This window comes from Primulina tabacum, chromosome 6, assembly GCF_025594145.1.
Source record: "Primulina tabacum isolate GXHZ01 chromosome 6, ASM2559414v2, whole genome shotgun sequence".
Taxonomy (NCBI): domain Eukaryota; kingdom Viridiplantae; phylum Streptophyta; class Magnoliopsida; order Lamiales; family Gesneriaceae; genus Primulina; species Primulina tabacum.
In genome coordinates, this window is record NC_134555.1 from 6,431,181 (window position 1) to 6,554,519 (window position 123,339).

Consider the following 123,339-nt stretch of genomic DNA (forward strand, 5'->3'; position numbering starts at 1 on the left):
CCTCAAACCGTTCGAGATTTCGACTGCCAGACGGGAAAGTTATGGCTTCTCCAAAATGGTGGTGCTGAAAGCGACGGGAATGGAGTTGGGCACAACTTCTTTCTTCTCTTCCTTCTCTCGTTTTCTTCCTTTTTTTTTGAATGAGCTATGTGTATATATTTGTATAAATATAATAATTGGTCATAAAAAAAAAGTAATTCAAGCTCATTTATATCGGTTTGTATTTATTTTGCAATCATGTGTTATTTAAACTCTATATATATTTTATATCGTTAAATTCTCCGATATTCTAAAATACATATTTTTACACACTTTTTGAATTTATTTGGCATAAATAATTATTTTAATTATAACTCAATAATTATTCTAATTATATCAAATTATCGAACAATTAATTACATGACCTTACAAAATTAAACCTATTTATTAAATTTTGATTTATTTGAAAGAATTTTGAAATTGTGGTGTATAACTATATGCATACTTTTGCCAATCATGTATTTTTGAAAGAATAATTTTCATCAAAATTCATTTTTAAAAATATCATCTCCAAATGTATTTAAAAATTTTCAAGAATAAGAGATCTTTTTTTAAAAAAAATTTTTGGAAGCAGCCCTGCCAATTTTGCTAAGTACCCATTGCCAATCAAAGACTGACTCGCAATGCTGTCCCTTCATGAATCTCCCCATTGCTCATTAAACGCGATGGAAAACCTAATCCTCCACGATTCAATTTTAACTTTGCAAATGTTGTAGATAATCCGTTCATTGGATTCGTCAGTTGAATCATTGTCGCCGCCGTTGGGTTGGATGCATCCCTGTGATGGATACGCAGGTGATGAAACGCGCTAAGTACAAGTCTTCTGTCAAGGACCCCGGTGTTCCTGGCGTTCTCAAATTGGTGATGAACCCTTATTGAATTTCCCATGTTTTATCTGATTTCTGGTTACAATCGTACTTGTTATTCAATTTTGAGCTCTGCTATTTCATCAAATCAATGGTTTGTATGTGATGTAATGGGTGAAGAGCGACATGAACAATAGTTTCTCGCCACATTTCATAAGGCTGTCTTTCTTACCATCTGTTACGACTTACGACTCAACAATGAGGATCAAGTAAATGTATTTGGTGGAATGAGTATTCTTGGTTGGTATCATGTGCATAAATTATTCTTCTGAATGGGAGAAATCGATAGGCAGAACATTTGTCCCAAAACACTGCGACTATCAATTCAAAATTATATGACTTTAAATTTCCAATCAGGAGACAATAGTTGCTGACAATTGGTGCTCCGCTGAGGAATTCACACAATCAAATCTATGAGTTGTGCAAAAATTTCTTCACATATTTAGTGAATCGAGCGCGACAAATTGGATTTGCTTTGGATTGGTATATATTTGTATTTCCCTTGTTCACAGCTTCCAGAGGCATCAAAAGTGCCTAAGCATTTATTCCAAATTCTTCAATTTCTAAATTTGCAGTTGCAACACAATGGGCGCTAACCTGTTCAAACTACTTTTTATTTCCTGTGGTTTTTTATATAGCTACTATCATATTTTGAGCAGTTTTGATAATGCATCAATATTGAACCCTAATAAAGTTTTTATGTCTTATGGTGTCAATATTATTATTTTCTGTGTTTGTTTCCAGACTATGGAAAGGTTTGTGTTTATGCCCAGTGATCCAAAATCATCTGCAAAGCTGAACGTTGAATTTGGGATGATTAAAGGTTCTTATGTCTTATCAATTTCCCTTTCTGTTTGGACCCTTATATACTTTCTTCTAAATTGATACTTTCTTCTAAATTATGGTTTTGAGTTTTGTTATCAATTTTGACATGGAAGCAGCAGTTAAAGATATTACTATTAGCGTAACGCCCTGGTAAACCATCCTCATGTAGTGGAAAAAAATACGACGAATGAAAGATCCTTATGTTATTGAAAGATTTCTCATAGATTTGAGTTCTTTGTCCAACTCCATGGTATTGAAAATAATTTCAAAGCTATAGACCATGTTCCGTCCTTTTAAAAGAAATGTATATCATCTTTAAACCATATTAAAAAACTAAAAAGTTCAAATGAATTGAATACCCATTCTCTCCAACTGAATTGTGTATCCTTGTCTCGTTTTTCATTATCGAAGTGCATGGTATTGAAAATATTTTCAAATTTATAGACCATGTTCCGTCCTTTTAAAAGAAATGTATATCATCTTTAAACCATGTTAAAAAACTTAAAAGTTCAAATGAATTGAATACCCATTCTCTCCAACTGAATTGTGTATCCTTGTCTCGTTTTTCATTATTGAAGTGCAACAATGACCCTGAGATGTCTTTAATTATCTTCATTTGCAAGTTGCAGGACACAAATTTACCAAGGAAGGTGCTAAACAGGCCCTACTGAATCTTACTCAGGACCAAGTTTGTTGTTATAAATTAAAGATCTGATTCAGTTCGAGAATCTTATTGAGTACCTTTGTGGAGTGAAATGTTACTGTCCGCCTTGGTTTTGATCTAATTAACAAGCATGCCATTTGTGTTGTTTCAGGGTGGAAATTATATTCTTGAGTTCGATAATTTTCCTGATCGTGATGTGTGTTGGGACTTTGTTGGTGAGTTACAATCACAATTGAATATCCCGAAGGGACTTACATTAAATCATCCGCTAAGGAGTATGAGATTCAAGCATGCCTCTTCTTTTCCCTTTTAAGTAGCTAATTAACCTGACACATTGGTAATTGCTTACTTATGTGCAGCCACTGCCATTGCATTTCATTGTGAAGTTGGAGGAGTGACCTCTGACAAGCCTGCGGCACCGGTTAGTACTGAACAACTTAGCACATCAGAAATGGAGTGTCGAATTAAGCTACTTCAGGAAAACAGGTGAACACATTTTCATACAATTTAATAGTCAATGAGTTGATCTCTTTGCTAGGATCTTTATAGAGGAATGAGGAAGTGAATGAGTCGAGCTCTTACTGGGATCTTTAGAAAGGGTCAAATTGGTTGAGATGTTGATGATATCTGGGTTTGGGACGGGATCCTTCAAGAGTATTCTCGGTCAAATCTTTGTGTGAGTCTTTATTTCCGATAAGTTGTTTTCCTTTATTTTTTCTCTTTCATGTCATTTGAAAAGCTCCGATCCCACCAAAGTTTCAAGTTTGCCAACTCGTGAGATGATGCAAAAGAAGCAGCCTTCATGTGCTCTGTGTCTGAATTGGTGTGTGATGTGCAAGAAAGAAGTGGAGAATCAGGATCATCTGCTTATTCTGTAGAGCCCTTGCCCTAGCCACTACTAAACAGAATAATAAGCATGCATGATTAAAACTTTATACCAACAATTAAACAGCGGAAACCAAATAACTTAATTATCTTACATCCCAAATGTAAACATAACTATAATCTTAGTCTTAAAAGTTAATACAACTATATCGAAATCATAATATTGCACGAGAATACGAGAAAACAAACAAAACCTATACTGGATCACCACTGTCCAAACCGTCCAACCTAAGAACTACCCCGTGGAATGGGGAGTCCAAGATGAAAACAAAGACGTGAGCGACGATAGCCCAATACGAGAATGTACGAGTATACAAATTGATATGATGCATGTGAAATGCAATATGCTCATATATCAAGGATCAAGTCAATAATCACATGATAAGTCTAGAGACATCTGAGTGTGTAGTTTCTGCTATGCCATATGCATGTTTTGGCTCTCACACTCATCATCAAGACATGGATCTACAATGTCATGTGTCATCAAGACTCGGATATCAAGGTTTAAGTTTCGCTTCTCGTTCAGCCAGTGCAGTTCCTGTCGGACATTGTAGCTCTCGATACCAACTGTCCACGAAATAGAACAGGGTTGAGTGGCCCAAACAAACTAGGTATATCTCAAAAGAGATTAGATTCAACATGATATGCCTTGCACACAGTTGTTAATAGCGCTTGTAGCGCTCGCTATCGCGTGTAGCGAGGCGTAGCGACGCCCGGTCGCTACGGGGGGCTATGCGCAAGCCACTTTCAAATAGCGAGCGCTATCGTCGCTATCGGCGCTATTTCTGTATGGCTATAGCGAGTAAATAGCTCGCTATGTTGAAGAAAAGCTTGGGCAGTTTTTCCACCCAAATTTCGGCCCATTTTCCACCCAATTTTTGGCCCAATTTGCAGCCCAATTTTCGGCCCATTCAGCACACCCTAACAAGCAGAAACAACGCGTATCTTCTCCCCTTCTCCGCTTCTACAAGCATCAACAACACGCTCAAGAAATCTTCCCTTGCACCGCCGACCGCCGGACTTCTGGCCGCCGACCGCCGACCGCCGACCGCCGGACTTCAGGCCACCGCTTGCATCCCCCCACTTCGGTAATAATCTGCTCTTCTATTTTACTTTCTTTTTTCCTTTTTTTCTGGTTTTTGATTTTTTTTGGGCATTTGATTACTGCCATTTGTTTATTGCCATTTGGATATTCGGTAATATGTTACTGCTCTTATATGTTACTGCCATTTGATTTTTTTGAACATTTGATCACTGTCCAAAATGACATTCGGTAATATGTTACTGCCATTTGATTTGTTTGGACATTGATTACTGCCATTTGATTTTTTTGGACATTTGGACATTTGATTATTGCCATTTGCTTATTGGATTTCCTCAATGTATAATCAATTTTTTTTCTTAATTTCAGAGTTTATAAGATGGAAAACCTACAAGAAGAATTGAGAAAAAAAGATATTGGATGGAACTATGGGAGGATGGTTAATCCAGACAAGATTTCTGATGGAATATTATGCAACTTTTGCCAAAAAGTTACAAAAGGTGGGGTAACAAGGCTCAAACAACATCTTGCGGGAGGATTTAAAAATACAAAACTTTGTCCAAAAGCCCCGGCATGTGTTAAGCAAGAAATGAAAGATCACTTTGAAGAAAAGTTGGCCCAAAAAACTGTCATGGATTCCATGCCTCACTTTGATGATGTTTTTGATATAGAAGAGCAAGGAGATGATATTGATCCATACGGGGATCCATCTTCTCATGGAAAGCGGTCGGTATCTATGTCTTCCTCGAGCAACTCGTCAATGTTAATGCCCAAAAAACCACGGTCGTTGGGTCCTATAAATGCTTTCTTTAAGCTAGACGCAAAGAATCAAGGTGGTAAAGCACCCCAATTTAATGAAGTTCAGAAAAAGTTGAGGTCTGATGCAGTTCAAAAATTTGCAAGGTGGATGTATGATGCAGGGATCGCATTCAATGCGGTCAAATATGACAGCTTGAAGCCAATGATCGAAGCTATTGGACAATATGGTCCTAGGATGAAACCACCTAGTTACCATGAGGTGAGAGAACCACTTTTAAAGGAGGAGATCAACCATACAAAGCTGATTTTGAAACAAAATGAAGAGGAGATGACGAAGAATGGTTGTACTTTGATGGCTGATGGGTGGAGAGATAGAAAGGGGAGATCACTTATCAATTTCTTGGTAAATACCCCAAAAGGCAGCATGTTTATTGAATCAGTTGATGCATCTAGCTACTCTCACACGGGTGAGAAGATGTTTGAGTTGCTTGACAAGTTTGTGCAAAAAGTTGGGGTGAATAATATTGTTCAAGTGGTCACCGACAGTGCATCAAATAATGTTTATGCGGGTTAGAAAATCTAATATACTAAGTTACAACGTCTTTGAACTTTCGTTGATTAGTTTCATTTTCATTAACTATCATTTTATTCTCTTGTTCTTTACAGGAAAGAAGTTGATGGATAAATATCCAAACTTGTATTGGGCCCCGTGTGCAGCACATTGTTTGGATTTGATGTTTGAGGATATATTCAAAATGTCAGATTTGAAGAGGGCACTTGAGCGGGCAATTAATGTTAACGGATATATTTACAACCGAACTATGGTGTTGAACATGATGAGAGAGTTCACCGGCCAAAGAGACCTTATCAGGCCAGATAAAACTCGTTTTGCCACTGCTTTCTTGACTATGAGAAGCTTTCAGCAGCATAAGCAACATTTGAGAAAGATGTTTACTTCAGAAAATTGGAGTAAAAGCAAATTTGCGAAGGAACAGACTGGTAAGCAAGCACAGAAAATTATTTTGATGCCTTCATTTTGGAATTCTATCATTTTTGCTATGAAAGTTGGTGGCCCATTATTGGAGGTACTTCGGTTGGTGGATGGGGAGAAGAAGCCTGCCATGAGTTATATATATGAGGCAATGGATAGGGCTAAGGAGAAAATAGCAAAAGCCTTTGGTAATAACGAAGATAGGTACAAAGAGGTTTTTGAGATAATCGACAATAGGTGGCAGTTGCAACTCCATCAAGATTTGCATGCGGCGGGTTATTTCTTGAACCCTCAGTTCTTTTACTCAAATTCTGAGATAGAACAAGATGAGGAAGTAGTTACGGGGTTGTACAATGCAATCAGTAGATTGACTTTTGATGGTGAGACGGAGAGGAAAATACATACAGAGTTGTTAAAATACAAACAAGCCGAAGGTCTTTTTGGGAAGGAAGTTGCAATCCAAATGAGAAAGGTTGTATCACCAGGTATGAAAATCAAGTTTTTCCTTATTTTTTTTAAATAAATTCAATGAGAAATATTAATATAACTATTGTTATTAACTAGCTGCATGGTGGAACTCATATGGAGCTTCGACACCAAAGTTGCAAAAACTTGCCCAAAAGATACTCAGTCTCACTTGTAGCTCCTCTGGTTGCGAGCGCAATTGGAGTGTGTTTGAACATGTAAGTTTTTATAATATTACAATTTTTATTTTCTATTACTGTGAAGTTTTAAGAATTTGTTCTCGTGCCACGTGCCTTGATAAACATATATAAATAAATGCAGCTCCATTCCAAGAAAATGAATAGATTGGAGCAAAAGCGACTGAATGATTTGGTGTTCATCAAATACAACAGAGCTCTGAGGCGTAGATACGATAGTCGTGATGCCATCGATCCTATCATATTGACTGAAGTGGATGATGGCAATGAATGGTTGCTAGGGAGACTGGAGGATGAAGAGCCTGACTTTGTTCATGATGGTGATGATTTGACTTGGCAAGATGTTGCAGATGTTGTTGGAGTAGATGAAGCTCCTTATACATTGAGGAAATCCAAAGGAGCCTCGAAGGCGACCTCTACATCTACAGGAAGTTCGAAAGCGGCCACATCTAAGTCTAGAGGGAAAAGGCCAATAGAAACATCTACCACACATAATTTTATAGATGATGATGAATTTGAATTTGATGAAGAAAGTGAAGAAGAGAATGACGCCGAACGTTATGCAATTTCAAATGAAGAAGATGGTCTCGATCTTGATGAAGATGAAGAAGATGAAGATGAATTTTAAATTATGTTTTTCTAGTTTTACAATTGAGGTTTTATATGCTTTGAACTTATATATTTGTTATTTAAGAATGAAAGATTGAATTGATGTTAGCATATGCTATATATTATATATTTATATGTTTGTGGCGCTTTACTTTCAAATAGCCCTCGCTACGCTGCTTCGCTATGCGCTTCGCTATGCGCTATAGCCACGGGCAACCTCTGCGCTACGCGCGATTGACAACTATGGCCTTGCATAATATGTTAAAGTAGTAAAACATGTATCATGCAACAGATAAATACGTAGCATATAAGTGTATACTATGTTTGTATATCTCAGTCAGTGCATCATGTACATCACTAAAACAATCTAACAGAAAGTCTATTTGTATGAACCTAGACAAACCAACATACTGAAATCACTATAATGCCAAATCTAGAATTATTAAACATGCTTAAAAGTTCTTCTTAATGATCTTTAAATCACTATTTAAGGCTTTAGGATTATATTTGTGTCCTGTCGTCAGCCCATTGATAATGTCTCGATCTGCGTATCCCGTTTCACCAACCCTTCCTCGAGTCGACGCTAGCTCCGAAGCTTCCCGACACTAAATTGCCTTAAAAACTGGCTAAAAACTGAAGGTATATGGCTAGAACTAGAGAGAAAGAAGCTTAGGAAAAACGATATATTAAACAATGAAATCAACTTCTATTTATAGGTTGTATCCGGACTAGTTCAGAATATCCGAACTCAATTTTATCTGCCACGTGTCATAATATCATTCGGCTAGTTAGATTTCTCGAGATAATGTTTTTTGGAGTAAATTGAAGTGGTCCATTTTAAATTTTGTGGATCCCAACATGTTGATCCCCAATTAATTAATTCTTAATAGTTCTTAATTAAAAACTCTTTAATCATGTCTTAATTAATATTCATTAAAATAAGGAATATGATAATTACATATTCGTTCTTTAACTAGCTGTCTTTGGTTTAGAGCTTTGGAGGAGATGAGTTTGGTTTGGGAAGCTCCAAGATCTTCGCACTTGCTATTTGTTGTAGATCTTAGACGCAAACTTGGAATGAGGGGTTAGGGGTATAATTTTTTGGACAATATTAGTTCATTGTATTTGCTGGTCATTATGGTTGGAACGGAATAGACAGATTTTTGACAGCTTAGAAGTGTCGGTTGAAAAGTATTGGGACAATATTAATATTAGGGCATCTAGTTGGATTTGGAAGCATGTAGTATCGATATCTGATTTATCGAGGGATTGTAGATATATATGTCGTTGATTTGAGCAGGATTTTTGTTTTTTTCTCTTTTTCTTTGTGTGGAGCATTTGCTTATGGTTAATGAATATAACATAGTTTTCTATAAAAAAAAAATTGTCATTAGCATTGACAGTATCTGACAAGACAAACATTTTGGTTTATTGGGTTCTTAGCATATATCTTTTTGAGATCAAGCATGATTTCACCTAGATCTACTTACCCGAAAACACCACCCATGGATGACTTGACATCTAATAAGGTATGATTGATTGAACTTTCAATTGGTTCCTCTGGGTAATATACTACAACTTTATCTTCTCATCATACCAATGGAACTGATGAAGGTATAATACTAATGAATTCAAGTGAATAATCATATGCTAATAGTGCAGGGGTGTGGTTGACTGCATTCATTCAGGTATATAGAGTGTTTTATTTGGCCAACCTTGCCCCTTGCACTGCTCTCTACCTGATTTTTTGTTTCTTTCTTGCATATCTGAGTTGTATAAATACGATGTTGTATATGGCTGGATGATTTAAGTCTAAATAAAGACTTATTTAGATACCTTCTTTTTTCACTTTGGAGATAGCCATTTGCCCTTGTACATGAGATGTTGTGGGCTTATAGATACTCCTCAATAAATAGTTGATTTATATTTCATTCCATCATATTCAAAACGTTAGCTATGATGCTCATGAACTAACTGAAAATAGTAACAAATATATTTGTTTTTGCAATTTTCTTGTGCAAGATCGTTTTATAGCCTTCGTTTCAGTATCATGTTTTCATATTTAAAGTAAATCTTAGGTTGTCATATTTGTGGTTATGATTTAATATAGGTTATTAGTGAATCCTACAATTTTGGCCACAACGAATTCTTTCTTGCCCTTCTAAACCAATTTATCTTACAATGCGAACAAAAGGGGGTTGTTTTCCTTCTTTATGTTGTGATGTTTGAATTTGATACTCTTAACTGCACCTATTTAATTTAAAATGCTAAAAAATGTGAGTGGCAGCGAATTGCAGAGACTTCACAAGCAGTTTGTTATTGGAGGTATCTTGACAGAGGCTGAATTCTGGGCGACAAGGAAGGTTCGCTACTGGAATTTGAACTCATTTTTAAATATTTACGAGAAATAAATAGAAATGAAAAGGAAAGATGTAAATTTTCCTCTGCTTTATTTTTTTCTTCTTGTTTGTTCTCAAAATCTCAAGATGGTTTAATAAAAAGTAAAATAAAAATTTCAAGGTGGTTGGGACTTCGTTTTCTGCATTCCAAATTGTTTTTTTTTACGGATAGTCCCTTGTATTGTCTTGAAATAAGTTTGGTAGAAGTGATATTTAGTTAATTTAGAGGAGCTACTGGTGGAACATCGTTACATCGGTAATCAATAATTATTGTTCACCTGTTGAGAGCAGAAATTGCTGGAGCTGGATGACAACAGACGGCCAAAACAGTGGGTTGCCTTAAAAAATGAAATGTGGACTATAAAACCATTATCTGATGGCCAGGTACCTACCTAGCTCCTTCAGCACTCTTAGCCCTTCAGCACAATATGCATAAGCCACTTCAATGTTCTATCACAGAGGATTGAGATGACATGACCCTTTCACATGCTTGAAGTTTTTTTCATTTTTAATTTTTTAGTTTCATTCACACTCATATCCTCTCCCAAACAGAATCATCTCACACCCTGATAACCAGAAAGGGGTGATAAAAAAATTTAAAAAGAACTAGTTGTTCGGCTGATACTATAGAGAGATAAGTTATGCATTTTATATTATCAGGCCAATCATCTCTTCTTCAGGCATTGTTTGGTCTTCTTGATGGGCATTAGATGCCAATGCTAATGGAATATTGGTATGGGAAGATTTGGTGGTCCATCATTTTCATGAGTAGAAAAGTGCTGTTTCTGGATGGCCATGGGTGGTGGGGATAGTGGTGAAGTTGGAAGTTGAAACTTTATTTGCTACATATATGATGTCATCCCCATTGTGGCAATTAATATTTGCTTTGTTGGATCTGAATTATTATAATAAAAAGTTGTTTTTGGATTGTCATTGATGATTTTGTTTTTTTTTTTTTGGCTGCAAAAATAAATATAGATGCAGCATTATGAAGTTGCGTGTGTGTGTGTATTTGAAAACTTGTTAGAACAGGCACAAACTAATGGCTGCTCAGTCTTTCTAAACCTAGGTTTTATTTGCATGTATTAAGTGTTAACCCTGATAAGTTTCTGCAGTCTTCCATTATTTGAACATGGACCTGTCAATCTCAATTTTAATTGTTGTGTTTTCAGTCAAACAGAGTTACATTTAACCTGACACCAGAGATCATTCATCAGGTATGTTTCCTTCTTTCTTCCAGTGTTTTTTTGGTCTGTGTAGCAGCAGTAAGTGAAAATATACCTCATCCAGATGGTGTGCTCCAAGATAAGTTCCTATACCACAGGCAACAATTGAAGTATCTGAATCCAATTCCCTTGTTAGTGTTGAAAATTATGGAGAAAAGACAATCTTAAATGGGATATGATTGATGTGGCCGTGTTTAGCCATTATACTAGGGACAGGAGCGTAACTGAATGGTAAAATCGGGAAAACAATTTCCTTTATGATTCTTTAGAAAATGATACAATTGTTTTAAGTTTTGTGGTTCAGAAAATTCTTTCAATATTCAAAATTAAGCTGCGGTTTTCCAAAGAGACATATATTTAAGATCTTAAATCTATAATAACCATTTTTTGGGGATGATAATGATATGATGCCACAATAAGTTCATAAAATCTGACATATCTATGAGATTTTCAGGATGAGTGTACCCTTTATGTTTTGTTATTGAATAAGCTTACTAATCGGTAACTACCTTGTGTTGTCAATTCTTTTTCAGTTATATAATTTTTTTGGATTTAGAGTGAAATATTTGAACAAACCACTGATGACTGATGTGTAGTAGGAGAAAGACAAAAGTTGAAAATATATTTTTCTTTTATGTGCCTCTTTCTTTGCTTTGTTGTTTTTCACAAGTAAATTATAATTATTGTGGAATGCTTGAAATATTTTTCTTATATGCATCTGTGCTCTTTTTTAACATATGGATTTTGATTCTGAATTTTTATTCAGATATTCGCCGAGAAACCAGCTGTTCGCCAAGCATATTTGAATTTTGTCCCAAACAAGGTTAGAATACCTTGACTTCTGAAGATATTTTGAGATGTTTCTGTTTGCCAAATATTTTATTGTGGTTCCTCTTCACTGACTTTTCCCTTGCACTCACTAGCACACTAGTAAACTTTATGGTTGATGCGATGTTCGCATGTCCTGTGATTTTCAGTGGGTTTCCTGAACTTTTAGTGCTTCATTCATGGTTCTTTTTTTAAAAAAATAATAATCAAATTTTAGGGTTCTAGCTTGTACCAGCGCATTGATGTGTTTTTTAGTGTTAAAGGCTGCTACTCTTGGGGTCTTTTCATTGAGGAATTGCTTCATGCTGAAATTCTAATATTATTTAAATTATAGTTCCATATGGTTCATAGTCTTTATCCAGTTTTGTTACCTCATGTCAGTATTAAAAACATTGTAGTCGTAGCAATGGGTCCAATTTCCAGGATCTCACATGCTAAAGATCATGGCGATCACGTGTGCAGAAGCGAACCTAGGACCATCAGGATTGTGACGTGTTTAGAGGAATATGATAAAAATAACTCAAGGTAAGTTTTTTTCCATGGAGGGGAAACTGGATTCAATTGGAAATCATTGGGAGCTGTGGATGATTTGAAGAAGCTAGTGGAACAACCCTTATATCCATAGGTCAAAAACCAAGATCAGAAGCCTTTGATGAAGGATTTGAGGAGCTGAAACAAACAATGTGAGGTGTCTAATTACCTGGTTTTGATGGTCATGATATAATTGAGTGGATTTCCAAAACTGAACAATGTTTTGAAATTAATGAAGCACCCTCCCTCATGTGATAAGGTGCAACTTTATATTTGTATCTATGGGCCACCCATGCTTTCATTTCCATGGGTGAAGGAGATTCCTGTGTTGAGCTAGGAAGATTAGCGGAGGAGCAGATAAAAAGAAATGGCAGGGGAAAAGCTACGAATCTTTATGAGCATCTTGCTTCACTTACAAGATCAATGGTCAGTTTGAACAGTGTGAGTTTCCCTAAGCTAGAGTGATGGAGATTAAGTGGAATAATAATGGGTTGCTTCTTTAGTGGTTTACGAGATGACGCGAGGAGGGTCATGTCAGTAGCCACGGTCTGGTTACATTAAAACGAACAATGGAGTTGGTGAGGGATGTTGAGGATGAAACAGGCCATAGAGACGGACAACACATGGTTATGAACAGGATATAATATTGATAATGGGAAATTCAACTCTAGTGGGCTTATTGTTCGGGCTCGGAATCAATAATTGGGGCAAACTACCAAGCCCGATCAGTTATTTGATGGTATTCTAATGCGATTTATGAGAGAGGGGCTTACGTTCGAGTCTGGGGGAAAAATTCCTCCCTTTGTTCAATAGTTCATGGGCCAGGGGCTGATAGTGAACCATCAGCAAATTCTCTCTGTGGTAAACGTCTGGAAAATAAGCCAACAGATGGTCAAGCTGTTAACCATCAAGAATATTTACTAAGAAAGGAGAAGGATTTATATTTTTGATGTAGAGAGCCTTACAAATCTTCACGTCGGTGCCCTTATAACTCAATGTGTATAACGAGAAGAGTATTAAGGGGATTGAGAGGTGATTTTCAATACCGAGAAAACTGAGAGTAGATATTTAGGAGAAAAATAAGTGGGGAGAGATTTTGGGCCAGGGTTGTAGGAAATCATTTGATATTTTGAAAATCTCTATGATTGTATTTCTTATACTTAACTTTTATTTTCATGGTTATTATTCTTCACCCAAAGTTAGATTGTGAACTCACTAGCCTTTTATGTTTGACGATCTTTATATTTTGTAAAACCCATAGAAATGAGCTCAGTTACTTAAATAGTAATAATATTTAACATTTGTAACATATCTGTTAATGTGCTTCAAACTAATTTCATTTTTGGGCGGTGCTATCCAATGGTTTTTTGCAAAAGAATCAGCTAATTTTACTTTGTGAAATTTTGTCAAGTTATATGGCACAGGGACAGAGACTTAAAATTTTGTCACTGTTTTGAAAATTATTTATGTGTGTGATAGTTTGTGGTTAAAACAATGCTGTCGTGTTCAAAATTCTGTCTAGGCAAATGTTAAGTGGTTTGTATAGTAAGAATGTATACCTTTTCTTTTGCAAAAACATTGAAGATATAGTGCAGTTCAAGTGTTTGTTATGTATTGCCATAACCACGAAAATCACTAGAAAATGAATTTTCCTATTTTATTCCAGATGACTGAGAAAGAGTTCTGGACCAAATACTCAAGAGCAGAATATTTTCACAGCACAAGAAATGTGATTGCTGCTGCAGCAGAGGCTGCTTTAGACGAGGAGCTTGCTGTTTTTCTGAAGCAAGACAAGATGTTGGTTGATGAAGCTCGCAGAAAGGAGATTTTGAGATTGAATTTCTTTAAATTGTGCTTGAGACATTCTCACCCAGCATCTTGTATCTTTTGTGATTATCTTTCCCTCATTTTGGTGACAATTTTTACTCAATTTTCAGATCAGGCGTGTCGATCCAACTGTGGACATGGAAGCTGATAAGGGTGATGACTACATACATCTCCCGGTACATTTTTGGTGCTGATAATCTGTAATCTTATTACTAGAAATTGTCCATGAACATTTTTCCAAATAGAGGCTTTCTAGTTTCTTTGACCCACTTTGCATTTAATATGTTGTTCCTGCTCTCAAGTTTATGAACAATATCTGATATCCAAAATAAGTTTTTTGTGTTAATGACATTTGACATTTCCTTGATATTTAGTTTCCCATTCATTTCTTGTAATTTGAATTTTGTATATTGTCCCTTTTCTTATGTTTGCAGCTGCAATTTGGTATTGATTGCGTGTTATTCTATGATCTATGTATTTTTATTCTCTTTAAGCAATTTTTTTCTGTACAATTGCACATTGGCATTCATGGCATGCTACAGTTTGATCAATGAATTCATTACTCTCATTAAACGTACTCCATGAAGTGTAGGATCGTGGTCTACTTAATGATGATACCAAGGATGTTTTAGATGCTCAATATGAGCCGTATCGTAGATCGTTCTCACAAAATCTCAACCAACATGCAGCTGTTGTTCTTCAAGGAAGAGTTGTAGGTTGGTTTTTCAGAGCCTTCTAATACTTATTAATCATTAAGCAAGGCTTTCTGCTTTTAGGAAGTGAGGATTTTCAATGTGACTTGATGTTCTTAAATAATTTTCTGGTTTGTCAGAGTATGGACTTATTTGTTGCTTTTGATACCTGTTGAATCTGGAATGAAGCTGGGATTATTATTTGCAGCTGGCCGGCAATGTACAGAGTCTAGAGACAGCATGACTTGTTTTGTTTTGTGCAGATCCAGTAGGTGGCATAGCTAATGCTATATTTAATAAGAGCTAGCTGAATTTTATGAGAGATGGGAATGTTGTTTTCTGATGGTGAGACTAGTGTGATTTATCCGAGTCATCCTTGGAGAGTCTAGATCTTTTTCTGTAGTGTGCACATTGGTGAGTGCATGTGTATGTGGACACGGGAGCATGTGCTTGTCTTAGCCTTCTTTGCAGCATCTCATTGTCTGCTATAACTTGTTCAATGGGGTGCTTATTCATAGAGTTATAAGCAAATTTTGTTTTATTATCCATAAAAAAACTTCAATTTTTGTTTTGGTTGCAAATTCTGCTTCTCATTTGTTGTTTATTCATCGTTGATTGCAGTCACCTCTATAAGAAGCCAAAGCAGTTACATTATTATCCAATTAAATTACTTCAACATGTTTAGATCGTAAAATAACTACTTTGTATCGTTGCTGAATTATAGTACAGCCTGACTTTTTCTTTTTTTGTTTGAACATTCTGATAATAGATGTTAGTCTAGGAGACGCAAGGTCTGTTGCTGAAGCCCTCATCAGGACAAAACAAGGTTGGTATTTTAAATTCAAGGGTTTCTTAGTTTTCATTTTTATTTGTGATAAGTATGCTTGCTGACTTGTAATATATTTGCAGCTGAATTGGCTAATGATTTATCTGATAGAAATTTGGATCGAGAACGGTCAGACAGGATTTCTCGAGTGTCTGAGATTGAGGATCTTCGGGGGCCTCAAGACCCTTCAGTTGCACCCCTATGCATAATGGTTTGACCTCTTTTTTTGGGAAAAACATTAGTCATAGGCTTCGCTGGACCTGACACTACTTATTATTTTCTAATTTTTTATTTCTATACACAGGATCCTTGGGATTACTTTGATTCTCAGCATGCTAATGCCCTAGAACCATTGGGGGATGCGGGTTCAGGTGCATATACAGTATTAAGTAGTGTCAGGTCCAGCGAAGCCTATGATTCCTTAAGAGAACTCATATCTGACGTTAGAGTCAGAGGTCTGAAAGAACCATTTATGAATCAGGAAGTCCCTTTCAAGGTAACGGCACTTTGTGCATGAACACTTTTTGATATGGTTTATGAAAGAGAGAGGCTTGCATACTTTACCAATGGCTGATGCTACAAAATTTACTGCTCTGTGTTATTGTTTACAGGTCCTCAACGTGTTGACCCAGAACATCTCTAGCACCAAGTTTAATATTGGAAAGAACCCTCATGGAAGTGTTTTGGATAGCTTGCCAAAAGTTCTTAAAGAGGAACTTTTACATGTAAGCTCTGATCCAAACTTAATACTTATTAAATAAATGCATTCAAAATGTTTCAATTATGACATTAGTAAATTTTTTATATCAATTGAATGAAAGCTTATTTTTTGTGGCAATTTGTGTATATCAATCGTTGGTGATGTTCGAGTGAGAGAATATCTTTTATTTCAGCACTCGACATCTATCCAGGAATTATTGAAGCACTTTTGGTCGTCGTACCCGATAACCACGAAGTACCTTTATATGAAGGTTAGTTCTCACGTTTGAAATCATTGTTGTACCATTATTGAATTCTTTATTGCTAGTCTAACAAAGTATTGCAACGTGTCTCGACACGAAGCTACAATGAGCTTCTCCTTGTGTTTTCTTCAGGGGACTGCCACATAATCAGCATAATGTTTTAGACGAATAAGTTAGAGGTGCTAGGAACTTTTGGCTGAGGGAGTGGTAATTTGACTGGGAAAAGGGGAGGGATTTTCCCCTGGTTTTATATGCCCCTGACTGGTGAAACCAAAAGAAAGTTATAACGGGTTGAGCCTCGACGTAACCTTGAACCTCATGAAACTGAGGGTGTGCAATAGTTTTACAATTGTTTCTTTGATCTCTTCCTTCATTTAGATGAAACTGTAGTGAAAGAAGATGATTGTCATTCCCTCGTGAAACCAATATTGAATCAATTTTTACTCTCGAATGCTTCGGTCACTAACAGGTAGCTAGATTGAAAGATGCAATGTCACAAGTGTATCCAAAGCTACAGGTACTTCAAGTTCTTTTAGATGTGTTGACTTCTCAATGCATTCTGCATTGCCTATATGACCTTTTTTAAATTTCATCTGGTGGCAGGAAATTAAGTTATCTGTTCAATCGGATTTCAGACATCAAGTTATATAATAAATATATTTAAATTTTAATATTATTATATCAAAAATGATAATAATATTATATCATTAACTTGACTTATCTATCTTGTTTAAGTGAAACTGTTCTCAATAAAAAGAATAGAACAAAATATTTTAAAAAATCATTTATTATTTTGTTTATCAAAATTTTAAACAATAAATAAATATTTTTCAAAAATTCAAATTTTGTCATTTATTAGATGATTAAATTTTGATTAAAAATTAAATTTTTTTGACATGTTAATAATATTTATATTAAATTTCTATTAAGATGCATATATAAAGTTCTACTGAGATACATAATAATAATAATAATAATAACAATAACAGTTTAAAGACAATTAGTATAACAAAAATTCACGACATTCTTTATAAAAAGTTGAAAAATCTAATATTATATTAACAAATTTATATTTTATTTTGTATTATATAGAGTAGTAAAATTAAATATATAAAAGGAATACACAATTCAAAATCATAAGTTAATGATATTATCAATGCAGATACTTAAATGCAGTTTATATTTTCAATTAACATCAAATTTGAATTTGAATTTTAAAAAATAAATTGAAAAAAATCCATATTTAATTACGTATTTATTTCCTCTTTGTTTCAACTATTTAATACGGAAGGTTAATACATTAATAATGATAAATTATTTCTTTTATAACATATTATTTTTTGTGGAAACTTTTCAGGTATGACAAAAACCCTGTTTATATATATATAATGACATTATTTGAGAAAGTATTTCACTCTTTCCATGACCGGACAATTGATTATTCCATATATGTGTGAACCTATGTAAAATAAAGAGAATATAAATAATACCTCTAAATCAAAAAATATATATATGGAAAAAATAATAACTTCTTGATAATGTAAAATACATTTTAAACTGAAATCTGTGTTGCTTTCAAATACAAGTAGATCGTATTAATAAACTAATAAGAGTTTAAGCATCAAATGTATTTTGAATAATTTATCTCACGAGTGATATTGAACATTGCACCAATTTTTTTATTTTTATTCTGATTGAAAATTGATTATTTGAATGTGATTCATAAATTAGTCTGAATTATTTATACGGTTTATGACAACAATTAAATATATCATAATAATATAAAATCATATCCCAAATTCAATGAACTTGTGGGGGCCCGGACGCTAATCATGTTCTTAATCATCATTGGGACTAATTAATCAATTATAAAACAGGGTCTAAATTTTTTTTTTAAAATACGGAACGTAGTGAAATAAAACGTATATACATCTCAGTATAAAAGTGCAAGTCATGTACCACATACATTTATTCAACTAAGGTTTAACAGCTAATATCACGTGTCTAACCATATCTCTAATCCAAGTCTGGAGCCTCCACTCTAATCACGATCTCTCATCATCTTCTCAACCCTGAACCTGTTCCACCTGTTGTCATGCACACATACAAAACAAGACAACAGCCGGATAACTCCGGTGAGAATAAATCCCAGTATAAACAATGTAACATGCAATCATATAAAAACATATACAAAAGCATATAACAAATATCATTCACATGCAGCCAATCAACAAACATGTATGATATCAAAACTGTAAATCAACTAGTCGTATCAGACTTGATTCAAACAACGCGTCGTCTCAGACTCGACTCATTCCTAATCTAGGGATCCCGGTTCTGAATATTGAGAATTATATCGAATCTCAGTCGATAGGAATGACTCAACCCTAAACGGCATCGATATAATTCCTATATCCAGTGTCTGGGCGAAACAGCCACAGAATTGACGAATCAGTCAAGGATTAAGCGAATCAGCCAATAATTAGACGAATCAGTCAGGGACTAAGCGAATCAGCCGATGACTAGGCGAATCAGCCAGTAGCTAGGCAACTCGGCCGATAGCTAGACGAATCAGTCTATGACTAAACGAATCAGTAGTCAAAACATGCAGTGGCTATAAATCAATAAACTACAAACATCAATCTCATTAACTACAAATATCAATGCAGTAAACTAGGTATGTGATTTAGGGAAACTCGAGTCAAACCTCACTCGAGTTGTGCAATCCCAACTCAACATTAATTTATACTTTTCTTTCTGTCACTCTGACTCTGTCAAAGTCTCGAACTCAAAGCCTGACAATATCAATCTGGCAATAACAATATCGAGGAGTATAATATCAATACATTACTCCAATCAAATTTGTTCTGCTCAATACTCAATCTAATCCACTATCGATGGCATAACGGTACAATATCGATATACCCAACAATACAGTATTAGTCAGATATCACTTCCAATATCTCATAATCGATAACAATTCAATTATGATATCAATTCCATTCAAATCAACTCTGAAAATCATAAAAATTCTGTACGGTATCCGTTCTTCAATCCGATTTTGATTATACAATGTCTAATATCGCAAGAACATCATATATGAATCATATCCGATTCCTTCAACATCATAATTTCAAATCATATCAAAACGTATCAAAACTTACGTCCAGTTGTAGTCTGTGTTGATAGGAACACAGTACTGAAGTCGGATTCAAAATCAGACGGACGGATTGAAATATAAAGACGTAAGGATTTCTTTCACAAATTCTCTGGAGCTTTTCCTCGACCTTTCTCTTTCTTTTCCTAATGTTTACTGAAGGATTAACTTATATATATCACGTTGCATGTCTATGAAACGTGGCTCATTTTCAAACAATTCAGGCGGCGCTCGGGCGGTCGAGAATTACCGCTCAGGCGCTTGCTCGGCGCTCGGGCGGTTATAACTTACCGCCCGGGCGCAGGAGGTTCTGTCCTCCACAATACCCATTGGCGCTCGGGCGGTCAAAAACTACCGCCCGGGCGCCACATCTTCTGTCCGAAGCATACTTTGTTGAACACTGGCGCTCGGGCGGTTACTTTCTACCGCTCGGGCGCCAATAGTTATGTCCAAAACTTGTACCATTCATATGCTTTGCCCAATCTGGTCTTGAAATGGCCCGGCTATAATCACCTCAATTCTTAATCAATAATCTCGGATTAACAGAATCAAAATCTCGGGCATTACAGAACTGATATAATAAATGCAAACAAATATTTAAAAGTAGTTTATGTTTTCAATTGAATCCAATTTTAATTTGATAAAAAAACATATAATTCATAAATGTAATTTAAATTGATATAAAAATGAAATAAAATTTCATTATAATTATTAATTACACTAAATCGAATTACTTAATTTCTATTTTCAAAATTTTAAATAGATATCTCTATTATATTTATTTTATTTATCAATATTATCTTAATATTTTAGCTTGATTAAAAAATGGCTTAATATTTCCTAAAAAATATATACATCGCCTAGAATAATGTACGTAGTCTTTTGTGCTCTGCTTAGAATATAAAATAAAACAATGGCATAAGTTGATAATTTTTAATTTTATTTTAGCATTTATGAAATAACATTGTTTATTTTTAAATATATTATTTATTAACATAACGGATCCAAAAAAATTTCCCATATAGCTTGATTTTTGTCTAATGTATTATTTTTAGCGCTTAAATTAAAAAAAAAAACTTGTATAATTAATATTCTAATTACTAATATAATTGATCTAATATTTCGTTCACGCAATAAAAAAATGTTTATAGATTTCATTCAATTACATTTTTTACGGTAAATGTGTTGGCCTCAATTTAAATTTCAATTAATAAATAATAAATTTTTTTAATTGTAGACTAGGTGTAATGCCCGGAAATTTAATCCTAGTAATCTGTAATTATTGATTTATAATTTGATATGATTATGAAAGGATTAACCGAGACACGATTTGAAGTAACGTGTGATAATTTATGTGCGAGGACAGTGCCTCTCGCGCACGTGCGCGACGTGATGCGCGCCCATGCGCCAATTGGGCAGAAGACCTCGCGCATATGCGCGACATGAGGGCGCGTATATGCGCGAGCTGCACAGGTCGAGTCCAGAGAGCCTCGCGCATATGCGCGGAATTGAGGCGCGCATATGCGCGAGCGGCTAGGAAGACACGCGTTGAGACAATAGTCTCGCGCATATGCACGAAGACAGTTCGCGCATATGCGCGAGATGCTTTGGATGAATTTGCGGAAGACACGTTTCGGGGCATGCGAGATGTATATATATATATACATATTACACGTATTCCATCAAAGAAATCAACGGAGAATTGAGAGAAAGTGTTGGTTTCTGGTGCTTCAAATTTCAACCGTGTAAAATCCGTCCGTCTGAATCGTAATCCGACTTCAGTACTGTAATCCTATCGACGTAGGCTACAACTGGACGTAAGTTTTGCTACGTTTTGACATGCTTTGAAATTATGTCATTGTCAGAATTGAATAGGATTCATATATGATGTTCTTGATATGTTAGACATCATAGAATCGAAGTCAGATTAAGAAACGGACTGATTATGGAATTGTTATGATTTTCTGATTATATTGATCTGAAATCGGACAGATTTGGATTATGAATGGATTACAACTTGTATCGGATATGAGCTATGATTTGTAATTGATGTCTGTTGATATGGTATTGACGGGGATACTGAGATTGTGCCGTTATGCTGTTATTTGAATTAAATCCGGATTAATCAGATTCAGTGTTGAATTGAGAATGGATATTGATATTATGATTCTCAATATGTCGTTTCAGATTTACATAGACAGTCTTGAGTTCAGAACTGATATTGCTTCAGACCGAGACTACAAACGAAAGGTATAATTCAATGTGGTATCAGTAGATCGACTTAAGTCGGTTTAGACTTGAGTTTTCCTAAATCACATACTTTATTTTGTTGCATTGATATTTGCATTGCTTTGATTGAGGTACTTGTTCTCTTGATTTATAGATAGCAGGTACTAGACGAGTAATCTTGTGACAGAAGTGCCTGATAGTGGCGGGATCGCCACGGGCACATTGCACGATGTCACAAGATAGGGTATTGGCGATAGTGCCAAAGTCTGTCACCGGATGATTGGCTATCGATGTGGATAGAATTTGGGTTTCTTCTATTACTGTTGATCGATGTCGTATCGGTGTGGATAGAATTGGAGCTTCTTCTATTACTGGTGATCGATATTATATCGGTGTGGATAGAATTGGAGCTTCTTCTATTACTGGTGATCGATATTATATCGGTGTGGATAGAATTAGAGTTCCTTCTATTACTGGTGATCGATACCATATCGGTGTGGATAGAATCAGACCTTTTTCTATTTCTGGTGATCGATACCTTATCGACGTGGATAGAACTGGAGTCTTTTCTATTACTGTTGGTCGATATAGGAATGCCAACTTCTGGAAACCGGGATCCCTAGACTAGGATTGAGTCTAGTCTAAATTGTGTAGCTACGAGTATTGTCGACAGTTTGATATTAGTTATATTTCAGATTTTGATACATATTGCTGTTACCTGTTACATGCTTTATATTTGTTTATATGATTGCATGTTTCGTTGATTTATACTGGGATTATATTCTCACTGGAATTATCCGGCTGTTGTCTTGTCTGTATGTGTACATGACAACAGGTGGGACATGTTCAGGGCTCCATAAAGAGAGAGATCGTGATTAGAGTGGCGGCTCCGGACTTGGATTAGAGATAGGGTTTGACACTTGATATTATCTGTTAAACTTTAATTAAATAAATGTATGTGGTACAGAATTGGTACTTTTATATACTGAGATGTATATATGTTTTTATGTCACTACGTTCCGCATTATTTTAAAAAAAAAATTAGACCCTGTTTATTATAATTGATTAATTAGTCCCAATGATGATTAAGAACATGATTAATGTCCGGGTCCCCACAACAGGTGGTATCAGAGCGATAGATCCTTTAGACTGAGATAGGAGCTAGTGAGCGGGGTAGATTGAGGTTTTCTTTCCTGCTTTTGATTGCCAGCATGATTTACTGCTTTATAATGCATGTTTATCTGACTTGATTTGAAAACATGTGTTACTGAGAATGGATCAGCACCGATTCTGGATCAGCTGTAAGATGATCCGAGGAGGATTGAAACTGATATGTGGTAGTTGGAATTACTAACCTCCTTGATTATCAGATATGCCTCCGAGAAGAGTACCAGAACAGGGTAGTACTTCAAATCCTCCCATGGATGTGACAGCTACTCCTATGGAGAAATTGCTGAAAAGGTTTCAGTCATTCCATCCACCGACGTTGAAGGGTACGGAGAATTCCGTGGAATGTTTGAGTTGGTTGGACGATATTGAAATGATGTTCGAATCTTTGGAGTATACTGATGAGAAGAGGGTGAAACTGATCGGACATCAGTTGCATGACGTTGCCAAAAACTGGTGGATCACAACGAAACGGGCATTGGAACAACGAGGTACGGCCATTACCTGGAATGTGTTTAAGGCTGAATTTTATCAACGGTTCTTTCCAGTTTCATATAGGAAGGACAAGGGAGCCGAGTTCGCCAACTTGAGACAGGGCCAACTAAATATCGAGGAATATGTGGCTAAGTTCTCTACACTGCTCCGATTTGCTCCCCACGTAGCTGAACATGATGAGGCCAGTTGCGGACCAGTTCATAAATGGCCTAAATCCTGAAATCTTTACCTTGGTGAATACCGGGAGGCCAAACAATTTCACCGATGCCTTGAACCGAGCCAAGGGAGCCGAAGCCGGTTTAATGAGACAGAGAGAGGCTTCGTTTGTGCCTTCAGCACCGAGATCACAGATGCCTCCACCAGCTCCCCTATTTGAGAGCGGCAGTGGTAGTGGGAAGAAAGACTTCCTGAAAGCTAAGGGGAAGAAATTCAAGAAAGCTGGAAGTAGCTCATCCAGTTCGAGTGGCTCTAGACAGACTGGTCAGGGCCAGAGTTATACAGGACCCTACTGTAGCACTTGTGGAGGGAAGCATTCCACAGAACAGTGCCGAGGAGTGTTCGGCAACTGCCGCATTTGTAAGCAACATGGACACTTTGCCCGAGTGTGTCCCCAGAGAGGTGCCCAGGGATCCCAGGCAGCTGAGTCATCTGGATCAGCGGCTCAGACAGGTAGACGACCATCTACTGTTCATTCTTTTCAGCCAGCACTGTCTACTCAGTCACAGCAGAGGCCAGGAGGAAGCCAGACAACAAGCCAGCCTCATAGACAGCAGGCCCGACTGTTTGCTTTGACCGAGGAGTAGGCACAGGATGCACCTGATGATGTCGTGGCAGGTAACTGTTTTATTTTTGGTTATCCTGCATATGTATTGATTGATACTGGTGCATCGCATACATTTATTTCTGAGAGGTTTGCATTGAGTCATGCGTTACCTATTGAGTCATTGTCTGCAGTAGTGTCTGTTTCTTCTCCGTTAGGGACAGGTTTGATGTCAGTGAAATCTGTGAAATCTAGTATACTGCAGTATGATGGGCATGAAATGGAGTTAGACTGTATTGTGCTTGGGATATCTGACTTTGATTGTATTATCGGTATCGATACGTTGACCAAGTACAGGGCTACAGTCGATTGTTTCCACAAGATTGTTCGATTCAGACCTGAAATGGCTGAGGAGTGGAAATTTTACGGTAAGGGTTCTCGAGCTAGAATTCCTTTGATATATGCAATAAATATGACTCGATTATTGCAGAAAGGAGTGGATGGATTCATGGTATATTCAGTTGATTTACTGAAGTCGAGCCCATCATTGGCGGACTTGCCAGTGGTGTGTGAGTTTGCTGATGTCTTTCCAGATGAGATTCCTGGATTACCTCCGATTCGAGAGATAGACTTCAGCATTGAGTTGATGCCAGGAACAGTTCCGATCTCGAGGGCTCCGTACAGGATGGCACCTATCGAGTTGAAAGAATTGAAAGAACATCTGGAGGATTTACTGGCCAAGGGATATATCAGACCGAGTGTTTCTCCTTGGGGCGCTTCCAGTATTGTTCGTGAGGAAGAAGGATGGGTCGATGAGACTTTGTATCGACTACCGGCAACTGAACAAGGCAACGGTAAAGAATAAATATCCATTGCCTCGTATTGATGATTTGTTCGATCAGTTGCAGGGTTCATCTATGTATTCCAAGATCGATCTGAGATCTGGATACCATCAACTGAGAGTTAGGGATTCTGATATCTCAAAGACAGCATTCAAAACCAGGTATGGACACTATGAATTTATTGTCATGCCATTTGGTTTGACGAATGCACCAGCGGTATTTATGGGATTAATGAACCGTGTCTTTCAGAAATATCTCGATGATTTTGTTATTATTTTCATTGATGATATTTTGATTTATTCAAAGAATGTGATGGAGCATGCAGAACATTTAAGAATTGTGTTGCGAATTTTGAGGGCTGAAAAGTTATATGCTAAACTGTCGAAATGCGAGTTCTGGTTGAAACAGGTGGTGTTTCTGGGACATATCATATCCGGATACGGGATATCAATTGATCCCAGTAAGGTTGAGGCAGTGACTTCTTGGCCGAGACCGACATCTGTACCAGAGATACGCAGCTTTATGGGTTTGGCAGGATATTATCGCCGATTCATTAAAGATTTTTCGAGTATTGCCAAACCGATTACACAGTTGACTCAGAAAAATGCTCCGTTTGTTTGGTCTGAGGAATGTGAGACCAGTTTTCTCGAATTGAAGAAGAGATTGACCAGTGCGCCTGTGTTGACGATTCCTTCAGGTACTGGTGACTTTGTGGTTTACTGTGATGCATCTCACCGAGGATTGGGCTGTGTGTTGATGCAGCGATGACATGTTATCGCTTATGCCTCGAGACAATTGAAACCCCATGAATCTCGTTACCCAATTCATGATCTTGAATTGGCAGCCATAGTTTTTGCTTTGAAGATATGGCGACATTACCTCTACGGTGAGAAATTCGAAATCTATTCTGATCATAAAAGCTTGAAATATCTGTTTTCACAGTCAGAGTTGAATATGAGACAGCGAAGATGGATTGATTTATTGAAAGATTTTGATTGTGAAATCAAATACTATCCAGGAAAATCCAATGCAGCAGCTGATGCACTGAGTCGAAAGGTATGTTCTCTATCCTTATCGACTATGGGTGTTTCAAATTTGATTGAAGACTGCTGTTTGTCTGGATTAGTATTTGAGACAGATCGGAAACCTATAAGATTATATGCGATTCAAGCGGAACCAGAGCTGATTTTGAGAATTAAAGCAGCTCAGAAAGCTGATCAGAATATACAGAGGTCGATTGCAATGGTCAGAGCTGGTCATCAATCGGAATATCAGGTTCGAGATAGTGTTTTGTATGTGAATAATCGTATTGTTGTGCCAAATGTTTCAGAATTAAGACAGCGAATACTAGCAGAAGCGCACAACAATCGTTTTAGCATTCATCCTGGTGGCAGGAAAATGTATAATGATTTGAAGACACAGTATTGGTGGAAACAGATGAAATCTGATGTTACTGAATTTGTAGCCAAGTGTCTGAATTGCCAACAGGTGAAAGCTGAGAGGAAGAAACCCGGAGGATTGTTGCAAAGTTTGTCGATTCCTGAATGGAAATGGGAGCACATTTCCATGGATTTTGTGACACAGTTACCGAGATCCTCCCGAGGTTGTGATGCGATTTGGGTCGTGATTGATCGATTGACCAAATCCGCATGCTTCATTCCATACAAGATAACATACCGATATGATCAGATGGCCGATATCTATGTCAAGGAAGTAGTCAGACTGCACGGAGTGCCGAAGTCGATTGTTTCAGACCGTGATCCTCGGTTTACTTCGCACTTCTGGCAGAGCTTGCAGCAAGCTCTTGGTACGAAGTTACATTTGAGTACTGCATATCATCCTCAGACTGACGGATAGTCAGAACGGACGATTCAGACATTGGAAGATATGCTGAGAGTTGTAGCGCTGGATTTTAGCACTAATTGGCAAGATGCGTTGCCTCTTTGCGAATTTTCGTACAACAATAGCTATCAAACGAGTATTGAGATGACACCATTCGAAGCGTTGTACGGAAAGAAATGTAAATCCCCATTATATTGGGATGATATCTCTGAAGTCCCTGAGACTGGACCTGACATGATCAGAGATATGACTGAAAAAGTGAAACTAATTCAGAAGAAAATGAAGGCAGCACAGGACCGACAAGCCAAATATGCCAACCTTCGACGTAGACCGTTGGTATTTGAGACTGGAGATCGAGTATTTTTGAAGATTTCTCCATTCAGAGGTGTAGTTAGATTTGGGAAGAAAGGAAAATTGTCTCCACGATATGTTGGTCCTTATGAAATTCTTGAAAAGATAGGAGATCGTGCCTATCGACTCGCTTTGCCGCCTTCATTATCTGAATACATGATGTCTTTCATGTATCAATGCTGCGGAAATATCTCCCTGATGATTCTCACGTTATTCAACCCGACGAGATCGAGCTGGATGAGACATTGAGTTATGTCGAGAAACCGATTCGGATTATCGATCGTAAAGAAAAACAGCTCAGAACAAAGATGATTCCTCTTGTGAAAGTTCAATGGACTCGTCATGGACATTGAAGAAGCTACTTGGGAGACTGAATCAGATATGAGACAAGAATTCCCAGCATTATTTCACTGATGTAAATTTCTGTTCAGTTTTATTACATACCTTCTTATTGATATGATGGATTGCCTGTGATTTCGGGGACGAAATCATATCTTAGGGGGGGAGAAATGTAATGCCCGAAATTTAATCCTAGTAATCTGTAATTATTGATTTATAATTTGATATGATTATGAAAGGATTAACCGAGACACGATTTGAAGTAACGTGTGATAATTTATGTGCGAGGACAGTGCCTCTCGCTGCACGTGCGCGACGTGATGCGCGCCCATGCGCCAATTGGGCAGAAGACCTCGCGCATATCCGCGACATGAGGGCACGCATATGCGCGAGCTGCACAGGTCGAGTCCAGAGAGCCTCGCGCATATGCGCGGAATTGAGGCGCGCATATGCGCGAGCGGCTAGGAAGACATGCGCTGAGACAATAGTCTCGCGCATATGCGCGAAGACAGTTCGCGCATATGCGCGAGATGCTTTGGATGAATTTGCGGAAGACACGTTTCGGGGCATGCGAGATGTATATATATATACATATTACACGTATTCCATCAAAGAAATCAACGGAGAATTGAGAGAAAGTGTTGGTTTCTGGTGCTTCAAATTTCAACCGTGTAAAATCCGTCCGTCTGAATCGTAATCCGACTTCAGTACTGTAATCCTATCGACGTAGGCTACAACTGGACGTAAGTTTTGCTACGTTTTGACATGCTTTGAAATTATGTCATTGTCATAATTGAATATGATTCATATATGATGTTCTTGATATGTTAGACATCATAGAATCGAAGTCAGATTAAGAAACGGACTGATTATGGAATTGTTATGATTTTCTGATTATATTGATCTGAAATCGGACAGATTTGGATTATGAATGGATTACAAATTGTATCGGATATGGGCTATGATTTGTAATTGATGTCTGTTGATATGGTATTGACGGGGATACTGAGATTGTGCCGTTATGCTGTTATTTGAATTAAATCCGGATTAATCAGATTCAGTGTTGAATTGAGAATGGATATTGATATTATGATTCTCAATATGTCGTTTCAGATTTACAGAGACAGTCTTGAGTTCAGAACTGATATTGCTTCAGACCGAGACTACAAACGAAAGGTATAAGTCAATGTGGTATCAGGAGATCGACTTAAGTCGGTTTAGACTTGAGTTTCCCTAAATCACATACTTTATTTTGTTGCATTGATATTTGCATTGCTTTGATTGAGGTACTTGTTCTCTTGATTTATAGATAGCAGGTACTAGACGAGTAATCTTGTGACAGAAGTGCCTGATAGTGGCGGGATCGCCACGGGCACATTGCACGATGTCACAAGATAGGGTATTGGCAATAGTGTCAAAGTCTGTCACCGGATGATTGGCTATCGATGTGGATAGAATTTGGGTTTCTTCTATTACTGTTGATCGATGTCGTATCGGTGTGGATAGAATTGGAGCTTCTTCTATTACTGGTGATCGATATTATATCGGTGTGGATAGAATTAGAGTTCCTTCTATTACTGGTGATCGATACCATATCGGTGTGGATAGAATCAGACCTTTTTCTATTTCTGGTGATCGATACCTTATCGACGTGGATAGAACTGGAGTCTTTTCTATTACTGTTGGTCGATATAGGAATGCCAACTTCTGGAAACCGGGATCCCTAGACTAGGATTGAGTCTAGTCTAAATTGTGTAGCTACGAGTATTGTCGACAGTTTGATATTAGTTATGTTTCAGATTTTGATACATATTGTTGTTATCTGTTACATGCTTTATATTTGTTTATATGATTGCATGTTTCGTTGATTTATACTGGGATTATATTCTCACTGGAATTATCCGGCTGTTGTCTTGTCTGTATGTGTACATGACAACAGGTGGGACAGGTTCAGGGTCACGGAGATAAAGAGAGAGATCGTGATTAGAGTGGCGGCTCCGGACTTGGATTAGAGATAGGGTTGGACACTTGATATTAGCTGTTAAACCTTAATTTAATAAATGTATGTGGTACAGAATTGATACTTTTATATACTAAGATGTATATATGTTTTTATGTCACTACGTTCCGCATTATTTTAAAAAAAAATTTAGACCCTGTTTATTATAATTGATTAATTAGTCCCAATGATGATTAAGAACATGATTAGCGTACGGGTCCCCACAGTAGGTCTCTTGTGAGACGGTCTCACGAATCTTTATCTGTGAGACGGGACAACCCTATCGATATTCACAATAAAAAGTGACTCTTATTATAAAAAAATAATATTTTTTCATGGATGACCCAAATAAGAGATCCGTCGGTCTCACGAATCTTTATCTGTGAGACGGGACAACCCTATCGATATTCACAATAAAAAGTGACTCTTATTATAAAAAAATAATATTTTTTCATGGATGACCCAAATAAGAGATCCGTCTCACAAAATACGATCTGTAAAACCGTCTCACACTAATTTTTCCTTTAATTGTAAATCAAATCGATGTAGTTAATTAGCAAGCTTTTCCTTCTAGAAGAAAACAAATCCCACCGAAATAACATGCAATGTGATGGGTCATAAACCCAATTAAATTATTAGGTCCATTTTGCCTACAAAAGTCAAAGCTCGCTAAACAGATAAAAAATTCTATAAATAGAATAGAAAATTTATTATTCAAGGTAAATTTTCTCATTTTTCTATTTTTTGTTAAGAGAATATCTATGAACTGTTTATTGACTCGAGTGTTATAGTATCAACATTGGGCAACTTATGATGTTTTTAACGTTTGTTCGTTATACAGGTGACAACTCACAAAGTTTGTTGTTTATCGATCTATGGCTACGTGAACCCGTCTATAAGCCCTTTTAAGAAAACGTCTACGAGCCCTTTTACAAGTCCGTTTACGAGACTGTTTATGTGAACCCGTGTACAATAGATTCTACGAGCTCGTTTACGATCCATTCGTAACGTACATTGACCCGTCTATGTCAATCGTCTCCGCAGTAATCTACGACTATTTGGATCTGTTTACGATCAAGTCAAATCTTACTACTTCGATCTACGTAATCCGAGCAACTAAATTTTTTGACACCAGTGAAACGATTTTATGAGTCAACTTTGTTATATGTACATTTTATTTGGATCACACATGAAAAGATATTAATTTTTAGACCAAAAGTATTATTTTTTATTGTAAATATGTGCATAATTAACCAATTTCACGAATAAAAATTCGTCAAACTATCTTACAAAAAACCTACTTTAATTATAAATATTTTTTTATGCACATTAATAACTTTTGTTTCTTTTATTTGTTTAAATAGTTTTTATCTTTACTTCTTTTGTGGGGCAAAAAGGTTTGAAAAGACATTTGATTTTTTTTTTCTTTTTGTAATCCTTTTCCTGAAGTGTTATTAGTCCTTATTTTATCTTATGATCTAGTATGAAATTTTAATTGAAATACATGAGAGACTTTTTTTTTCTTTACACGAATATCAAAAGAAAGACCCAAAAATCACATTTTTACGCCTGATCGTGCAAATGAACACCCAAAAAAAGTAGTATTTTGAAGGAATAGACATGAAACTAATAGTTCTCTCTACCTTAATCGCCCCCACTTCCATGCCTGTCCCCGACAACTGAAGAAAGTGACCTATATCTAAATGAAATACCAGAAAATTACAATACTCGGACTAACTTAATTTTGATCCTGCAATCAACAAATGATACCCAAAAAAAACAGTTTAATTTGATTACTATTCAAGGCTCAGTAACATAAAAAGAAAGAAATATACGACCTTATCGGCGTTTACATAACAAACTCTATGAATCCCTACTGAACAAGAGTTTACCACTTAAATATCACTACACAAAAATTACAGCTAATATAAATCAAAGCTAACCAACATATTGCTACTCGGAGCAATGACAAATGTCTATTTCTAGTGAAGAAAATGAAACAGCCGAAAGGGAGTTGGATTTAGTTCACACCAGTTTTTAAGCCTTTACACTTCGGATGGACTCCTTCCCATCTTTCTCAGCATCACCTTCATCATCTTCCGAATCAGCTAGTTTAGTAAGTTCCTCCTGAATCATGAGCTTTATTGATGATTTTCTTGGCGTCAGATCCTCACTGAATTTTTTGGCTGAAAAAAAAAAAGCAATTTATATAAAGCAAAAACAGGTTGTAATAACTGGAAGAAGAAAAAACCAGCTGAACGTAAGGGAACCTAGTGAGACTAAGGTCGGATACGAAACATTACCGAGTAGCTTCAGAACATCGGTGAAAGTAGCCTGAAAATTATATTCAATTTCAAGTCAGTTGAAATCAAAGACGAAAAAAGAACACATGACTCAGTAATACAAGTGTAAAAAGAACGAAACAATATTTCACCATCTTGCCCTTGAATGAAGAGAAAAGCCTAGGCAGATTTTTTTTAAAAAGAATTTCCAGAGACATCAACAGATATAGCACAAATACCATCTTGCAAAACATAATTTGATTCTTGATTAAAGTACAAATAAGACGCACCAATTTCAAAAAAGGACTAGAGAGGAAATAAGACCATGCCTCCAACTACAACAGCATTTATCAAGCAGACACAAATCAAGAGCATGAAAATGTTCAATGTATGTCTTTCCAGTGTCATCTTCCATCGCACGAACATGAAAACATAAAAGAGGACTTCTGGTACTCACAGTATTGAAGTCGACCTCTTTTAGGAGTTCACAAATTGCATTCCGAAGCTCATCGTCACTTGGTGTTACTTTTGCCTCCTTGAGTTTGTCTTTACCTTTCAGAACTTTTTTCCCTTATTTGAACATAACCAAACAATATCAGAATAGCAATCTAGTAAAAAGAGAAGGTTTTCATACAAATACAAAAAAAAATTTATCTGCAAACAACTGATCATGCATTTCTTACCCGTGCTTGCGCTTGACGGAGACTTCTTTGAACTTGATGTCTTCTCCTTGACTATTTCATCTTTCTTTTTACCAGAAGAACTCTTTGCACTCGTGCTTTTATTGCTTTTAGTGCGACTATGTGGTGATTTTACTGGTGCCTTTTCAGGTGGAGGATCGGCCTTCTTAGATATTGTAACTTTCTTGGTTTTGGCTTTTCCAGTCGATCCCTTCTTCACAGAAGACTTAGCCGATCCTTGCTTCTGCTTTACTTTTTCCTCATCAGATTCTTCAGATTCATTATTTTTCTCTTCACTTTCAGCTCGCTCAGACATCTCATCCTCGTCCTCTGACTTCTCCAAAACACCATTTGTATCTTCATCTTCATGTGCTTCATCATTCTTGTCCTCTGATTCATCTTCTGAATCGGGTGTTCCCTTTGTCTCCTTCCCCTTTTTGGATGTACTCTCAGTTTTCTTTGAACTCTGGATATGAAGAAGATGAAAAGGATTTAAATATAATCAGCAAGGAATTTTTTATATGGCTTGAGACACCAAGTTAGTATGATACTACTATTTTTCTTCAATCTAATTTCAGAGCCAAGCTTCCAGTTGTGGGGAAAAAACAATGGTATTCTCCCGTAAGTGTTTGATTGTGTCTCTGCGATTTTCTTCCGTTTCTGCCTATGGTTAGGATGGTCGAGGCTCGTTTAATAAGAGAACCTCAAAGATCTCACACTCACAATTGAGGATATATTCCGAAACTTCAATTTTATAAATCACAAACCAAGTATTTATGCAGAAAAAATAAACAGACTCCTTGATAAACCAAACTCAAAAGACCAATCCTAATGAACTTCAAATTCTGAAAAACCTATCCTGCGAAACCCAAATCCTAAAGAAAAAAAAAAAACTAGAGTCACCAACTTTCTAGCTTCACGCTATTTATTCTTGAACTTCCCATGTGTGGCTCTATGTCACCAGGGCTCGGAGATGATCTGGCCGGGCCCATGACGTAAGCTTCTTTATTTTTATTTTATTTAATTAAGGAGTCTAAAAGGAATTAAAGTAATAGTGGTATAGACGTTATCCCCAAATTCAGGTGTCAAATGCCATCCACAACATCAGCACACAGGCTGCATTAATAAGATCGAGAAGACTATAGAATGACGGATGTTTTGAGTGAATAAAATCTAATATGATCGGTTAAGAAATTATATGGAATCAATTTAGGAAATAGTTATTAAAGGTGTTATGATTGGCTAAGAAATTATATGAATCAATTTTGGAAATAGTTATTAAAGGTGTAGGATGCACTAAAGGGTAAAAATACTGTAGTTTTAGACAAAAAAATGATGAAAGCTATCATCAAAATGATGTGCACTAACGGATAATAATATATAATTGAGATCTGTGAAGAATGACGTATATATAGCATCAAATTCTATAAACAAAAACATTAAACTATTAATTGGTGCACAACCAAATAAGAATAACTGCTGCATTTGTATTAACAATGCACAATATTAATCAGGCACAGCAAGGAATTCACATCGGTCAATGGAGGGGTTACTCCCACGCGAGTAGGTGCAATATCTCGCTATAACCCATGCCAAGAAGGATGCCTCATGCTATTATATTGACTATGGTTAAGGAATAATTTCTGTTTCAAATGCAACAGTCGTTCCCAACTATTAGTTTAAATAAATTTTAGATCTTACCTCCATTGTATTCAATCACCACCCACTCAATTACCAGATACAACTTCCTAGATCCTTTGTCCTCCTTATAACACTTTCGTCCCATATCTGCATCTTAACTAGCCCACCCCCTCCCTTTCTCCATGTTTTCTCTTTCCCCAACTTCCTTTCATCTTCTCTCTTTCGATTGTTCCAAAGGCAAAAACACATGATGCCATCAAAAAAAAATTATCACTCAAAATTAATTAATTAATCCTTAAGCCATCACCTCTGAGTTGCTGCCAAAAAAACCACCTATTCCCGACCCCACATCCGAAGGCGGCGGCGGCGGCTAGTGTAGTTGTTGCCGCCACCAACACTACCACCAGCGAGTTCCAAAGGCCACCACCACCCTTAACCTTCACTTCTCTCATGTTTCCTTTTTTTTATTTTTCTCATTTATCTATGTTTTTTAACAATTTTGAGACACTTCTACAGTGCCATTAGCTTGGTTGTTGCATTAACCCAATTTGGGATTAAGATGCACTTTTTGGAGATAAAACCGCCTCAGTAGTTTTTGAAATGGCATTCTAGTCCTACGCCCAAAGCTTTTGGAAACTTTGAAGACAAAATTTAGGTTTATTTCTTCATTTTCAGATTCCAGGGTATTATGGTAGATTGACACTTGTGATGGAAAACACATTTCCAGCAAGGACAAATCTGTTAACCAAATATGTAAACAACATGGGCAGAATGCCAATCTTCCCAAGAAAGATCACAAGATGCGAACCAAATGCATATAAGCTTGATTATTAGAAAATTCAATACTTAACCAGAGAACTACAATCAGCCATGGTAGATAAATGACATTTTAAACAAAATGACAATCAGATTTATGGTTTATAATGTCCCCAAGGCATCAGATAACAGTTACAGGTAGTTGCCCAATCTTGAATGCATAAAAAAGCAAGTCAAAATCTCAACCTATTTTAATTTTAATCAAGAAAATTTACCTTAGCCGAGCCTTTTGAAGGAGTGCTACTCTCCAATGCTGACTTGCTGACCCGCTTTCTCTTTTGGCCCTTGCTCGACTGGTCAACATTCATGATACTTAAATATGATTGAACCAAGTGGGCTAAAAAACTTAAAATTGAAGCAAAAAATATATATTTATATATAAACTTAGTGTCAGTTACAAATATGTTATAAAAAAATGGAGGAAATACAAAGAAAAAATCAGCTACGTGTCAAACCTGTTCTTTATCTGCAAGCACCTCAGTAGTTGTTGCATTAGGTGCCATTAAAAACTCAATCAACTTTGCAATGATATCTTCCTAAAATAGGAGATAGTGTAATTAATTATACACTTTGATAGAAGTAAAGCCTCGAGAAAATAATGAACTTGCTGCTCTTCAAGTAGGAAGAATATCACAAACCTTTCTTGTATTAGCCTTGGAAACTGGTATATCAAGAACATCACAGAACTCCACGAGCTTCTCTTTCACGATCTTGTCAAGTTTTTCTTTTACTTTTATGGTTTGCTTTTCCTGAGACAATGTTCAGATAGAAAGCTTAAAGTTAAAACATTATAAAGAGTCAAAAAGATCACATACAATGGATTAGCAGTTACTCTTCACCTCATTATCATGCCAAACAAACCCAGAGAATCTTGACATGTTGTTCTTAAATTCAAGAGCCTGAAGTCACACGCACAAGAAGTTTAGCCAACTACAGACAACCAGGAACATGTTAATGTGCAGATAAAGACAAAAAATGATAAGTTCATTTTTCAGTTAATGCTCAGCTTAATAACCTTTACACCGAGGAAAACCAAGAAATTTACCAACGGTTAGTTTAAGCGTATGATATTTGTGTAATCGAGAGTGAAATATAGATGAAAAATACCACACAGTTATTATCCCATGATGACCAAACCAAGGAGTTCAGAATGCACAACTGACGATCATGTGAGAATAATCATGCTCCCTTGAAATAATGTGATATCATGCTTGACCTAAAATTCCTGTGTCTAAGGTATTAAAAGCATTACCTTTCCTCTCCTGCCAAAAAGCATATTATGCAGCAATCTAAAGGTATCATCATTCTTCTTTTTTGACAACTTGTATGCCACTGTAACAAAAATAAATTTCAAGAGCAGCAATAGCAAAAAGAATTACTAGTATTTCCACAGCTAAACCATAGAAAGATATGCAATGTTTACACCCAATCGAAAAAGCAAAAAGACGTGAAGATTAACCCATCACAAACATTTACGTACAAATATGACTGCATGTGTTTTTTGGCAAAACAAATATTCCAGCATCTCATTTAACGACATTCTTTTCTTATTCGAAAAATAAAATAGCAACTCACACTCAGCAGTGGACCCAGTCAAAGAGAGACGAGATGGAGCACTTTATTGAAAAATGTATAAGCAATCGTATCTTACACTGCTAGCAAAAACTTATCAAACAACTAAAACAAAAGATAAATCTTACTTTGGTCATAAAGATTGAAGGATTTTGGCATGAAATAATTCCAATTATTTTAATTGATATACCAAACCTAATGCAAAGTAATATAATGAGATCCATGAATTGATTAGAATGACCTGAAGATGTGAAATTTACGACATTCCTTCTGTTTAATTATAGACGTGGTTTTCAAATGACAACTGTAAATCCCAAATACAAAGAAAAAAATTCGAATCCATTGTATGTAGGTGAAAATTTATCACTTCATCACGTGATAAGATAAAATCAGTTTAATGTCACTGTTAAGTGCTAATCATTTCACATAGGAAGTTTAGAAATAGAATGCCGAGGCAATCCAAGCAACTTGAGCCAGAAGGTCGGAATCGATGGAAAAGTGTGTATTAACACTTTCCCTTTCTAGCAAGACACTACACATGGCTTCTTAATTCATAAACAAGAAGACAGCTATCAATTGATGATATGTTTTAAACATTAACATCATCATAAACTATTGTTTTTTAAGTTTGTGGAATCAAGAGAAATATGGTAATTAGTCATGTAGTAACATCACGTACAATATTTTTCAGAAAACGAACTCCTGCCCATGTCCCCGATCCCACACCCCATGAAAAAAGAAAGACAAATAAACAAAACCAAGCTCCCACAATCCTAGGTAATCCCAAAAGATGAAAAAATAAATAAAAGGGAAATTATAAATATTATTATTCTTCAGGAGGATGCTGAATCCATGATCAGATCCAAATACTCCAGTTAAGATTACAAAGACTAAAAGCAGTAACAAGGCTATTTTGTCTTTTCCATATTCATATAAAGAAAATGTAAAAGGTCAATGTTTCCTGGAAACTGTACCAAGGAAAAGATAACTTAATGTTTACATAATTAATTAGCTAATACATATAGGATCTGCTCAAGGCATTCCCTTACCAAAAAAATAGGGCCGAGCATACTGTTCCAGCTTAGCTAGAGGTAATGATAGTCTCCTAATTATGTTAGCAATATAGTATAATTTATTTCCTTATAACTATAGTCTAGGTATTTAAATGCATATGAACAATTGCATCATTTATTATCTACACGAGCATTCTACATATATGCGACAAGTGCGCAAACAAATAGCATATCCAAAGAGCTCATTAAAAGCAATTAGAACTTTAAAGGACAAATTCAAGAATCTACACAAACAGAAAGTGGTAGAGAGGGGGCTTTTCAGAGAAATCTCCTAATAATTTCCAATTATCAACCTCACATAACAGCATTTCCAAATTTTTATAGTCAATTAGATAGTTGGTTTGTCGTGGAATTTTCATTTTTAGAGCGGCTACCCTAACTAAAAAGGACGGAGTAGACTAGTCGAGTCATTATTACTTTGTTGGAGCATGATACAGAATGATGGGAGTTGAGTGACAAGAGGTTTGGCTACTAGAGAGCTCCCCTAACAGTATCCATAGCTGGTATATTAAATGCGAGGATGACGAATCAAGATATCAAATTTTACTATCTCCCAAATTCACAGCATCTCTATTGAATAAGATATGGAAGTAAAATGGTTTCCGTCAAGTGCGGCCAAAAAAGTAACACACTTAAGGGAAACTTGTTAAATGTTCGAGCGAGAAAGAAACTCCAGAGTCCAAAAGTTATGATAGTAATAATGACAACTACTTCTAAGTATGCCTGACTACGTGACTAGGGATGTAAATAAATCAAATCGAGCCGAATGCAAGGAAAATTGTAACGCTTGAATTCAGCTCAAATTAGGTATCAAAGAGATGAGTTTGATTCGAAATGTGAAAATTTTAATATTTTTTTATGGATTTGGTTCAAATAAACGCTTGAGTTTGAGTCGGCTCGAAATATTCGAACATATTCGCGAGCTACTGGAAATATGTTTATTTACTATATAATTATATTATATTATTATAATATTAAAGCTCGCAAGCGGCTCGCAAACTATCGAACAAAATAAATTGAGCTCGATTTCAGCTTGGAAAAAAGTACAAACCATTAATTTGATAATTTCGAATGCAAATCAAATATTTTTCGAGCCGGATCAATTCGTTTACACTCCAAGGAAAACAATTATAAAAGAATAAAGGGTGGGTGTTTAAAAACTAAATAAATATAGAGATTAAAGCTAACTCGTACAAATGAAATAGTTTGATTGTGTAAACTAAATAGTCCAGTACACCACAAGATCCTAAAATTTAATATTAATTTATGGTTTCGGCTACGGTTACACATAATTTTGGTTTCAGTTTCTTATTTTTAAGAACTTAAGATTAATTTAAATTTCAGTTACGGCTACACATGGTGTTCTAATTTCATTTTTTTTATTTTTACGAAGCATAACCGATTTTGGAACCGAAACCAAAACAATTTTGGTTATGGGTTTTCAAATACGGTTCGGTTTTATTCGTCGGGTCTAGACTTGGGAGCTATGGAAGAAAGGAACAAATAGATTTCCGAAGAGACGCAAACATACAAATCTCAAACACAAGAGGATATCAAATTTTAGGTTTACACTTTTGGCACGACCAGAAAAAGATCCAAGAAAATTTTGATTTAGTTTACAATTAATTGGCTGGCAACCTATATTAGCCTAACTCAATAACTGTGTAATTTATTCGTATTGAGATTATGTATTCAAGTTGGGATGTCGATATTTACTGTATAGTTTTGAAAGATTGATCAAAGGGATATCCTTCAATTATACATTTATTTTTATTAATGATTTCATTTCTTACAGAATAAATTAAAAAATAGCCTTCATTTTAGAAACATGTTGTAGACATTAATTTAATTTTTAACAGCATAATTGTTAATTATTTGAAGGAGTCTTATGTAGTGCTCGTCCAAAATCTTACTGGGGATGAGAGAGCATATGACCAAGTATCAATAAGTTGGGTCACTATGCCACAATCACTCGAGTCACCACAACGAAGTGAAAGTCACAGCCTAATCGATGTAATCGACAATCCACCTTTCAAATAGTATTGTTTTGTTATTTGATAAAAAAATATAATCACATGTTGGTCAATTCGATCAACTTGGAGCAATTGATCCAACTTCATAGTAACAATATCCACACTTTAGCTTCTCATATACTCCATTTCTCGTTACACTATTTCCCCCAATTCATCTCATCATACGATGCAAGCAGCATGAAGTTCTAATGAGTAAAGGAATTAGACTTGTTAATAAGACGTGAAAGATCCTACTTTCATCATGCACTAGCTAGTGAGATCAATATCTCAAGGTTGTCAGTCAAAAGAAGTTTACAGTCAAATAAGAGTTTGGAGCACAATTTATTATACGATTAGCGTTGTCATCTCTTTTAAATTTTAAAGTAATTATCATCATATAGATCTTTGTTTCATATAAGACTTTTTTAAGGCCGGTATTATTATATTCTTTGATTTGAGAGTGAGCAAAAGAAAATTTAGTATTCTTTTGGTAAACTAATAATCTCATTATAGTTAGATTTAATTATACGTTCCCATTGTCATGATCTTAATTTGATTTATTTCCTTATGAATTGTTTGAAAATCAGTTATATACATTTCCTGATTCCCATGTAAAAAGTAAAGTAAAAGTAAAGTAAAAGTAAAAATAAAATAGACACACACACACACTAGAAAGCAAGAATTTACTGAGCAGCGGAAGAATTTGTTGCAAGTAGAAATGCTAATCCAACTGATTCTTTTCTCTAAAACCCAAAGAACTCCATAACTTCCACAAAGCGAAAACATAACAGACTCAAAGTACTTGCAAGCAACAAAAACAAGGTCATGAGAAACTCCTAAGAGTCTCAGAATGTCTTTATATTCGGACGCTTAAATGAGTGAGCCCACATAATCACAGGTAAAATTGCAGAAAAATAAACTATTCTAAAAATTGTAGGTGCATCATTCAGTTCTCTTCGCTGCATAGTTGCACACAACCAATATACATTTTAAGGCCCATAAAAAATTGATTCGCTGATAAATGCGCTCATACATTGATGCTCAAGAAACTTTGGTCAGCTTATGTACCGATCAACCAAAGAAGAAAGTACAGAAACTGGACGATAATGCAGTTGACACATATGTATCAAGCTTTGCATAGGTGTATTTAAAAGAGGCAACAGATTAGATAAAAGTATACCGTTTGGGATATCTTTTAGTGCAGTTCCACGACCCTGCCACGTATAACAGTACACCAAGGAGTAAGTTTCAATTCAATGATAAGACATTGGCGTGTCATAAGTTGAAAGATTAGATTTATCGCAGGGTCGTGGAAAAAGAAAGTGCAAACCAAAAGGTAATACCTTTTCAACATGGAATTCCTTGGTTGCATCCTTCTCAATGGTGGCCACCAACCTTTCCACAGATTTCCGTTCACGTACTGGCCGGTCAGTTGTATAAGTCACTGGAGTTTTTGGATCCTCCTTTTTCTCTGTTGATGTTTCATGTTCTTCGACCTTTTTTTCATTTGATGTTTTAGGCTTCTGCTTCGTGTCTACAGGTTCCTTTTTCTTAATCTTGTCCTTTTTTCCAACATCATTCTTTGTTCTGGGACGCTTCTTCATCAGAGCTTTCTCTGGTTTAGGCTCTTCCGACCTTTCCTCATCTTCCACTTCATCAACTTCCTCCTCGACCTTATCTCCAGTCTCCTGGGTTTTTCCCATGACATCATCGTCCATTACCTCATCCTTCGCTTCCACCTTCCCTTCTTCAACAACTGCTTGCTTATCTTCTTCTTTATTTTCTTTCTCTCCTTCACTATCTTCCCCTTCTTTCACTGCCTCTCCATCTTTTACTGTTTCTTCAATTTCCTCGGTTTTATTGATCTCTTCACCCACATCCATATTATGAGCCTCGACCTTCTCACTGTCCTTTTTATCCTCTTTCATTTCAGTCACTTCGTCGTGATGCTCCTGTTTGTTATCCATCAGCCCCGACTTTTCCTCCAACTCAGCATTCCCATTTGCCAATGACTCAGGCTTATCAGGCACCATATCTCCCTCGCCCATAACAATTTCCAGTACAAGTATTTGACCTTACCAAAACACGCTTTTGAGGTCCAACAATAAACTGCACACAAATTCAAAAACAGTATTCTAACTAATCACAGTAGCAGCTAAATTAGTAAAGTAAACAAGGAAAGAAAAAAATCTTGAAAAGGAAAAAGAATGATATCTATCCAATTTGAATGAAACAAGTAAAAGCAACCCAGTAAACTCACAGTTAATGCAAATCCAGATTGTAATCAGCTTAAACCTATGAACAGGAAAATAGAGTATGCAGAATTGCATTGGCGATGCACAAGGCAAACACGTTACAACCAACTACACGCAAAATCCACGCTCACGCATGGAGAGCTTACAATACCAAACAATCACCCCAAAATCACAGCCGACAATTGTCATCTCATCAAGAAAGTTAAAACAGAACTTCGGATTCAATAAAAAAGACAGCAGACAGCCAAAAGAATAGAACTATTCCATAAAATAACAGAAAACCCTAACCCAAAGAGATACAAATTCGAAATCAAATCAACACAAAAAGACCAAAACCATACCGAAGTAGAAATGCAGAAATTGAAAAAATAAATTGACATATAAAATGAAGCTAAAATGATCAAAACCGCGCGGATTCGGAAGCTTACTCTGAAAATATTCGAAGCTCAGTGTCCTCCGACTGTGGTGATTTTGTAATTATTATTATCCTCGTCGCTCCAGAGTTCTCAGGATCCGCTATTTATAGCTCGGACTTGAAAAACGGATTTTAAATCCAGTTTAATGCCATGTCGGATCGTAGGACAATGCTAAAACGGGATCTAAACCAACGGCTAACATCTACCTACACTAATGGACGGTCCGGATTGAAATCATCTGCCCGTGGACTTTGAACTTAGTTCCCCTATGGCTCATCGAAATTCGAAATTTGTGATTCAAGATTTGGTCGGAACTTGGTTTATCATTTGAAGTCCGCCTAGATACCTAAGGCAAAAAATAAACACAATAATGATCATGTACTATTAAAAGATGTTATTTTCGATTTAGAAAAGTTGTTCGACTTAAAATGGAAGTTTTGTTTTAATTTTTTTCTATTTAAGATATGGAGTGACTTGAAAAGATTTTTAGCAGAATAAGAAGGGTAATTATGGAATTAAATATTTTGGTGTCCTCAAAGGTAGTTATTCTAAGGCCCTCACACTTAATATAATAGTATAGATATACTATGTGACATGTTGAGTACGATGTATGAGTTCTACAATTTAACATATAGACATACATACAATATATGAGTTTAGTTAAACAATGAACAAAACTCTGTGAGGCGTTCATGTCTCCTTAATGGTCATACAATTAGTCCCCCGTTCAATGGACACCCACTTTAGGGGTAGTCCATTTGATTTTTGTCGCTTCTCCTTAAACTATGATTCGAATTTTCTTGTTTTTTTGTACTTGGAAAAAAGATATCTACCTATGCACCTGAAACATAATTCCTTGGAACATGTTAAAATCGGTGGAAGGGTTTAGATAGAGGTAAATAAACACCTCACAATTTTTTTTTCTTTGATCAAATATTATCTCAACTGGTGTTAGCAATCGAGATCAAATTACGATTTTTTAGATTGAGTAGACAACTAAAGAATCAGTGCGAAAAAAGTCATGTAGAACTTAGTAAATCAAATGAAATCAATAGATCACGATCAGTAGATAAAGAAAAAATTGTAGCTGAAAGTAAATAACACATAGATAATTTGTGGAAGCTCGCTGTTTCCAAATGAATTCCACTAAAAAACTTCGATAGTTACAATAATTTGCGAGTACACACTTTAGTATGAATTACAAATGTTTGACTAAAGTTTTAGTATCAACTTTTCACAAACTTTGAAATAATTTTGCATATGAAGACTATTTATATCAGTTAAAAAACTCACATGAAACACAATGTAGAAATGATATATTTGTGAGCAATAGTTCAGCACATATGATCCTTGAAATAGATCTGATATAACTTCATGCGTGTGCTTGTAAATTTTCAACAAAGCTTGTAAATCTCAGATAGAATAAGTAACGGATCATAAAGAAGATATCTAGACAGTTTGTTCAATCTTGAGATGGTTTTTTATAGAGAATTTACAACATTCAGATTTGAACGGTTATAATTCAGTCGTACCAAAGCCATAACAGAAATAGTGCTAAATGACACGTGTGAGATATCTTATTTCAAAAATAGTATGGAGCAAAAAAATGTCTGGATCACTGACATCAAACGATCGTGATATTTTTGTATTTTATACTCTGAACATTCTCTTATACTCAGATTTACTGATGATGTGTTTTTACTATTTAAACAAACAAATCAAATATGCTCGACCGACAAAAAGATTAAGTAAGCAGTAGAGATATTAGATAAATCAGTAACGAATGCATTTTCTTTAAATATGTAGACCCTTAATAATTTAGAAAATATTTTCTGAAATATACACGATGATCTTCTAAAATCTGGTCTGCTGAATTTTAATACTTTTGTATTTTTTAGACTTGAACATATCACCAAAACTAATAAATATTTAGCACAAAGAACGTATGGAGGAGCTTACTATAACACTTCCACGGACCCAATTTTCTCAAGTTCAAAATATCAAGAAACAAAATCATGTATCTAATTGGACGAAATTATGTAGAACAATTTAATTATGAAACGAGTAAAAACGGCGTTGGCAATTAACATTTTATTTCGTAACTATATCACTTTCTAAAAATTACGAAGAGGTTGTAAATTAAAATGATAACGATCATAGTAATTAATATATAACACAAAACAATATTTTTAGTAAAAGAATTAAAATAAGTAATATCTCTAAATAAATACTTATAGAAAATAAGGAAACTTATAAGTTTTTAATCCCATGAATGTAATAATAATTTTGATAGCTTTAGTACTTAAAATAAATAAAATATGCAAAAAAAAAAAAAATAGAAAATGCCAAGGATAAAAAAAGTGAGTCATTTGAGACCCATTTCCGTATCTAAAATGAAAATAGAAATGAGAAACATCCCAAATTGGAAAAATGATAGATTAATTCGAAAACCACAACCTAAAATTTTACTCTGAGCCTCAAAGCCTATTCAAAAAAAATTCTCCGTTCACATGCAAAACCATCTCCGACAAAATTCAGTTGTCAGCTATTTCATCTTTCCTAGAACACCGCAGTAGCAACAAATACAGACAGGAGTTCTCTCCAGAGTGAAAAGAATTACAATTATTAGCTATTCAGCTTCCAATATTATATATCCACCTCATACAACAAAAATTAAACAAAACTAACGACACGGAGCTCGTCGAGGAGAGTATCTCAAGTTTCTTTAACCATATTAATGTCGATCACCGCAATGGGGCAAGAGAAATAGCTTTTGTTCAATGAAGCAGAACACCACCATACAAAGGCTTTCATTTTCAGGATCCACCTGTTTCTTCAAGGGAACTTGGCTCCCTGACATATATCTAACGTCTCCAGAAACGACTTTGCTGCTTGTGCTCTTGCATCCTCCTGAACATAAGACAAATATATGTCAAAATATTATCAGCAGTCCACCGGTTGTGAATATAACAAAGGCATGCAACAAAGCTTGATCGTTGAGAAATACTTTTACATGGTGTATACCAAATATTTCACACATTCAGACGAAAGAATTTTAACTATCTTAAAAAAAAGGAGAGAATGTATAAATATTATGGAAAACAGAATAAGATCAAAGGATTGAACAAGGCAACATCCTCCTTACAATAACACGCATAATGAAAAACAAACCTTTGATGCTCTTTAGAACGTTCCAAGAACTCATTGGCAATATCACACCCTTCATATGAGGCTAGAACAGTTCGAATATCAGCTGGTCTGTGTTTAGCAACATCTGCACTCAAACAATGCTCCCTGTTTATTTCAAGCAATAGAGACTGGAATAAAACTCCCCAAAGATCATGTAGAATTTGCGAGTTTCATTGTGAGAGGAATTCTTACATTCAAGGAATGGAATAAGATCTAAAAGTACGGCGTCATCTGCTTCGCCTTGCCACTCTTTAATTGGAACACAGTTTTCACGCTGAAGACAGCTCTCTAAGGCATGACCACTAATGTATAGAACTTTGGCAGGATCCCTGTTAAGCATTGAAAGGTCCTGCAGCAGGAATTGCTCATTGTTATTTTTAAAAACAAAAAAACAAAAAAATAGCATAGAAAAAAGAAGTAAAAGTTTGAAAACAGAAACAAAAAACAATGGATAAGAATATTCCCGAAATTCAATGTGAATGTATCTACCCTAAAGTGCTTTCCATCTTTGTATCTAGTTGCACCCCTTGAAAGCCTATAGCGAATACAGTGCTTCGGATCCAATCTTTCGACAACAGGATCAACATACTGAAATGACAAGAAAGGTAAATTAAAAACTAAGAGAAACCAAGAAAATAACAAAATAAAATGGGGAAATTGTTTCCACATCCACATATCTTAAACATAAACGCTTACCATACTTAGCTCGTCAGAATATACTACAATTTCATAAAACTGAGCTAAATGCTCCAAAAAAGCATCTACTCCAGGCCTTTTGAATGTTCTCCACCCCCGATCGCGCTTCAGAGAAAAAACAATGAATCATAATATCAACTTAGTTACATCTAAACCTGAACGACGAAAAAACTCGTGAATCAAACCTTCACAGGAAGAGAAAATAAATGAGAGGGAAAATGTAGACTGTTAAAATAGAGTGCGAGGGCAGAAATCAAGTCAACACGAAAGACAGGGAGAAAAAAACACACCTTCCAGTCAGAAAAAATTAATGTTTTGTTCAGATCAAGAACAAGGGTAAAAACATGTTGCTCCAAAGGATGCAAATCTGGCAGGAGCTTGTCAGATGTTGGTTCAGTAAAACCCTGTAATGAAGCAATAAAATGTGTTCCCAGGAGGAATAAATGATGAAAAATTAAGGAACTACATTTTTTTGAATTGTGAAAATGCTATTAGTTGTTTACCCGAACGTGTTCTTCGGTTAACCGCCTGAGGTCAAGGTATATGTCGACTAACTTGGCAGGTACTGTAATATTTAACACAAACGAAGCATCATGAAAAAACAGACAAGATCATAAAAGCTGAATTCCGAGATGAACTCGTACAGAAAACAAATGGCAACAAACAAATTTAGATTTTTTGTCGTACAGAAAATGTGGAGAGAAACGAAAACAATATGGATAATAGAACTTCACCTGTCACTGCAGCAGCTCGTGCATAAGATTGAAATTTCTGCACAAACCATTTTGTAATTTGTTAACTCAACTTCTATGGTGATTATGATTTCAAATACTATATCAGAAACAAGTATAAGCCTCCAAAGATTAAACATATTAAGAAGGCTCACACAATTAGACATCTAGGTCAACTATCTTCTATTAAAAAATAGCTCCTCACATCATTTAATAGCTTTCCAACTAAAACAACTACTTCTAAATAATAAGAAATGATAGGCAACAATGTCAACTTTTTCTACATCATGGGAATGGAGTCAATGGACAGAAGCATAAAGTATAAGAATGCTGTTAGACGCACGTCATAAGTAGATGCATCTTCCCCAACAGTAAAAAAATTTGCAGAGTCACGAAAAGCCTTTGTCTTCTGATCAACCTCATTCAATGAGTATGCTGCATAAAATGCCAACTTATATTTGATCAATAACTTATATCAAAGTCAAACAAGGACATTCTATGATATAGCCAGCAGTTCAAAAATAAAATCAGAAGCAGTTCGCACTCCAAACCAAGACCATAATCAATATGACTGTGAAAATTCAATAGACAAAGGTGGTAACGGAGCTTGAAAGAGCTCTTTTTCATTTTATTATTTCTAATTTATAAGCAAGCGTCGTTATGGAAAAATTGAAAAAGGAAGGAAAAACAAGGCACTCTAGTAGCCTCATAGATGCAAATAATCAGGTAACCCAGGCATCTAACTTTATTTAGTCAATATTATGTATGAACCAAGAAGATAACACAAGCAGCAGCTCCTGGGAAAAAAAATTAACACATGAATGATTGATCAACGCACCCCCTTATCCATCAAAATATTTGTTCATTCTAAATAAAAATACATAAGGACCCATAAAACAAACATATAAGCGAGTGTTTCTCCACATAAAAACACAGATGAAAAATGCGAAGTTGCGAACAGTTCACATTCTCAATCTCAAGCCATTATTGCACTCGGTGGAAAACCTGGTGATTATTTTCCAGGTCATCATAAAAAAAAGGTTAGGCTTTCCTTTTCTAATCGCCTCATTACTCGACAAAACAGTTTCCAAATAGTCAGCAAAGACACATTACAAATTTGAAATCACAACATTCACATTCCAAAACGGGGAAATCATAGTAACACCATCGCTTGTAAGGAATAGATCCATTCATCAAGTAAAAAACAGGATTATCACACCAATTTCATATATCCCAGAAGTGATTTGCTGAAAGAAACGAACCATATGTGGCATAGCTAGCAGTGGCAACGCCACCGGTAACAGCGGCAATGAGGCCGTACTTGAGAAAGCCCCAAGAATTCTTCTTATCAACGGCGACATGAGGCGTAGTAGGAGCCTCACCCGGCGGTGGAGGAGTCTGATTGCCAATAATCGAGGATGAGATTATCGGTTCTTTGGGAGGTTCTGTGCGAAGGGCGGAGCCGAATCGGCGATAATTCCTGGGAATGATCGCGGAGAGACGCGATCGGGAAGGGTTGAAGGCGTACATTATTGAAATTTATGGTGATCTAACTTAGGGTTTAGACGAGTTTTAGGGTTTTGTGCGGGGTTTTTGAGATGGAAAGAAATGGTTGCGGAGGGGCGGAGGTGATTCTGAGGAGACGAAAGTGCCCTTTGGGTTTTAGTTATTGTTAGTAATTGTCAATTTTGGAAATAGATTATTTTTTCTCCGGTCAAAAAAACAAAAGAAATATATTATTTATGTTAAAAATAAAAATTTACAGTAAAGAATAAAATCTCATACTTACAAAATATATTAAGCTACACATTTTTATAAAATTTTCTCTACTCGATTGTATTTTTCTTCGCAAATTGAGAGACCTAATTATATAATTTTTTTGAAAATATTTCAAAAATAATTGCATCATTATATACATCATTACACACTAATTTTCAATATTTTCAACTCTTATATTCAATATATTCTCTTTTGATGATGATCATGATACAATGATTGTCTTCATTACGTATTTTTATACTATCTCGTTAAAAACCTTACTAGGAAAAACTCATTGTGATAAAAATCATAGTAAGGAAAACATATTGCAGTCACGTAAACTCTCCCTCATGTTAACACGAACGATTCTTCACAAATTTCGTAGATTTCCCAACGTTATATATATGATTTCTAAATATTGTCGTAGAAAGTGTCTTTGTGAAGAGATGTGATGAGTTTTCACTTGATTGAATGTAACGAATATCAATATCTTTATTCTTATCAAGCTCTTGGGTGAATGCAAAAAACTTAGGGTATGTTTAATTATGTCGCTTTTTATGTATCTTTCATTCATTTGAGTAACACATGCATCATTATCTTCATATAGTGTCACAGGCTTTTTGTCGAATGATAATCCGCATGATATTTGGATATGTTGGGTCATTGATTTTAGCCACACACATTCACGGCTTGCTTCATGTAATGCAATAATCTTGGTGTAATTTGATGAAGTTGTTACGAGTATTTCTTTCTGTGAACGCCAAGAAATTGTAGTGCCTCCACGAATAAATACATATCGTGTTTGGAAACGTGCATTGTGTGGATCATATATGTACCCAGCATCAACATAACCAATTATACTTTGATTGGTATCTTTTGAATATAAAAGTCTCAAATCTGTCGTTCTTCATAAATAACGGAATATATGTTTAATTCTGTTCCAGTGTCTCTTTGTTGGATATGAGTTAAATATTGTCAATAAATTTACAACAAATGATATATCAGGTCTTGTATAATTTGCAAGATACATAAGGGCACTATAACACTTAGATATATTTTACTATTGATTGATTTGTATAAGTAAGTTGTGACAACATCTATAAGACGCATTTCTAAATTTTCAGATACTGCCAAACTAATCAAATACTTAAACGTAATTGCATCTATAACGGGAGAATATGTTTCTTCATAATAAATTCCATTCCTTTGAGAAAAATTTGTGCAACAAGTCGATCTTTATATCTTACTATTTCATTTTTCTCATTTCGCTTTTGAATAAAAACTCATTTGTACCCAACATGTTTTACACCTTCAAGTGTGAGGACTATAGGTCCAAAAACGTTACGTTTATTTAGCGAATCAAATTCAACGTGGATGGCGTATTTCCATTTTATCCAGTCTTGTCGAGTTTTATATTTACCAAAATATTTTGGTTCATGATCTTAATTTTCATTTATGATGTCAAATGACACATTATAAAGAAATATATCATCAATTTCTTTTATATCCTTTCGGTTCCATATTTTCCAGTATTAATATGATTGATAGAGATTTCACGATTTTCATTAGTTTGCGGTTCTAACAGAACATTTTCATCATCACGTGTTTCTGTCGGAATATCATTCTCTATTTTGTGATCATGTTTTTATGCATTTTCTTTTTCGAGGATTTTTATCATTAGAACCAATTGGTTTTCTGCGCTTCAATCATTTTATGACATCATGAGTGTCTTCAATTTGTTTCTTTGGTATTTCAATTCGAACATAGACATTTGCAACATGTATATATGATTTAGTTACTCATTTTGCGTCTGCAAATGAATCTGATATTCGATTTGTTATTATTTGAAAGTGCACAATTTGTTGTACATCAACATTGTTTAGTTCATGGATCTAAATGTAACAATGATGATGCATACCATGTAATTTTCTTTTCGATATGTTTTTTTTCTCCCTCTAATATTGAGAAGATTTCATCGTTAAAATGACAATCAACAAAACGTGTTGTAAACATGTCGCCTGTCTGAGACTCAATATATCGAATGATTGATGGGTTATCATAACCGATATAAATTTCTATCTTTCTTTGAGGTCCCGTTTTTGTTCGTTGAGGCGGTGCAATAGGCACATATACCATACATCCAAAAATTCTCATATGAGAAATGTCTGGTTCTTTACCAAATGCAAGCTGCAATGAGGAATATTTATGATATGAACTTAGAATGATGCGAATTAATACAGCAACATGCAAAATTGCATGTCCTCATATAGAAATAATGAGTTTTGTTTTCATAATCATTGATCTAGCAATCAGTTGTTTATGTTTAATCAATGATTCAACTAATCCAATTTGTGTATGTACATGAGCAACATGATGCTCAACAGTGATTCTCATTGACATACAATAATCATTGAAAGTTTGGGTAGTAAATTCACCAGCATTATCAAGTTAAATTTTCTTGATTGTATAATTGGGAAATTGATTCCGCAATTTTATTATTTGAGCAAGTAATCTTGCAAATGCCACATTTCGAGTTGATAATAAACATACATGTGACCATCTACTGGAGGCATCGATCAATACCATAAAATATCTAAATAATCCACATGGTGGATAAATTGGGCCACAAATATAACTCTGTATATATCCAAGAAACATAGGTAATTTAGTTTGGATTTTCGCTGGTGATGGTCTTATAATAAGGTTTCCAAGAGAACATGCTTTACATTAAAACTTAATATTTTGAAAGATATTATGGTGATGTGATTCTTCGACCACGAAAAGCAAACGCACTCGGAAACGGAAGTCACGCCCTCGATTCGATGAAACAAAGAAAAGGTTGTGTTGTCCCGATCTTTTTGAAACAACTAATTGTTGTGATATTCACCTCTAAACTACAAAAAGCATATCAACAATTATTCACGATGATAATAATCGATCTCAAACAAACCTTCAAAAAACTCGTCTTTGACAATCCGAGTAAAGAACAATCGACAAACGCCACAAAGTGTTAAATTTTGATAAGTTTGATTTGAGAAACACACAAAGGTGCATACAAACCAAATTATTCAAATATATATATAATTATTATATAATACAATAAAAATATATAAATAGTGATATAATCACACAACGTTATTATAATAAAGCGTCATAGATTCTTTTTATATAATGACATAATATTATTCAAATATATATATATAATGTAATAATATAATCACATCACGTTATTATAATGAGGTGTCATAAACTCCTTTTATATAATAACATGATATTATATATTAAATATATACATTGTAAAAATAAATAAGAATAAAATAAATATTCTTACTTTTGAATATTGTTACATTTTTTTTGTGTTTTGGAGCTTGGAAAAATATGACGAGTCTTCATGTTTCGTGCAGATAACGTGATAAAAATAAAAATTCACGGTAAAGAATAAAAACTCCAACTCACAAAATATATTAAACTTCACACTTTTATAAAATTTTCTCCACTCAATTGTGTTTTCTTCACAAATTGAGATACTCATTTATAGAATTTCTTTGAAAATAATTACATAATTACATACATCATCACAAACTAATTTTCAATATTTCCTAACTCTTATTTCCAACAATTTCAAATTTATTAGATAATTATGTACTAGTGTTATCAGCATCGAATTAGAATTACGAGATCAATCCTTTCATTCTGGGTGGTGACAGACATATCATGCTATTCGAGCTGTTTTTTCTTGTTTTCCCAGAGATTTGGAGAAAGATCATAATCATCTTTTCTCCAAAAGAATAGAGTGAAATTCTTTTTCATCATAAGGACCAGGAGATTGAATCTAGCCATAAGAAGAATACTTAGTATAAATAACTCGTTTCTTGATCTTCGATCCCCTCAGTCACTATGAATTCCCCCAATCAGTTGAATGTAATGTGTCTATTTATTTATCTCTTTTTTGTCTGCGCATGTTGTGTGCAAAGTGCATGTATAATTGATTTTTTTTTTCTCTTGTTATAAAAAATTCGAAATTACATTTTAAAAATTAAAAATCAAAATTTAAATTTTATGATTTTTATTAGTTTGTTTGCAATATTATATGTGAAACCGAGAAAGGAAATTGAAAGAAACCTATGGGAACGAGGATAAAAAAACTTGGGCTGCGATCAACTGAGAAATTAGATGGACAGAATGTGCAAATTTTCGGAATGTCCATATCATTAAAAATGTATTGCAAATATATAGATAGGGTAAATTTGAAAAAAAAATTGTTATATCACTGTAACAAAACAATTAATATATATTATTCGACTTTAATAATACTAATATATATAAATTATGAGCGAGTCAACTATAGTCATATTCAGAATAATAAATAATTTTTTTTGTATAAAAAATAATATTTTTTTCATGAGTGATTCAAATAGGAGATTTGTCTCACAAAATTGATATATCATATTGTCTTACAAAAAATTTTGTGTTTAATAAATATGTCTCAATTTTCCTTCTTTGTTTTACTTTATGAGTATGTCGGTCTCACAAATCTTTATCTATGAGATATGTCAATCCTACCGATATTCACAATAAAAAGTAATACTCTTAACATAAAAAATAATACTTTTTCATGGATGACCCAAATAAAATATTTGTATCATAAAATACGACACGTGAGACCGTCTCACACAAGTTTTTACCTTACTTTATATTCACTTGCAACTTAAGTCAATATCTGAGACCGAAAAATCAACTAATAGCTGTTATCCATGCAACACAAAATAAAGGGGAAAAAAGCGATAAACGTTTTTTTTAAAAAAATCTGATAGTTCGAATATTTGATAACTCAATTGTTCAACCAACGAATAAACAATTTAAGAAAATTGCCAACGTGATATATGATGTCTTTTTTTCTCTTTTCCCGGAGTTGTTTATTCATTAGATTTTTAATCTAAAAAGCAGATGTTGTGAAATGTGAATTTTGGGTTTTTTTTTAATTTAAAAAAAACTATGAAAATATTATTAAATCACATCAAAGATAATTATAGGAGAATATGCGACCCTTTATGTGGAAAAACCACTCTAGCAAAAGAATAAGCAACCTGATTTGCTGATACAAAGACAAAAGGACACGACGATGTATCCCTAACGAAATTCTACACTCTTCTATTATTAGACTTAAACTTGGGAAAACTTGTTAATTGTACGATACTTCAACTACTAGAAATACATCATATTCAACAATGACATGTGAAAAATCAATGCTCTTCTAGCCAATCGAGAGTTCATATGATACTCAGCGGATGATAGTTGAGTTGAAATGTCTCAACAAATACTATACATTGTTACGATCACTAAAATTCGATAGTTTCAAATAATGCAATTATAACCAAAATGAGAATAATTTTCAACACAGACACATCAACATTCCACATCAACATATTGTCGGGAGGTTTTTGACAACGCATAACCTAAACAATATTATTAATTTTTTTAAGATAAATTTTGAATTTAGTTGATAATTATATATATTATTAGATAGAAAAACTTGATTTTTTAGAAAAAAATAAAGGGAAATCTTGCAATAACTCTCCATTCTCATTCTTAACTTTTTTCTCACTCCCCATCCATCTATTTCTTTGTTTAAACTCTCCATTTTTCTAAAATTTGCAAAAACATCATTCCACTCAACTTGTCTTCTTCCTAGATTATTAATCTAGAAATAGCTCGTTTTTATGACTTTATCTCCTGACATAACCAATAGATATGTGTTTGTATTATATCAGCTGAGATCTCGTTCCCTTCTTCTTTTAACAGTTTGTAGAGATCTGTGTTATTTACCAGCTGATTTCTTATTCTCTTGATGCGTCTTTTAGAAACCTTTAGATATGTGAAATACATTTTCTTTAGGTTTCGAATTTTTCTTGTGTGTTTCTTTTTCCCGTTTTAGCTTCTTTTTATATATGATTTTACGGGGTTAAAGTTTCTTGTCTGTTTATTGGATTTTTTTTTTCTTTAAAGATAGAGAATCCAATGGTCTTTTGTCATCATTTACCATCGATTATTGGTGGTCCTTATATTCCACTCACATAGTGGTCCTTCCTTTTGTTAGTGGGATGGTCACATGTCCACTTTAGCTTTGTCGGGGAATCTTTGACTTTATGTGTCCCCGAGGAAATCGTGCTCGTGGTCCTTCCCCATTTGTACTAGTGTCGGTAAAGTGTTTACGATCAGATCTTGGCTTGAATCCTTTACCAAACTCCGGTTCTTTCTAGTTTTGGCATTCTGGGCAAATGTTCTCCGACCATCTTCCCACATGTGCCATATTACTGAATTTTCGACGAGTCTCTTTGCTTGCCGGCAGCTTGCTGTTCCACATAAGATTTTTTTTCTTTTCGAACAGATCTTCTGCGAAGCTCGTTGTTTTTCCTGTCATTGTATTCAACATGAAAGATCAATTTACAGAATTTTGATAAAACTTAAATGGATATTTAACTTGTCCATCTCTGTTAGACAGACCCAAACTCCCCATGCTCTCCTGATAGATATGTCATCTTCATTGAATGAAGAGACTAGGGGTGTTTCGTTTGTAGGAGGATCCTTGATGAATTTCTGGACATTCATGTCTGGCCTCCTTAGCTTGAAAAATGAAAGACTTCGTGTGAGCCTTTTCCTGCTGGTTCTGGTGCTGCACTGAAAAAATATAGTTCCAAAATATCTCCCCTGGACAAATGATCATTGTTCGTCCAAGTTTCATGTACTGCTTTCTGTATCCACTTTGGTAATACTGAAATCTCCGGGAAGCTGGGTGAAGTAGTATAAAATGAGGCAAGAGCCCCAAATTCATACCAAGCATTGACCTCCTTTGGATATGACTTTTGTTTCATCCATACCTTAGGATATATTCCTGCAATATCAACTCGAACCATGGCTGGGTTGATGCCAATTCTTGTATTCAATTTCTCCCAAGTCTGTTGGTAAACCTGGAATGGAGAAATTGCAGTTTCATTAGTACCAACCTTAGCTTTGCCCCTGTCAGTATTAGGTCTAAGGTTGATATCTCTCTCTTCAATCCTCGAGGTGAAGGGTTGACTTGAAGACTCGAGATTGAAATCTGGAGTTTCAATTTTTGTTTTGGCCGACTCATCAGAAAATGATCCCGGCTTAACACTTGTGCTAGGGGTACTTGAATCCCCTGCTCTAGGTATAGAGTCCTGTACTCGAAAACTCTCCATTCGGGAAAGCAATGGCTTCTCGATGCCTTGGAGGATAGACCTTTGTGTTACAGACCATAACTGAGTATATGTCTGTAAACATCCTGTAATTCGGTCAGAGACAATTCTCTTATCCGCTTGTTGAAGCCTTCCCGCAATTTCTGCGTTTAGTGCTAACTTGTTAAACTCGGTTTGAAGCATTTCAAGGTGTTCCCTCAAATGCCTCCGCATCTTGATAATAGCATCAATGTCAATGCTATCCATCTCTTGTTAAAAAATCTGCAAGAATATTTTCGTGAGATTTAAGAATAATTATATTAAAAATTTAATTTTGACATAAATCTTGCCATATTAAAAGTCTAGCTTTTTCTGGTTTGGATTCAATCATGTTTCTCAGAAAAGCTTTCACCTGTGTATTATCAACTTTCAAAATAAATTTCTCAAGTAAAAATAATGATAATTTTTCAAAAACCCTTTTTACTTCATAGAATTCCTTTTCGTTGATATGCCATCTTATGGCTTCTGCATCTGAGAATAAACCACTGCAATATCTGCATGGCTGTTCTCCATCTGGAGTGAGCTTTGTTAAGACTGCCGCCCACCAATGATCGCTGGCGTCCGTATATAATACCAGATCATCCTCATCTTGAGGAATAGCCATTTTCGGAAGATTTTTACAAATATTTTTTAACTGGACAAGTCCTTCTGTGTGTTCTTTTGTCCATATAAATCTTGCATATTTCTTTAATAATGAACTAAACACCTTTCTGTGTTTTGCTAGGTTTTTTATAAACATCCCAGTAAAATTAACAACTCCTATGAAACTTTGAAGTCGTTTTTTTTCTTTTAGCTCGTTTGAAAAATTTTGCACATTTTCTACTATATGATCTTGCAAAATTATTCCAGACTCATCGATTTCTATTCCGAGAAATTCAATCTTTCTTGTGGCAATGACTGCTTTCTTTTCTGATAGAACCAGTCCTTCATTTTTACAAACATCAGAAAAAATATCTAAATGCTTAATATGTTCTTCCATATTTTTAGATGCAATTAAAACATCATCTATATAGACAAACATAAATTTGAAATAATCTTTAAATAGATTATCCATCTTTCTTAGAAATATCTATGGTGAATTAACCAATCTCATTGGTAATACCTCCCAGATATAATGTCCTTGTGGTATGGAGAAAGCTGTGAATTTCTTGCTTTCTTCATCCATTCGAATCTGATAAAAACCAGACTTACAATCGAACTTTGAGAATATATTTGCATTGCGTATGCAACTAATTAGATGTTCTCTGCTGGGTATAAAATACCCATCAAACTCCAGAATCTTATTAATCTCTTGATAATTAATAAATAGTCTGGGTTTGTTCCTTTTTATTTCACCATGATTTCTTACCAGGAATCCTGGACTGCTGTTTAGTGAAATTCCTGCTTGGATTAAACCAAGGTCCAAATGTTCCTTGATTATAATCTGCATATCCCTTTGATCAATGATATTAATTGGGATATGCTTACAACGGACAAATTCATACTTTTTGCCTTCCTTAATTTTAAGGCAAACTTTGAGTTGATTTTTATCCCACCATGCCAAGGGATCTTCATTGTAATTTTCTTTGATCTTTTTCTTGACATCTTCCAATGATACCTTAGATTCAAACTCTACCTCATTCTTATGTAGAGCTATCTTAAGGCATTCTATTTCTTCTGGTTGGAGTTCTTTATCTGCTCTTAATTGGAGCATTGTTTCTCCAAACCTTCTAGAATCCTTCATTTTTGGGTTTAGAAGTTTTCCTTCATCACCACTCTTGCTGCGAAACTGTATTGGCAATTTTCTATAAAATGCCTATCGCAGTCTCTAGACTATAATTTTGTGATCACAAGGTGTTGTAAACACTAATCTTCTAGTCTCATTTTCTTGAGTATAGAACTTGAACATTTGTAGGAAATTATTTCCTAGCAGAATGTCAGCTCATGTATCATGAAAATAATTTGGTGGTGTTTTTACCTTGTATCAAGGTGTTTGTCCAGCATCGCCAATTACGATTTCTGTCATCTCAATCCCCTTACATAAAATTAAGATTCTTCTGGAAAAATATCTTCCAGCAATCTTTGGTAATTCTTCCAAATTATTTGGTAAAATTTCTCTTTTTGCTGTACAGATTCCAGCACCTGAATCTGAATCAAAATAAGCAGCAAAATATTCTGCCTTATATTGTTCGTAGAACATTCCTACTGGAATGTATATCGAGAATGTGCTTGGGGTCATTGGATTTTCCATATCTTATCATCTGCCATAAACTACATTTCATACTCTAGATGTTTCAAAAGTTTATGTTCCTCGAGAAACTCTAGTCCAAGAACCAGTCGATCTGATTCTTTTCCTGGAATTCCTTTGATATGAACTTCCAATTCTCCAATATTGATCATTCCTTGGTAAATTCATATCATAGGTTGTTCCAAATAGTATATGGTATTAAAAGAAAATTGATTCCTTTGTTTCGTAATATCAAATACTATTTCTACTTCCTTCCACCCTTCTGGGCATCTAAGCTTTCCTATGGTGGAAAAGCTTTTTATCTCCTGTTGGGTTTTTTGGACAGGTGCTTTCCCCCACCTGTAACTTGTAATTCTATCTCCCTGAAAAGATAGTATCCTTGATTCCAATCTAAGACTTTGATTCCTTTGTAGAATCGGTTTGTCTTGTATTTGGATATCTGTTTCCTGTATTAAAGGAAACTCAACTCTTTCTGGATAAATTGCCTGGGCAACTTTTCCAAATATCTTGGGTATTTCAATGAACTCATTTCTAATAAACAATTCTGAATGATGTGTATTAGATAGAGCATATGAAATTTGATAGGTAATAGAATATGATGTATTACCTTCTTTCATCAGCCTTTTTTCCTTGAAATTTTGGTGCAATGTCAAGGCTCGGCTGAAATCCTGATCCGCCAGGTTGTAGGCAATTCTTGGATAAATTACTCCTACAATATTTTCTGCGCAGAGATTTCCTGAGATAGTTCCCAGTACTGAATCTTGAAGGTTCCCCATTCTTTTATCACATATAATAATATCAATGGGTGAATCTATTCCTTCTTTGAAAGTAGCTTTTATCATAATCTGGATTGCTCGGATATGAATCAAGGACATAGTCCTTGCTACCTCTATCTTGAGTTTTTGTAATTTCTCCTTAATTTCTTCAGAAGGAATTAATTGCATCTCCATTCTATTTTCTGTAAGTTCCATAAGAATTGTCATTTCCCTTCTGGAAACTTTATAGATTAGATGATGCTTTCTGTTTCTTCGACCAAGACTTTCTAAGAATTTTTCTACATGTCCTGCAGAGAATCCTTGATATCTATGTAGACTAGGATTTTCTCTCATGATTCTTTGAACCATATTATGAGATATTGTTGTCTGACTAAAGAATCCAGACAAATCTTCATGTGTTTCGTGTTGAAACACCTCGTCTTCAGTCAGATTACGATTCTGTTCCATCAGATTCTTCCTGACTCAAGACTTCTTCTTCTTCATATATACTTTCATATTGGCAATGTCCTCAAATCTGTATATCTGAATAAGATATTGGTAATAAATTGCTTCTTCAATATCCGGGGTTGGATCGAAACGTTTAATACCTCGTTTTTCATTTTCTGGACAATTGGTCGAGATATGACCTCTTGCTCTACATGTCCAGCAATTACAGTCTTTAAAACTTTCATTAGCTCGAGTATGAGCTCTTCTGAAAGTTTTCTTTGTAGGTGTTCTTCCTGTGCTTCGAGAGGTACTCGATACTTGGGACGATATCCAATTTCTTGATAGTCCAGTTCTTTGTCCAGATTTCCACTTCTAGCATAAGGATGAGTTCTAAAACTTTTCCTCTTATGCTTCTGTGGTTTACTTCCAATAATCGTTGGAAGATCATTTTCCTTACAATACAAAGGAGTACGTTTGTTAATACCCTTTAGTATTTTGTAATTTTTTTGTAATGCTGCCAAATGACACCATTCTGACAATTTTTCTTTAAGGAAAGAGGCTCTTCGTGCCAATGTATCTGGATTACCAGGAACATATTCCCTGATTAACATTTCTCTCCAGGGACTTGGCATCTTGGCGAAGAAGAGCTGCATTGCTATGTCTTCTTCGACTCCTGAATTCCATCTATATTTAGTGAATAACATAATGTATTCATCCACTAAACATATATCATGTGACTATACAGAGCTTGAGTATATTTCTTTTTCTTCTCTGTATCTTGACTGTTAAAATAGTCCACCACTATAAATTGAGCTTTAAAAAGGGTAGCCATTCTTCCGGCTATCTCGCTAAGAGATTATCCGGCTAGGACTGATTCTTTGGTTTCTACCGAAGTCATGTCCCAAGCAATTTTCACCGATCCCATAAGACTCATTTCCAGAAGTTTAATGAATCATTCTCTGTTGAGATCAAGCGTTCATGCTGCGATTCTCATAGTTGATGTCCAATCATCTATGAGGTCTTCTCTGTTTTTGAAATCTAATACATCTAGGTTAAGCATAACCTCATAAGGATATATTGGTTCTAAAACAGATTTCCCATATGGTGTTTGGTGCAAAGGAATTTGATTCTTACTTGATCTTGTTCCCGCTGGATGTGCTTCTCCACCAGTGTAAAGTCTGATTGGAATTCTCTCATATTTATATTCTGAGATCCCACACTTTCTCTTGGTGGTTCCTGCGAAGCTGACCAGGTTATATAAGGTTGTTCACCTCCCGTCGTGTTCATCTTCAGATCTACGACTTTGAGATTTGCGAAAGATTCCGCAAGCTCTTGTAGATCCTCTAGACCAATCCTTTCTAAAGTTGTCATCAGATTAATTTATTTTCTGAGACAGATTTAATTAGATTGATCATCTTTTCTTCTTCAGTCAAAAGGTTTTTGCACTACCTTGACCTTTCCTTGTTGATGTAACAAAGGTTCAGTTCCAAAGGATAGTGATAACCTTCCTTCTGAAGTTCTCTTACTAGGACTTTGTTCTAGTATTTGAATTCTTATTTGAATATCCTTTAATATTCCAAAAATTTCTTCTTGGTTTTCAAGGATTTTTTCCACGTTTGTGGTACATATACAACATATTGTCATAGTTTTGTACCGTCTTTTGAATTTCTCTAAGATCTCCCGAGAGTTTAGATGAATTCGGTACTATATCTAAGAACCTGTTATTTTGAATCATAAGTTTATCTTAGGACTGATAAGTTCTTTCTTGATATCTAACCTTAGTTAGATCTTCCTGCTGCAAATATTCCAGAGTTTCGGAATAATTTCTGTAAATAAATAATCTCGAACATGGGTTCGGATTCATGTAATTTGAGAAAATTCTTCTCCTCAAATATTTAATTACTTGATAATAATAAATTTGTATGTTTGAAATAATTTTGCCTAGGCTCAGATATCATTTTTCGGCCCAGAAAATCAATCACTTGAATATGAGGGCGTTTTTGTCACATTTTGGATTTTCAGGGAGTTTGGACAAAGTTTTTGAGTGGTAGAGATTTATGGTGAAGTTGAGTTTTGGTTTGGAGATTTAAAACCAATTTTTTCAAAAATAAATAATATTTTTTCTGTAAATGTTTTTTTTCCATAAAAAAATTTAATGTCAACCTGTATATTGAACCAAATCCCGCCATTTTGTTGAACAAAGTCGATTGAGACGGCGTTTCGAGGTTTCATTTTGCTCCTAAATCAAATCCCAGATGAATGCACCGTCACATTATCTGAAGCAGGATTGTGAATTTTTCGACGTTGATTTTAAGAAGACTTCAAAATTTCTCCCATTTTTCTGATCTAGCGATTAGGGTTTGTGTTGAAAGTTGAAACGTATGAATCTAGGCGATCTCAACAAAGTATGGGAAGTCAAAACGCTGAAAAGGAAGCCAAAAGAAGAAGAAGCTCGAAAGATTTTAGACAGAGTCGCGAAACAGGTTCAACCCATCATGCGTAATCACAATTGGAGAGTCAAGATACTTTCTGAATTCTGGTATCATATTTTTTTGTTTTATTGTTTTACGTAGCTAGACACAGATGCTACGGTTTTGTTATGCTTTTTTCGTGTTCTTTCCCCGCGCATTTACTCTGGAAATTGAGAAACTGAAATTACAAAAATCATTAGTTATGTATCTTTTTCTATGTCAATTTAAAAGGTATCTAAAATTTTCAGCCCCAAGAATCCTGCTCTTCTGGGGTTGAATGTAGGACGTGGTATACACATAAAACTGAGGCTTAGAAGGCCAAACAGAGACGAGGAATTTATCCCTTTTCATGAAGTTCTAGATACAATGCTTCACGAGCTCTGCCACAATGTTCATGGCCCTCATAATTCCAGCTTCTACAAGCTATGGGATGATATTCGAAAGGTGAGTGGTAAATTTCTCTGACTGTCTGAGATGCTATCACACGTGATTATAGCTGGTTGCTTGTTTTATCTTTTTCGTTTTAAAAGTTTTCTCGTCAATAAAATATGATGCCCGAACGTCACATCATGAGAAGACACTAACTTATTGTCTGATAATGTGATATCCACAGGAATGCGAAGATTTCATAAACAAAGGGATACGTGGAACAGGACAAGGATTTGATCTCCCTGGAAGGCGATTGGGTGGATTCTCCCTTAAACCTTGTTCATCCCTTCGCCAAGCTACATTGACTGCTGCAGAAAATAGAGCCCGTCTTGGAACCTTGCTACCTTCTGGCCCCAACCAAATCGGTGGCGATAGTTCTATCATGGTTTCACTAACCCCTGTTCAAGCTGCTGCAATGGCTGCAGAAATGAGATTACGGGATAACGTCTGGTGTGGCTCGGAATTTTGTGATGATTGTGAATATGATGAAAATACCCATCCCTCACCAAACTCTTCAGATTTACTATATTCTTCTGGAATCTCAAATGTACTCGGATATGATAGAAAAGATCAAAAGGCAGTATCACGTAAAAGAAGCCATGAATCTGATGATGTTTCAGTTATCCAGTCTGCAAGTGGGCATCTGAAATCCACTATTCCAGACTCTAACCATCCAAATAAAAAGCCTTCTAATAAGACTTGTCCAGAGGAGTGCACACCACATGCTCAATCATCTCTTGGTGATCAAAATTCTATTGTCGTGGATTTGTCGGGAGAAGCTTCAACTTCCCTATCCATGTGTAACCATGAAACATTGCATGATGACAATTACACAATGTGGCAATGCGCAGTGTGCACTTTGTTGAACCCGGTGAGAACTGTCCTTATTTTGCAACTTTATCATTCTTATCATGTTTACAAGTTGAAATGTTCCATAAATTGATTGTAGCATGTTAGTTTGATACCAAACCTCGTAGCAGGGGAAATTTGTGCTACAGCAGATCAGCTGAGTTTCTCAATGATCTATCGGGACTATGTCTTTTAACTGTCAACCGTTGAAGCTCTACATAATGATATATTCATATTATATAAAAACATGAGAAGAAATTAAAACATATGAGACATTTGAACGGTTTAATGTTGAATGGCTTTTAATCTGTCTAAATTAATTTAACAGGAATTTAATTTAAGCTAAATTAGATATGTAGTTACCCTTGGTTTTTCCTTGAGTGATTACGGGCATTGTTTAGTTTTGTTTTTAGTGTTTTTGGAGGTTTTGTTTTGAAAAAATGATTATTTGGAAATATGTCGGGAAATGAAATGAATGCTTGGTTTCTTTAAAAAAAATCACTGTACTGATCAAATTTGTAAATTTTTATGTTAACTGGTTTTTAAATGACGCGTGCATAGTTAAAACTGTGAAAAAATTTACTGTAGTGCATTATAAATTATATATAATAATTGGATATTTTCTGGGTAACGAAAATTTTGATTAAAAAAAAAAACCCCAAAAAATTTCGGATTTAAAGTACAGTAGTGATTAAGTTAGGAGATACAGAAACGGGCTCTTAAAAAATGAAATGAAAGAGAGATACTAGTGGTGTTTTTGTTTGAAGATGGGAAAATGAGCTTTAAGAACAAAACTAGACATGGCCTATGTGTTTATAGTAGCTTTGACTTTGAATAAGTTGAACTTTTGGTGCATTTAACAAGTTTTCTTCTGCAATAATACTCTATTTGCTGTTGTGTTCTCCGATGTATTTGATGAGTTGTTCTGCTGTCAATTGCAGCCACTAGCTCCAATATGCGAGCTCTGCCGGACACTCAGACGTGAAGATGATAATCTGAAACACGTTGGATGGTTTTGCAAATTCTGTACCTTGGAAAATGATGTAAAGCTGGAGAAATGTGTGGCATGTGAAGCATGGAGATATTCTTATGGTCCACCTGTATCTTCTTCAGCCCCCAATCTTGCCACCTGAGGAGAAATTAAACTTAACCTCGATTTTTTGTTATAGTATGTTTTGGATACAAGCTGTCTCTTTGACATGTTCTCTTTGGTCTGTTATTTCCATCATATTAGTGTTGAATATTTCTTTATGATTCTATTTAACACATGATAGTATGTTTTGGATACAAGATTTGACATGTTCTCTTAGGTGTTTTACTTTAATCAATATTTCTTCATGATTCTATTTAGCACATGATTATGTTTTGATTTTATAACAATATGATGATCATGTTACATTTTTGTTTAGATTAGTTTGCTTTAATCACAAAGTATTTTATGTTTTGATAATATTATTAAAGAAATCCATATACCATGTGTGCATGACCATATGTATAAAAAAAGTCTTATCTTTTGTAGTGTTTATATTACTGCGTCTGTTATTGATAGTGACTTTTTATTTTATTTTTACAAAGCTATATTATCTACCTTACTTTAAAATTCTTTTTTAATTAATTTTTTTTTAAACCCAAATAGGACCCGAAGATTTTTTTAAAATATTACTGTATACCTGTATATTAAGATGTCCCTGATAGAGACAAAAAATGGACATCAAAATTTTTTTTCAATTTTGTCCTTGTATAATATAGATATTATATTTTTGTTTTTATTTTTTTTTCATTTAATAAACATTTTTTTTATTTTTGTTTTTTTAATTTCAATAATTCAAATATCATTTTGATCTCTCGATGATTTATCAAATTTTATTTTAATTTATCGATAAAAAAGATTATACACACGTACGTTGAGTAGTATTAGGGCATCCGCATCCGTCGGAATTAATCCATGTTAATAACTCTCCATCTCATAAAAAATGATGGGGTCCACGAGCCACATATTCATTACATTAACACTTCCTCATTATTAACACACACCCACATTCATTTAATTTCAACTTTCATTATTTATGGGTCCCACTGTTCACTTACTCATTTTTTTTATTTTTATATTTCAATATATTTCTAATATTTTTAAAATTTTACAACAAATATTACTAAAAATAAATAGTATTATTATTTTAAAAATAACTTAATTCCAATATTCATTAAAATATTACTAAGAAATGAAAAAAAAGTTGGACTCTTTTATTTAAAATATTATTCAACACAATCTCTTTAAAAAAACACAAAATACAAAGAAAACGAATTACGATAATTGAAAAGAGAATTACATCAATCGAAAATTACATATTCCATTTCTCTCTAATTTGGTCACACAGATGTTCATGAACTATAAGCTGCTCCGGCGTCATTTGTGAAGTGTCTTTCGAAAGGATTTCGTATTCCTTAAGCAAATATTTGCTCTTTTTAGCTTCAGATTTGTTCAAAGCCGCTTTTGCTTTCATCTCCTCTATTGCAAGTTCTTTTTGTTTACAGCTTTTTGACCAATTGGACGAATCTCTTCTTCATTTATATCTAAATCAATACTCGCATCTTTGTTCGATGAGGTGTTGCTAGCCCCCGACTCTGAGATTCTCGCTTTCTTTGTACCAACCAAGTGATCATCGGACTGTGGAGTGAACAGTGGACGTGTTTTCATGATTCTCCACACATGCTCCAGATTAAATGCAACTCCATTATTTTCATCACGATATTTTTCATATGCAAACCGCAATATGTCTTCATCACTATGGCCGCTTCGATAAGTATTGTAAACACTATTATAATTTGCGTTGAAGCGAGGTCGATTTGGAAATTGTGGTGGATATTGTGTAGAAGAAACAAATCGAGGTCGATTTTGTGAGTTCTGACTATTGTCACCCATTTGGCTTAAAAATATGAAAAGATAAATGTTGTGGTATGAATTTGTAGAAATTGATTAGTATATATAGTGAGTAATTTCGAATATAGCCGTTGGTGCATAATTTTTCCGTTTGAAAATAGCCGTTGGTGATAATTAGCGACGGTTTTTGAAAAACCGTCGCACATAGCGACGGGTGTTAAAAAACCGTCGCAAATAGCGACCTTTTTTTTAAAAAAACAGACGCTTTTCACTTTGCGACGGTTTACGATAAACCGTTGCAAAGTTGCGATGGTTTACGAAAAACCGTCGCAAATTTCGAAATAAAGCCGTTCATTCTGCTGAATTTCTTGGCTGTCATGTCAGCCAAGATTATTAATTTTTACGCCCACATTGGTGGGCGAAAATTAATGGGTATTATTAACATTCATTAACCAACCAATGTGAGTGTACTTATAGAATGAAAGCCACTTCGGAAGAATTATTAAATCAAAAATCGATAATAACAATAACAACAATGATAATAAAAACATATGCAGCTCCTCTCCTAGGTACCATCGTTTCGTACAGTGTCTCAACCTCCTCCACCGCAAACTATGAATTCTCACGGCCCTGCCATACTTCCGGGCCGCTTTCTTTCTTCTGCTCAACTACCCATCTTCTCCTACAATTCCTTCTCTCTACCTTTCTTCCCTCATCCTTTTTACATTCCACGAATCCCCAGAAAAATGAAGAAAAAGGCTCGCTTTTCGTCTGTTCCTTGAATCTCTACCTACAAATGAACATTCTGAAAAAGCACCCTTTTTTGCTCTTTCCTTTCTGTATGATGTTTTGTAACAAAGTGTCTGAAAAGTGTAAATAGTTTCTCACTTTTGACCCGTACCTCTAACATCTTACCTGGGTTTTGTGGTTTCGGCAGATCTTTGGGTGTGTCTTCCTGCAGGTTAACGACGGTTTACTTTTATTTTTTGTTGGAATCTGGGTCTTGGAATAGTTCGGGCATGGTCAAAAAGTGGGTAGACACCGACAAGAATTTGGGATTTTGTGTTGTTTCTGTTGAAGCTTGCATCTATTTAGGTGTTCTACGCGTTTGTTGAGGTAGTAATCCACCTTTTTGGTAGAATTTTGTAGGTTAAGTTGAAGTTTTCAAGTTAGAATTTGCAAAGGATTGCTGTATGTTCATAAGCTTGGGGACATGGGTGCTTTTAACTTCTTAAGTTACTGTTTTCTTAGTGATATGATATCTGAAAAAGCTTTGTTTCTTTAAGAATACTCTGTTATCCATTATGGCTACACTTGAGAATTGTTTTGTTGAGTGGAAGGAGGAATATGTGTCTAAAGAGAGGGGAAATCGTGTGGTCCACTATTTTTTGAAGGGTAATTCAGGGGAATCCGTTCTTGCTGTTGTGGGTACTGAGAGGAGTGTGAGGCACATGTTTTATGTTGTCCCTGAGGAGTTCTTGAGCGTCCATGGACCTGAGAACTTGGTCCATGCTGGCTTCAGATGGAGATCAAGGCGAGAAGTTGTGAATTGGCTTACATCTATGTTGTCAAAACAGCACTGTCAAGGTGAGTATGCAAGTGTGCCTTTCTTATATTCCTTTTCTTGAACTCCATGGAGTTTGTTCTAATGATGATTTTGGATTTGTCTGACTGTGATAATCTTTAGTTACCAAACATCTGATAAATGCAGTATGTGCTTTCATAATTTATTTCCTAAGTTTTATGTTTGTCTTATCTCTCTCTTTTTCTTTTTTTTTACCAGTGAGGAATTTGAACCACCGATTATTATTTTTGCATTCCTTATTTGTGATATTTGAGCAATTATATAGTGGTGGAACTCTCATTTGTCTTTTTCTGAAGGAAATGAGCATAGCATGATAAAAAGTTATAGCTTGACGTTCCTTCTTGCCCATGGCTGGTCTATTTTCCTGATGGTTCCAAAAAGCTATCTGTTTTTTGTTGCTTATCTGTTCAAAGTTCATTTCATGTGTCTGCCATTTATTTTTTGATTCCTTTTATCAAGTTTAAATCTTCAATCAACTATTCACACTTTTCTTAGTTGTTTCCCATGCAGTATATAGGTTTTGCAAGTCATTGGTAATAAAGGGTTTTTTTTATTTGTATTGTATATTGTTGCGCAGTTGAAAAATCACACGAACTTCTTCTAATATTAATGCTAAATTGTTTGTACCGGCACCCTGATAATTTGTGTATGGATATAAATGCTCTACATTTATTATACGGAGTAATAATTCATTTGATTCATGCCTGGTCATATTTATAGATAGTGTGAAATAAATTACATTTAACTGAATATATTGCAAATTTTTCATGATAGAGTCTCCCAAAGATGATCCTACTTCCAAATATGATGGTCATCGGCTGGATTGGCAATCTCACAAGGTACATATTTCGTGGCCTTGAATTTTCATCTTGCTGTGTTTCGGTTTACCAATTTTTTTGAGACTGCTAACTTACCTATTGTTAACTGTATATATGAATATATCAGAGCCCCCTAGCAAGAAACTTGAAAAGTCATCACTTAGGCATTGCATGGTCGGGTTTGGCATGGACCTGCTGTAAACAATTGAAGCACTACCCGTCATTTTACCAGAATGGGGTTTCAATAACGGTAAATCACCTAAAACAGGATTTTTTTTAAAAAAAATTATTGTGTTCTCATCTTTTTTTCCTTCTTGATTTTTTTTATGTGAAGGTCATGAACCATCTGTTAAGTTTTCCGGGTCATGCATATTCTATGAAATTTCACTGTTTTAGGCACAGGCCTCTCTTTGACTTGGTTTCTGTCTAACCGAAAGTTTTAGGCACAGGGCTCTCTTTGACTTGGTTTGTGTCTAACCGAAAACTCCAATGTGTATAAGAAGTTAAGAATTGAGGTGTAGTAATACTGCCTGCTCCCTCCCTGGCCGTGTTCTCCTTTTCGTTGTAGCACCTGTGATTTTGATTTCCATTATTTACCACTTTTTGAATCTCAAATTCCTTCACTAATCTTTTCGTGCATCAGGTACAATCATTTGTCTTTGTGATGGGTGAAAAAGAGAACCGTTATGTTGCATATGTGGAAGATATGTATGAAGACAAAAAATGCCAGAAGAAGGTCAAAGTGAGATGGTTTCATCTCAACAAAGAAGTCGCGGGAGTTGTTTCTTTACGGAATCCTCATCTCAAAGAAGTTTTCATCACTCCATACTTACAGGTCATCAGTGCGGAGTGTGTTGACGGTCCTGCTACAGTCTTAACTCGTGAGCACTACGAGAAATGCCTTGCAGTTTTTCCTCCCGATTTGTTAGGAAACATGCATTTTTGCTTCAGACAATTCAAGAGTAACAGAGTGAAGGCTTTTAAATTAAGTAAATTGAGAGGATACTTTGATCAACCGATTTTCTCTTGTTTTAGCCCCGAATTTTTCGAGGAAGAGTTTAGCTCAGACGATGATTTAAAAGTTGGAGCGAAAAGGAATAGAAGTCGCAGGGATCATCAGAAACTTTCAGATGATTTACCATTTCAGCAACTGAAGTGTGATCTATTGAGTAGGGGGTCGAGTTTCCTCAAGCATGTCGAGGGCCAATTTTGGAATGCTCCAACTTTTACGCTGAATGAAAAAGTAGAGTTTCTTTGCCAAGATAGTGGTATTCGTGGCTGTTGGTTCAGGTGCTCCGTCTTGGAGGTTTATAAGAGACGGATGAAAATTCTTTATGAAAATGTTCAAGGATGAAGATGGTGACATCAATCTCGAGGTATGCTCGGTTATACTTCATTTGCAGTTGTAATTATATACGTATAGAGAACATATCATACCAGTAGTTACCAAATTATTCACTGTATGAAATCATTTTACTTTGGAGGACTCAACGAGCTAAAGGTTACTTCAAAACCCTTGATTTCTTGTCTCACAGTTTTCTTTTGTTTTTCTTTTTCCCTTTCAGCGTCCCAAATTGTACCAATATTTGCTGCATCACATCATATGCAGTCATTGCATGTAGTACTTGCTCCGTAATTACGAGACACTACCTTATTTATCGTCTTGACTATAGGAATGGATCCCCACGTATAGAGTGGCCCAGGCGGATAAACTGGGAATGAGGCATCCAGGTCGCCCAACTGTCAGGCCCGTGTATCATTGCAATCAAAGGAGCCTTACCTTCAAGATTGGAGATCCAGTAGATGCCTGGTGGAGTGATGGATGGTGGGAGGGGGTCATTTCCATTCTTATGATAGTAAAAACGGGTGTTACCTAATGTACATTCCAGGTTCTTACCCCCTTTTCTTTATAGATTTCGGAAATTATTTATATCTAGTGCATTTCCATTAGAAACTCAATCTGACATCAGGTGAAAGGTTGTATCTGAACGTTGAGTTAAAGAACCTTAGAGTTTCAAGAGATTGGGTTGGTGGACAATGGGTCGATATCAAGCCAAATCCCAACATTTTCAGCGTCATATCTTCAACCAATATGGACACCAAGGTTTCGAAGTCACCAGCTGTTTCTAAAGAAACCAAATCTGACAATTATCCAACTTTCTGTCATGATATTGTCACCGCTCACAAACTCAGTGCCATCGAAGAGGAAATTCATGACTCAGCAGACATGATATTGACCAACGCCCCTCTGAAAGACACTTATGGCAACAACGAGCAGCAGCATGTAGTTGAAGCCGAAGAAATCAAGAAGTACATTGACCATGCCCACAAACAAGATTTAAAGGAAACCATGGATTATGACTTGATTGACGCAGAAGTTCATGATAAAGAAAGTCCGCTGAATGACAACAGTGATGATGCTAACCGTGAAATCAAAGACAATTTGGTGGAACATGAAACTACTGAGCTAAAAAACGAGGGAGAAACACTGAAAATTCCGACGACTTCATCGCCCACATAAATCACCGAATCGCCTCATCTTGCTCTGCATTCTATCGTTGTTATATGTGTTTGTAGAGTTTTCCTCGATAGATAAATTAGCTGTACATAGTAAAGATTATCGAGGCATTAGTATCATCAAGCCGCACAGAAACAAGGCTAGAGTTTTCTTGAAGGTTCTGTTCATCACCTTATCTTATCGCCTTGTATACTGCGACCTTGATGTGGTTCTGTGTCTATGTTTCTACCCATCATTGTAAAAAAAATGTTTGTATTTCGTTCTCCCATTCCAGGGAAAGTGCTTGTTGTTGCTGTTTTAGTCATCGAATCAACTTTTGCTCCAGAAGCTCGTTTATAGTCCCGATTGCAAGTCACGGAAAGAAATGACGAGTTTTCGATGCCAAAGGATACATTGATCAATCATACTTTTCTGATTATAGAACATTAAATCTGAGTCATACAAGGTATTCTTAGAATACGTTCAATTGTTTATGTCCAACAATGCAAAATTAGTCATCTATTTCACATACAAATTTTAATAGCAAAAATTTGTGTGAGACGGTTTCATGGATCGTATTTTGTGAGACGAATATCTTATTTGGGTCATTCATAAAAAATATTACTTTTTTTGCTAATAATATTATTTTTTATTGTGAATCGGTAGAGTTGACTCGTCTCACAAATAAAAATTTGTGAGATCGTCTCACAAGAGACATACTGAATTCTAATCGAGACATCCACTCTTACACAAAGTTCATCTCTCTTCCAACAATATTCATCAGTTCTAGCTCTCGATTCCCATACCAGACATGGGATATAGTTTATCTGATTTAAATTTAAACAGAAACAAAATTAACAATATCAGTATCCGACGAGATATCACACACAGTCGTCGTCCTCTCCGAAGACGTGGCCAAACTTTCATCAGAATCACTCGTTTCCGGTACTCTATAACTGAAACACGGGACTTCCAGAAATACAGGATATCCGCTCTTCAAGTGAAGGATCTGCTGAGAAATTAACAAGCATCTCGACAGCATTGTCTATGAGCTAGTTGGACTCATCTTCTAATAATACATTGAGGAGAATCGGTATCGCTCCAGATTTTGCAAGGGCAGCTCGGCCAGCTTTACTGCAACTCATTCTCCTTGACATTGCTGTTCTCGTCCTTCAAGAGCTCCACAAGAATTGGTATTGTACCAGCGTTTCCCACAACGGACACTGAGTGCTTGTAATTTGACATATCTCAAATCACGTCAGCAGCAGCAGCCTTGGCTCCATCTTTAGCTCCTCCAAGGAGTTCCACCAGATAGCCTGCAATTGTAATTGTATTTTCTTCATAAACAGCTAAGATGCAGAATACCTATGCAGCGATTTCTTGACCAATGGGGTCGAAGCCTTGAAGTAGCTCGACATACAAAGGAATGACCTCAGCTTGAGTAACAAGATAAATATGATCGATGCGAGATGCGATAACGCACAGCGCGTTACCAGCCACCAATTTCATGGAGGGATCGCCGTCCTCAAGTAACTGTACAAGAACCGGTATAGCACCTGCATCCACAAGTGTACTCCTTGCTCTTTTAATCAATCCAAGTAAGCCGATTGCTTGAGCAGATCTAGTTCTAGAGATCGAGAGGCCACAACTACCTGCCCCAACGAATCGATGTACATTCCCTGAAATCAGCACATATTTTGTTGGCCTCTCTTTTTCTCGCGACGTGAAAGTTTTAAATTTTTAATTCTAACGTTCAAAATATTTTTTGGACATCTTAAGATTTATGCGATTGCCACTCTCATCAGTTTAATTAACAGTTTAGTTAACTTCCACATATTCCAGCATATGGAATTCATTTAGAAACTCTTATATAAGTGAATTGTTTGTAGAAGAAAAGTCAACAAATGTTGGCTGATACAACTTGTAGCATAACTAGAAGACGGAGAAAAAAAAACGTGGGTTGAAAATCAATAAGAAATTTCTGACAGAAATAACGCGTTTTTAACACTGACAGAGGCTCTATAAAAAGAGACTCCATTCATTCTGAAATCATCCCTTATTCGAGTTTTCTCTCATTTTATAAGCATTTGAGTGCTTAGTTCTATAATATTTATGAGGTGTTTTGTTCTCCTGTATTAAGAGAGTGTGTGTTCTCATTGGAAACACAATTAGTGAGTTGTACACCACAAAATATTATAGTGAAATTCTTTTCATCTTGCCCGTGGTTTTTATCCCTAATAATTTTTAGGGATTTTTCACGTAAATCTCAGTGTCCAGTTTATTCTTTATTTTCGGGTTTTATTATCTCAAATTACGCACATGGGACCAACATGAACGAGGCTTATTCGATTCAAATTTCTTGCTAGAATAAGAGGGTTTAGAATGATCTTTCTTCTGTAGAGGCCCACCGTCGTGTACTAATTCCTTTTTTCTGACCAGCTTTTCCCTTTTTGTCAACGCTAGGGTCTTTAAAAAATTCGAGTACCACCATAAATCTTCGAGGATAACTGAAAATTACTCATCCGCATTTGTTCAAAAAGACTGTCAGTCATTACAGTTTTTGTTTTCTTTATTGATTTTAGCTTCATTAAGATATCAATCACATTCTCGAAGAGAAAAGATACTTCTTTGAGCATTTTGTCCTTGAGCTGATCAATCACGCAGTAAGAATCTAGCTTACTATTCTCTAATGTCATGATATTATGTTCAATTGAGGTTAGACTAGTTATGTCATTCAAGGTCAGTTCATATGGAATTTCTATCTCTGGAGACTGCATAATCCTTGGAATTTCTTTGGATCCAGCCGGTGGAGATATAATGGAAAGTGTAAGATCTGGAGCCTGACTAGATGAAGAAAGATCAACCTGATCAATTAAGAGAGTTTGCTCATCCTGACTGACTAGCTCGACATGCAGCATTAGTCTTCGGGTGTTTCATTCCAACAACTTAAACACTTCATCCTACACATAAAAAAAATCATAGACTCATAATTCATATTTCAAAAAATTAAATAACCTCAATTGTATGATAGAATAAGTACAAAAACTGCACATCGGTATCCATGCATAATATTTCTAGTTTTTTCATTAAATTAGATTGGAAACAAAAACCACATAAATCAATTCCACTGAAGATCATCAACCTTGTTAACTTCCCGTACCATTTATGCATAAAAAAAGATAAAACGAAATATACAGAACAATTCAGCATTAAAACATAAAGGAACAATATTCCAATTAAAGAAATATAACTTTAAAAATATGCATCAACTGATTTGGACTAATCAATAAACATCAAACAAAAAATATAGAATATTTTCAATTTTTACAGTCAAATTACTAAATATTGTGCATCAAAATGCAATAAACCGAATACAATTTTCTAATTTACTTTGCAGATAATCAACCCACAATTATTTAATAACCCTTTTGCCTCTTAATTGTCAAAAAATCCACCAAAAAATTGAATAATTTTTAATAATATAAAAAATGATTTTCCTCCATTTTAGCTGAATTATATAATTATATTTACATTATCTTGCTTTTTGAAACGGTCCTCTACCACCTTGAATCCCCCAAAATTCCCATTCAATTTTTTAAATAATTTTCTATTTATTCTTCCTAATCATTCGAGCTGTAATTTTTTTTTTTTTTTTGAATAGTTATATAATTACGTTGGTTCCTTTGGACAGCAAATTGACATCACACAAACATCGAAGGTTGCATTTGTCTAGTTGTTTGAAATTGACTTCGGCACAACAAATTAGGCATTATATTTGCCTATAATCTTAGATTTAGATCATCTTCCAATATCTATTCAACGTACTGATTATTTTTGTTAATTTATAAATTATTCCAAAAACCAAATATCTTAAAATTAATATATTATAAACGGCAAGCATCAATTCCGCCACATCTCGATTGATATCTGCTTGACCGGCCCTTGTCGAACCGAAGTGAATTCATATTAGAAAAATTTTATATTCATTATATTCATACTAGTGACGTCCTACAATAGATGACTAAGAACTATTATATACAAGTGCAGAACAATAAATAAATAGAAAGTTCTATATATCACCAAGCCTCTATAAAATTTAAATTCGAGATCGTTAATTAATTGATCACGAATTTTAAAATCGACTATTTTTCTTCTTCCAAACCGAGCTAGAGTAACGTACACACTAAGTATCGAGCTTGGTTACATAAATATGACCACTCTAAACAAAATATGTGAATTGAAGTGGATCTTATACGAACAAATCCATTAATAGCGTACATTATTATAATAAATAAACTCTTTTAAAAAATTTGGGAACTTGTCCATTATCAAAACAATATCACATAACCAAGAAAATAATTATTCAACGAGGTACGACTTGACTTGGTCCCAAACGGCTTTTTTAAAAAGTTCTTTTTATTGGTTTTTCCTTCTTTTATAAATAAATTAAGATACACCTTCTCACTAATTTTTTCGGTATATTTGAGTTCGAATATCTAATAAACAATCTACAGTTAATTTGATTGGGAACTCAATTAAATCGACTAATCTGAATACCCAATGTGTTCTATTTCTTTAGTGTATGTTGTTATTTAAATTATTTTTGAAACCAAATATCTTTAAAAGTAATATATTATCAATAGATGCAATCACGTCAAGCGCCAATTCCATCCCATGTCAATTAATATCGAAAATATACTTTGTGAATACCTTTTGAATTCATATCAGAAACTTTTTTTATATCCATCCTATTTATACAATTGAGTTTCTAAAATGAAATACTAAAATCTATTTGATACAACGGTGGAGATCAACTCTCCATAAGATTTTACTATCTGCACGAATCTAAATACTCTACAATATTCTACACAATTCTTATATATACAAGTGAATTGTAGAGAATTCTATACATATATAGAACGAGGAATAAGTAGAAGACAAAAACTTGTGAGAGACGGTCTCATGTGTCGTATTTTGTGAAACAGATATCTTATTTAGGTCATCCATGAAAAAATATTACTTTTTATGATAAGAATATTATTTTTTATTGTGAATATTGATAGGATTGATCCGTTTCACATATAAAAATGTGTGAGACCGTCTCACAAGAGACCTACCCTAAGTAAATTGATCTAGATGTAACTGAGATTTTAAAAAATTCAAATTCAAAATAATGTTAATTATTTGATGATGAATTTAACTCTCAATTACTTTTGTTTCGCCATGTTAACAAAATTCTGAATAACATATGTGAATTGAAATGACCCTATACAAACAAATTATATAGTAAAAAAAATTGGGAACTTGTCTATAGTTAAAACAATATTATGTAAACAAGGAACAATTAGTCAACTTGATAATCAATATTATCATTTCCTAGTGTCAAATGTGCTTGTACTTTGTTTTTGTTTTTGTTTTTTTTTTTATAATCTAAAATCAAAGTTCCAAAAACATCAAAGAATCAAGGAAATGATCCAACGAATGATATCCCTCCTAAAGAAACAGAAACGAACAAACTCGCCACGAGCACACGTAGGATGTACTTTGGCGGCATGTGTGCTGGCAAAATACAAACAAAAAGTCATGCAATATTAATTAGCTCAATTAATATTTCAGTTAACTCAAGAATATAAAGAGTCAAAAGTCTTCAATTAACTCAAGAACGTGGAAAGATAAAAGACATTTATATAATCACGAGTCACAACTAACTCAAGGGGTCATATTTTATGAGATGTATCTTTTATTTAGGTCATCCATTAAAAATATTACTTTTTATGCTAAGAGTATTACTTTTTATTGTGAATATCGGTAGGGTTAACCCATCTCACAGATAAAGATTCGTGAGTCATTATCACAAGAAACCTACTTTCAAGGATAATTCAGATCTAAATCGACTTATATGAACTCCCACAGTGCTCTAGTTCTTTAGTGTATATTGTAATTTTAATTATTTCAGAAACCGAAAATATTTAAAACTAATATATTATCAACATATGCAAATACGTCAGGGGTCAGTTCCGTCTCATCTCAATTAATATTGAAAAGATACTATGTGAATTCATATCATTTTTTTATATCCATCCTATTTATACAAGTGAGTTCCTAAAATGAATGACTACGATCTATTTGATATAATGTTTGAAATCAACTCTCCAGAAAGTTCTATTATCTACACAAATATAAATACTTCTATCTACAATATTCTACATAATTCATATAATATACAACTGAATTATAGAGAATTATATACATATTTAGAATGAGAAATAAGTAGAATATTGTAGATGTTATCGAGATTTTATAAAATTCGAAATTCAAAATATTGTTAATTAATTGATGATGAATTTAAACTATCAATTATTTTTGTGAGTATGTCTCTTGTGAGACAGTCTCACAAATCTTTATATGAGAGACGGATCAACCCTACCGATATTCACAATAAAAAGTAATACTCTTAACATAAAAAGTAAAATTTGTTCATGGATAACCAAAATAAGATATCCGTCTCAAAAAATACGACCCGTAAGACAATTTCACATAAGTTTTTGCCTATTTTTGTTATGTCAGGTTAAGAAAAGTCTAAATAACATATGTGAATTGAAATGGACCCTATATAAAAAAATTCAATAGTAAAAAAAATTGGGAACTTGTCTATTATCAAAACAATATTATGTAAACAAGAAATCATTAGTCAACTTGATAATCAATCGTGTCAAAGGTACATGTACTCTGTGTTTTTTTTATAAAAAAATCTAAAATCAAAGTCCCAAAAATATCAAAGAATCAAGGAAACTATCGAGTGGCTGAGAAGTGATATCCTTCAAAGGAAACAGAAACGGACAAACAGGCCACGAGCACACGTAGGATGTATTTTGGCGGTATATGTGCTCCAACTGCAACTGCACATTGGATTTTCCGAAATTTGGAAATGTAATTATTATTTTTATGGGAAGTTTTGTGAACTGGACGAGGGTACTTTGGTAACAGAAAACCAAGCTGTCATCAACCCACGTCGCAAATCTAGGAATTTCTTTTGTTTTTTGTTGCGACAAACATGTTAATCAAAGTGTTCAAATCATTTTCCCTACATGAAATGATAAGCATTTGATCCAAATCTTTTTTAAGAAAGATAAGATTTCACTGAACCTTTGAGAGAGAGATTCGAGAGGTTTTGAACTCCAAAACTGTGTTCATACTTATATATAACAGTGATGTGTTTTTCTTTTCTGATCAGTTGGTAACCCCCAAGATTTTGATGGTAGTTTTCGTCACTTGTTCTTGTATACCTATTCGGTCTTCAGTGCATGCATCGGCCGGAGTTTACTCGTTTGGTTTCTTGAAACTACTTAAAATAACAGGTTTCTGTAAATTTGTCAGAATGGGTTGTTTGTGTTTTTATGGTACTTTTTTTTATAGGGCTTGAGACTGTTTTCAAATGATTCCTAATTCTTGAAGACGTGTATGTATAAGAGAGTTTTGGGAAAGCAAAATACTGTATTGTATTGGTGAGATTTCAGTTTATATTATTTTTCGTATGCTGTTGAAGAATATAGAGATTTCATGTGTTCTTTTCTGGGTGATTTTTTTTGGCAAGATCTCTTTTTGGGTGCATGTTGCATTGCTGGGAAATCAATTTATTACTGGTTTTGGATAATGTTTTGTTTTAGTGTTCTGTCACAGTTCCAGCCTTTTTCGTCGCTGTTATACACTATGATTTACTTCATGTATTGTATTTATCCTTTTGATTTTTAGAATTTGAAAATTTTATGTTACAAAAAAGCAGCTTGAGAATTTTATAGCAATTCATCTAATACCCCCACCGTGTTTGATTTGGGTTATTCAGTTGAATTCCTTGGTTCCATTATTTATGTTTTTGAAGTTAGCTTATGGACTATGTGTTTGCACTGATCAATAGATGAAAAATGGATTCATGGCAAGCTTATAAGGTCGTTCATGATAGAATCTTTAAATTGGAACCCAAACATATAGCTCAGAAGATCGTCGGGTATGTTTACATGAAGGGTCTTCCTGATCACGAAATGATTCGGTTGGCTATGGCGCCGGATACCTTAATCCTCAACTTGATTCAAAATGCCAAAGCCGTTCTTAATTTAGCCTCACCACCAGCTATTTCTCCCCCAATTTCGCCAAACATGAACCTGAGCCCGTTATCGGGTCCTTCTATCCAGTTTCCAGCATTTTCACCAGCTTCATCGGGCACATTTTCAGCCCCCATTCAAAGGGTGCCACCGCCTTATTGGAACTCTCTGCCTGTGCATAATAAGCCGATGACTTGTTCTGATCCTATACCCGAAGAGTATGGTTTAAATGATCAATTTAGTGTTGACGACCCGTTGGAGACAATGAGTTTAGGACCAAATGATTGCTATAGTCACGAAGCTGCATTTGACAATTTCGGCATTAGGGATTGCCGGAATTATTTGAGCTTCATGGATTTTCCGGTTAAGACTTGTCACTATTTCAGTAGGGGGTTCTGTAAGAATGGCAGTAATTGTAGGTATTTGCATGGAGAATTTTTTCCCGATGCCTACATCAATGATTTTGGTCCTAATTCATTTGATGTCAGTGCCGAAGATCAAGCCTTTTCACCGGGGTCCCTCGAGAAACTAGAGCAAGATATTGCAGAGTTACTAATATCTCAAGGTGGCAGCCCGGTTTCGATTGCTTTTCTACCTATGATGTACTACGAGAGATGCGGAAGAACTCTACAAGCAGAAGGGTACTTGACTGAAAGCCAAAGACATGGGAAAGCCGGTTATAGTTTGACGAAAGTTCTTGAACGCCTTAAAAACAGCATTAAGCTAATTAGCAGGTGTGATTGATTCGGCCCTCATTGTTTTTGTTGATTTTATCGGTTTATTCTAAGTGAAGACGAACATTAAGTTGGTTCAATATGTGTGATTTAGGCCTCATGGACAGCATGCTGTGGTGCTGGTGGAAGATGCTCCGAAATATGTGACTGATGTTCACGGTGACAGAAACGACCCTGGTCCAGTCGTTTGCGGTTCACGCCAGATTTATTTAACTTTTCCAGCAGAGAGTACCTTTACTGAGGAAGATGTTTCCAATCACTTTAGGTAACGTAATCTGATATCATTTCCCACTGTAAGTAACATGTTTTTTTAAATAAAAGAGGTTCATTTTCTATGGTTTTGTTTATAGTTCTTTCGGTCAGGTTGAAGACGTAAGGATCCCATGCCAGCAGAAAAGGATGTTTGGTTTCGTAACGTTTGTGAGTGCGGACACCGCGAGGTTGATTCTGTCGAAGGGAAATCCACATTATGTTTGCGGTGCACGCGTTCTTGTTAAACCTTACCGGGAAAAATCTAAGCACGTCGATAGGTAACTTCCGGCTTTACTGTGACCTCAAGACTTGAATATGAGCCCGCCGTTTATAATTCTGTAGGATGTTGATGTAATTGTCATTCTTGTTATATATTTCTAATTGTGTCTCTTTCTGATAACTTCATTTTTCCTCATCCTTCTATCTTGGAAATGGTCACGGTTTGTGAGTCATTGAAGAGTGTTTTCTTTTTGACGCAGGAAGTATCAAGAACCTTACTACTATCACTCGCACCCAATGGATCACGATTCCGAGTTTCAAGCGAGTAAAACCCTTAATTCCTAAGTCCCTGTCATGCTCCTACATTATAGACTACGATCTTTGCGGACGAATAATTCGTCAGCTTGTAACACAATGAGCATCTCCAACCCATCTCTGTTTTGGAGGAAATCTCCAAAATAGAGTATGGGTTAGTGCTCCAACCCAACTCCAAATGCAATCTCCATTTTGGAGATTGCAACAGTGATCCTCCATTTTTGGAGGATCACTATTAATTTGAAGATCAATATGGAGATTCTACCAAATTACTGAAATGTCATCATAACAATCGCAAAATAGTCCTTTTACATTTTTATGTATTTGTTTTGCTCCATTTTATATTATTATATTTCAAATATTTAATTAATTAATTTTAATGTTAAATAATTTTTATACCTAGTTAATTTATTTTAATTGTTTTATTATTTTCATGAATTAATTATAAGTTTATTGTTTATAATAATCATGAAATGAAAATAATAAACAAGATAATGATCACAAAAATTAATAACACAATTTATTAGAAACACTTATTGTCTATTTAATCACTCATCGTGGATGTTGAAATGACACGTGATGAGCATGTCCGATTTCAAGATTTTATTGTATGTCATCGTCAAATAAAAGATAAGTCGGCTCAATATGCACTTCGAGATGCTCTTATTGACCATTTGAGGGAGGAGTACAGTATTTCGGAATATTGGTATTTTTAATGGTCAATTTATGTGTTGTTCTTTAAACCATATGTGTCGTTTATGTTTGTCGTGATTTATATTTTATGTTTATATTATGAATGTTGTATCTTGTCGTTTATGTTTGTCGTGTCAAAAAAATGTATTATTTTAAATAAATTGAGTTTAATACATGTTTTATTTTATTATGTTTATAGAATTAATTAAGTTCGGTTATATAGTATATTATGTTTTATATAATTATATGTGTGTATTTTTGAAAATGAAAAAAAGAAATGGAGCATTTTGTAATATTTTAACAGGATATGGATTGGAGAAGGTTTTTAAAAATAGAGATCACGGATCTCTATTTTGGAAGATAGATGATGAAAAATAGAGGATATGGGTTGGAGATGGCCTAACAAGTCCTAATTCTAATGCGTAATTGTCTTTTCTCGACTCATTCCCTTTGTTGCAGCAGGATTGGAATCCTCTTGGCTGTTTAGGCGGCAGCTAATGGAAGAGGATAAACGTGCCCTTCAACTCGGGACCATCCGTCTCTCACAACTCCAATTATCTGGCAAACATCTAACTACTCAATCTTGCTTGGGTTATTCCTTGGATGATCTAAAATTCCCCAAAGGTTGTTTCGCGTTTTCTTGATTTTCGGCACATCTCCTCAAACCAGTTTGATTTGGATTCTTCTCTCGACCAACACTCTATTAACGTTTGCGGAGTAAAATTTTTGCAGGACACACCAAATTCCAATCAACCGATCGCCACAACTATTGTTTCGATGTTGTGAACCATGGCTCTACTAGGGACAAGTACCCCACTACTAACAATTGCAGTGATCAGGAGAGGTTGGCAAAGCATATATTATTCAAAATTTATATATATAATTTGAATTATTTTTTCCACCAGTCTAATATATTTCTCGCCTTTGAATACTTCGTGCAAGAATGAATTCATGCCTAAACTTTGATGCTTCTCTTTTTCAGTGCTCAAGGACTTGACCTACCGGACAGCCCATTCACGGCCGGCAGCAGCATTTCGGCGGTCATATAGGTTCCTCGGCCCTTCAGAAGGGAGACGAGGGATTTATAGAGTTAATAAAGTAGGCGTTTTACAAGCGAAGATCATTTGTTTTAACTTGACATAGTTCGTCTTCTGTTACACCTTCCACTCATCTTGGTAGCTAGCGGAAGCACACGAGGACTACGTATCGGTAGATGAATTCATAGAAGCAATCATATAGCCTCCAATATTCGGTTAGCAAATTCTCTTGTTTCTTGGTTTTTTGCTTAGCGATGGAAAGCTGATGGTGGTCTTAGTTTCTTGAAAAATAATGGTATATAGAAGTTGACTTAGTGGATGAAACAAAGTTTGCTGAATAGTGTAATCACATACAAAGACTGCTTTTTTGTTGAAGAACTTCACCAAATAATACATGGTATACATGGTGAGGGATGATAGTTTGAACAACTTATTTCAGTGCCACTGTTCGTTTTCTTAAAAAGTAATTTTTTTTTAATATCCTCCTACTAATCGGCTGAAATACATATATATATTTATAAAATATTTTGCACAATTTTAAAAATAAAACAACCAACTAATATTTGAAAAATCAAGAAAACAGTTCAAATCGTAAAATCGTTAAACATCTTATCAAACCTAAAAACAATATTTGAAAAATATAGCACATACTATCAACCTCTCAAAAAATCTCAAATCATAAATAAATAGTCGTACAATCTTTAACATAAATCATAAACGTAAGTACGGATAATTAAAAGCGCTGGTACTCGGGTTATGTGCACCTTCAGTCCAGTCAGATCATCCATCAAGACCTCCACTACCATCAACATCAAACTCACATGCATCGATCACACCCAGTGACTCTAAATACTCAACACTCCATAATCTTGATAACGACATAATACATATACAGATCACATGCAACAGTGAAAATATTTGTACGTAAAATAACATTTTTCATGAAGATGCATAAACTTAAACATAAACATTTTCGTAAACAATTTCATATCAATATATTCATATTCATATTCATCATCAACATATTCATATTCATATTCATGTTCGTTGAATTCAAATCGTTGATTGTGACTTTCGTATTCGTATTGGGCGATGAATCCATCTACATGTAACCATAATACTGGGCGGCGGAGACATCAACGACACTCTCACCCGTCAACTGAGTCTTGGCCTTACGTATTAGCATATCATCGTATCACGTGTTCATATTAGTCACAATTCCTTCTCATCCTTCAACATTTCGTATTTCCATCACCTTATAAAAGCATGCATATAAATAACATTTTTCTTTTAAACCAATCATGCAACATATCTTTTAAATATCTATATTAAATCATAAAAATTCATAAACATTTAAAATAAACATTTTAACATATAAAATAGCAATCGGAGTACTGCCATGACGTTTACTAATTTTTAGGTGTAAAATTATCATTTTATCCCTAGATGTAAAAATCCTCGAATTTGACTTTTTCTTAATTCCATTGACTCTAACATGTCCCAAATAATTATTTAAGCTTAAATTAAATTTACCACAATTTTATTTAGCTTAAATTCTAGACTTTTCAATTATTCCTTAATTATTCATTTTTAGTGTGTTTTAATCCTGAATTAATTCGACCTTTAATATAAAATTCCCAAATTAAAAACTTAGAATTTTTATATTATTTTAGCCATCGCAAACCATGACTCAACCCCGTGAGCCATGTTTCAAATTATTTCAAAGGAAGAAAACCCTAATCGAGCCTATGCACTACACCTCGAACCATATTCGTGTTTCCTCGAGCCAAGCCCGAACCATGCTGAACCGAACCCTGACCAACCCCTCTAGGATCCCTCCTGGACCCTTAGAACCCTTAGGACTTGACCCTAGGCTTGAAACCGAAGCCCCCAACCTTGCAACCAAAACCATCCGAGAATTCCTCCTAGCGTAGGACTCTTCGAACTCGCCCCTAGGATCTAGCCACTGGACCAACCCCTAAACCAGCCCCTTGTGCACCCTCTTAGGACTCTAGTGACTCGACCTAGCCCAGCCCAAAGCCCCCTGGCCGAGCCCCTTACCCCCTGCGCGGCTGCGCAACCAGCGCGCCTGCATGTGTGCTCTCGGGTTGGAGTCCCTCCCCAGCCCTCGACTCGAGTCCTAACGTGGCTAGGACTCCTTCCCTGACCCCTCACGGACCCTAGCCAGCCCTGTCCCAGCCGAGACCAAGCCTAGCCACCATAGCCTCATAACTCGAGCCCTTGACGCCAAACCACAACTTTCGAATCCAGCTTGTGTTCTATCATGTTGCAGCGTTCTTCGTGTGTGCCTATCAGTTAAACTTGTGTAAAGACATCCTTGATCAATACCCTAACCATGACAGCCCCTTAACACATATTAAACATAATTTTTGGATCGAAACACGAGTTTAACACATGTTCATGCATAGTTACGAAAATATAAGAAGTGTGGCTTGTTTTTCCATGCAATCCATGATCATACACATACTATGGTGTGATAGATGATTGAAGGGAAGAATATGGCTACGATTAAACGTTGACGATTGAAGAACGACGACGATGGAACGACGGGTTGAAAAACTCTAGCAAAACTCGATACTTTTCCTTCTTGCTTCTTGTGCGTGCGTGTGATTTTGTTGAGGGAGAGAGTTTGGAAATTGTTGGGTAAGGGGCCGTGATTTTACGTGAGGGTTAGGGTAGGTTTTGTATTTTTTTTATAGTTAATTAAAACACTAACCAAGCTTAGACCCATTAGAGGAGTTAATTAGGCCCATTAGTGCTTAATTAAAATCTTTGGTTTAATAAATTTTCTGAAATTATTAGCCAGTTTGCCAACACGTACGTATTTTTGTTGAATATCCAACACCGATAAAATTTACGTCCCGACGTATAAAAACACCTAAAAAACCCCTTATTTTCAAAAATAAGAAAAGCATCAACCATATTTTAAATAATCAAAAGCAATTATTTAATAAAATCATTTTCCATTTTTCAGCCATCGGTTTCCATTCCTCGATCGCAACTCGAATAACCTTTATAAATACATTTTTAATGTATTCATGTAGAAAAATATATTTTAAATATGTCAACATGCGCAACATATTTAATCTATGCAATTAAAATATTTAATTAAAATACAAAAGAATTTAATAATTTGCATGTATATGATTTATGTAGACCTTCAAATTTTCAGGGCGTTAACAACTTATTTAAGTGCCATCTTATACCTTATAAAATTAATGGCATTGGCTCATAGTCTTTTGTATATTTTTACTTGGTGCTGCATGCAATTGAAAATAATATAATATTTGCAGCAATTTATCTGTATATTTTCTTTAAAGCAACCTGATAGTAAAAAAAAAAAAAACAAAGAATGTGGAAGCCAATGATATATTTATTTTTCAAACTTTATATCTCTACTAGCTGATTAAGTTTACGAGACAGACGAATCAATAATGTCTATATTTACAATAAAAAATAATATTTTTAACATAAAAATAATATTTTTTCATGGATGATCCAAATAGAATATCCGTTTCACAAAATTAATTTGTGAGATTGTCACACATGAGTTAATTATACATATAAGAACCACAGAATTACTTTACAGATCAGACTAAAAAATACTAACAATTTTTTGTCAAATACAAATTAAAATATACTCGATTAAATAAACATGTAAATATAAAGTATCACATTTTTTTGGCCACCAAAGCTGTCTAAAAGGAAAGATTCAAGAATTTACTAACTGAATTCCGTTATTTTTTAAGCATGTTGTACACATGGATTTGCCTACTGCTTAATGGAAATCTTACTTCTCGCAGGAAAAAAGGCCTGTCCCCACCACTGATTTTTCAGATACAGATGAATTCGACAGTGGAAGAACCAGCTCCTTTTGCAGTTAACAAGCACAAAAATGGGGAGTATACAAAAAAAAAAAAAGAAAAAAAGAGAGGAAACAAATATAGTGGACACTGTAGTGTAATGTAATGTATCAGCAGCAAAGACAAGATACTCCAAGTTAGTAGTGTAATGTAATGTATCAGCAGCATTAACCTTAAGTTTTGCAAGCGAATTACGCATTAAAATCTTCAAAAATGGATTTATACTTGCAGATCATGTTCTCCTTTGTTGTCTTGACAGTATATGATCGTATATATATATATCAGCAGAAGTGTTGAGCCACCGAGATGGAATACTTGATAGAACAGTGCGTCGACCTGCCACATGTATCATTCATATAGAACCATAAATCTAGGAATTCGAAAAGGCAAATGAACCATTCTTCACAGCAATCAAGAGGCTGGTTTACCGTAGATTGGTATGTTGACTGTCGATTCAATGCACATCTTGTTTAGTCAAATGGAGACTGTTCTCTTCTCTTAGCCGTCGGTAATAGACTACAAAAACTTGAAGCCCACTATTGCCTTTGATATTTCTTAGCAAAATCTTTGAGCAGTAATCTTTGGCGAAAATCTAGATATTCATCTATGCTAGTCCCCGCCCACTGCTGGCAAAAGCATTCATCAGTTGGAACAAATGAACTCAAAGGAAATGGCCCTTTCGGAGCTTTCTTCAACGAGACCAAAAATCGATGGCGGGGTCTGATTCTTTGGTCCAAAGACAAGCTAAGATACATTGGATATTTGGTCAGAGATCGGACCTCGTTTCTAAGTTCATTAATCAAGTACATATATTTAGGTTTCAGATTTGCTTCCAATGACAAAGAGAAAACCTGATCCAATAAACATGTATGTCAAACCAATCCCACTCGTGAGTACATTTATGAAATTAATTTATAGAAAAGCGTACACACCTGTGTAAGACTGGTCAACACTTTCAAAATGTCTGAATTGTGCATACCAATACTCCTCAAGAAATTGATTCTAGGGAGTAAACCATCTTTAATGCTGTAGTGAAGGATTTGAGGATGTTTAGTGACCATCTTGACTATACTCTGTCTGGGTGCTCCCAACTCCTTCATTAGAAAACTGAGACGGCTATTCCACGAAACATCTATCCGCTGAACCAGGATTTGAGGACTTAACTGCACAACTTTACTTAATTCACCCTCTTGAATTCCTATCTCCTCTAGTAAGTACTTCACTGTCGGTTTTAATGAATTTTCTACACTGTAAGATAAAAGTGATGGTGTGGCAGTAATTATCTGACCTATTCTAGATTCTGGGATGCCCAAGCTATTCAGAAAAGCAACACGAGGCTTCAAAATGTTTTCCACAGTGTACTGCAGAATTTGTGGTTGTCTTAAAATGATTTTCTTGATATCTCTGTGTTTAACACCAACGTTCAACAAATATTCTAATCTCTCCTCCGCTGATTCAACATTTATCTGGAGGGATGACATATGCCTCTCATACATTTGGATAAAGTGAGATTCTTTGAGCCCAAAAGTGCTTAAATAATCAAGAAGTGGAAAATATCTTTCGTCCAAGTCTAGTTCTTCTAACAAATGGAGAAATTTGCCCTTAGCAGAGCTCCCTGCATCCTGGAAAATCATGTAACCCAGTTTACTATAGCCGTTACGAAGTAAAGGGGCATACTCAGCAACTTAGTCAAAATCACAGATGCATTGTCCTTCAAATCTACCTTTGAGTAACCGATAGCAGCCAAGTTATCAAAAGTATGCAAAGAACTGCTTTTGTCTATCTTATTAACATTGTCCAGAATATTCTTTGCAGTTGATCTACCCCGCGCGTTAGTTCTAGAGGGCGATGATTGCACAACCAAATCTTCATCTACATGCCGCCCGCTGTTGCCTGCGTGAAGGAATCTCTTCCAATCATAAACATATCTCAAGAGTTCTAACTTTCTATTTTAGTCGTACCTTGTCTAGTGTCAGTTACACTTCTTAACTTTAACCGTAGCCTATCTGCTTCAGAAATCTTAACTTCTCCAAATTCATCCTGGATAGTTCACTCAGCATTAACAGGACAAAAACGAAATCATGGAAAACAAGCAAACTAAATCAAATCATATATTTGACTCATCAATCATCATCTAACGTGTACCTAATACAAATGCTCGAGCATTCAGCTAAACAAAACTAAAGAATCAAGCCACAATTAAATCCATGGAAAATCCAATTTTTTCATGAACAAGAACTTTAAACGAAAAACCACCATGCAATGATTTTGAAGCTCCAGACTTTAGACTTTTCCCGAGCAAATACAAGAAACGTGCAGAAAACAGTAGAATAACAAAAACTCACTCGGCAGTAAAATCAATTAATTAAATGAAAAGAAAAATAGAGAGCATACATCGGAAAACGAATCATCTTCACCATTCCTATCGAGGCCACTGCCGCCTCCACGGTCTTCTTCATCATCGTACGGAGACAACGGTTGGCCGTACCTGGACCGTCTACTGGTCTTCAAAATCTTGGGATTGGAATGCGATGACGCAACACGCGTTTTACTACAGCAATCTTTACTGTTCACTCTTTTGTTAGTCCTCGAATTCGACAATGGGTCTGCACCAGAATTCAGTAAAGACGCGGCAAAAATGTGAATGGCCACAGAATGGGAGCAAGAGGGGATTTTAGAATAGTTCGGTGAGAAGGGGAGAACAGCCATATTCGAGCTTCATATAAAGAGCTGGCGGAATATACCGATGCCTTATACTCCAAAACCCTCAACAAAGACGATATTTTTACAAGAATTGTGGTCCTTGCAATTCCAACCTTATCTTGTCCGAGTTTCTTGAAATGAAATCCAACCCGAAACCATAAAATTATTATTATTATTTTTGATATTATTATTATTTTTGATAATAACATATTCTCTGAGGTGGGTACTCGAGCTTGAGTCAATATATTGATAATTCTCGGTGAGATCATTAGGGGCAAGCCCTCAATCTCTAATCCATAAAATTATTTTAAATAACTTAAAATGATTACCTTTACATAGAGATTGACAATGAGATGGACCGAGCCAGACGGGGTGGGGTCGGATTTTTACCATTCTCATCAATGTCTCTTAATTTTATTCTTATCATCGTATGCATCTCGATCCTCGTTTTTTCGGGTACGGTTATTATCGCCATCTTCATTTTCATTCCTGTTTCCAAAATATTAATGGAGGAAGACGGAGGATAGATAAGAGGAATCTGCGAATCGAAACTTATTATTATATATTATTATTAGTGAAAATATTAATATTAATATTTTAAAAAACAATAATATTATTAGTATTAATATTATTATTTTTATTATTAATATAATTTTCGAGACGAGTTCGAACATGAGGATAAATTTTCATACCTGTGGTGAACCATTTCGAGGATCTCGAACCCGAAAAAATCGAAGATATCCGTCTCCATTTCTGGTTTTCCCTGCAACCCGTAGAGAAAATTCACATCGCTACCCTTATTGTCATTCAACCAAATATTTTAATTCACAAAGACAAAAATAAATTTATTATTTGTAGAAAATATAAAAAGTTTGGACATTATGATAGACTTAATTTAATTGTGGTGATGATAGCCAAAACTAGTAGATCGCGTTAGTAAAACCAGAAGATATATAAAAGCAGAAGTTCTCGTATCGCCTTAACAAAGCAGTACTCTTCGAGTACTTTTCGGCTTAAAAAAACAGAAGCAGAACTTGACTTTTACTGAATCAGAACCTAACGATCTTATATTAAATGTTACAGTTACTTTATCAAATACGAGTATTAAATACATCATTAATGCTGAACAAAGTCATTTAATACGTTTTACCAAATGTAGTATGAAACAAGACTGATTGTTCTGAAACTTTTTACAGAAACCTTTTTAGGTAATAAAGCTGATTCTATCAGAAGTCAAAGAAGCCGTTTTGTTTATAGACGTTGGATTCAAGACTTCTATAAATACACAAGATCAACGACATTTATAGGACACCAATACCGAAACAACGATTACATTCTTTCATATACAAACGTCGATTTGAGCACTCAGAACTACTTATCATCTTCAAGCTCAATATACAGAAAAGCAGCACACGCTTCACTTTGGTTACCTGATTTTTTGAGATCATATTGTGCTGACTGTTTCTTACTCTCTCTACAATCATATTCAAGTTACTATATCTTTGAGAAGAGTTTGTAATCTGGAAAAGAGTCTTTTCCAGAACTTTGCTGTATTCATATTATCGTGTTGAGAAACTAAGAATTTCAGTAGGCGAAAAATAAGTCCTGCTGAAGTGGGTGTGTACAAGTGTTGTACTGTAAAAATCAAAGTCTTTTAGTGATACCTTATGGAAACAGAAGAAGGGGAGACGTAGAAGATTTTATCTTCGAACTTCCATAAACAACCATTGTCTAATATCTACTGTTTATTGTGTTTCACTTTATTCCATTGGATCGTTTCCGCACTATTTATTGTGATCTGCTGGATTTACTGTCAAACAAGAATAGCTATAATCTCTAACATGATTCTAGCACCCTTTACAAAAAACGACCGTCAAAAGAAAGAGTTTATTCACCCCCTCTAAACTCTATATCGATCCCTAACAAGTGGTATCAGAGCAGATTTTTCTTGTTCTATATTTAAAAAAGATATGGCACACTTCAGCAAGGTTCCTATGTTCTCAAAAGAAGACTTTGATGATTGGAAGATCCGGATGCAAGCTCATCTTGCAGCTAAAGACGATGACATGTGGTTTGTCATCATAGATGGTCCTTTGAAGATCTTAAAATATAACACTGCTATTGCTGTTGCTGTTAATGAGGGAGCACCTCAAATGGTGGAAAAACACAGAAGTGAATGGACTGACGAAGATAAAAAGAAAGCCAATCTTGATAATGTTGCAAAGGATATTCTTTACAAAACCCTCGACAAAAATACATTCAGCAAAATCAAAATGTGTTCTACTGCTAAAGAGATTTGGGAAAAACTCATCCAAATCTGTGAAGGAAATGAGCAGATGAAGGAGAATAAATTGTCTGTAGCAATGCAGAAATTTGAGAATCTTAAGATTAAAGCTGGAGAAACTCTGAATGAGTTTGATGAACTGTTCAACAGCCTGGTTAATGAATTAGCAGCCCTTGGGAAAGAGTATGGCAACAGAGAAATAACACTCAAGGTGATGAGAGCTTTACCTAGGGAATGAGACGTTAAAACAATGGCTATGAGAGTCTCTAAAGATCTAAACAAGTTGGAGCTACATGACTTGTTCGCTGACTTAAAAGCCTATGAGTTCTAACTGGAAGTGAGAAGCGGAGAAGAGCCCTAAACAAATCTACCTACAAAGGCTCTTGCTGCTACTGTAGATGTTCCGTAAGCATTACCTGCTACCATCATTGAGAGCACTTCTGAAAAGACTGCTGAAAAGATCAGCAATGATGCTATATTTCTCTTTGTGAAGAAATTCTCCAGATTCATGAAGAAGAATCACCGAGCCTACCAAATCCCTAACCGAAACTTCAAGAAGGATTCACCACCTGGTGATATGGCGTGCTTTAACTGTGGAAAGATCGGTCACTTTATTGCTGATTGTCCAAAGCCCAAGAAAGATGACCAGAAGAAAAAGGAACACAAGAGGAATGACAAGAAATTCAGAAGAGACCGCAAAGCAATGATTGCTAAGGAAAGCAAATTTAAATGGGCGGATTCTAGCTCTGAGTCTTCTGACTCAGAAAGTCATTCCAGCGAAAGTGATGTAAAAGAGATCAAATGTCTCATGGCAGGTATTGAACCAACCTCGACATCTGGAGAGGTACTTGACTTTGGCTCTGACGAATTTACACGAACTGATTTAATTAAAGCACTGCATGACATGGTGGAAGAGTACTTAAGACTTTCTCAATCATTCGAGGAAGTTAAGATTGAAAATCAAGACTTAAAAGAACAAGTCAGTAAGTTCACTTGCTTGCAAGAGAACAGCTGCAATGATTTAAAAGTTGAGATGAGAAAGTTAAGAACTGAGAATGAAAGAGTGAATGCAGATTACCAAACAATGAGGTCTGAAAACCATAAGCTATCTGTTTAGGTAAATGCATGGAACAAGTCTTCTGTTTCCTTAGAGAAGATGCAAGAATTGCAGAAGAAATCCGGTGACAGGAGTGGTCTCAGATTCAGCAATAATGAAAGCACTTCTGAAACAAGTACTAAGCCAGAGCTGGATAAAGGCAAAGGGAAATTCATTCACTTTGTCAAATCCAGTGTGGTATATGAACCTGAAGTACCAACTGTTCGAGTTGAAAAGACTGTAGATCAGACGAACAGAAGGAAGCATTATGGTCTGGGTTATGTTGAACCTAAGGGAAGAGTTCACCAGAGTTCTGGATCCAGCAGAGGATTCAACTCAGGAGGACAACCCTCTATGAAGGTTAAAAACTATCAGCACTATAATTCTAGACCTGTTCAGAAGAGATACAGATCAGACAACAAAAACAGAAGGGAAGAACAACATTCTGAGATGCATTCTGTTAGAAATAGTAGACCTTCTGTTGCACACACCGTTTTGGATACCCGAAGTACAAGGTCACCTAGAATTATACAAATGTGGGTTCCTAAAGGATTGATAAGGATTGGACCCAAATAGATTGGGTACCAGATACTAAAATTTATGTTTGCAAGAACATGAGAGGAAAGCCAAAATCAGCAGCTCCACATGGTATCTGGACAGTGGATGTTCCAGACATATGACTGGACAGAAAAATCTACTATCAGAAGTAATGAGTTGTACTGGACATTTGGGGATAACTCAAAAGGTAAAATCATGGGTAAATGTAAGATTATCCATGGTAACATCACTATCAATGATGTACTATTAGTTGAAAATCTTTGTTACAATTTGATTAGCATTAGCCAACTGTGTGATAATGGTTACTCTGTGGCTTTTCAGAAGCACACATGCACAGTTAATGTGGGGACCCGAACCTAATCCATTTTCTTAATCATTATTAGGATCATTTAATTAATCTGGGTCTAAATTTTTTTAAAAAATACAAATGCGGAAACGTAAAGTAATCAATCTGATATAAATATCAACATAAAGTATAAATCATGTACAACATATGTTTATCACAACTAGAGTTCAGCCACTACATCAAGTACTGAAAATCAATCTATTCTAAGTCCGGATCTCCACGCTAATCTTGAATCTCTCATTCTCTTCGTGACCCTGATTCTGTCCTACCTGTTGTCATGCACACATACAAACAAGACAACATCCGGATAACTCCGGTGAGAAATACATCCCAGTATAAACAATGTAAACATGCAGTCATATAAAAGCATATATAAAAGCATGAAGCACATATCCCTATCATGTATCAAATCAGAAGACATGTATCGATATAAAGCTGTAAATAAAACTCTGGACTCGTCATCTAAGACTCGACTCATCTCTAATCTAGAGATCCCGGTTCTGGACATTGTATCGTATATCGAATTTCAGTGATAGGAATGAATCAACTCCTAAGCGACATCGATATAAATCAAACATCCAGTGTCTTGGCGAATCAGCCGAAGACTTGACACATCAGCCAATGACTAGGCACATCAGCCCACAACTCAATACATGCTCTGCTATAAATCAATAGACTAAGCATACTAATCTCAAGAATTGCAAATATCAATGCAATAATCATTCGGTATGTGATTTTGGGAAACTCAAGTTGAATCAAACTCGAGTTGTGCCATCCCGGATCAACATTGATTTATACCTTTCTTCCTGTAAATCTAACTCTATCGAAGTCTTGGATTCAATGCCTGTCAATACTCAATCTGGAAATGACAATATCAAGGAGTATAATGTCAATACACCATTCAATCAATATTGGATATAATCAGAACTCAATCAGATTCTGTTTCAACAGCATAACCGCACAATCTCAATATACACAGCAATACAGTCTCAATCAGATATCAATCCCATCATCTCATAATCAATAACAATACAAATTTGATATCAAATCGGTCTAATCATAGTCAAATAAACTCTGAAAATTCATAACAATTTCATGCGGTATCCGTTCTTCAATCCGGTTTCGATTATACGATGTCTAATATATTAGAAACACCATATATGAATCATATCTGATTTCCTCAATAGCATAATTTCAAATCATAACAGAACATAAGAAAACTTACGTCCAGTTGTAGCCTGCGTCGATAGGAACACAGTACCGAAGTCGGATTCAAAATCTAACGGACGGATCTTTCACAAACTTCAAATTTCTAAAAGAAAAGGCGTAAGGATTTTTCGTAACTTTATCTGAAGCCTTCCTCGTTTTCTTTGCCAGCTGAAGGAATGAAATGAGTTATATATATATACATCTTGCATGTTAAGGGCAAATGGCTTAATCTTTGCTCAACAAGTCTCGCGCATATGCGCGACCTCAACCGGCGCATATGCGCGAGACCTACTGGTCTCGGCAATGATCTTCTCGGCATGCGCGAGGTTCTCTGGAATTGGCCCTTGGCTTCTCGCACAGCTCGCGCATATGGCGCACACCCTCCGCGCATATGCGCGAGATCTTCTGTCCATTTCGCGCATGTGCGCACATTATGTCGTGCATGTGCGCGAAAGGTACTGCCCTCGCACATCCAAGTTCACAAGCAACCTCAAATCAAGTCGTGGAGCGATCCTTTATAATCATATCAAATCATAAATCAATAATTACAGATTATCAGAATAAAATCTCGGGCATTACATTTAAAAATGCTGATGAGTCTACTGTATTAACTGGAAAAAGAGAAGGCAACACATACAAAGTTTCATGGAATATAAATCATATTAATGTTCCTACGTGTTTAGTTGCCTCTCTTAGTGATAAGCATTGGCTATGGTATAAGAGATTGAATCATTTGAATTACAAAAGAGATTGAATCATTTGAATTACAAGTCAATCAATAATCTCAAGAAGCAGAACATAGTTGATGGTTTGCCTGATATAAACTTTGTTAAGAATCATGTCTGTTCTGCATGTCAACTTGGTAAGCAAGTCAAATCTAGCTTCAAGAATAAAGGTAGTAAATCAACTTCAAGGTGTTTGGAATTATTGCATATGGACCTGTTTGGTCCAATCCCTATCATGAGCTTAGGGGGAATGAAATATACACTTGTTGTTGTTGATGACTTTTCTAGATTTACTTGGGTAATATTTCTTGCTGGAAAAGATGAAACAAGTAGTATACTGATCAAGCTTCTGTAAAGAATTCAAAATGAAAAATCTATTTATGTCATTAAAATCAGAAGTGATCGGGGAACTGAGTTTACCAACAAGATTCTTGAGTTATACTTGGATGAACAGGGCATTCATCATGAAAATTCAGCTGCTAGAACGTCTCAACAGAATGGAGTAGCTGAGAGGAGAAACAGAACTCTTAAAGAAGCTGATAGAACAATGCTAGCAGATGTAGACATCTCTCAGCGCTTCTGGGCAGAAGCAATCAACACAGCATGCTACACACAGAACAGAACAATGATCAACAAAAGGCTCAATCAGACTCCGTATGAGATATGGAAAGGGAGTAAGCCTAACGTATCTTATTTTCATGTATTTGGTTGCAGATGTTTTGTTCACAATAACGGTAAAAATTATTTGTCTGCATTTGATTCAAAATCAGATGCTGGACTATTTCTTGGTTATTCAACAGTAAGCAAAGCTTTTAGAATTTTCAATAATAGAACTCTTAATGTTGAAGAATCTATTCATGTTGTCTTTGATGAAGATAGCATCGCTCCTGGAATTTCTAATGTGTCAAATTTAAGTAAGAGGTTAGACATGATTCATCTGGAATTGGATAGTGAAGATGATGCAAAACCTAGTGTTAAAGATGCTCAAAATCCAGAATCAGACATTCGTCTGATAGAACCAATTGCTCAGACATAGGATATACCAGAACCAGAAGTGAACATTCCAGAACCTGCTACTGCTTTAGCTGAGCCTGATTCCAATCTATCAAACCAGGAAGAAATTTCTTTAAACCCTTTTGTCTGGAAGAAATCTCATCATCCATCTTTGGTTATTGGTAATCGTGCAGCTCCATTAAGAACCAGAAGGCAAATGATTAATGAATTTATGCATGCTGCCTTTATCTCTCGGGATGAACCAAAGAAAATTGAAGAAGCTCTTCTGGATCCCAGTTGGATCGAAGCTATGCAAGAAGAGCTGAATCAATTTAAAAGAAATGAAGTTTGGTTTCTTATACATAGACCATCTAATCAAGCTGTCATTGGAACACTGTGGGTATTTAGAAACAAACTTAATGAAGAAGGCACTGTGATCAGAAATAAAGCAAGACTGGTAGCTCAAGGTTTCAGACAAGAAGAAGGAATAAATTATGATGAAACCTATGCAGCAGTAGCAAGGCTTGAAGCAATCAGAATATTTTTAGCCTTTGCTGCTTTCAAAAATATCAAAGTTTATCAGATGGATGTGAAAAGCGCCTTCCTAAATGGTCTACTGCAAGAAGAGGTCTACGTTGAACAACTTCCAGGTCTTATGGATCATTTCTTACCAAATCATGTATTTAAATTACACAAAGCCCTGTATGGTTTAAAACAGACGCCTCGAGCTTGGTATGACACACTTTCACAATTTCTTGTTAATCATGATTTTACTATCGGTACAGTAGATAAATCTCTGTTCACTTTAGTTAAGAATAAGCACATTTTGTTAGTACAAATTTATGTTGATGACATTATCTTTGGGTCAACTAACCCCAAATTATGTGCAAAGATTTCCAAATTGATACAGGAACAATTTGAAATGAGCATGATGGGAGAATTAACATTCTTCCTAGGATTACAGATCAAGCAACTTGATACTTGAATCTTCTTAAATCAAGCTAAGTATACTAAGGAACTACTAAAAAAGTTTGGCATGGAAACATGCTCTGCTGCTTCTACTCCTATGAGCTCATCTACTAAACTTGACAAGGATGAAAGTGGAATTTCAGTAGAGGTAACCCAGTATCGTGGTCTTATTGGTTCACTGTTATATCTTACTGCCAGTAGACCTGATATTATGTTTGCTGTCTGTATTTGTGCAACATTTCAATCTAACCCTAAGCAGTCACATTACATTGCTGCTAAGCGCATCTGAAATATTTGAAGGGCACTCAAAATGTCAGCTTATGGTATCCTAATGATTCATCTTTCAATCTTATTGGATATTCAGATGCTGATTATACAGGTTGCAAATTAGACAGAAAAAGCACAAGTGGTTTTGTGTCAATTTCTTGGTGATAGGCTAATCTCCTGGTTTAGTAAAAAGCAGACTTCCATAGCTACGTCTACTGCAGAAGCTGAGTACCTTGCTGCTGGAAGTTGCTGCTCTCAAATTCTTTGGATACAACAACAACTTAAAGACTACGGAGTTCAAGCTTCTGAATCACCCATCTTCTGTGACAATACTAGTGCTATAGTAATCACGCAAAATCCAGTACTTCATTCAAGAACAAAGCACATAGATATCAGACACCATTTCATTAGAGATCATGTGCAGAAGAAGGACATTTGTCTGGAATACGTTTCTGCTGATCAACAAGCAGCATACATCTTTACAAAGCCTCTGCCTGAGAATAAGTTTTCTTATTTTCGCAATGTTCTTAGTTTAATTGATTTAACTTGAGTATATTGTTGATATCAGTTTGTTGATTATTATCAGTTGCCTGTTACTCAATTCATATTAGTCTGTTTATAAGAAAAAGGAGACAATTTGTGGCAACTACTGATATTTTATTAAGAATAGAATCGACGTCTTACAACTTGATTCAAACTTCTTTCTACAGCATCTTGCCACATTCTAAACCAGTTGTTCAAATCAAGACTTCTAATATTCCGTAAGTTGCTGGTATTAGCCATTATATCCAGCAACTCTCATTCTCTTGACAGAAGCATGTGGTTCAGCACATCATCCTTGACCAGCTCGGATATGTGATCAACTCGAGCAAGCCTCTTGAACCTCCTTGCAAGTGACCTCTGTTTAGCAGAAGAGGGGAATTCTCCGGTATTGATTAATTGAAGGTCATGAGAGGTAGTCCAAATGGACATAACCTCCGCAAAAATGAAGTCCTCTGCACCTTGTTTTAATTCTTGCAAAAGTTGAGGTGTCAATGGATGATGAGGAACATGAGTGCTGCTTTCACAATCCATTGGAATACAAATGCTACTACAAGCAGAAGTCATCTCCTTTTATAGATAAGATTTGAGGAAAACAGATAGTCATCGAGCATTAAATTATCCAGACTAAGTTTTTCTCATCCTTTATTCTGCTTATTTTTTGTTATTTGTTTATTTACTTATTTATTTGCATTAAGTAAAAAGCAGTAGATAAACAGATATATTACAAAATAAAATATTTCATTCATAAAACCAGATGCATTACATTGTCATATCTATTACATTTTGTTGATATCAGCAGCTTGAAGTACTGAAAAGTACTTCAGCAGGAACCTAACTAAGTTCTGCTGGAATCCCCTCTTTTCGCGTGATCATGGTTTGTGAAAGGGATGATTCCGTAGCTTAGTTAATCTGGGTCTAAATTTTTTTTTTAAATTGCGGAACGTAATGTGATTCAATCTAATATACATATCTGTATAAAAATACAAGTCTGGTACAACAAACATCGAACTTAAACTAAGGTTCAACAACTAAATGTCAAGTGCTGAATCCTATCTACAGCAACGTCAAAGTCCGTAGTCTCCACTCTAATCACGATCTCTCATCATCTCCTCGACCCTGATCCTGTCCCACCTGTTGCCATGCACACATACAAACACGACAACATCCAGATAACTCCGGTGAGAATAAAATCCCAGTATAAGCAATGTATACATGCGATGCATAAAATCATATACAAAAGCATAAACCATGTATTAAGAACATGAATCATAATTTATGACACATTAGTGAATATAGATAAAACTCTCTAACTCGTCATCTCCGACTCGACTCATCTCTAATTTAGGGATCCCGGTTCCTGGACATTAACACATATATCGAATCTCAGCGATAGGAGTCGATCCGCCCCTAAGCAATATCGATATAAGTCAATAATCCAGTGTCTTGGCATATCCGCCACAGACTTGGCATATCCGCCAAAACTATCCTATGACAATGTGCAATGGGCCAATGACCACTCTATCATTGTCTGGCCCTTCGGTCAATGACTCTCGCTCAATAGCTATCGGCTATTCTCTACTTTCTATAAATCAATAGATTAATTATATCAATGTCAAACAATTGCAATAAAATAAAGTATGTGGTTTAGGGAAACTAGAGTCCAATCTGACTCAAGTTAATCTCCCGGTTAACATCGACTTATACATTTCTTTTTGTAGTCTCGGTCTGAAGAACTGGAAGTTCTGAATTCAAGGCAGTCAATACAATCTGAAATGAAATATCGAGAAGAACAATATCAATATTCCCCTCAATTCAATACTCAATCAGATCAATATCAGTGTACTGATATTTTGACGGCAAAACAGTACAATCTCGATAACCCCGTCAATTCCAACATCACAGATATAATACCACAACTCATAAACGATATCCATATAACTCACAATCTCAACAATAACAGATCATAATCTCAAATCTGTATATCTCAATCATATCAATTCTGAAAAATCATAACAATTGCATAAACAATCTGTTCTTCGATCTGACTTCGAATATACGATTACTGATATCACCAGAACACACAATGATAATCAAATCACAATTCCTCCAATACATAAATTTCAAATCATTTTTGAAATGAATGAAACTTACATATCTGTAAAGTTCTCAACGAGAGGAGCACGGTACTGTGTCCGGATCGAAAATCGGATAAACGGATTTGCCAAAATCACAACTTATGGTACGAATAAATTGAGGAAACTTTGCTCTGAATTCTCGGTCTTGTCTCTGGTGGAAATGAAGGGAATTTACAATTTATATATATCTCTCATGCATGGTGTGACAAGTGTCCTCAAATCCCATAATTGCACTTTAGATCCTGAAGTCTTCACTATTTGCAATTTGGCCCTCCAACTCTTTTTAATTCCATTTCAATCCTAATTAATTACAAAAACCGTGGAATCTAATTCATCATTCCAAAATTCATAAATTAAATAATCTCGGATTAAAATGATAAAACCTCGGGCCTTACATATAGAGTATTGAGAAGCTAAAGAGACGTTCAACCGGTCACATCTAGCACGAATATCAAGAGTCATCTATCATTCCTTCAGATATCGTATCTTTAGAATTTATTAATTGCATTAATTGAGGGGGAATATTATTTTTTTCTGTCTTTTTCTTTTCCATGCTTTATCAGAAGCAGAAGAAGGTTTGTCTTTTCGATAAAACAATGTGTCTACTGGTTTTTATCAAGATGCTGAAAATATTTCAGTACTTCATAACTTCCAGTAGATATTATCATAAGACAACAAACTCTCTTCTGATTTTTTTAGTAACCGCTTTGGACAGCCTGCCTATTTTAGTTACTTTTCAAAATTTTGGCGTATCTGACACTCTCTGCTCAACTTTTCAAATTCAACCGTAAACATATTGACACGTGTCCTTATGTTTCAATGACGGCTGTACATTCTAGACTTTAACCGTCTCTTCTCAATCTTTTCACCTTTACGCTTTCAGATCTTTCACATACTAACAACTGTTTTCTCTCGTATTCACATTCTATTGCAAAATCTACTTCGAACTCATTTCTACTTGCAAAAAAATGGCTGGAGCTTACACACTCAATGCTTATCAAGTTAATTTTGCTTCAGTGTTGACAATCAAGGATGAAAATCTGGTCAACATGTTCAAAGCCATCGAGAAATCTTGTCTCAGAAGGTTTCTGGAAGCACCCGCAGTTATCTACAAGACTGCTCTCCTGGCATTTTATGGGAAAGCTAAGGTTGACGAAGGAAAATTCGTCTATTCCCAAGGAGATGGATCTATTTCAATTGATGCTGCCCCATTGGGATCAACCTTCTTCCTCCCATGCTCAGGTATCTCGGACTTTTCTGATACTTCTAAGGAGGAGATGTCGGCTGCCTTCGTTACTTTCTCAGCTTCTGGAGAGGAACTCTCTCCTTCTTGCTTCAAGAAGCTACTCAAGATGGAATATCAGGTGTTTGCTGATATTGTTGCAGAAGCACTGTTGGTCAAAGCTGGTACTTTTGACAAATTGACTAAGGAGAAAGTTCAAGTGATGTTGGCCATCACCTCTGAATTTAAAGTGGATTGGAGTGCATTCTTGTTTAGAATCCTGAAGGATATGGTTCTGAGGAAGAGTTCTGGGATTGCTGTTCAGATCAGCAAAATGCTTAAGGATGCTGGTTTTTCTTTCACTACTGAACATGACTCGTCTTATGTGACAATGGCCGATGCTGATAATGTGCTCGCCTTGAGGCCAAAGCCCACTGTGGCAGAATTTGTTGCTCTAAAAAGGGAGATTGGAGATGTTCAGACTGAGGTTCAAGGACCTCAGAAGAAGTTCAAAAGAAAAAGAGTGGTTATCTCCACTGATTCTGATAAAATAGTTTCTGAGGAGTCTGCTGCTCCTACTCAAGTATCTGTCCCTGCCACCCCCAGCAAGAAGAAGGCTCGCACGGTACTTCGCATTAAGAAAACATCAGCAATTGCTGATTTAGACACTGTCCCGTTGAGACGAGTGTTTCCAGAAGCCACGTCTTCTTTGTTAGTTTCTGCTCCTGTCACTAAGCCAGCAGTCACTTCTGCTACCACCTCTTCTACTGCTCCGACCTTCAGACCCTTGTCTGGAGTTGTTATTCGTGAATCAACTGCAGGGTCTTCTGCTTTTCGACCCGTGTTACCTGCCTCATTTTCAGATAAAGGCAAAGGGAAACTCGTTGCAGAACCACAGTTTTATGGCGCCAAATCATCTGTTTTAACTGGTATTGATCTTCATTTGGAAGAGATTGAGAGATCTGACAATGAAGGGATGAATTTCTTTGATGATTGGCATAAGGTTCGAGTTTTCCATCCTCTCACATTCTTCAGAACACGAGGTGCATTCAGTAAAATGGTAAAGAATGAAGAGAAGGTGTTTGAACTTGCCAAGACTGAAAATGTGATTGAAGCTATGAGATGCCGAGGTTTCATTCTTGAGCAGCTGAAACGACAAAAGCTGGAATCAGTTTTGAAGACTCTTCAATCTAATTTTGATGATATGATTCCAACTGCTGCTCAGGATTAGAATGTGATCCACATTCTATCTGACTGTTTGAGAATAATGAATGAGCAACTTCTTGCTCAAGAACAGACATTTGGAGAACCTGTACCTTATTCAGTAGGATTCATTCCAGACTTTGCTCAGACTAAGACAGTTGAGGAAAGGACTATAGCTGCACAAGAAGCTAAGGTCTCTAGTACTCTTGCATCTCCGAAATTGCCTACTCAGTCTTCTTCTCTCCTATCTGTTCGTGAATTGGCTTCAGTGGATGAAGTCATTCAATCTATCGTTGTTACTGTCTCTGCTGCATCAGAAGCCGCTCAGGCTGATGACTTGTTCCAACTAGTAGCTCTCCCAACAGAACACCATTTAGCATAATCGGATGCTGCCCCATCTCAATCATTGCCAAATTTAGAGATTTTCTCTGCAGAACATCAAGCAGGAATGGTAGCCATCCTGAATGATCAAATTCCAGCAGCTGAAAAACTAGAAGCCATGGAAGCCGAGCAACCAGAAGAAAGAACACTTCCTGAACCCTCTGCTGCTGCTGAAGGATCTTCTGCTAGACAGACTACTGCTGTTTCTACTGCCCCTACAGATCTTGTTTCTTCTACTGCTCTTGTTGTCCTTCCTACTGATTCACCATCTCGCATTGCTCATGTTGCACATCTTGCTGAAATCTCGGAACGCTTACTCGCAAGAACTCCATCCCCAGAAGAAAAGCACTTCGATCTTCACTCTGAGATTGACACTCTGAGACGGAATATCGAAAGAGTTTCAGAAATCGTCAAACGATTATCTTACGATCATGCTTGTGAAGTCAGTGCCATCAAATTTTTCTTTGACATCATTTCAAAACAAATCTTTAACTCGGCTGAATCATTGGCAAAGCTTGAAGTTGACTCAAGCCTTTTCAGGAAAAACGTTTTGTCTAGTCATGCTAACATCATGCTTAGTCAATCAGATGTTATTCGAACTGTCGCTGATCATGAGTCGTCTCTACGCTCAATTTCAACTAAAGTGGAGGCTACTGATTTGAAGCTGGAATCCATTGATGCCAAGATTGAGTCCCAATATCAATCCCTTCAGTCCCTAAATGATCGTGTTTCGAATCAAGTCCCATTCTTAGAGATGATGAATGATAGAATTATTAGTCTTTCTGAACGAATGGATGAACTGCTTACTCGCATTGATGCCAAAAAGAGGGAAGCAGTAGAACGGGTAGAATGGAGGACAGATGAAAGGACAGAGGAAGGTAGATCAGGAGGACATCATCAATCAGAATCATCGTTCAGAAGCCAAGATCCTCAGGATGATGATGATGCACTATTCAAAGATATTGGGACTTATTATTAATCTTTCTGATTAATACTCTTTTGAATTCTACTTTACTGATTATTGACTTTTCAAATTTTTGGTTATTATTGCTATCTGTTTTTTTTTTAACTGTTTTCTTCATCATACTAACTTCTAGGTTTTGGTATCACCGCAAAGGGAGAAATTGATAGACTTAATTTAATTGTGGTGATGATAGTCAAAACCAGTAGATCACGTTAGTAAAACCAGAACATAGTATAAAAGTAGACGTTCTCGTATCGCCTTAACAAAGAAATACTCTTCGAGTACTTCTCGACATAGAAAAACAGAAGCAGAACTTGACTTTTACTGAATCAGAACCTAACGATCTTATATTAAATGTTACCGTTACTTTATCAAGTATGAGTATTAAATGCATCATTAATGCTGAACAAAGTCATTTAATACGTTTTACCAAATGTGGTATGAAACAAGACTGATTGTTCTGAAGCTTTTTGCAGGAATCTTTTTAGGTAATAAAGCTGATTCTATCAGAAGTCAAAGAAGTCGTTTTGTTTATAGACATTGGATTCAAGACTTCTATAAATACACAATATCAACGACGTTTATAGGACACCAATATCGAAACAACGATTACGTTATTTCATATACAAACGTCGATTTGAGCACTCAGAACTACTTATCATCTTCAAGCTCAATATACAGAAAAGCAGCACACGCTTCACTTTAGTTATCTGATCTTTTGAGATCATATTGTATTGACTGTTTCTTGCTCTCTCTACAATCATATTCAAGTTATTATATCTTTGAGAAGAGTTTGTAATCTGGAAAAGAGTCTTTTCCAGAACTTTGTTGTATTCATATTATCGTGTTGAGAAACTAAGAGTTTCAGTAGGCGAATGATAAGTCCTGCTGAAGTGGGTGTGTACAAGTGTTGTACTGTAAAAATCAAAGTCTTTAAGTGATACCTTCTGGAAACAGAAGAAGGGGAGACGTAGAAGATTTTATCTTCGAACTTCCATAAGCAACCATTGTCTACTGCCTACTGTTTTATTGTGTTTCACCGTACTCCATTGGATCGTTTCCGCACTATTTATTGTGATCTGCTGGAATTACTCTCAAACAAGAATAGCCATAATATCTAACATGATTCTAGCACCCTTTGCAAAAACGACCATCAAAGGAAAGAGTTTATTCACCCCCCCACCCTAAACTCTATATCGATCCCCAACACATTATGTCAACCAATGTTGGGCTAAAACAAAAACTAATAAATTAGATATTGACAAAATCTCAAAGAAACACTATTCAAAATAATAATGGATTCAAATAAAGATTCTGATTATAATAGTGAAACTGAAAATAATTCAGAATCATATGATTCCGAAGAAATTCAAGATAATGAATTAATTCTCTCAGATAAAGAAGAATGTGATAATTGCATAAGAGAAAAATTTTGTATAAATCATATAGATAATAATGATGATTTTTATAAATTTATGTCTCAATTTCATGATCTTAATATCAATATTTTAGCTAATAATAATATTCTAGAATTTCTTAAAATGATTAAGGATCCAATTCTAAAATATACAATCATAGTTCAAATGGAGAATAATATTTCAACCAGTAATAATAATAATCTTGTTAAACAAGAACAAGCTTATTCTATGAAAGAAGTAAAAAATCTTTTACTAAAAAAATGTAGTAACCAAAGTCCAGTTACTATTCAAGATTTAATTAAAGAGATTAAGAATCTTAAAAAAAAATTTACAACAGAATAATAATAGTTTAAATTATCGAATTTCAATTATTGAAAATAACAAAGACAATTCAGTATATAATTCTGAAAGTTTTGATAATCTTCAAGATATATCATTTCCTGATCCAAATAAAAAATATTTATATGTTTTAAGTATGATTATATCTCAGAAATTGTATACTAATATCACCCTACTAATTGCTAATAAGAAATTTTTTATTGCTATGATTGATAGTGGTGCAGATTTAAATGTTATACAAGAAGGATTAATTCCTACAAAATATTTTCATCAAACACTCATTCTCTTTCTCACGCTGGAGGAGAACCTTTAGAGACAAATTATAAATTACCAAAAGCATATATTTGCAAAGATAAAAACTGTATTTTAACCAGTTTTTTATTAGCAAAAGAAATTTCCTGCCAACTTATACTTGAACTTCCTTTTATTTATCAAATTTATCATTTAACTTATGTTGATGAAACAAGTTTTATAGGAACCTATCAAGGTAATCCTATTTCTTTTCAGTTTATAACTAAACATGTTCATAGAATCTTAAATGAATTACAAGAAAAGATTGATAGAAAAATTTTTCAGATTAATTATTTAAAAGAAGAAGTAAAACTTTTAAGTATAGATGAAAATTACAAAATCTTAAATTATAGAAAAAGATTAAATTCATTTATAATAATTTTTTTTTAGAAATATATAATGATCTTCCAAATACTTTTTGGAATAGAAAAGAAACATATTATTTTTCTTTCATATGAAGAGAATTTTGAGGAACAAAAAATTCCTATCAAAGCTCATCCTTGTCAAATTTTTGAATATTTAGAATTATGTAAAAATGAAATTCATTCTTTATTAGAAAAAAGGTTTAATAACACATTCTCAATCTCTTTGGTCATGTACTGCTTTTTATGTTAATAAAAATTTTGAGCAGAAAAAATGAGTTCCTCGATTAGTAATAAATTATAAACATCTTAATAAAGTTTTAAAATGGATTAGGCATCATATTCCTAATAAAAAAGATTTATTAGATAAACTTGTTAGTGCTATTATATTTTCACATTTTGATTTAAAATCGGGATTTTGGCATATTCAAATAAAAAAATCTGATAGATATAATACTGTTTTTAATGTTCCAATAGGACATTATGAATGGACAGTAATGCATTTGGCTTAAAAATGCCCCTTCAAAATTTGAACAAATTATGAATAATATTTTTTATTCTTATAGTAATTTTATAATGGTTTATATTGATGATATTCTAGTATTTTCAAATGATATTGAAACACATTTTAAACATTTAGATATGCTTAAAAATATTGTTATCCAAAATGACCTTGTTATATCAAAATCTAAATTGATTTTGTTTCAAAGTAATATTAGATTTCTTGGTCATTTGATTGAAAAATGAAAGATTATTCCTATCCAACGAAGTATTGAATTTGGTTCAAAATTTCCTGATTTTATAACTGATAAAACTCAGTTACAAATATTTTTAGGAAGTTTAAATTATATTTCTCCTTATATTAAGAATCTTATTGAGGATTCAGCTATCTTATATGATAGATTGAAGAAAAATCATTTACTTTGATCAAATAAACATACCGAAGCTATTAAAAACATTAAAAAAAAGTTAAAAATCTTCATTGTCTTATGCTAGCAAATCCCCAATGTGATAAAATTGTTGAAACTGATACTTCTGATATAGGTTTTGGAGGAATTTTAAAACAAATAGATACCAAAAGAAAGCAAGAATATCTCATTAGATTTTATTATGGAAAATGGAATAATGCCCGAAAAAGTACTCTACAGTAGCAAAAGAAATTTTAGCTATTGTTAGATGTATTTTAAAATTTCAAGATGATTTATATAATCAAAAGTTTATTATAAAAACTGATTGTAAATCTGAAAAATTTATGTTTATGAAAGATTTTAAACATGATGTTTCTAAACAAATGTTTGCAAGATGACTTGCTCATTTAGCTCCTTTTGATTTTGACATTATTTACAAGAAAGACGAAAATAATCACCTACTAGGTTTCTTAACCCGAGAATATTTATCTTAATGCACTAATTTACAGATATGAGTTCTCGAGGAAGAGAATATTCCTTTTATAGAAGAAGAGGTGGTAGGAAAAAACCCCCTAACATTATTGCTCAGTATGAAAAATAGAGGTTTATAGCCCAAAATATTTCTAGTTAATCTGCCAGTAATACTGAGCAAAATGATTCGTTATACAATGAATTTCAAGAATTGTTGAAACAAAAACAGAGAAATAATACAGATTCTCAGTCTGAAGTATCATATGCTAATATCATTAAAGATGATGAAGGTGATTCAGCTCTATATATGGAGACAAAATATCAAGATTTAATTCTTCTTATAGAATAAAAAAATATCCAATGGAAAAAAACTTCATGGACTATCATGAAAAGATATTTAACCAATATATCATATGTATATGGTTATTATAAATAAAGAGAATTTTATGAAAATCTTCTATTATCAACCAAAGTGTTGAAATAACTTACTTTTACAGTGATACTCAACAGATAAGAAGTTATAACTTCTCAAAGTTTATTATAAAAAAATTATATCTATTGAAGAATGTGGTATATCTCCATTAGGAGAAAAAAAGTTTTATTTCCAAAATCATTAAATGAATTTTAAATTTAATTTTTGGGATTATATTGAGAGTTTTAATAAAACTCTATTTTATGAAAACGAAAAACAAAAACATACATGATTTTTAAAAATATGTGAATATGTTTTACATTACCTAGCTCCTAATTGGTTTTTAACATGGCAGAAAATTTTTGGTCCATCAGCAAAAAATTTGCTAGAGGTTTTCATAAAATCAATGAATACTTGGTTAAATATTTCTTCAAGTATTAAAAAATCATTTCCAGCACATTGAATTGATGTCAATACTTTGTGTCTATTCTTTATGGAATTCGGTATTCCATGGTTATGGAGATGACAACCTGAATTTGATTATATTGATGAAGGCATGCTCTGCTTATGGAATGTTAGTTTCACAAAATTTTGGGACAAATTATTAAAGGATGACCCTAACACAGAAAAACCCTATGGCTTCGAAACTCTTTAACATATGGAAGTAAGAATTTCTTTATATCAGAAAGATTTTAATAAACAATAAGAACAAGATTCAATGAGTCCATTTAAGATTTTTACTCAGAAATATTTTAATATCTATTCCAAACAGAAAATGATCGAAGTTTATATTGAAGAAATGAAGAAAGATCTTTATAATAATATTGGATGTTCAAGAATATTGGATGTTCAGACTCCAAATCAGATAATCTATGGCTTCTAAATCAAGCGAAAACCAATTCGTCCATTTAATGTAAGTGCAGGATACTCAAGATCCAGAGGAAAATATTCCCAATTTCTCTGATAGTAAATATTTGAATAAAAAATTCAATAAAACATAATATTAAAAATGATTAAAATATTCATATTTAATAATGACAAAGTTAGTGAAATATCACTAGGAACTTTTGACTTTTATAACCATGTTATTATTTGCTTTTATAAAACATTGTATTATTTATATTTTTAGTTGGAATTCGGGGTTTCATGTTCTGCTCTTCCTTCTATATATAGGTTGTTTTGTGTTCTTAGAAGGACACAGTCAAGTTTTCTCTCCTCTATTCTCTTTCTGTAAACAACCTTTCTTAAGATTCTAATAAAAGCTTCAAGTTCTGAATACAACTTTGTAAGTTTACTTTATCATTTATTTTCAATTTTTATTTACTGTTTATAATTTTTATTCCATAAAGATTAGCCTGAATGACATGCTAAAATATTCGTGCTAAATTATTACTTTACTATGACATGATCTATATTTATTTATAATTTGGAATAAAATTGAGATAATAAAAGATTTATTTGAGTTTTGGAATTTGATGTAATATAAGGGTTTTTCTTTAAAACATAAGGTAAGAGATGAACCATAAAATGATAAACACAAGGTTCGAGTGTAACCAGGAAATAATAAATTCATGTTGTAGTCCTTCAGCCCGTTTAGCTGAGAGATGACGTTTAAGGCGTTTATGTGTGATTTTTATGAGTTTATGTTTCTGAGGTGGACCTCGCTAAAATCCTCTGTTGTTTAATTCTTTGGTATATCTTTGTTAGTTCCTTTTATGTTTTGTAAAAGTTTCATAGATGAACCTTATATTCATTTTTATTCCAAAATTTAAATGCCTATTTTTCTTAGTTCAGTTTTCCTAAATATGGTATATCAACCGAAAACCTTTGTGTAACTATTTGTCTTTAGACTATATATCTTTAAGAATATATTCGATATATCTAACAATGTCAAGTATCATAATAAATTATATTCCATGTCCCAAATGACAATAACGACTGGAATCTTAGGCTAAAGAAGTAAAAAGGAAAGGACCTCAGCTGAGATGAATCTTGTACGGAATCTTCTAAGCACAACAAGATGCTGGAATCCGGAGATCCTCGTGTGTATTAGCCAACATTGCTTGATACCGTCTTCTCCATTGCTTACCTGCGCTGCTGCGCAACAGGATGGATGCAATTGCAAAAAAGATGAGTTTTCTTCAATGGAGGAATGGGAATGCAGGTAATTATCTGTCTACTTTCAATTTTTTGTAAAATCCTTTATGTTTTAACCGGAAAATAGAGCAGTTAATTGATAAAACGGGTACTTTATTTGATTTCAGCTGCTTGCAAAATCCATTTATCTTCTAGTACCAACAGCGGATTGAAGTCACCTTTTGTGTGTGTGTTATAATTAACTTGTGTCAAGGAATGTAGGTACTGTGAACAAATGTGAGCTGAATATTTTTCTTTACTGAACGTAATGAAGTGTAGTTCACAGGTTACAATTATATAGAGTTCCACTTCCTATTGATCTAGGAGGGATTGCAATCTCTTGATGCTTGAAAAAGCAGAAAACAGTTTCATGTTCCTCAACTGAAGCCGAATACTGCTCTCTTGACTCGTGCTACTGAAGTTGTATTGATTAAAAATTTACTGCAAGAAATGCACGTCAAATCGTCTCTCTCTCCAAATACTTTTGCATGAGTCATATTTGACTTTGCCAGCGGATCATGGATATGAGTCAAGAACAGCTCACTGGTTGTAGGAAGGACCTATATGTTAGAGTAGATGTCCTGTAAATCAACTGTTGGCTAGGGAATTTATTGACTCAATTGTAATAAACAATCTTTATTTTAATATAATTTAATGTTTCATGGTTTGTTATTTCTTTATCTGTATACTCATGTGAACAACATAGATAAAGACCTTGATTATACTTTAATACAAATGAATCGTAATTCGATGTTGAAACTCATTTGTAAACACTGTATTATCTAAATTCGTTCCTAGTCGATTCAGCCGCCTAAAACATGGATAAAGGTCGCTTGAGCTCGAGACTAGCATCTGTGATGTTGTGTACTGCGTTTCTTGGTAAGGACATAGAGATGTCCAAACATGCAGATGGGTAGTCATATGATGATTATACCGAACAACCCTCCCTCGGACTTTCCAAGTGGTTATCATTCATCGAGAGGATAAGTCCGTGGTTATGATTGTACACCATTAGTCCTTACGACCCGGGACAACGCTGATGCTCTATATGCTAGGGCTGTGCTTTGACTCGTTTACCGGCTCCAGGAGAGTCATCAGGTGGCGAGGTTGGGTACAGTTGCGACACATATAGGAGCCAGTGCATTGTAGTCGGGGATTCACCGCTCACCTACGGGTGTGGATATACTATGTGATCTAACGTAATAATAGTGCATGGAATCTCTGGCCAGAGTATGAGATGTACATTGGAGAAGGAGTTCTCCAATAGTACACGCGATGCCACTATTACAGTTATCACATAGTTATCGAATTAATATGCAACCCTCGATGAACCAATGGTTGCAGATTCGATCGGGATATTTGAGATGAAGGGACCATACTGTACGTTAATCATAATCGACTGGTTCTTGCAGGCACTATCAGTGATACCTAGGGGATCATGGGGCGATGCTACTAGACGCTCTTACCATGATCCGATGGGTGCAATCAGAAATGAGTTCTGATATTCTTGATCAAAGTGTTGATGAAAAGAATGAGGCTAACTAGGGTAAGCCCGAATAAAGGATTATGTCCTGAATCACAAATAGTTGTGAACCCACGGCTAGCTGTATCCCTGAACCATTGAGGGTCACACAAGCACTGGATCGTTTGTTCCCGTTGAGAGAATAAATTCAAGAAGTTGAATTTATATTATATAGTAAATTCAAGGAGTTGAATTTATGATAATTGAATTTTGAGAGAATAAATTCAAGAAGTTGAATTTATATTATATAGTAAATTCAAGGAGTTGAATTTATGATAATTAAATTTTGAGAAAATAAATTCAAGGAGTTGAATTTATAAAATTTGAGAATTTAATTTATTAAACTCAATTGTTGGGTTTATTAAATATTAAATGTTGGAGGTGATAAAAATTCAAGGAGTTGAATTTATAATTTAAATAATAAATTCAAATGTTGAATTTGTAATGTATTTAATTTATTAAGCTCAAAAGTTGAGTTTATTAATTAATAAATTAAATATGGTGGATAATATGGGCTTGTAGGAGTACAAGTCCAACATAATAAATAATTAAAGTTTTAATGGGCTTTGATTAAATTAATTAAACTAGTTGTACTAGCCCAATTAATTAAATCAAGCCCATTAATGTTAATTATGTAATTATGTTATTATAAATAATACTTGAAAAACACTAAACCTAGCCACCACAACAAAAGGATACGTGAGCCCCTCCACTCATCAAAGAAGAAATCGGCCAACTTTTGAAAAAAAAAAAATTATTGTGCCGTCTCTCAATTATTTTCTCTCCGACGCAAAATATCTTCCATATTTTTCTAGTGCAAATTGGAAGAGGAACACACTATCTAGTCGTGGACTTGATAGGAGGATTTTTTGAAGAAAGTTCGTAGGGATTCATCAAGAGCTATCTCCGCTAACCCCGGAATAGTTGGAGCCACGTGATTTAATCACCAAAGGTATAAATTTCTAAGATCCTATGAATGTTTTGTTAAATCATACGAGCGCCTAAAGCAATATTATTTTGTTTTTCAAAATAAAATAAAAATTTTAAATCTTCCGCTGCGTTTGGGCGTGTAGAAAACAGATCCAACACTATATACCAAGAAAATAATGAAGATGTCCAAGATCTTTAATGGAGAAACGAGTAGCAAGAGCATGAAGAGAATGATTGAGAAAATCATTCTTGTTACCAGTAATTATTAAGTCATCAATATAAACCAAAAAACAAAGGATAACACTTGGTTTGTAATGAATGAATAAGGATGTGTCACTTTGCGAATTGACCAATCCATAAGAGCTTGTTTATGACAGATTACTTTTCTCAGTTTACATAAAAAATTGGCTTAGATTGATTAACAAATCACGATGGTTGTTGCATATAAATTTCTTCTTAGAGTGTAACTGTTGTCATCCAATTGTCGGCCTGGCCGACTATTTGACAAAGCAAGAGATGGAATGCAAATTGTTGTCCGTCTTGCAATCCTGGTTGAAATTTTCATGAAAGTCAATACTGGGTCTTTGATGAAACCCCTTTGACACTAGACATGCTTTATACTGAGAGATGACCCACTACACATGTTCCATTTCGAAGAAGTGCTGTAATTTCATCAGAAATGGCTGGTCTCCATTCAACTATTTCATTGCTTTTGAAACACAGGTGGGTTCAAGAGATTCTAGAAGGGGATGAATAATGCTGGTTTGATATATGTGTTTAGGCTTGAAGATGTTATTTTTTGATTAGGTGATCATGTAATGAGAAAGAACGTCTGGTTTATTGCCTGAGTGAGGTGCTACAAGAGATTGAGTAGGTGAAGAAAGATTTGAATTTTGAGCTGGAGATAGATAAAGAAGAGGAAAGATTGTTGGAAAAGGTCGTTCATGAAGGACCAAGAGAGATATTATTAGAGGGATTAGAATTAATTAGAGAAGATTAAGAGCAAGGGGAAATACCTGTACCCACAGAAGTTGACAATGTTGGCATCACGAGCGGCCGAGGTAAGATATGCAATGGAAGCAGCAACTAATACATTGGTATAGTTGCTTCTCTTGGTGGCGGTATGAGCGTGGTTCGATAATAAGCCTATTCGACTCTATGTGTAAATGATCTTTCTCAGTTCAAAATTTCAATCAATTTGATTGGAGGCCAGTACACAATGATTGAAATTATTTGTGCAAATTGATAAGTCGTTTGGAAGGTCTTTTTTGAAATTAGATATGTACATGAACACTAGGTCCAAAAGAAAAATCCTTACGGTTAATCCAACAGCCCCACATTACCTATCTCAACATGGTGTGAGCCACTGGTGAGTGAAGGAATCCGAGTTTAGCTATGAAATGGATAGGATCCCCTTGAAAAGATGATTGGAAATCAACAATCCCATCCTGAGAAGCTAATTTGATTACTGCTTCCATTTTAACTCCAATGATATGCTTAAACCTCCAACCAATGAAGTATCTTAAGTACATTTCAATGTCGTCATTGCATGATCCACTCTAGATTTCGCTTAAGCACAACATGATTGTCTACGCTCTTAATGCTTGATTGTCCCTTGCAGCATACAAAACTCAGGATTTTGTTGCATGGACAGTGAATAAATCCAATTTGAGAATGTTTTAGCTTCCAAAATTTAGTCGGTACAAGCCAGATCCATGTGTATGGTGGGGAACAAATCTGTTTTTTGTTTATTTTAAAAGGTAAATATGCAACTAAAAACATCTCAATGTGGTGCTTTGTCCATGAGCTATGAAAATTTAAAAGCTTATTGACATCTTTAATTGCTTTAACAACTTCCTAAAGAATTTTTGTCGGTATCCATAGTTTTTGGGTGAATTTGTAATCGAGTAAAACAATCACATTCGCCATTTATTAGTGAAATATTTCGTTTAAATGACCAAATCTACTTTGTAATTTTATTTTATTTTTTGTAAATGAATGCTTGCAAATGGTATCCACGTTCTATTATTCATTGCCATTTATGAAACACAGATTTTGTCCCGTGAACATTTCGTTTAGTAGTAGTTGCAAGGGATAGAGAAAAGTTTCTCGTACACTTGACTCGACCAAATGTAAGGCATGCATGCCCGTGAAGACAAATGTCTGATTCAACCAAATGTAAGGCGCACACGAGGGCGAAGGCAAAGGTTTGACTCAACTGTTCCAAATGTAAGATGTGTATGCAAGGAGGAAGACAAACGTTCGGCTCTACCAAATATAAGGCATGCACACATGGACGAGGACAATTGTCAAGTAGGAATATACAAGTTTTTGTAGAAGTCACGAGTTTTGTGCTTTTATTATACCTTGTCCTTGGGTTTAATCACATTCTCTCCATCACCTAGACTACAAAGTTTTTTTCTACTTTGGATAATTTCATGTGTTCTTGGCGAAGATCATTCTTTCATTGTCATGTTTGATGTGCTCGACATATAAAATAGGTGATTATTCATTTGACCTGTATCTACGCCGTAATAATTTTTTTAAATGGCCCCAACCTTTTTTAACATTACTATATGTTAATACTCCTTTTTCCTTTGTTATTTTTATCGGACTTGGCAAATCGAACTGTTTTTGTGATCCCTTGCATTTCTATTCAATCACATTGGTACTCTTAATCGGAAGAGCAGCAGAGTTTCTGAAGTTAATTGAGAGATTTTGATTGAACTCTTCGGTTAGTTGAGATGTATGTGAACTTTTCGGTACTAGAGTAGGTACTTTCTTCTCCTTCTAAAATCTTGATTAATTCTAATACATAGTATTCATTAATTCTATGTTTTTAGAATTTCTTGTTTTTCTGTTTTTGTGAAAAGGATGCTAAATGATAGTGTATCTTATTTAGGTAACTGCAGTTGCATAAAAAGTTTTGACTTCAAGAGAAGGGTGCTTAGCAGTGGAAAGTTAGAAGTGGGAGCCTTGACGACGCACAGTTTGGACTCATATCCCACCATTGGAAGCTTCAGGGGAAAAGCTAGATCTGGAGGCGTGAACTGATTCGGGTAATATCATTTTGCTGTCGATATACTAATGGTTCATCATGTATCAATTTTTGTTATCATCTTAATCTGGCTTCTCCATGAACCTCAGTAACCAGTAAAAGAATACATTAACGGCTATTTTTTTTTTACTCTTTTTGATTATTTGAGATCCATGTATTCTTAGTCTTCCGGCAATGCCTCCTGAGCATGACATCATGTTATGATTTCCTAGTACCGTTTTCCATACTCCCATGAATTACTCTGAGGATTAATGGTGGCAGGTAAGGTAACATATAAGGATTTTCTTCATGTTTCCTTTTCTGATCTGATTTTTCCTCATTACATTCGGCTTATTTCCCTACTTTTCTTTGAACTTATTAACTTGCTAAGCAATCATTATAAGCTATGATTTTGTATAACAGAGCATTGGTCAATTGGTGATAGTTATGGTTCATTTGATAATATTTATCGTGGCCATCTGTTGAAGCTACATTTGGCTTAGTTGTAGTTTTCAACCGTATTCCTTTTATAATTTATCAAATGACGAATCACTAGGGTGGTTATCTTGGTTTGGTTTGGGTTACTGGTGTACCAAAGTTCGTAAATGGCAACTGGCTGCTATATGCGGTGGCAAATTGGCTGTCTTCTATGCACGATAGCTGCTTTATATCCGCACGATAGTTTTGTGGGTGCTTCTTGTGAATCTGGGTCTTATAATATTAAGTTGAATGTAAAATAGTGCTATTTTCTGCTCAACTAAGTGATGCATGAATTTGCAGGGTGGAAAAAATCCTTGTTTCTCACAACATACGCTAACAGATGATCTAAACTTGATTGCCTTTGGTTTCATTTGAAACTTTAACATCCTTTACATACAAGTTCTGTAATCTAGGAATTATATTTGGTAAATGCTTTCTTTTTTTTCGCTGGCTAGAATTAGCGGTTTTTTCAAAACATAGATCATATAGTGTATTTAATGCTGAATGGAAAAATAGGAGATCGGTTTTTAGGTTACATTTTTGTTCTCTACTCAGTGCAGGAAAACTAGTCGAGCGAATTGAATCGAACAGGATTATTCACACGATTAGTTGTAGATCTCCTGAGACTGGAAGCTAGAGCCACTTTAATCACGTCAGATACTGGAAGCGTCCGCGTACGATATGATAATCCAGCTGAAATTGGATACCTTGAGGAAATCCTAATTAACATAATCTCAAGACTTCATCTTAAAGATGTGGTGGCGTGCAAAACTGTAGCAAAAAGTTGGTTAAGCATGATGTCTGAACCAAATTTTGTCAAGTTGAAACTCAGTCATTCCCAAAAAACCCAAACTATATCATGTCCTTATCCCAAAGGATCTAATATTGGTACTCATCTGTTTTTGATGGAGGGAGATTGAAAAATAAATAGAACCATCCCGCTTCTCGGTTTTGATACGATAAGTTCACCTGACAAGGTCTGTCACTTGAATGGCCTGATGTGCTATGTGGATGAAGTTGATTTTGACGAGGTAGAGATATGCATTTTTAATCCTATTACACAGGAGCTGCTACTAGTTCCCAAAGGGAGTCCATCCTTGATACCTCCATCAGCAGGGGTTGTTTTCGACCCTGACAACACCAACTACAAAGTATTTCGGTTTTTCTTGGACACGATTGAAGATGGAACGTGCAAATGTGAAATATATGCTTCTGATTCTAATGAATGGAAATTGATTTCCGAGGACGTAGAACGGCCAGATCCAAATCCTGCCTGTCCCATGCGTCCTTACTAGGTACGTGTAGCTCGAAAGATGTATTGGTTTGATTGGTCTGAGCCAGATCCCTGTTGTCCCTCCCATTCGAATCCTTTATGTTGACCTGAATGATAAGTTTTCAACAATCAACCTTCCCAATGAATGTAGTTTCTTGATTGAATTAGAAGGTTGTTTGGCTCTGGTATGGGTAGATTATCCAGCTCTCTATGCTGCGGATGATTCTAAACCTTTTCTGGAGGTATGAAAATTTGAGACCCTGAGGTGGAAACTGAGGGCTAGTGGTGTGCTTGGACTAGACGTTAGAGTAGATGTCCTGCAAGTCAACGGTTGACTAGGGAATTTACTGACTCAAGTGTAATAAACAACTTTTATTTTAATATAATTTAACTTTTTATGGTTTCATTTCACTTTATCTCTGTACCCATGCAATCAGCATAGATAAAGTCCTTGATTATACTTTAATATAAATAAATCATAATTCGATTTTGAAACTCATTTGTATACACTATATATTCTGAATTCATTCATAGTCGATTCAGCAGCCTCAAAACAAGGATAAAGGTCGCTTGAGCTTGGAACTAGCATATTGATGTTGTGTACCGTGTTTCATGGTAAGGGCGTAGAGATGTCCAATCATGCAGATGGATAATCATACGATGATTGTACCGAACATCTCTCCCTCGGACTTTTCAAGTTGTTATCATTCATCGAGAAGCGAAGTCTGTGGTTGTGATTGTACATGATTAGTCCTTATAACCCAGGACAACACTGAGGCTCTGCATACTAGGATTGTGCTTTGACTCGTTTACCGACTCCGCGACGGTCACAAGGTGGCGGGGTTGGGTGCAATTGCGACACATGTAGGAGCAAGTGCATGGTAGTCGAGAATTCACAGCTCACTTACGAGTGTGGATATCCTATGTGATCTAACGAAACAATAGTGTGCATGGATTTGTTGTCAATTCGTGTGTTCATAAATTCAACTCCTAACGAAATAAATTTTGAGAATTTAAATTATTATACTCAAAAGTTGGGTTTATTAAATAGTAAATTAAATATAGTGGGAAGTATGTTTAATGGGCTTGTAGGAGTACAAGTCCAAGATACTAAATATTTAAAGTTTTTAATAGACTTTGATATAATTAATTAAACTAGTCGGACTAGTCATGAATTATGTAAATTAGGTTATGGCTTTTGTTTTAAGGTAATGGAGCGATAACCCTAGCCTTCAAGAAAGCAAGATTTTCGAAAATCATAATCCACTCCTCTCCAATAATTCGGCCATCCTCAAGACAAAAAAAGAATTGAGCCGTCTCTCGAATTTTTCTTCTCCAACGAAAAAACTTCTTCTGATTTTCTAGTGCAAGTTAAAAGAGGAACAAGTAATCCAATCCGGTCGTGGAGCTGATTCGAAGATTAAAGAAAGAGATTCGAAAAGCGTACGTAGAGAATTACAACAAAAGCTACATCCGCTAATACTGGAGTAGTTGGTGCCGAATGAAAAATTTCACTAAAGGTATATTACTAAACATCCTATTATATTCATTTAATTTAAACTATACGAGTGTCCAAAAAAAATTTTGGAAGTCAAAATAAAATTTTAAAACTTCCGCTGCGTTTTGGACACGAGAAAACCGATAACCCAACACTGGATCTGTTGTCAATTCGTGCGTTCAATTCAGTCGCAGCTCGAGAGAACAAGATATTCTTCATAATTAAGATTGATGAAGAATCCCCCTGCTTTTGCACCTCTGACAAGACTGATGGAACTCTGAGGACACTTAATGTGGGTGAAAGCTTTGAAGGATACGTGACTGTTGCATATTTTTTGCCGAGAGCCTCCTCAAATGTAAGCATCGGTTTTTATATTTCGCACGAATGGCTGTTGCATACATATTGAGTTTGTGCAGTTTTCATTCTTCGACAGGCAGTGGAGATTAATGGAGAGACAGGTCTGCGGGTTGCAGCAATAATGGCCTCCCTCCTCCTCCTCCTCTATAAGTTTTTTCCGTTCTCCCTAGATCTTTCGTAAGAATCACATACTTCTCATGCATCTTATATGTGAGTTCACCTAAGGTATGCGGGAGTTTCTGAACTGTAAATTGGCCTCCAAATGGGGAGCGTCGTTTGGAGTTTGAATTTTTGTCTTGTGATTATGGATGTGGTTTCATACCTTGAAAAACTCGCGGCAAACGTTCATCGTGGTACATTTGTGACAAATATCCACATCAACGAACGTGGCGGTCGAAAGTGTCGTGCTTGGGTTACCGTACAATTACTGCACGATGGGACCTTTTTAACATACTAGTATGATGCACGTGCGTTTCACGTAATATCAATTATATTATAAAAATTTAAAAAATTTTGATTTTCTAAAAAATAATTTGAATCATTTTGTTATTTATGTGGGCTTAATTTCTTATCATATTATACGATTTATAAGAACTTACCAAATCTCATGATTGTTCTCTAAATTTTTCAAATTTATTGATGAACATGAATGAAATTCATGACCTTTCTTCTCAACACACAAATTTTGTTCATCATTGGTCATTTCAAAAAATTTCATGATTATGACACTACGAACTCACAAGCAAAAAAAACCAAAAAAAACACTCAAATAAAACTAAATAAATGAACACACAAAATAAAATAAATAACATCTCCCCCAAACTAAAATATGTGCATCGTCCTCGATGTAAATGATCATGAAAGACAGAGGAATACACATACCTCGGGCAACGACCGTCAGTGGTCATTGCCATCCTCATCATCTGCGCCTTCTGGTGGTGGGTGGAACTCCGGCGGGTAGTATGCGGGCGGCCACTGTGGAGGTTGTGGAAATTGATTACTAGATGCGGAAGCTGATGGAAATTGTTGAGCCAAGACGGACGTGAAATCCATCATATAGCCCATAAACGTATCGGTCCTAAACCGAAACTTGTCCATGTCTTGGCGTTGATGGCGTATCTCTTCTTCCAAATGGGTTAATAGATCTCGCACATTTCTTGGTTGCGGTTGGGGTTGTGGGGCCGGAGCATGGGCACGTCTTTCTGCAGCTCTTATGTTGAATTCTCTCTGAGCTCGTCGTGCATCACGTTGTTCAGCTGACAGTGACCTATGTGGTTGAATTACCACAATGACAGATTTTGGTTTTAACAACTCTTCACTTGCTACCCAAGTCACTCTCACATTCTGGCATAGATCAGTGATAAGAGAGGGGAGAGGAGTCCACTAGGAGAGTTATATTTTGCATAATCTAACATCGAGCTCTGAAGCAATTGACCTAAGTCAATTTTCTTTCCCGTCATGATGCAAAAACTCATGATTGCCTTCTATCCAAGCACACATTTCCCATTCCACACTTACATACCTTCACTCATTTCATCCAATATTCATTTTCATTCCACAAGATCAACACCAATACTACCTAGGGTTTGAAAAGGGGCTCGAAAATTTTACACCAAGGATTGATTGGAGCTTCGATTTTGTTCTTCCAAGACACATTTCAACACTCAAGGTGAGCAAATCCATACTACATTTGCTTTGAAATTCGAAATTATTGGTGGTTTTGGTTATGGAAGAAAAGTGAGATTAATATTCAATTTTAGTGGAATACATTCTTGACATTGTTGATTGGATTGGTGTGTATATTGTTGAGATGTAATTATTGTGATTAATAAGTCTGGGGGAGTGAAAGAATCATCAAGTTTATTGAATTGGATTTAAGGGGAAGTTGGTGCTTTGAAAGTGTTTGACAAAATGCCTCAAAAAAAAATCAAATAGTGCATCCTCATTTGCGAATTATGATGCACACAAGTTCTGGGACAACAAGGCGGAGGAAAATTATGGTAAAATGTTGAACAAGAGCATTGTGAAAGAGAGGGGATTTGACCTGAGCTTCCCCCGAACCGAGATCGGATTAATGCTTACCGCTAGGCATTGGGAGGATTTTGGCAAGCAACCACATGATGCAGTTATTTCTTTGGTACGAGAATTTTATGCTAATCTTAAGGTTAAACATGATCATTTGAATGTTTTGGTGAGATGAAAGATGGTAGCTTTTGATGCTCATACCATCAACATGATGTATAGTATCCCTCCAGTCATGCATGATGAATACGAAGAATATCTGATCAAGGACGTTGATTATAATAATATCCTTCAGACTATATGCATTGAAGGAGCGGAGTGGCGAATGAGAGAAGATGTGCATTTAAGCCTAGCCAAATCAGATCTGACAGATGTTGCCAAAGATTGGTATTCATTCCTTTCGGCTAGGATTAAGCCTACTGACTATACTACCACCGTCATCAAAGAGAGGGCAATCCTGACTTTTTGCATCATGACGGGAAAGACAATTGACTTAGTTCAATTGCTTCAGAGCTCGATGTTAGATTATGCAAAAGACAACTCTCCTAGTGGACTCCTCCACCCCTCTCTTATCACCGATCTATGCCAGAATGTGGGAGTGACTTGGGCATCAAATGAAGAGTTGTTAAAACCAAAGTCTGCCATTGTGGTAATTCAACCATATAGGTCACTGTCAGCTGAACAACATGATGCATGACGAGCTCATAGAGAATTCAACAGAAGAGCTGCAGAAAGACGTGCCCATGCTCCGGCCCCACAACGACAACCGCAACCAAGAAATGTGCGAGATCGATTAACCCATTTGGAAGAAGAGCCATCAACGCCAAGACATGGACGAGTTTCGATTTAGGACCGATACATTCATGGGCTATATGATGGATTTCACGTTCGTCTTGGTTCACCAATTTCCAGCAGCTTCCGCATCTGGTAATCCATTTCCACAACCTCCACAGTGGTCGCCCGCATACTACCCGCCGGAGTTCCACCCACCACCAGAAGACACAGATGATGAGGATGGCAACGACCACTGACGATCGTTGCCCTAGGTATGTGTATTCCTCTGTCTTTCATGATCATTTACATCGAGGACGATGCACATATTTTAGTTTGGGGGAGATGTTATTTATTTTATTTTGTGTGTTCATTTTATTTAGTTTTATTTGAGTGTTTTTTTTTTTTGCTTGTGAGTTTTTTTTTTTTGTGAGTTTGTAATGTCATAGTCATGAAATTTTTTTAAATGGCCAATGATGAACAAAATTTGTGTGTTGAGAAGAAAGGTCACACATTTCATTCATGTTCATCAATCAATTTGAAAAATTTAGAGAACAATCATGAGATTTGGTAAGTTTGAGACTTATAATTTCTAAACAACTCTGTGATTTTCATTTGACATTGAAATAAATTTTGGCAAACATAAATATAATTGAGGCAATCTTTGATTTTATTTGGATCTATTTATATTATTCATAAATATTCATTTGAAGCTCTCTTGAGCCTATATGAGAAAAGAATTGTATTCTTGAAATTTCTTGGAAGCCAATCACTTTTCTTTTGAATATATATGTATTTGGTTGATGCATTGAGACATCATTTTTCATGATGATTAGATTCTACTTTGTTTTGGTGAATTGAGATTACCGCAAATAATAAATATTATAATATTATATTATACAATATAACCAAAGTAAACTCTACCGTTTTATTTGAATCAATGAATTTAAAGTTAGAGATTCCAAATCAATAATAACAAATCTATTGGTTGTTTGACAATCTACTTAACAATGAAATTGAAATCCAAATTAGTTATTTTGAGTTATTAGAGTCATTTCAAATCTTCTTCAATATTTCCTCAAATTCAAATCATTTAATCCAAAGACAATATATGAGTTTTCTCTAATCTTG

General features: G+C 35.1%; 7 protein-coding genes, 1 long non-coding RNA gene and 2 pseudogenes across 15 annotated transcripts; 6 read left to right on the forward strand and 4 right to left on the reverse strand.

Moving 5' to 3' along the window:
* The first annotated feature begins 614 nt into the window (after nt 1–614).
* Nucleotides 615–17,096, forward strand: LOC142549016 (general transcription and DNA repair factor IIH subunit TFB1-1-like). Of its 2 annotated transcripts, none has more exons than XM_075657736.1 (18): nt 615–900; nt 1,650–1,728; nt 2,360–2,418; nt 2,546–2,669; nt 2,754–2,880; nt 9,630–9,705; nt 10,033–10,125; nt 10,914–10,958; nt 11,734–11,790; nt 13,993–14,146; nt 14,262–14,329; nt 14,746–14,869; nt 15,615–15,671; nt 15,755–15,882; nt 15,976–16,167; nt 16,283–16,396; nt 16,583–16,642; nt 16,766–17,096. In XM_075657736.1, exons 1-18 carry the CDS (start codon nt 823–825, stop codon nt 16,778–16,780), a joined length of 1,650 nt encoding a protein of 549 aa, XP_075513851.1. In that variant the 5' UTR covers nt 615–822; the 3' UTR covers nt 16,781–17,096. The 2 variants fall into 2 exon arrangements, with proteins under 2 accessions (XP_075513851.1, XP_075513850.1); XM_075657735.1 differs by having other exon boundaries at nt 16,565–16,642; nt 16,766–17,095.
* On the forward strand, nt 3,927–7,595 carry LOC142549015 (uncharacterized). The gene is made up of 5 exons (XM_075657734.1): nt 3,927–4,367; nt 4,691–5,649; nt 5,747–6,556; nt 6,636–6,754; nt 6,858–7,595. Exons 1-5 carry the CDS (start codon nt 4,096–4,098, stop codon nt 7,359–7,361), a joined length of 2,664 nt encoding a protein of 887 aa, XP_075513849.1. The 5' UTR covers nt 3,927–4,095; the 3' UTR covers nt 7,362–7,595.
* A 14,496-nt stretch (nt 17,097–31,592) lies between the features above and the next one.
* On the reverse strand, nt 31,593–42,722 carry LOC142549017 (DEK domain-containing chromatin-associated protein 4-like). The gene is made up of 12 exons (XM_075657737.1): nt 42,574–42,722; nt 41,234–41,999; nt 41,071–41,104; nt 36,486–36,565; nt 36,073–36,132; nt 35,872–35,982; nt 35,689–35,769; nt 35,449–35,526; nt 32,780–33,242; nt 32,554–32,666; nt 32,118–32,148; nt 31,593–32,000 (listed from the first exon to the last, which is right to left on the reverse strand). The coding sequence occupies exons 2-12, from the start codon at nt 41,936–41,938 to the stop codon at nt 31,852–31,854; spliced, it is 1,905 nt and encodes a 634-aa protein (XP_075513852.1). The 5' UTR covers nt 41,939–41,999; nt 42,574–42,722; the 3' UTR covers nt 31,593–31,851.
* A 2,329-nt stretch (nt 42,723–45,051) lies between these two features.
* Nucleotides 45,052–48,821, reverse strand: LOC142549018 (mitochondrial import inner membrane translocase subunit TIM50-like). Of its 2 annotated transcripts, none has more exons than XR_012821039.1 (10): nt 48,440–48,821; nt 47,521–47,612; nt 47,181–47,217; nt 46,950–47,011; nt 46,737–46,850; nt 46,447–46,551; nt 46,240–46,338; nt 45,943–46,099; nt 45,733–45,855; nt 45,052–45,471 (listed from the first exon to the last, which is right to left on the reverse strand). XR_012821039.1 is itself a non-coding variant. In XM_075657738.1 (10 exons), the coding sequence occupies exons 1-10, from the start codon at nt 48,705–48,707 to the stop codon at nt 45,426–45,428; spliced, it is 1,083 nt and encodes a 360-aa protein (XP_075513853.1). In that variant the 5' UTR covers nt 48,708–48,821; the 3' UTR covers nt 45,052–45,425. The 2 variants fall into 2 exon arrangements, 1 of the variants encoding a protein (XP_075513853.1); XM_075657738.1 differs by having other exon boundaries at nt 45,733–45,835.
* Nucleotides 48,822–61,793: 12,972 nt separating this feature from the next.
* On the forward strand, nt 61,794–64,686 carry LOC142549019 (uncharacterized). The gene is made up of 4 exons (XM_075657739.1): nt 61,794–62,159; nt 62,340–62,535; nt 62,705–63,391; nt 64,311–64,686. Exons 1-4 carry the CDS (start codon nt 62,002–62,004, stop codon nt 64,500–64,502), a joined length of 1,233 nt encoding a protein of 410 aa, XP_075513854.1. The 5' UTR covers nt 61,794–62,001; the 3' UTR covers nt 64,503–64,686.
* Nucleotides 64,687–66,786: 2,100 nt separating this feature from the next.
* On the forward strand, nt 66,787–71,504 carry LOC142549971 (uncharacterized; annotated as a pseudogene).
* Nucleotides 71,505–71,906: 402 nt separating this feature from the next.
* On the reverse strand, nt 71,907–74,068 carry LOC142549972 (uncharacterized; annotated as a pseudogene).
* Nucleotides 74,069–78,142: 4,074 nt separating this feature from the next.
* Nucleotides 78,143–82,715, forward strand: LOC142549020 (zinc finger CCCH domain-containing protein 18-like). 3 transcript variants are annotated; one of them, XM_075657741.1, is made up of 8 exons: nt 78,143–78,655; nt 79,066–79,983; nt 80,078–80,248; nt 80,334–80,513; nt 80,715–80,779; nt 81,922–82,086; nt 82,195–82,306; nt 82,445–82,715. In XM_075657741.1, the coding sequence occupies exons 2-8, from the start codon at nt 79,073–79,075 to the stop codon at nt 82,509–82,511; spliced, it is 1,671 nt and encodes a 556-aa protein (XP_075513856.1). In that variant the 5' UTR covers nt 78,143–78,655; nt 79,066–79,072; the 3' UTR covers nt 82,512–82,715. The 3 variants fall into 3 exon arrangements, with proteins under 3 accessions (XP_075513856.1, XP_075513855.1, XP_075513857.1); XM_075657740.1 differs by having other exon boundaries at nt 78,144–78,508; XM_075657742.1 differs by having other exon boundaries at nt 78,145–78,508; nt 81,925–82,086.
* Nucleotides 82,716–86,178: 3,463 nt separating this feature from the next.
* On the reverse strand, nt 86,179–89,187 carry LOC142549022 (transcription termination factor MTERF9, chloroplastic). Of its 2 annotated transcripts, XM_075657743.1 has the most exons (6): nt 88,778–89,178; nt 88,345–88,423; nt 88,107–88,276; nt 87,316–88,005; nt 86,812–87,234; nt 86,179–86,719 (listed from the first exon to the last, which is right to left on the reverse strand). In XM_075657743.1, the coding sequence occupies exons 1-5, from the start codon at nt 89,090–89,092 to the stop codon at nt 86,920–86,922; spliced, it is 1,569 nt and encodes a 522-aa protein (XP_075513858.1). In that variant the 5' UTR covers nt 89,093–89,178; the 3' UTR covers nt 86,179–86,719; nt 86,812–86,919. The 2 variants fall into 2 exon arrangements, with proteins under 2 accessions (XP_075513858.1, XP_075513859.1); XM_075657744.1 differs by lacking the exon at nt 86,179–86,719 and having other exon boundaries at nt 86,950–87,127; nt 88,778–89,187.
* Nucleotides 89,188–110,142: 20,955 nt separating this feature from the next.
* On the forward strand, nt 110,143–117,282 carry LOC142549023 (uncharacterized). 3 transcript variants are annotated; one of them, XR_012821042.1, is made up of 6 exons: nt 110,143–110,890; nt 112,941–113,644; nt 114,392–114,530; nt 114,823–115,271; nt 115,673–115,829; nt 116,843–117,282. It is a non-coding gene; the product is annotated as an uncharacterized LOC142549023 (long non-coding RNA). The 3 variants fall into 3 exon arrangements; XR_012821041.1 differs by lacking the exon at nt 116,843–117,282 and having other exon boundaries at nt 110,143–110,346; nt 110,447–110,890; nt 115,673–116,454; XR_012821040.1 differs by lacking the exon at nt 116,843–117,282 and having other exon boundaries at nt 115,673–116,454.
* Nucleotides 117,283–123,339: the final 6,057 nt, after the last annotated feature.

Bases quoted from the DNA above. Each gene is read 5' to 3' on its own strand.
- LOC142549019 (XM_075657739.1), top strand. From the start codon at position 62,002: ATGAATCTAGGCGATCTCAACAAAGTATGGGAAGTCAAAACGCTGAAA. The intron at 62,536-62,704 runs GTGAGTGGTAAA...TGATATCCACAG, and splicing joins TATGGGATGATATTCGAAAG to GAATGCGAAGATTTCATAAA. The intron at 63,392-64,310 runs GTGAGAACTGTC...TGTCAATTGCAG, and splicing joins TGTGCACTTTGTTGAACCCG to CCACTAGCTCCAATATGCGA.
- LOC142549016 (XM_075657735.1), top strand. From the start codon at position 823: ATGGATACGCAGGTGATGAAACGCGCTAAGTACAAGTCTTCTGTCAAG. The intron at 1,729-2,359 runs GTTCTTATGTCT...TGCAAGTTGCAG, and splicing joins TGAATTTGGGATGATTAAAG to GACACAAATTTACCAAGGAA. The intron at 15,883-15,975 runs GTTTGACCTCTT...TTCTATACACAG, and splicing joins TTGCACCCCTATGCATAATG to GATCCTTGGGATTACTTTGA.
- LOC142549018 (XM_075657738.1), bottom strand. From the start codon at position 48,707: ATGTACGCCTTCAACCCTTCCCGATCGCGTCTCTCCGCGATCATTCCC. The intron at 47,613-48,439 runs GTTCGTTTCTTT...CATTTTATGCAG, and splicing joins TGCTAGCTATGCCACATATG to CATACTCATTGAATGAGGTT. The intron at 47,012-47,180 runs GTGAAGTTCTAT...TAAATATTACAG, and splicing joins ACGAGCTGCTGCAGTGACAG to TACCTGCCAAGTTAGTCGAC.
- LOC142549017 (XM_075657737.1), bottom strand. From the start codon at position 41,938: ATGGGCGAGGGAGATATGGTGCCTGATAAGCCTGAGTCATTGGCAAAT. The intron at 32,667-32,779 runs GTAAGAAATGCA...TGTTCAAATAAG, and splicing joins TCCGTCAAGCGCAAGCACGG to GGAAAAAAGTTCTGAAAGGT. The intron at 32,001-32,117 runs GTAATGTTTCGT...TTTTTTTTTCAG, and splicing joins CGATGTTCTGAAGCTACTCG to CCAAAAAATTCAGTGAGGAT.
- LOC142549022 (XM_075657743.1), bottom strand. From the start codon at position 89,092: ATGGCTGTTCTCCCCTTCTCACCGAACTATTCTAAAATCCCCTCTTGC. The intron at 88,006-88,106 runs GTAGATTTGAAG...ATGATTTTCCAG, and splicing joins CTGCTATCGGTTACTCAAAG to GATGCAGGGAGCTCTGCTAA. The intron at 87,235-87,315 runs GTGTGTACGCTT...TTATTGGATCAG, and splicing joins TGTTGACCAGTCTTACACAG to GTTTTCTCTTTGTCATTGGA.
- LOC142549015 (XM_075657734.1), top strand. From the start codon at position 4,096: ATGTTGAAGAAAAGCTTGGGCAGTTTTTCCACCCAAATTTCGGCCCAT. The intron at 5,650-5,746 runs GTTAGAAAATCT...TGTTCTTTACAG, and splicing joins ATCAAATAATGTTTATGCGG to GAAAGAAGTTGATGGATAAA. The intron at 6,755-6,857 runs GTAAGTTTTTAT...AAATAAATGCAG, and splicing joins ATTGGAGTGTGTTTGAACAT to CTCCATTCCAAGAAAATGAA.
- LOC142549020 (XM_075657741.1), top strand. From the start codon at position 79,073: ATGGATTCATGGCAAGCTTATAAGGTCGTTCATGATAGAATCTTTAAA. The intron at 80,249-80,333 runs GTAACGTAATCT...TTTTGTTTATAG, and splicing joins GATGTTTCCAATCACTTTAG to TTCTTTCGGTCAGGTTGAAG. The intron at 82,307-82,444 runs GTTGGCAAAGCA...TCTCTTTTTCAG, and splicing joins AATTGCAGTGATCAGGAGAG to TGCTCAAGGACTTGACCTAC.